This window comes from Papio anubis, unplaced genomic scaffold, assembly GCF_008728515.1.
Source record: "Papio anubis isolate 15944 unplaced genomic scaffold, Panubis1.0 scaffold1, whole genome shotgun sequence".
Taxonomy (NCBI): domain Eukaryota; kingdom Metazoa; phylum Chordata; class Mammalia; order Primates; family Cercopithecidae; genus Papio; species Papio anubis.
In genome coordinates, this window is record NW_022159127.1 from 1 (window position 1) to 132,808 (window position 132,808).

A 132,808-nucleotide genomic window follows, 5' to 3' on the forward strand; every position below is an offset into this window, starting at 1 on the left:
AGGTCAGGAGATCAAGACCATCCTGGCTAACACGGTGAAACCCCGTCTCTACTAAAAAATACAAAAAATTAGCCAGGCGTGGTGGCGGGTGCCTGTAGTTCCAGCTACACAGGAGGCTGAGGCAGAATGGTGTGAACCCGGGAGGTGGAGCTTGCAGTGAGCTCAGATTGTGCCACCGCACTCCAGTCTGGGCGATACAGCAAGACTCTGTTGTAAAAAAACACAAAATATGGCCAGGTGCAGTGGCTGACGCCTGTAATCCCAGCACTCTGGGAGGCCGAGGCGGGCGGATCACGAGGTCAGGAGATCAAGACCATCCTGGCTAACACGGTGAAACCCCGTCTCTACTAAAAAATACAAAAATCTAGCCGGGCGAGGTGGCGGGTGCCTGTAGTCCCAGCTACTCGGGAGGCTGAGGCAGGAGAATGGCGTAAACCTGGGAGGCGGAGCTTGCAGTGAGCTGAGATCCAGCCACTGCACTCCAGCCTGGGCGACAGAGGGAGACTCCGCCTCAAAAAAAAAAAAAAAAAAAAAAAAAAAAAAATTAACTGGGCTTGGTGGCATGTACCTGTAATCCCAGTTTGAATCCGGGAGTCAGAGGTTGCAGTGAGCCAAGATCACGCCATTGCACTGCAGCCTGGTGACAGATTGAGATGCTGTCTCAATAAATAAATAAATAAAATAAAATAAAAATTAGATAGGTATGGTTGTGGTGGTGCATGCCTGCAATCCCAGCTACTAGGGAGGCTGAGAAGAGAATTGCTTTAACCCAGGAATTGGAGTTTGCTTTGACCCGAGATGGCACCATTGCAGTCCAGCGGGGGCAACAGAGTGAGACTCTGTCTCAGAAAGTAAAATGAAGGCTGGGCTCAGTGGCTCACGCCTGTAATCCCAGCCCTTTGGGAGGCCGAGGCAGGTGGATCATGAGGTCAGGAGATTAAGACCATCTTGGCTAACACGGTGAAACCCTGTCTCTACTAAAAATACAAAAAATTAGCCGGTTGTGGTGGTGGGCGCCTGTAGTCCCAGCTACTCGGGAGACTGAGGCAGGAGAATGGTGTGAACCCGGGAGGTGGAACTTGCAGTGAGCCGAGATCGCACCACTGTACTCCAGCCTGGGTGACAGAGCGAGACTCCGTCTCAAAAAATAAAAAACAAAAAAAAAATCTAAAAAACTTTAATTGAGTCACCTGGAATTAGATACCAAGGAAAAAAAACCTTTTTTTTTTTTTTTCCTGAGACAGTCTCATTCTGTCACCCAAGCTGGAGTGGTGCAGTGGCGCGATTTTGACTCACTACAATCTCTGCCTCCTGGACTCAAATGATCCTCCCACTTCAGCCTCTCGAATAGCCGGGATTACAGGTGTGCACCACCATACCCAGCTACTTTTTCATTTTTAGTAGAGATGGAGTTTCAGCATGTTGGCCAGCCTGGTCTCAAATTTCTGACCTCAGGTGATCTGCCCGACTTGGCCTCCCAAAGTGCTAGGAGTACAGACATGAGCCATTGCACCCAGCCAAAATATATCTTTTACTGAAGTATGATGTACTTATAGAAGAGTGCCCGTGTCATAAGTTAATATTCAGAAACTGAGTATACTTGTATAAGTAGTATAATAGCAGTTCTCAAAATGTAATCTTTGTATTCCTGGGTTTCCCTGTACCCTTCCAGAGGGGCTGTGATGTCAAAACTATTTTCATAATAATACTGACATGTTACTGTTTTCACTGTGTTGATATTTGTACTGGTGGTACGAAATCAATGGCTGGTAAAACTGGCCCCAGCCTGTAATCCCAGCTACTCCAGAGGCTGAGGTGGGAGGATAACTTGAATCCAGGAGTTTGAGACTGGGCTCGGTCTTTTGGAGCTATAATTGCACCACTGCACTCTATCCTGGGCTACAGAGCAAGGCTGGGCTCTATCTTTTGCAGCTATAATTACCCCCACTGCACTCCATCCTGAGCTACATAGCAGGAACCTATCTGTGAAAAAAAAGCAAAAACAAAATCTCTTGGCCCCTTAGCACAAATAGAGACAGCAGCACCAAACTGCATGCTAGAAAGCCTCTGTCTACCAGGCTGGAGTATAGTGGCGCTGTCATGGCTTGCTGCAAACTTGAACTCCTAGCTGTTCTCCCACCTCAGCCTCCTGAGTAGCTGGGACTACTATCTATATGCCTGGCCACCACACCTAGCTAATTATGTTATTTTTTGTAGAGATGGGGTCTTGCCATGTTGCCTAGGCTGGTCTTGAAATCCTGGCCTTAAGCAATCCTCCCGCCTTGGCCTCCCAAAGTGCTGGGATTACAGGTGTGAGCCACTGCACCTAGCCGTAATGACATTCTTCAGTGAAAATGACTTTTTTTTTTTTTTTTTTTTTTTTTGAGATGAGGTCTCACTCTGTTGATAGGCTAGAGTGCAGTGGCGCCCTCTCGGCTCATTGCAACCTCCTGCTTCTGGGTGCAAGCAATTCTCCTGCCTCAGCCTCCTGTGTACCCGGGACTACAGGCATGTGCCACCATGCCCAGCTAATTTTTATATTTTTAGTAGAGACGGGGTTTCACCATGTTGGCTAGGATGGTCTCAATCTCTTGACCTTGTGGTCTGCCCGCCTCAGCCTCCCCAAGTGCTGGGATTATAGGCATGAGCCACCATGTCCAGTTGCCTCTTTTTTTTTTTTTTAAGTACATGGTAGTAAATTAAACACCTGGGTGAGGTGGCTCATGCCTATAATCCTAACACTTTGGGAGGCCTAAGCCAGAGGATTTCTTGAGCCTGGGAGTTCCAGATTAGTCTGGGGAACACAGTGAAACACATCTCTACAAAAAAAAAAAACAAAAACAAAAACAAAAAAACGCTGGGTGTGGTGGCGTGTGTGTGTGTAGTCCTATAGTCCCACCTACTGGGGAAGCTGAGCCAGAAGGATTGCTTGAGCTCAGAAGTTCAAGGTTGCAGTGGGTTGTTATCATGCCACTATACTCCCGACCTGGGCGACAGAGTCCCTGACTCCAAATAAAAAAAAAAAAAAGGAAAAAGAAAAGAACATTCTTAGGCTGGGAGCAGTGGCTCACACCTATAATCCCAACACTTTGGGAGGTGAAGGTGGAAGGATCACTTGAAGCTAGGAGTTTGAGCAACGCGTGCAACCTAGTGAGACCCCCATCTTTTTAATAGAAAAAGAAAAAAGAAAGTAAAAAAAAATTAGCCGGGGCCGGGCATGTTGGCTCATGCCTGTAATTCCAACACTTTGGGAGGCTGAGGCAGGCGGATCATGAGGTCAGGAGTTCGAGACCAGCCCGGCCAACATAGTGAAACCCTGTCTCTACTGAAAATACAAAAATGAGTCAGGTGTGGTGGCGTGTGCCTGTAGTTCCAGCTACTTGGGAGGCTGAGGCAGGAGAATTGCTTGAACCTGGGAGGCGGGGGTTTTGGTGAGCTGAGATCACACCACTGCACTCCAGCCTGGGCAACAGAGTGAGACTCAGTCTCAAAAAAAAAAGAAAAAAAAAAAGCCGGGCATGGTGGTGCATGCCCTCAGTCCCAGCTACCTGAGGCAGGAGGGATTTCTTGAGCCCAGGAGGTCAAGGCTGCAGTGAGCCATGATTGTGCCACTGTACTCCACCTTGGTAGACAGTGAGAACCCGTCTCTTAAAAAAAAAAAAAACAACAACAAACTAAAGGCCAAGTGCAGTGGCTCACATCTGTAAACATTTTTTTTTTGTCGTTGTTGAAACAGATTCTCACAGTGTTGCCCAGGCTGGAGTGCAATAGCACCATCTTGGCTCACTGCAAGCTCTGCCTCCTGGCTTCAGGCCATTCTCCTGCCTCAGCCTACAGAGTAGCTGGGATTACAGGCACCTGCACCACGCCCAGCTAATTTTTTGCATTTTTAGTAGAGCCGGGTTTTCATCATTTTGGCCAGGATGATCTTGATCTCCAGATCTCGTGATCCGCCCGCCTTGGCCTCCCATAGTGCTGGGATTACAGGCATAAGCCACCAAGCCCGGCCAAAGATATTCTTTTAAAAAAATTGTTTAGGCCGGGCGTGGTAGCTCATGCCTGTAATCCCAGCACTTTGGGAGGCCGAGGTGGGCGGATCATGAGGTCAGAAGATCAAGACCATCCTGGCTAACACAGTGAAACCCTGTCTCTACTAAAAATACAAAAAATTAGCCGGGCGCGGTGGCGGGTGCCTATAGTCCCAGCTACTCAGGAGGCTGAGGCAGGAGAATGGCGTGAACCCGGGAGGCAGAGGTTGCAGTGAGCCGAAATCGCGCCACTGCACTCCAGCCTGGGCGACAGAGCAAGACTCCGTCTCAAAAAAAAAAAAAAAAAATAAAGAACATCTTTAATGAATCAGTAAGAACTATTGATGTTATGAAATCTTAACTTTTAATATTCTGAATAGGTGCCTTTTTAATTGTTGACAAAATAGTGGAAATCTAAAATATTTGAAGAGATTTATTCTGAGCCAAATATAAGTGACCATGGCCCCTGACACAGCCCTCTGGAGGTCCTGAGAACATGTGCTCAGTGTGCCCAAGGTAGTCAGGGCCCAGCTTGGTTTTATACATTTCAGAGAGGCATGAGACATTAATCAGATATGTTTAAGAAATACATTGCTTTGGTCCAGAAACGTGGGACAACTCAAAGCCAAGGGGTGAGGGGGGTGGACGGTTGGGGGAGCCTCCATGCTATAAGTAAATTTAAACATTTTCGGGTTGATAATGGGTTGAATTTGTCTAAAGACCTGGGATTGTGGCTCATGCCTGTAATAATACCAGCACTTTGGGAGGCTGAGGCTGGCGGATCATGAGGTCGGGAGATTGAGACCATCCTGGCCAACATGGTGAAACTCTGTCTCTGCTAAAATACAAAAAAATTAGCCAGGCATGGTGGCATGCGTCTGTAATCCCAGCAACTCAGGAGGCTGAGGCAGGGGAATCGCTTGAACCCAGGAGGCGGAAGTTGCAGTGAAGCCGAGATCGTGCCATTGCTCTCCAGCCTGATGACAGAGTAAGACTCCGTCTCAAAAAAAAAAAAAAAAAAGACCTAGAATTGATAGAAAGGTAATGTTCTGGTTAAGATAAAAGATTGTGGAGAACAAAGTTCTTTTGAAGTCTTATAGTGGCTGCCCTTAGAGACAATAGATGACAAATGTTTCCTATTCAGATATTCAGATGTTAGTTAATATCTTTAAGATTGGGAGGGTCTGCAAGAAAAAGATCTAGCTATGTTAATAGAGATTCTTTAAGGATGCAAATTCTCCCCCACAAAGAATAACTTTGCCGGGCCATTTCTTTCTTTCTTTCTTTTTTTTTTTTTTTTTTGAGACAGAGTCTCACCCTGTCGCCCAGGCTGGAGTGCAGTGACACCATCTCGGCTCACTGCAACCTCTGTATCCTGGGTTCAAGCAATTCTCCTACCTCAGCCTCCCGAGTAGCTGGGATTACAGGTGCCCGCCACTATGCCCAGCTAATTTTTGCATTTTTATTAAAGACGGAGTTTCACCATGTTGGCCAGGCTGGTCTTGAACTCCTGATCTCAGGTGTTCTGCCCGCCTTGGCCTCCCAAAGTGCTGGGATTACAGGTGTAAACCATCAAGCCCAGCCCTGGCCATTTCAAAATATGGCAAAGAAACATGTTTTGGGGTAAAATATTTTGATTTTCTTCCTTCTTTCCTTGTCTTGTATCTTGTAATGTTATGCCTGAGTCAGGTTAGAAAGTAAGTCACCATATATAGAGTTAAATAAAACCCTTCTGATGAGAATTTATGATTTGTAGGGCATGACTCCCCAAACCCCTTAGATAGGAATTTGGGCAAGATAAAAAAAATCAGAGTTTAGTCCTCATAATATTCTGTGTAACAAAATTGGAAGTATGTATAAAGTATTTTTGTGGCATGCTAAGTGTTGATTACTCGTGGAAAAGAACTTCTGTAACTGGCCGGGCTCAGTGGCTAACACCTGTAATCCCAACACTTTGGGAGGCTGAGGCGGGCGGGTCACCTGAGGTTGGGAGTTCGAGGCCAGCCTGACCAATATGGAGAAACCCCATCTCTACTAAAAATACAAAATTAGCCCGGCATGGAGGCGCATCCCTGTAATCCCAGCTATTCAGTAGGCTGAGGCAGGAGAATTGCTTGAACCCAGGAGGCAGAGGTTTTGGTGAGCTGAGATCACTCCATTGCACTCCAGCCTGGGCAACAAGAGCAAAATCTGTCTCAAAAACAACTTGTGTAATTGAGTTGTGAGCTGAACTAGCTCCATTTTTCGTGGAATGCTTTCCTTGAAAGAATGAAAGACATGCTATTGTTATTCAGACTTGAGTATTTGGCTTGCTCTATCGCCCAGGCTGGAGGGCAGTGGCAGGATCTCGGCTTACTGCAACCTTGGCCTTCTAGGTTCAAGGGATTTTCCTGCCTTGGCCTCCTGATTAGCTGGGATTATAGGCCCCACCTCCACGCCCAGCTAATTTTTTTTTTTTTTTTTTTTTGTATTTTTGTAGAGACAGGGTTTCACCATGTTGGCCAGGCTGGTCTTGAACTCCTGACCTCAGGTGATCCGCCCACCTTGGCGTCCCAAAGTGCTGGGATTATAGGCGTGGGCCACCGCGCCCGGCTGGCAGATATTTTCTTGAAAGTGAACAGTGATCTGTCACGCTAAGGAAAATAGCTGACAATATTTGTTGGTAATGATAAAATTCAAGGTTTCAAGTCCAATTAGAATTTTCAGGCCTGGTGAGCTAAATCCCAGCACTTTGGGAAGCCAAGGGGTATCGGGAGAACCCGCTCCCGATGTTTAACGTGGGTTCTTTTCTATTTCCTAAGTGTCTCGGCTGGGTTGAGAAATAAAGGGAAAGAGCGCAAGAGAGAGAAACTTAAAGCTGGGTGTCCGGGAGAGACATCACGTGTCGGCAGGATCCGTGATGTTCCCCGAGCAGGAAAACCAGCCAGCTTTTATTAGGATTTTCAAAAGGGGAGGGAGTGCATGAATAGGGTGTGGGTCACAGAGATCAGGGCGAGATCACAGCATCACAGGACCACCGATGAGGTGAAATTAAAATTGCTAATGAAGTTTTGGGCACGCATTGTCATTGATAACGTCTTATCAGGAAACAGAGTTTGAGAGCAGATAACCTGTCTGACCACAATTTATTAGGTGAGAATTTTCTCATCCTAATAACCCTGGGAGCACTATCGGAGACCGGGGCTTATTTCATCCCTTTGGCTTTGACCATAAAAAACGGGACGCCTTAAAAAGGGGCCGTCTGTAGGCCTACCTTCAGGGTGCATTCTCTTTCTCAGGGATGTTCCTTGCTGAGAAAAATAATTCAGGGATATTTCTCCTATTTGCTTATGAAAGAGGAGGAATATAGCTGTGTTCCTTCCGACTCACCAGCGGCCAGTTCAAAGTTACCTCTCTTGTTCCCTGAACATCATTGTTACCCTGTTCTTTTTTAAAGATGTCCAGATTTCATATTGTTGAAACACACATGCTCTACAACCAATTTGTCCAGTTAATACAATCACAGGGTCCTGAGGCGACATTCATCCTCCTCAGTTTACAAAGAAGATGACAGGATTAAGAGAGTAAAGACAGGCATAGGAAATCACAAGGGTATTCATTGGGGAAGTGATAAGTGTTCATGAAATCTTCACAATTTATGTTCAGAGATTACAGTAAAGACAGGTGTAAGAAATAATAAAAGTATTAATTTGGGGAACTAATAAATGTCCATGAAATCTTCACAATTTATGTTCTTCTGCCGCGGCTTCAGTTGGTCCCTCTATTCAGGGTCCCTGACTTCCCTCAACAAAGGGGGACAGATGGCTTGAGCCCATAAGTTCGAGACCAGCCTGGGCAACGTGGCAGAACCCTGTCTCTTACAAAACATTAATCAGGTGTGGTGGTGCGTGTCTGTAGTCCTTGCTACTTGGGAGACTTGAGGCGGAAGTATCACTTGGGCCTGGGAGGTCAAGGCTGCAGTGAGCTGTGATTGTACCACTGCACTTCAACCTGGATGACAGTGAGACTCTATCTCAAAAAAGAAAACAAAAAGATTCATTCTAAGTGCATAATAGATCAATGGATTTTAATTTCACAGTATGGTAAGTTCATTGTTATGGTTATGGATTCCACATTTCAACTAATGTTGAAAAAACTACCATGTTTTGGCTGGGCGCTGTGGCTCATGTCTGTAATCCCAGCAATTTGGGAGGCCAAGAGGGGTGGATTGCCTGAGGTCAGGAGTTTGAGACCAGTCTGGCCAATGTGGTGAAACCCCGTCTCTACTAAAAATACAAAAAAAAAATTAGCCAGGCGTGGTGGCACGCGCCTGTAATCCCAGCTACTCAGGAGGCTGAGGCAGGGGAATTGCTTGAACCAGGGAGGTGGAGGTTGCAGTGAGCCAAGATTGCGCCACTGCACTCCAGCCTGGGCGACAGAACAAGACTCCGTCTCAAAAAAAAAAAAAAAAAAAAAAACTACCATGTTTTGAGTTTTGGTATAATATAAAAAGAGACTATCCATAATTTTTTTTAAAGGCTAGTTAAGTAAAGCAGTGGGATTGGAGAAGGAACAAAGAAATCTATAACTGGTTATAATGAATTAATTGTAAACATCACTGCACTTGGACCAGCCTATCCACAATTATTTGAAGAAGATATTACAATGCTCCTCTATTTTCCTTCTGCATATTTGTGAGGTTGGATTTTATTTATGCACTCCGACTAAATGAATATATTGCAAGACATTTAAAATATTTGAAAAAATGCAAAACAGTGTCAGTCTTCGCTAATTTTTTTATTAATAACTTTTATTTTTTTTTTAGAGATGGGACCTTACTCTGTTGCCCACACTGGAGTGCAGCTCACTGTACTCTTAGCTCACTGCAGCCCAAGCTCCTCGGGTCAGGCATCCCTCCCCATCTCAGCCTTCCAAGTAGCTGGGACTACAGGCATGCACTACGACACCTGGTTTTTTAAAAACTTTTTAAGAGGCCGGGCGCGGTGGCTCAAGCCTGTAATCCAGCACTTTGGGAGGCCGAGACGGGCGGATCACGAGGTCAGGAGATCGAGACCATCCTGGCTAACACGGTGAAACCCCGTCTCTACTAAAAATACAAAAAACTAGCCGGGCGAGGTGGCGGGCGCCTGTAGTCCCAGCTACTCGGGAGGCTGAGGCAGGAGAATGGCACAAACCCGGGAGGCGGAGCTTGCAGTGAGCTGAGATGCGGCCACTGCACTCCAGCCCGGGCTACAGAGCAAAGACTCCGTCTCAAAACAAAACAAAACAAAACAAAAAAAAACAAAAAACTTTTTAAGAGATGGAGTCACACTATGTTGTCCAGGCTAGTCTTGAATGCCTGACCTCCATCTGTCCTCCTGCCTTAGCTTCTTCAGTTGCTGGGGTTACAGGCATGAGCCACCATGACCAGCTAAATTTTTTTAACCATGTAGTTACTTTTCATAAAAATATGCAAGGCCAGGATGGTGGTAAGCACTTGAGCCCAGGAGTACTACGATATATTGTACTATGGTTGTGCCTATGACTAGCCAGTGCACTCCAGCCTGGGCAACATAGGGAAACTCCATCTTTTTTTTTTTTTTTTTTTTTGAGATGGAGTCTTTCTCTGTTGCCCAGACTGGAGTGCAGTGGCATGATCTTGGCTTACTGCAATCTCTACCTCCCAGGTTCAAGCAACTTTTCTGCCTCAGCCTTCCAAGTAGCTGGGACTACAGGCACACACTACCACGCCGGGCTAATTTTTGTATTTGTAGTAGAGACGGAGTTTCACCATGTTGGCCAGGATGGTCTCGAATTCCTGACCTCAAGTGATCCATCCACCTCAGCCTCCCAAAGTACTGGGATTACAGGCATAAGCCAATGCGCCTGGCCAGGAAACTCCATCTTTAAGATAAATAAATAAAATCAAAAAAATAAAAATACTCAAATTATGTTCAATAAAATGGGATTATTATCATTATTATTGTTATTTAGATGGAGTCTCACTCTGTCACCCAGGCTGGAGAGCAGTAGTGCGATCTCAACTCACTGCAACCTTTGCCACCTGGATTCAAGCGATTCTCATGCTTCAGCCTCCCAAGTAGCTGGGAGGGATTACAGCATTGTGCCACCATCCCCAGCTAATTTTTTGTATTTTTAGTAGAGATAGGGTTTCACCGTGTTGGCCAGGCTGTTCTCTAACTCCTAATTTCAGGTGAACCACCCACCTCGGCCTCCCAAAGTGCTGAGATTACAGTCGGGAGCCATCACACCCAGCCTATTGTTATTTTTAAATGAATTAATACATATTTTAAAATATTTTCACTTCGAATTTGCAGTGTGGTTAATGACCGATATAACACATATTAACAAAAGCTCTTTGGGGTCTTCAATAATTTTTAAGAGAATAAAGAATTCTGGGCTGGGTGTGGTGGCTCACGCCTGTAATCCCAGCATTTGGGAGGCTGAGGTGGGCGGATCACAAGGTCAAGAGATCGAGACCAGCCTGGCCAACATGGTGAAACCCCATCTCTACTGAAAATACAAAAATTAGCTGGGTGTGGTGGTGCACGCCTGTAGTCCCAGCTACTTGGGAGGCTAAGGCAGGAGAATCACTTGAACCTGGGAGGTGGAAGTTGCAGCGAGAATCTGTCTCAAAAAAAAAAAAAAAAATAGAATTCTGGAGACTCCAGAATTTGAGAACCACTGCCTTATAGCATTGTATCACTGTCTTTTAAATTGATTTTTTTTTAATTGAAATATAATTTAGTCTGGGTGAGGTGGCTCAGGCCTGTAATCCCTGCACTTTGGGAAGCCGAGGTGGGTGGTTCACTTGAGATTAGGAGTTTTACCTGCCTGGCCAACATGGCAAAATCCCGTTTATACTTAAAAAATACAAAAAATTAGCCAGGCATAGTGGTGGATTCCTGTAATCCCAGATACTCAGGAGGTTGAGGTGGGAGAATCACTTGAACCTGGGAGGCAGAGGTTGCAGTGAGCCAAGATCACTCCATTGCACTCCAGCCTGGGCTACAGAGCGAGACTCTGTCTCAAAAAAAAAAAAAAAAATATATATATATATATATATATATATATATATATATATATATATGTATGTATATATACACACACACACACACACACGTAACCGACACTCCATCCAATCTATAGAACGTGTCCGTCACCAGAGAAAGTTCCCTTTTGCTGTTTTCCAGTCAATCCTCCACTCCCTTTTCTTGAGAAAAACACTTGTGTTTTCTATCACCATAGCTTAATTTTGCCCATTTTAGTTTTCATATAGATAGAACCACATAGTTTAGATTCTTTTTTTTTTTTTTTTTTGAGGCGGAGTCTTGCTCTGTCACCCATGCTGGAGTGCGGTGGCGCAATCTCGGCTCACTGCAACCTCCGCCTCCCGGGTTCAAGCAGTTCTCCTTCCTCAGCTTCCTGAGTAGTTGGGACTACAGGTGTGCGCCACCACGCCCAGCTATTTTTATTTTTATTTTTTTTGTATTATTAGTAAAGATGAGGTTTCACCATGTTGACTAGGCTGGTCTTGAACCCCTGACCTCGTGATGCACCCGCCTCGGCCTCCCCAAGTGCTGGGATTACAGGCGTGAGCCACTGCGCCCAGCCAGATTCTTTTATGTCTGGCTTCTTCACTCATGTCGAAGGTAAATACAACTGGACATTACTCAGAGCAGTGAAAACAGGTTTTATTTAATAACTACTGAGGGAAAAGAGCTGAGCTCCATTCTGATTTGTGTGGGGATGACCCCGCATTTTAAAGGGAGAGGAGAGAGGGGAGCTTAATAGAGTCAGAGCAGTGAAAAAGTACAAAGAGTTAATCAATGTAAATGTGATTAGTCTAGCTGTGTCTGATAGCTGACAGTTATGGATATTAGGATTCTTTCCTCCCACAGAGGCTGGGAGACAAAGGCCCCATCCTTCCCATTGATTACATTTCAAAGGAATGGCCCTTGGGTTTTTGAGGAAGACATTTATAAGTAGTTAAGAGATACATATTCAGATTTGTAAGCCCTTCTTAGTACCTGCTCTAAGAAAGGAAATTTAGGGGCCTACATAAGGTGTTTGCTAGAACAAACATATTCTCCTGGCCATGATGCTCTTTCTCAGGCAGGCATTTTAATGAAGCACGGAGGGTTAGGTTCATCCTAGGGACCCGACCCTCTCCTTCCCCACTTTTTTTTTTTTTCGTTTTTTGAGTTTTGTTCTTGTTGCCCAGGCTGGAATGCAGTGGCACGATCTTGGCTCACTGCAACCTCTACCTCCCGGGTTCAAGCGATTCTCCTGCCTCAGCCTCCTGAGTACATGGGTTTACAGGTGCGCGCCACCAAGCCCAGCTAATTTTTTGTGTTTTAGTAGAGATGAGGTTTCATCATGTTGGCCAGGATGGTCTCTATCTCCTGACCTTGTGATCCACTCGCCTCGGCCTCCCGAAGTGCTGGGATTACAGGCATGAGCCACTGCGCCTGGCCTCAGGTTTTTTCTTTTAAGTGTAACCGCCCAATGGGTTCACTTTGCCCGCTGCCAAGACAGAGCCGATTCATCAAGATGGGAGAATTGCAATGGAGAAAGAGTAATTTATGCAGAGCTGGTTGTGCATGAGACCAGAGTTTTATTACTCAAATCAGTCTTCCCGAGCTTTCGGGGATCAGTTTTTAAAGACAATTTGACGGGTAGGGGCTTGGGAAGTGGATGCTACTGATTGGTCAGGTTGGAGATGGAATCACAGGGGATTGAAGTGAGTTTTTCTTGCTGTCTTCCTATGTGGGACGGCAAAACTGGTTGAGCCAGCTTTCCAGTTTGGGTGGTGTCAGCTGATCCATGGAGGGCAGGGTCTGCAAAATATCTCAAGTATTGATCTTAGGTTTTACAATAGTGATGTCATCCACAGGAGCAATTTGGGGAGGTTCAGACTCTTGGAACTAGAGGCTTCATGACCCTTAAACTCCAATTTCTAATCTTGTAGCTAATTTGTTAGTCCTTGAAAGGCATTCTGGTTGGTCCCCAGGCAAGAAGAGGGTCTTTTTGGGAAAGGGCTGTTATTGTTTCAGAGTCTAACCATGAACTGAATTTCTTCCCAAAGTTAGTTCGGCCCACCAGAAATGAACAAGGACAGCTTAAAGGTTAGAAGCAAGATGGAGTCAGTTAGGTCTGATTTCTTTCACTGTCATAATTTCCTCAGTTATAATTTTGCAAAGGCAGTTCCAAGTGAAGGAATCATATTAATGATCTCCAAGAATTCCTTCTAGCCGTAATATTCTATGATCCTAAGTGGGAAGAATTGATGAAAGCCATGATGTGGGCTAGGCGCAGTGGCTCACGCCTGTGATCCCAGCACTTTGGGAGGCTGAGGTGGGTGGATCACCTGAAGTCAAGAGTTCAAGGGCAGCCTGGTCAACATGGTGAAACCTCACCTCTACTAAAAATACAAAAATTAACCAGGTGTGGTGGCATATGCCTGTAATACCAGCTACTCAGGAGGCTGAGGCAGGAGAATCGTTTGAACCCTGAAGGCAGAGGCTGCAGTGAGCCAAGATCGTGCCACTGCACTCCAGCCTGGATGACAGAGTGAAACTCCATCTAAAAAAAAAAAAAAAGATATGGCTTAAGAATAGACTCTAAAAATGTTGAGAGGAGAGATCCAATGGGAGTGTACTATGGTACCGTTTGTTACTTTCTGGTTTTCCTGTGGGAATATCCGGAAAAAGCTCGTATATTGTGGAGTTTATTTTCTAAATTGATTTTACCTAGGATTAGGTTCACTGTAAAAGAAAAGGTGAGACAGAAACCTGGAATTTTAGTTTATTTATTTTTTTAATTTGAGATGGAGTCTTGCTCTGTTGCTCAGGCTAGAGTGCAGTGGCTCAATCTCAGCTCTCTGTCTCAAAAAAAAAAAAAAAGATTCCAACAAAGCAAAGCAATTAGCTTTGTTGAGTAGATAGCAAAAGGTGTGGATGGACTGGCCTACGTTTTCTTGCTCTTTAAAGATGATATTCCTAATAATAACGGACTAGAGTTATTTTGTGTGTGTGATTTGAGAGTGAAGTTTAGTGTCTTATAAGTGTTTTTCCCTCTCTCCCTCAGATTTGGATCATACAGCGGATGTCCAGTGAGTATAGTGGGAGTTCATTCCTTTGAAACCATGTCAATAGGAAGACTGAATGTTTTAATCTTGGTATCCCTATCTTTAATTTTTCCCCTCTCATTTTGGTTCCTACACAATATGAAAATCATGGTTTAAAAGCACCCAGTTTTGCAGGGTTCAGTGGCTCAGTGAGCCAAGATCACACCACTGCACTCCAGCCTGGGTGACAGAGAGACCCCATCTCAAAAAATAAAAATAAGGCTGGGCACAGTGGCTCACGCCTATAATCCCAGCACTTTGGGAGGCTGAGGCAGATGGATCATGAGGTCAGGAGTTCGAGACCAGCCTGACCAACATGGTAAAACCCCGTCTCTACTAAAAATACAAAAATTAGCCAGGCGTGGTGGTGTGTGCCTGTAATCCCAGCTACTTGTGAGGCTGAGGCAGGAGAATCGCTTGAACCGAGGAGGCGGGGGTTGCAGTGACCCGAGATCGTGCCACTGCACTCCAGCTTGGGCGACAGAGTGAGACTCAGTCTAAAAAACATAAATAAATAATAAAAATAAAAGCACCCAGTTGCAGTGCCATTAAATTGATTGAGGCCGTAAAATTTGTATTTATCATACTGAATTTATTCTGACTTTGCTTGCTATCAAGTTTTCTTTCTCACGGTGGATTATATTACACCGAGCATGAATATGCTTCTTTAGGTTACACGCATGGGGAGATACTCTGGAGGAAGCATTCGAGCAATGTGCAATGGCCATGTTTGGTTACATGACAGATACTGGGACAGTGGAGCCCCTCCAAACAGTAGAAGTAGAAACCCAAGGTAAATGATTTATTCACAAGAAAGAAATTGTTATACAGTATTGTATACAATAGTGCAGTATTTTACATAATATGAGTATTATTTTCACAAAAAGAACCAGAAAATTAATGATGAGTCTTTTCTTTCTCTTTCAACTGACCTAGACATTTATTGCACTTTTAAATTCAAGTATGTTTTTAGAGACCAGAATTATTAAACATACTATTATGGCTGTTTTGATCCTGTGTAGGAGATGACTTACAGTCTCTTCTGTTTCACTTTTTGGATGAATGGCTTTATAAGTTCAGTGCTGATGAATTCTTCATACCCCGGGTAAGCAAAGGTTTTTCTTTTTTATTGAGCAAATGGATTCTTAGTTCATATTTTAAAATAGAACAGATGATTTAAAATAGGACATGTGAAACAAAACAAATCCATACAAGTAAGACGATACTAATTTGCAGAAATCATAATGACCACGGGTACTTCCTGGTTAACTTGCATTTGCCTATGTGTGAACATTTTGTATTTAGATCTCACGTATTTGTCACTAATCAGGATTGTGTGATAAAAAGGTACCTACAGTTTTCATCCACGTTTTTTTCTGTTTTTGTTTTTGATAGAGACAGGGTGTTGCTATGTTACGGAGGCTGGTCTTGAACTCCTAGCCTCCAGCAATCCTCCTGTCTCAATTTTGCAAAGTGCTGGGACTACAGGTGTGAGCATTGCACGCAGCCTCATCCACACTTTTTATATGTCCCAAGTTTGAGCTATATTTATGTCCATCCATTGTTCCTTTTGTTCCATTTGAAATGTAGTAGCCCTGTCACATTGGCCTAAGTTAAACAATTGCAGCTTTTAGTTTTCCTTAACATGAAAAAAGGAAAAGCCAAATGGAGATTGCTTGCTGCTGTCATCCTTTAGAAGGGAACACATCTGCAATGTCATTGTTATTTAACAGAGATGGCACTCTCTGCTTTTGTAATTCCTCCATTCTCTGCTTTACCAGCTTCACTGCTTATACTCACTCTAACAACTGACTCACTCACCCTACAGAGTTCAAGTGCCTACCAGTATTTTATTAGGCTCAGAGTGATTGAAATCCTATGTCCTCCTCCACCATATATCTATTTTCCCCCAGCGTTAAACAACAGCTTTTATTGAAGTGGCAGTGTACAGCAGCAGTGGAGGTACTGCCCCCTGCAGAGCAGGGCTACCCTATAGGCAGTGTGTCCAGAGTAGTCCTCTAACATATATCTTGCAGAGAAATTCTTTTGATTCATATTTTTGGATCTTACATCCTTCTAGAATGCCTCCCTTGAATATGTAAGAAAAAACTTATTTCCTTGAAATATATTTAATACTCAGCTTGGGCAACATGGCGAAACTCCCTCTCTGAAAACAAACAAACAAACAATAATAATCTGGTGGCACATGCCTGTGGTCCCATCTACTCCAGAAGCTGAGGTGGGAGGATTGCTTGAGCTTGGGAGGTGAAGGTTGCAGTGAGCCAAGATCATGCCAGGGCATTCCAGCCTGGGCAACAGAGCAAAACCTTGTCTCAAAAAAAACAAAAACTAAAAAACCCATATACATATATATCTCATTTGTTGTCCTATTTAAGCTAATATTTTAATTTTCTTTGCTTCACAGAAGTTGTTTGCTATTGTTTTCTAGAAAAGGTTGTAAAGGCCAGGCGTGGTGGCTCACGCCTGTAATCCCAGCACTTTGGGAAGCTGAGGTGGGTGGATCACCTGAGGTCAGGAGTTCAAGACCAGTCTGACCAATAAGGTGAAACCCCATCTCTACTAAAAATACAAAAAAAATGGATTGGCCGGGCGTGGTGGCAAGCACCTGTAGTCCCAGCTACTTGGCGGGCTGAGACAGGAGAATTGCTTGAAACCGGGAGGCGGATGTTGCAGTGAGCCGAGATCACGCCACTGCACTCCAGCCTGGGCGACAGAGTAAGACTCCGTCTCAGAAAAAAAAAAAAAAAAAAAAAGTTGTACAGGTTTTTAGTAGATGGTCCAAAAAAACAAAACAAAACAAAAAGATTTTTAGTAGATGGTCTATTATAAGCTTTTTTAATTAAAATTTTTTTTTCCTCTCTAGGAAGTGAAAGTACTTAGTATTGATCAAAGAAATTTCAAATTACGATCAATTGGGTAAGTTTTGAAAATCTTTTAAGTACCAAGTTAAAGTTATATTCTTCATTGAATTCAATGGGCAAGGAAACAGAGGGCCACTTGCAGATTGAGTTTTGTGGGATGCCTAAGGACTTGGAAGGACCAGAAACTTATCAAAATAAAGTTGATTTTAATTGTTAAATCTGATTCCCAATTTGTTGATTTTTAGGGAGAGAATACAAATAATTGCTAAATGGCACAGCATAAAGCCCAGCTTAGTGGATGGGAAACACTGACACATTTTTTTCTCATACATTCTCACTTTTAGACCTATTTAAATCAGTTCTTTCTACTAACAAATCGTACTTTTCTTTTCCTGCCAGAGTTTGCAAACACTTAATTAGGTCACTTTGACTGGACTTGTCTCTCAGGTTTCTTTAGTCACTTAATTATATTTTTTAGGTTTTTAAATTTTTTTTTTTTAGATAAGGTCTTGTTCTGTCACCCAGGCTGGAATACAGTGGTGCGGTCACGGCTCACTGCAGCTTCAGCCTCCTGGGCTCAAGGGATCCTCCCACCTCAGCCTCCTGAATAGCTGGGACCACCAAGTGCACCACTACGCCTGGCTGACTCTTTTGTTTTCTGAAGAGATGGGGTCTCCCCATGTTGCCCAGGCTGGTCTCAAACTCCTGGGCTCAGACTGTCCCCTGGCCTCAGCCTCCCAAAGTGCTGAGATAACAGGCATGAGCCACTGTTCCTGGCCCTCCTAGGTTACTTTTACATACAACTTTTAAATTTTATTTTCATTTATTTTTTATTTATTTGGTGTTTTTTTGAGACAGAGGCTCGCTCTGTTGCCCAGGCTAGAGTGCAGTGGCGTGATCTCAGCTCACTGCAACCTCCACCTCCTGGGTTCAAGTGATTCTTCTGCCTCAGCTTCCCGAGTAGCTGAGATTATAGGCGCCTGCCACCATGCCCAGCTAATTTTTTGTATTTTTAGTATAGACGGTGTTTCACCATGTTGGCCAGACTGGTCTCAAACTCTTGACCTCAGGTGATCTGTCCACCTCGACCCTCCCGAAGTGCTGAGATTACAGGCCTGAGCCACTGCGCCCGGCCTCATTTATTTTTTTAGAAATGGGTTCTCATTCACTATGTTGCCCAGGCGTCCTCCAACTCCTGGGCTCAAGTGATCCTCCTGTCTTGGCTTCCTGAGTAGCTGGGACAACAGGTGCACACCACCACACCTGGCTCAATTTAATTTATTGATTTATTTGAGACAGGGTCTTGCCCTGGCCCCCAGGCTGGAGTGCAGTAGTGTAATCATGGCTCACTGCAGCTTTGAACTCCTGGGCTCAAGTGATCTCCTTCCTTAGCCTCCCAAGTACCTGAAATTACAGGTGCGCACTACCGTGCCCAGCTAATTTGTTGTTGTTGTTGAGACAGAGTCTTGCTCTGTTGCCCAGGCTGGAGTGCGATGCTGCAATCTTGGCTTGATGCAACCTCTGCCTCCAGAGTTCAAGCGATTCTCCTGCCTCAGCCTCCTGAGTAGCTGGGATTACAGGTGCCTGCCACCATGCCTGGCTAATCTCAGCTAATTTTTTATTTTTTATAGAGATGGGGTCTTGCTGTGTTGCTAGGCTGGTCTCTAACTCCTGTGGCCCCATTTTATATTGAATTTCATTCACTTCTTTTTTGTAAAGTGAGATCTTTTATTATCTTCACCTCTGTGTTGTTGTTGTTGTTTAATGAGTAAAGAAACAGACTTGCTGGGTGCGGTGGCTCACGCCTATAATACTAGCACTTTGGGAGGCCAAGGCGGACGGATCACGAGGTCAAGAGATTGAGGCCATCCTAGTCAACATGGTGGAACCCCATCCCTACTAAAAATACAAAAATTAGCCAGGCGTGGTGGTGGGCACCTGTGACCTGAACTACTCAAGAGGCTGAGGCAGGAGAATCGCTTGAACCCAGGAGGTGGAGGTTGCAGTGAGCCAAGATCGTGCCTCTGCACTCCAGCCTGGCAACAGAGCGAGACTCCGGCTCAAAAAAAAAAAAAAAAGAAACAAGCTTGTCCAAAAGTACTAGCTAATATGTGTTTGAACAGAATTTTAAAACTTTGCTCTTTCTACTACACCACGTTGTGATCTTCAGTCACATTAGTGTCAAAGGCAGAGAAGAGACTGATCCCAAGTTCTAGATTACTTTTTTAGGGCCTTCTATATACAGATCATGGATACTTTTAGAAAAGTTGTAAAGTGCAAACCAAGTTTGGAGCGTATTACAGAGTCTAGTATTTTGCCTTTGGTACTCAGACTTGCTTTCTGCAATGGGAGGTATTATTTAATTAGTTTTTTTTTTTTTCTTTTTTGTTTCGTTTTTGTTGTTTTTGTTTTGAGAGAGGGTTTTGCTTTGTCTCTCAGCCTGGAGTGCAGTGGCATGATCATGGCTCACTACAACCGTGACCTTTTGGGCTCAAGCAGCCCTCCTACCTCAACCTCCCATGTAGCTAGGACTACAGACATATGCCACCATGCCTGGCTAATTTTTTTTTTTTTTTAAACATTTTTTGTAGAGACAGGGTCTCACTACATTTCCCAGGCTGGTCTCTAACTCCTGAGCTCAAGCTATCTTCCTACCTCAGTCTCCCAAAGTGCCGAAATTACAGGTGTGAGCCACTGCACCCAGCCTACTTTAGTTTCATAACTCTGAGGATAGTAAAAATTTTGAATATGTTACTACTCTGTTTTGAAACAATATTTATTAAACAATGTTTATTGAGATTCCACCATAGGTACACTATATTGGGGCACATTTATTTTGAGATCAACTATCAACCTTTTTTAAAGTTTTTTAAATTAATTTTTTTGTTGTTTTTTAGATAGTCTCACTCTGTTGCCCAGGCTGGGAGTGCAATGGCATGATCTTGGTTCACTGCAATGTCCGCCTCCCAGATTGAAACCATTCTTGTGCCTCAGCCTCCCGAGTAGGTGGGACCACAGGCACATACCACCATGCCTGCCTAATTTTTGTATTTTTAGCAGAGACGAGGTCTCACCATGTTGGCCAGGCTGGTTTAGAACTCCTGGATTCACCTACCTCTGCCTTTCAAAGTGCTGGGATTACAGGTGGGAGCCACCATGCCTGGCCACTATAATTAAATTTTTTTTTTTTTTTGAGACAGAGTCTCGCTCTGTCGCCCAGGCTGGAGTGCAGTGGCATGATCTCAGCTCACTGCAATCTCTGCCTCCTGGGTTCAAGCGATTCTCTTGCCTCAGCTTCCTGAGTAGTTCAGATTACAGGTGCCCACTACCACGCCTGGCTAATTTTTGTATTTTTTTTTTTTTTGAGACAGAGTCTAGCTCTGTTGCCCAGGCTGGAGTGCACTGGCCGGATCTCAGCTCACTGCAAGCTCCACCTCCCAGGTTTACGCCATTCTCCTGCCTCAGCCTCCCCAGTAGCTGGGACTACAGGCGCCCGCCACCTCGCCCGGCTAGTTTTTTTTTTTTTTTTGTATTTTTAGTAGAGACGGGGTTTCACTGCATTAGCCAGGATGGTCTCGATCTCCTGACCTTGTGATCCGCCCGTCTCGGCCTCCCAAAGTGCTGGGATTACAGGCTTGAGCCACCGCGCCCGGCCTAATTTTTGTATTTTTAGTAGAGACGGAGTTTCACCATGTTGGCCAGGCTGGTCTTGAACTCCTGACCTCAGGTGATCTTCCCGCCTTCGCCACCTAAAGTACTGGGATTACAGGTATGAGCCACCGTGTATGACCTTCTTCGTTTTGCTCTGTCGCCTAGGCTGGAGTACAGTGGCGTGATCTCAGCTCACTGCAACCTCTGCCTCTTGGGTTGAAGCGATTACCTGCCTCAGCCTCCCAAGTAGCTGGGATTACAGACATGCGCCACCACACCTGGCTAATTTTGTATTTTTAGTAGAGACAGGGTTTCTCCATGTTGGTCAGGCTGGTCTCGATCTCCTGACCTCAGGTGATCCACCCACCTCAGTCTCCCAAAGTGCTGGGATTACAGGCGTAAGCCACCATGCCCAGCCTGTAATTAAAAATTTCTTTTGAGGCAGAGTGTTGCCCTGACACCCAGCCTAGAGTGCAGTGGTGCAATCACAGCTCACTGCAGCCTTGACTTCTGGGCTCAAGCAATCTTCCTGCCTCCTCCTCTTGAGTGGCTAGGACCACAGGCATGTGTCACCACACCCAACCAATTTTTTTTTTTATTTTTTAATTTTATGTACAGATGAGGTCTCCCTATGTTGCTCAGGCTGTTCTCAAACTCCTGGGCTCAAGCGATCCTCCCTTTGGCCTCCCAAAGTGCCAGGATTATAGGTGTGAGCCACCACGCCCAGCCTTAACTATCAACCTTGAGAGCAAATAATGACCACTGGCACACGTCCCTCAACAGCTGTATCTTCTGACACATCAAAGTGAAACAACAGCTCCCTGACCCCACCTGTCTCTTTTGGCTTTCTAGCATGTTAACCACATTTACAAGGCTTATTTTAAAATATATAAAGAGAGAACAAATCTTAATCATGTTTTAATTTGTATTCTCTAGGTGGGGAGAAGAATTTTCATTGTCCAAGCACCCTCAGGTATGTTTTAAAATCCAGTCATTAAGAACATGAAAAATTTCCTTACTATAAAGTTAATGTATGTGGCAGTCAACTTCAGTTAGTTCTAACTGGTGTAAAGTGATAAGTTTTTCTCAAAGTTCTCTGACCTGTCTGGATGTATTTTGTTAAAATACTGTGATTATACACACCTGATTTAGTGGATGAGGAGTCAGCATTGGGTTCTAGGGTCAGGTTTGTTCAGATTATTGTGGGATTTGAAATTCCCTTTGCCTTTTTGACCTTTGATTTCTTCTCCTATAATAAAGATGTTGGACTAGATGTTCTCTATTTTACCTTATACTTTCTGTGTGTCTCTAGATTCTGTATTTGCCGACCTGTATGGCGTCACTCTATGATAGGAAATCTATTGGAATAGGAGTTGGCAGGTTTTTTTTTCTGTAAAATGAACAGGAAATGAATGTTTTAAGATTTGTGGGCCAAGAATGACAGAAGAGCAGCTACTCAGTGCTTCTGTTGTAGAACCAAAGCAGCCATAGATAATACTTAAATGAATGAGTTCACTTGTATTCTAGTAAAACTTTTTTATGCCCATTGAAATTTGAATTTCTTACCATTTTCAAATGTAACAAAATGTCATTGTTTTGATTTTCCCCCCCAACCATTTAAAAATGTAAAAATCAGACCAGGCACGGTGGCTCAGACCTGTAATCCCAGCACTTTGGGAGGCCAAGGCAGGCAGATCGCTTGTGGTCAGGAGTTTGAGACCAGCCTGGCCAATATAGTGAAACCTAGCCTCTACTAAAAATACAAAAATTAGCTGGGCGTGGTGGCACGCACCTGTAATCCTAGCTGCTCAGGAGGCTGAGGCAGGAGAATCACTTGAACCTGGGTGGCAGAGGTTGCAGTGAGCTGAGATCATGCCACTGCACTCCAGCCTGGGTGACAGAGCAAGACTGGTCTCAAAAAAATAAAATAAAAATAAATAAATAAAGATATAAATATCACTCTTACTTTATGGGACTGTAGAAAAAGAGGCGATTTGGCCTGTGGGCTATATATATTTTGCTGACCCCTGTGTTTAGGCCAGATACAGTCATAGGTCACTTAACTACTGGGATACATTCTGAGAAATGCATCTTTAGGCGATTACGTCATTGTGCAAACATCATAGAGTGTACTTACACAAACCTAGATGGTATAACCTATGCTATATGGTATAGCCTATCGCTCCTAGGCTACGAACCTGTACAACATGTTACTATACTGAATACTATGGGCAGTTGTTACACATTGGTAAATATTTGTGTGTTTATATTTCTAAATACCAAAAAAAGGTATAGTAAAAATACAGTATTATAGGCTGGGTGTGGTGGCTCACGCCTGTAATCCCAACACTTTGCGAGGCCGAGGTGTGAATCACCTGAGGTCAGGAGTTGGAGACTAGCCTGGCCAACTTGGTGAAACCCTGTCTCTACTAAAAATACAAAAATTAGCTGGGTGTGGTGGTGGGTGCCTGTAATCCCAGCTATGTGGGAGGCTGAGGCAGGAGATTGAACCTGGGAGGCGGAGGTTGCAGTGAGTGGAGATCATGCCCTAGAACTCCAGCCTGGGCAACAAGAGTGAAATACCGTCTCAAAAAAAAAAAAAAAGGTATTATAATCTTCTCAGACCACCATCATATATGCAGTTAATCATTAACCAAAATGTTGTTATGCAGCACAAAACTGTATTCTAAATTCATATTTGCCATTGGAAGTATTCAGAATGAATCATGAGCAAATTAATTTCATTTACTCCTAAGAGTTTTTGTTTATGTGAGACAGTGCCTTGCTATGTTGCCCAGGCTGATCTGAAACTCCTAGGCTCAAGCAATCCCCCCACTTCAGTCTCCTGAATAGCTGAGCTTATAGGTACATACCACCAATTCCAGCTTGGTACTCCTAACAATTTTTTTTTTTTTTTTTGAGACGGAGTCTCATGCTATTGCCCAAGCTGGAGTGCAGTGGCACGATCTCGGCTCACTGCAACCTTTGCCTCCCAGGTTCAAGCAATTCTCCTGCCTCAGCTTCCCGAGTAGCTGGGATTACAGGCACATGCCACCATACCCGGATAAGTTTTTGTATTTTTAGTAGAGATGGGGTTTCACCATGTTGGCCAGGCTAGTTTCGAACTCCTGACCTCGGGTGATTCACCTGCCTCAGCCTCCCAAAGGAGGCATGAGCCATCACGCCCAGCCAACAGTTTTTATTATTTCTTTTTTTCGAGACAGTCTCACCCTGTCACCCAGGAGGGAGTGCAGTGACACAATCTCTGCTCACTTCACCCTCCCCCTCCTGGGTTCAAGGGCTTCTCGTGTCTCAGCCTCCCAAGTAGCTGGGATTACAGGCGCATGCAACTATGCCCGGCTAATTTTTGTATTTTAGTAGAGCTGGGGTTTCACCATGTTGGCCGGGCTGGTTTCAAACTCCTGACCTCAGGTGATCTACCCACCTCGGCCACCCAAAGTGCTGGGATTATAGGCGTGAGCCACCGTACCTAGCTACTTCCTATTTTTTGAATGAATGAATAATCAAATAACTTTTTTTTTTGAGATAGAATCTCATTCTGTTGCCCAGGCTGGAGTGCAGTAGCGCAATCTCAGCTCACTGCAACCTCCGCCTCCCAGGTTCAAGTGATTCTCCTGTCTTAGCCTCCTGAATAGCTGGGATTACAGGTGCACGCCACCACGCCCTGCTAATTTTTGTAGTTTTAGTAGAGGCGGGGTTTCACCATGTTGGTCAGGCTGGTCTCAAACACCTGACTTCAGGTGATCCGCCTGCCTTGGCCTCCCAAAGTGCTGGGATTACAGGCATGAGCCACTGTGCCCAGCCAATCAAACAACTTTTCAAAGCAAAAAGGAATGTTTTACAAATAGCTTATTAAAACATCTGGTTCCTGGAATATTTCTTGGTTTAAAAATACCTTCCTGGTTTTAATATTGTCTTTACCTTCTCTCCATGAATCCATATTCCATCCATCCATGAGTTTATGCATGCATTCAGCAAATGTTGAATCAAGTGCCTCTAGTGTTTCAGACATTTTTTTACGCACTCAAGGTAGAAATGTAATAGGATAAGTGAAGTCTCTGCCCTCACTGAGTTTAAAATGTAGTGGAATAAGTGAGCCAGACAAACATGTAAACACATAATTTCAGATAGTGACCAGTGCCATCAGGATAAGGTAAGAGTGGTTGGAGGAGGGGAGGGGGTCAGAAAATATATGTTTATTAACCCATTCTCATGCTGCTGATGAAGACATACCCGAGACTGGGTAATTTATAAAGGAAAGAGGCTTAATTGACTCACAGTTCAGCATGGCTGGGGAGGCCTCAGGAAACTCACAGTCATGGCGGAAGGGGAAGCAAACACTTCCTTCCTTCTTCACATGGTGGCAGGAAGAGAAGTGAGTGCTGAGCGAAGGGGGAGGCCCCTTCGAAAACCATCAGATCTCCTGAAAACTCGCACACTATCACTAGAACAGCATGGTGGAAACCGCCCCCGTGATTCAGTGATCTCCACCTGCTCCCTCCCACAATGCGTGGGGATTATGGGTACTACAGTTCAAGACGAGATTTGAGTGAGGACACAGCCAAAATATATCAGTATGTTTGAGAAAGTGATATTTAAGCAGAGGCAAGAGAGATAAGTGAGCATAAATATGGAAGAACTTTCCAGGTGAAGAAACAGGTGTAAAGGCCCTGAAATGAGATAGGTTGTGTTCACGGAACAGCAAGCTGGAGCTGAGAGTGAAGGTGTAATAGTAGCAGATAAAGTTGTAGAGATAGGGCCACAGCCTCTTTGGTAAAATTTGGTAAGGCGGGTATAGGATCGAATACTCATGTATAGAAGTTGGCCTTCTGATGGGAGCAGGGATAAGCCATTCATTGCAGCCAGGGAGGCTAAGGTGAGTACAGATACAGCATGATGGTAGATTTGGTGGTAGGAAGATGCGTCAGTTCTTACTGAGTTGCTCTTACTTTCTCTAGGAAGCACAGTTGATTGAGAGTGAGAATGAGGGAGGAATGATCACTAGAGGAGAAGGGAAAGAATTGTCTCAGAGAGTGAAAAAGGGAATTTATTGGTAATTGTAAGATTTTACTGCAAGTGCTGAATTCCTGTTTGAGATGTGTAGACATACACTCAGGGTGATACCAGTTAGCATGGTGTGTGCTGCCATAAGCAGACAGTTGAACTTGAATTAGGTTGTGGTTTTGCCAGGTGATTGTGGCAGAGGAGAAAAAGCAGCGGCACTGCCACTTATATCCTTCTGTGAAATCTTCCTTTTTTTGTGTGGTGTACAGCTAGCAAATGTCATTTACGTATTGCTGGATACATTTTCTGGTGCACAGAATTATTGTAGATTCCTTTTGGAGCTGGAAAGAACCTAAGAGAACATCTAATTCTGTGGTTTTAAACTGGGGCAGGGTTGGGCAGTGTCATGTATCAGAGACGTGTGGAGAGCTTTTGACCTGGGAAAGTGTATCTTACTCTTCAGCTAGACTTGGAAAGAGAAGAGTCCCAAGAGGTGAAGTGAGTGTTGGCAGCTGAGGAAAAGAGAATAGGTTGAGTTCCTAAGGCCTAGGTCAGAGTATAAGGAGGTGGTTTGGGTTTCAGAAGGAGCCCTGAGCCAAATAGTAGAAAAGCTTGTGTTGTTTGAGTCAACCCATTTTTTTTTTTAAATCATCCTCAAAAGCTTTTTACTTTTTTTCTTTCCAACTTTTATTTTTAGGTTCATGGGGTGCACATGCAAGTTTGTTACATGGGTACATTGCATGTTGTGGAGGTTTAGTGTACAGATAATTTTTCACCCAGGTAATCAGCGTAATACCTGATAGGCAGTTTTTCAATCAGCAGACCAGGTGTCTCGTTTCCCTCTTTGTGTTCATGTGTACTCAATGTTTGTGTCCCTCTTAAATATATGGAAACGTGGTATTGGTTTTCTGTTCCTGCACGAATTCACTTAGGATTATGGCCTCCAGCTCCATCCATGTTGTTGCAAAGGACATGATCTCATTCTTTTTTATGGCTGTGTGGTATTCCATGGTGTATATGTATCACATTTTCTTTATCCAGTCTACCATTGATGGGCATGTGGGTTGATTCTATGTCTTTGCTATTGTGAATAGTACTGCAGTGAACATACCTATGGATGTGTCTTTATGTGATTTAACCCATTTTATCAATGAAAAACTGATGTCCAGACAGGCCAGACAATTTCTATACCCAGCTGGAAACAAAGCCAGGATTAGAGTTCCATGTCCCAACTCCGTTGTGCGTGTGTTGCCTCTCATTTTTCTTGGATCCCTGTATACTATGCTAATTTCATAACGAATTGTTTCATGTGAGTTTTTCATTTTCAAAATACCAAAATTTTTACTTTCTGCCGATTGTTGCTAGAGTTAATGATTATGATTTCAATATCCTATTTTCCTATTTTTTTTTCTCTAACCCCAACTTTAGGGAACAGAAGTCAAAGCAATAACATATTCAGCAATGCAGGTGTATGACGAAGAGAAGCCAGAAGTTTTTGTGATCATTGACATTTAAGACACCAAAAAAGAAAAGACTCCTATGAATAACTGCTTTTTTTTTTCCTTTTGAGAAGACACTATGAATTAAATTCTACAGCATCTTTTGATACGTGGAAATTTGTAGAACAGAAATGTTTTAGTTAAAATGTGACTTTCAGAAAGGGAAAATCAGGGTACAGCCTTAGTCTGTGTTCCCCAAATAATCAGACTTTAAAGAATTCTTCAATCCCCAAGGGACAGTTATGGTCCTTTGATTCTCTGCTGTGGCAGTAGGTGCCTCATGCCCTTCTAGTGCAATGCAAGCCCTCTAGCCTCACCCCAGCGAGGATGTCAGCAGCAGCCTGAGGCTAAACCCAGGTTGAAAAAAGAGTAACTTGAAAAAATATATTTGCACACACAGAATTTTGTTTTTCTTCCAAGTTGGTTAAGACATATATTTTCTTTCTTTCTTTCTTTTTTGTTTTTGAGTTGGTCTTGCTCTGTAGCCCAGGCTGAAGCACAGTGGCATGATCTCGGCTCACTTCAAGCTCCACCTCCTGAGTTCACGTCATTCTCCTGCCTCAGCCTTATAGGTAGCTGGGACTATAGGCGCCCGCCACCATGCCCAGCTAATTTTTGTATTTTTAGTAGAGACGGTTTCACCGTGTTAGCCAGGATGGTCTCGATCTCCTGACCTCATGATTTGCCCGCCTTGGCCTCCCAAAGTGCTGAGATTACAGGCATGAGCCACCGCACCTGGCTACAAGACATATATTTTCTATATGTACATCAAGGGAGGTTGTGTTTTAGGTTGCTATAGGACAGGTATCCTGTATTCCAGTTGGTTTTTATAGAGAAACAATTAGACTTCTCTAGATAGAGCCCTGATTTTCTCTTACGCTTTCACTTTTTTAAAAGCACTGATGATATTTCCTATTTTCTCATAAGAAAACGTCAATACTATGCCTTACAAAGAGACTTTTTCTTCTAATGTAGAATTTTATTTGAAAGTGAGTATATGTGTATAACTAGAGAATAAAAGGAGAATTTTTGAAAAATTTATTTATTGTTGTTGTTGTTTAACTACCTAAGTTATTCGTCCTTTTTTTTTTTTGAGACAGGATCTTGCTCTGTCTCCCAGGCTGGAATGCAGTGGTGCAATCATAGCTTACTGTGACCTCAAACTGCTGGGCTCAAGCAGTCCTTCCAACTCAGCCTCCCAAATAGCTGGAACTACAAGTATGCACCACCATACCTGGCTAAGTTTTAAAATTTTTTTTTAGAGATGCAGTCTCACTATGTTGTCTTGAACTGGTCTTGAACTCCTGGGCTCAAGTGATCTACCTTGGCCTCCCAAAGTGCTGGGATTACAGGTGTGAGCCACTGCACCTGGCCTAACTATTTGTCTTTAAGGAGACATGAGGCCAGGAAAACAACCTTAAAATGATCTGAACTCTTAAAGTAGAAGACTTTTTATAAATGAAATTTAGTTTGATTCACAACTTTTTTCTTGTTTCTATTGATACAGGTATTATCTTTTGGGATCAAGAGTTTGCAAAATTGCTATTTATTCACAAGAACATAAAAAAATTGCCACTGGGTGGTGCTGAATATCCTCACAGTATGGCAAACTTGAACTAAAAGGAACGGATTAGCAACTATTTTTCTATGAGTGTTTAACAGAAAATAGGGTTAATGAAAGCCGGGCACAGTGGCTCACACCTGTAATCCCAGCACTTTGGGAGGCTGAGGCAGGTGGATCACCTGAGGTCAGGAGTTCAGCCCAGCCTGGCCAACATGGCGAAACCCTATCTCTACTAAAAATACAAAATATTAGCCTGGTGTGGTGGCAGGCGCTTGTTATGCCAGCTACTTGAAAGCCTGAGGCAATGAGAATCGCTTGAACCCAGGAGGTGGAGGTTGCAGTGAGCTGAGATTGTGCCACTGAATTGCAGCTTAGGTGACAGGGTGAGACTCCATCTTAAAACAGAAAAAGAAAATAGGGTTAATGAAGAATAGGCCAAGAGCCTGTGGTTTGAAAAGCAGCTCTTCAAATGAATATATAGCAGGAACACTGGGTAGTGCTTTTTAACCTTCTTTGTACTCAGGCACCTTTTACAGATTTGAATTGTAACTCTTCAAGCCAAAAACATCCCTCAGAACCCTTTTGTTTTTTTGAGACGGAGTCTGGCTCTGTCGCCCAGGCTGGAGTGCAGTGGCGCGGTCTCGGCTCACTGCAAGCTCTGCCTCCTGGGTTCACGCCATTCTCCTGCCTCAGCCTCCCGAGTAGCTGGGACTACAGGTACCCACCACCATGCCCGGCTAATTTTTTTCATATTTTTAGTAGAGACGGGGTTTCACTGTGTTAGCCAGGATGGTCTAGATCTCCTGACCTCGTGATCCGCCCGCCTCGGCCTCCCAAAGTGCTGGGATTACAGGCATGAGCCACCGGGCCCGGCCAAATTTTATGTATTTTTAGTAGAGATGGGGTTTCACCGTGTTAGCCAGGATGGTCTCAGTCTCCTGACCTTGTGATCCACCCGCCTCGGCCTCCCAGAGTGCTGGGATTACAGGAGTGAGCCACCGCGCTTGGTCTAGAACCCTTTTATCTTTTATTAGGATTGATTGCCAGGCTGAGATGGGGCTCTTTTTTTCACAGAACCTTTGCATATCGTGGGCTAATTGGAGCTTGATCGTGAAAATGAACAATGGAAGACCAGGAAGGCAATGAAGGCCAAATCCAGAATAAGAAGAGGGTGAGAGCTGGAATATATTAAAACCAAGTAGAGCTGGGCACGGTGGCTCGTGCCTGTAATCCCAGCACTTTGGGAGGCCGACGTGGGTGGATCACTTGAGCCCAGGAGTTTGAGACCAGCCTGGGCAACATGGTGAAACCCCATCTCTACTAAAATACAAAAATTAGCCATGTGTGGTGGCATGCACCGGTAGTCCCAGCTACTTGGGAGGCTGAGGCAGGAGAATCTTTTGAACCCAGGAGGCAGAGGTTGCAGTGAGCCAAGATCGTGCCACTGCACTCCAGCCTGGGCGACAGAAATAAAACCCTGTCTCAAACAAAACAAAAACTACATGGGGCACAGACTTGCCCAGGACAAAAAGCATGTGAGACAACTATATTGTTACCCGTGAAAGGTCTTGCTTGACTATGAGTTGACAGGTTCTTGGCGTTTTGAACAAATAATTGGACAAAACGCACAAACAAAGCAAAAAAATGAAGCAATGAAAGCACAAATTTATTGAAACAAAAAGAACACTCCATAGAGTGTGAGCAGGCTCAAGCAAGGGCTCAAGAGCGCTGGTTACAGGATTTTCTGGGGTTTAAATACCCTCTAGAGGTTTCCCATTTCTTACTTGGTTATATTCTATGTAAATTAAGGAGTGGCCCATGACCAGTGTGATTGGTTGTAGGAGGTGACCAATCAGAGGCTGAAGTAAAGTTCCCACTGAAGACTGGGGAGCCAAAGGGAGTACCATCTGATCTTCTTGATTCAGTTCTAGGAAGTCAGCACACATCTGCCTTAGGTTCCCTGCCTGCAGACCCTATTCTGCCTCAATATTGCTTACCACCAGTACTACATAATGGAGTTAAGTAAAAACAAGTGAGATGTAATTATGCAATACAAATTATAATGTATGATAAACTTATAATCTGTTTATTTTAATGTCAATTTCAAATTTTAATATGAGTTTTTGGCCGGGCACAGTGCCTCATGCCTGTAATCCCAGCACTTTGGGAGGCTGAGGCGGGCGCATCACTTGTGGTTGGGAGTTCCAGACCAGCCTGACCAACATGGAGAAACTCTGTCTCTACTAAAAAACACAGAATTAGCCACACGTAGTGGCACATGCCTGTAGTCCCAGCTACTTGGGAGGCTGAGGCAGGAGAATCGCTTGAACCTGGGAGACAGAGGTTGCAGTGAGCCGAGATCGTGCCATTGCACTCCAGCCTGGGCAACAAGAGCGAAACTCCATCTCCAAAAAGAAAAAAAAATGTATGTTAGTTTTTAAATATGCCAAAATGAAAGTAATCAATAGAAGGAAATTGAGTATGTCACCCATTATATAGAAAATTGGCATCTTTAGTCCAGCAGCAGCAATGCACAGTTTATTTTGGTTTATTTATTGAAATGGTTGCACTGGCTGTCACCAGATTCTTCTGCTAGTTTCAAATACGTGTTTTGGTCTAGGGAGCAGATTCTCCCCCACAGCAGAGCTAATTGGTTTAAATGGGGAGTGAACCTTATCCTCACATGAAAACTCTGTTCTAGTTATAAGTGTCTCAACATTATCTCTCACCTCATGACATACCCACTCATCTTCACTTTTCTGTCCAATTCTCCTTTTTGGGCTGCCTTTATCCTTCCTCCTAAAGTAAGGGAAGCAAACCCACTGCCCAAGGAGCCAGGTGGGTAATGGAATTGGCTGTAAGTGTTGAGCCCAGGGATTATAGTGTCTGAGAGGTCAGCTGCCTCAGCGACAATCCTTGTCTGTAGTAGGAATACAAGCTGAGTGTCGTAGTTTTTCATGACACCTCAAAAATTGGGATTTTTATGTGAAAGCTCCCAATATTTGGAGGGGGGAACTACTATGGTCATCACAATGAGGGGCAAACATCTTGCAAGTTCTGCATTAAAGTCCACATCAGGCCTGGCGTGGTGGCTAACGCCTGTAATCCCAGAACTTTGGGAGGCCGAGGCAGGTGGGTCACAAGGTCAGGAGTTCAAGACCAGCCTGGCGAGATGATGGTGAAACTCATCTCTACTAAAAATACAAAAACTAGCTGGGTATGGTGTTGGGCACCTGTAATTCCAGCTACTCGGGAAGCTGAGGCAGAGAATTGCTTGAACCTGGGAGGTGGAGGTTGCAGTGAGCCAAGATTGTGCCACTGCACTGCAGCCTGGGCGACAGAGCGAGGCTCCACCTCAAAAATAAAAAGTAAATAAATAAATAAATAAAGTTCATGTCAAAGCCTGTCACCAAGAAACCTTGCCAACCATTTCAGCCATCAGTGGTCTTCTCTGAATTGTGCCTGTCTAGTTAGTTTTAAAGATTTGCCAGCTTAGTCAATTTTATAATTGTCGAACGTTTTCTAGTTTTGTCTCTCTGAAGAGAAAGCAAGCCCCCAGATCACATGATAGATGGTCACTGACTACTTAATGATCAATGGATTAAGTGTTTTAGGGCTACCTAAAACTCTTAGGCAGAGACTGCGGGTCAACTTCTTGAACAAATCTCAAGAGCTTAAGAATCTCAAGTCCGGCTGGGTACGATGGCTCATGTCGGTAATCCCAATAATTTGGGAGGCCAACACAGGTGGATCGCTTGAGCCTAGGAGTTTGAGACTAGCCTGGGCAACATGCTGAAACCCCACCTCTACAAAAATACAGGAAAATAGCCGGGGATGGTGGCACAGGCCTGTAGTCCCAAATTGGGCAGCTGAGGTGGGAGAATCACCTGAGTCCAGGAAGTCTAGACTGCAGTGAGCCATGATGACACCACTGCACTCCAGCCTAGGTGAGAGTGAGATCTTGTCTCCAAAAAAAAAAAAAAAGGAATCTTAATTCACAAGCCTTGATTCCTAATCCTTGCTCTATTGATGACCTTGGACGTACTTCCTTATCTATGTGTTATGGGTAACAGTGTATGTATGTACTATGGGTAACAATAGTGGTATGATGATTTTTTTTTTTTTTAGACGGAGTCTCGCTCTGTTGCCCAGCGTGGAGTACAGTGATGCGATCTTGGCTCACTGCAAGCTCCACCTCCTAGGTTCACGCCATTCTCCTGCCTCAGCCTCCCTAGTAGCTGGGACTACAGGTGCCCGCCACCACGCCCTGCTAATTTTTTTTGTGTGTGTAGTTTTAGTAGGGATGGGGTTTCACCATGTTAGCCAGGATGGTCTTGATCTCCTGACCTTGTGATCTGCCCGCCTTGGCCTCCCAAAGTGCTGGGATTACAGGCATGAGCTACCGCGCCTGGCTGATGATCTTTTTAAACATTTTTATTTTTATTTTAGAGATGGGATGTTACTATGTTGCCCAGGCTGGTCTTGAACTCCTGGGATCAAGAGATCCTGTTGCCATGGCCTCCTAAAGTGCTAGGATAACAGGTGTGGCCCACCACACCCAGTTGATGATCTCTTATGACTGGTACCTCCCCATCTAAGATGGCTAAGTGGTTGTATCCACAGCCTCTTTTGCCAGTTCTCTCCAGTTTGGAAGAGAATGTTCAAGGAGAACCACTCATACCCTTCTCAAGATAGAAGTGCCATCATGAACTACTGGGGCTACCCCTCACCCAATCTGACCTGCAGAATCTTGGGGATTACCAGATTCTGCCCAGTAAGAAGCCCTGAATGATCTCAACGATACTAGCTTTGCCACAGAGAAACTATGAGACTGAGAATTTAGTTTCCTCACTTCAGAAATGAGGATATTGGAAAAGATATCCTCCAAAAGCTCTTCCAGAGCAAACTGTTAGAATTTAGTGACTGTATTACTTTATCAGTATGATTTCCTAATGTACAATGTACATTTTTTTTGTTTAATTACCTATAAGTGGCCTGGTACGATAGCTCATGCCTGTAATCACAGCACTTTGGGAGGCTGAGGTAGGTGGATCACCTGAGGTCAGGAGTTCGAGACAAGCCTGGCCAATGTGGTGAAACCCCATCTCTACTAAAAATGCAAAAATTAGCTGGCCATGGTGGCAGGCGCCTGTCATCCCACCTACTCTGGAGGCTGAGGCAGGAGAATCGCTTGAACCTGGGAGGCGGAGGTTGCAGTGAGCCAAGATCGCACCATTGCACTCCTACCTGGGCGACAAGAACGAAACTCCGTTTCAAAAAAAAAAAAAAATTACCTATAAGTAATTGCTTAATGTTAAATTCTGAACATGCAAGAGTGTGCTTTTAGAATGAACCAACATTATGGCCGGGCGCAGTGGCTCATGCCTGTAATCCCAGCACTTTGGGAGGCTGAGGTGGGCGGATCACCTGAGGTCGGGAGTTCGAGACCAGCCTGATCAACATGGATAAACCCCGTCTCTACTAAAAGTACAAAATTAGCCGGTTGTGGTGGCGGGCATCTGTAATCCCAGCTACTAGGGAGGCCGAGGCAGGAGAATTGCTTGAACCTGGGAGGCGGAGGTTGCAGCGAGCTGAGATCGCGCCACTGCACTCCAGCCTGGGCAATAAGAGTGAAACTCCATCTCAAAAAAAAAAAAAAATGAACCAACATTTATTTTGTCATAAATGCATATCCAGGTCTCCACTGTACAAAACATTCTTCTAGGTGCTTCCAACTGGAAAATGTTACCCATTTGTCCTACAGCAATTTTACATGTAGTACATTTATTCTACATTTTATTAATGAGGAAATTAGTGACAACTAATACTATCTGGCTATAAGAGGCAGACTTGGGACTGCAGACTGTAGTCAATGTATTTACACAACATTCTTTCTTTCTTTTTTTTTTTTTTTTGAGACAGAGTCTCTGCTGCCAGGCTGGAGTGCAGTGGCGCGATCTTGGCTCATTGCAACCTCTGCTTCCTGGGTTTAAGTGATTCCCCTGCCTCAGCCTCCCGAGTAGCTAGGACTACAGGCACGAACCACCATACCTGGCTAATTTTTTCTATTTTTAGTAGAGATGGGGTTTCACCATGTTGGCCAGGATGGTCTCAATCTCCTGACCTCGTGATCCACATGCCTTGGCCTCCCAAACAGGCATGGTGGTGCGCACCTGTAATCCCAGCTACTCGGGAGACTGAGGCAGGAAAATCGCTGGGACCCAGGAGAGAGGTTGCAGTGATTCAAGATTGTGCCACTGCCCTCCAGCCTGGGCAACAGAGCGAGACTCCATCTCAAAAATTAAAATAAAGTAAAGTAAACTAAACTAAACTAAACTACCTCCCAGTATAAACACTAAAGACATTATAGTCATGGGCTCTGAGGACTAAGCTCTGATTTTTTTATCTTGCCCAAATTCCTGTCTAAGGGGTCTGGGGAATCATGCCCTACGAACCATACATTTTCATCAGATGAATTTTATTTAACCCTATATATCGTGACTTACTTTCCAATCTGACTCTGGCATAACATTTTGTTGTTGTTGTTGTTGTTGAGACAGAGTCTCAGTCTGTCACCCAGGCTGGAGTGCAGTGGTGTGAACTCGGCTCACTGCAGCCTCCACCTCCCAGGTTTAAATGATTCTTCCACCTCACCCTCCCAAGTAGCTGGGGCTACAGGCATGTGCCACTGCACCCGGGTAATTTTTGTATTTTTAGTAGAGAGGGGGTTTTGCCATGTTGGCCAGGCTGGTCTGGAACTCCTGGCCTCAGGTGATCTGCCTACCTCGGCTTCCCATAGTGCTGGGATTACAGGTGTGAGCCACCGTGCCCAGCCTTCTTTTTAGAGAGAAAGTCTGGCTCTGTTGCTCAGAGTACAGTGGCATGATCATAGCTCACTGCAGCCTTAAACTCCTGGGCTCAGGTGATCATCCCGCCTCAGCCTCCTGAGTGGCTGGGACTACAGGCATGTGTCACCATGCCTGACTGCTATTTTTTTGGGACACAGTGTAACTACCCAGTGGGTTCACCTTACCTGCTCTCTAGACAGAGCTGATTTATGAAGACAGGGGAATTGCAATAGGGAAAGAGTAATTCACGCAGAGCTGGCTCTGCGGGAGACCAGAGTTATATTACTAATTAAGTTTGCCCAGTATTTGGGGATCAGAGTTTTTAAGGACAACTTGGTAGATTGGGGGAAACCAGTGAGCCGGGAGTTCTAATTGGCCAGGTCAGAGATGAAATCGTAGAGAGTGGAAGCTGTCTTCTTGTGCTGAGTCAGTTCCTGGGTGCGGGGCCACAAGATCAGATGAGCCAGTTTATCGATCTGGGTGGTCCCAGCTGATCCAGCAAGTGCAGGGTCTGCAAAATATCTCAAGCACTGATCTTAGGGCAGTTTAGGGAAGGTCAAGATTTTGTAACCTCCAGCTGCATGAATCCTAAACCATAATTTCTAATCTTGTGGCTAATTTCTTAGTCCTACAAAGACAGTCTAGTCCCCAGGCAAGGAGGTTTGTGTTGGGAAAGGGCTGTTATCATCTTTGTTTTAAACTGTAAACTATAGGTTTCTCCTGAAGTTAGTTTAACCTCCGCCCAGGAATGAAGAAGGACAGCTTGGAGGTTAGAGCCAAGATGGAGTCAGGTTAGATCTCTTTCCACTGTCTGAGTCATAATTTTGCAAAGGCAGTATGTTGCCCAGGCTAGTCTCAAACCCCTGGCCTCAAGCAATCCTCCCACTTCCTCCTCCAAAAGTGCTGGTATTACAGGCATCAGCCACTGTGCCCAGCCCCCTCTTTAATTCTAAAATGGGCCACAGTGCTTGGTAAAGGGGTGTCACCATTCTAGAGACAACCCTGGGAGCCTGTGCCATCTGCACAACTGACATGGTAGCTAGAATCTTAGTTTATTAAGCTGGGCAAGCTGAGTCATTCGTTTCTGCTTCTCCCTTTCCTTTCTCTTCTCCAGACTTATTTCCTTTATCCTACTTATCTACTGTGGCTTTTTCCTGTGCTAATCTAGCTTTCTTTCTCCCATATCTTAGTTGAGCATCTATATTCAAAAGCCAGCACTTCAGGCCAGGCGCGGTGGCTCACGCTTGTAATCCCAGCACTTTGAGAGGCCGAGGTGGGAGGATCACATGAGCCCAGGAGTTCAAGACCAGTCTGGCCAATATGGTGAAACCCCGTCTCTAACAAAAATACAAAAAATTAGCCGGGCGTGTGGCGCACGCCTGTAATCTCAGCTACTGGGGAGGCTGAGGCAGGAAAATCGCTTCAACCCAGGAGGCAGAGGTCACAGTGAGCTGAGATCGCGCCACTGCACCCCAGCCTGGGCGACAGGACGTCAGTGAGATACCTCTGGCCAAATCCCACGGGAGTAGCTCCCTAGCATCGCAGGTCCAGGCTCCGTCCCGGGCCTTCTCGCGGCTCCCATTGGCTCGGCCGCAGACTCCTGGGGCGCCGACGCCTCCTACTGGCCGCTGCGGCGAGGCCCCAGAGCAGGGCACTGGCCAGTCCCAGCTGAGTTGGGGGGGTGTCAGGGACGCAAGTGACTTCACAGAGGACAATGTCATAACCTTAAGTAACACCAAACAACTTTTCCTAAAGTGGGGATAAGAGGCTCGCTCTCTAGACTGCAGGTCTTAAGCACCTGCCGCGGCATCTGATCGCGCGGATTGGAGTCCCCGCCGCCCCTCAGTCGTGGCGTGGCTTCCAGGTTAGTCATTCCACAGCACAAACCGCCAAGTCCAACTATTTTAAATGATGGTGTGGATCTAGTCGGTGCCTGGCAAATGTGGGTTTTTTATTTTTATTTTTTAATTAATTAATTTATTTATTTTCTGAGATGGAGTTTCGCTGTTTTTACCCAGGCTGGAGTGCGATGGCATGATCTCGGCTCATTGCAACCTCCGCCTCCCGGGTTCAAGTGATTCTTCTGCCTCAGCCTCCCGAGTAGCTGGGATTACAGGCGCCCACCACCCTGCTAGGCTAATTTTGTATTTTTAGTAGAGACGGGGTTTCACCATGTTGGCCAGACTGACCTGACCTCAGGTGATCCGCCGGCCTCGGCCTCCTAAAGTGCTGGAATTACAGGCGTGAGCCACCGCGCCGGGGCCAAAAGTGGACTTTTTATAAGGCGTCCACTACACACGACAGAAAAATGTCTATTTCCCTCTACCGCCCCTAGAGTCTAGCTAATCTAGCTTTAGGGGTGTCTGGTAAGTCCCGGGCCTCTCCGGTGGGGACGGTGGGGGAATGGGGGTCTAGCTGTTAGACTCTGAATAACTTTCCAGCAAAAGTAGTTGTGAGGAAAAACAGGACTGAAAAGGAAAAGTTTCTACCCCTTAATCTCGCTCACTGGCATAGTCATCCCTGAAAATAATACATAACGTCAGGGTTTATAGAGGGGTCACTTGCTTGAACATGATATTCATTGTTTAGGGAGAGAAAATCCAGGCTTTCTTTTTCATTTATTTGTTACTTTTTAAATAGACAGGGTCTCATAATGTGGCCCAGGCTGGAGTGCAGTGGCACAGTCATAGCTCACTGCAGTTTTGAACTCCTGGGCTCAAGCGATCCTCCAACCCCAGCTTCGCTTCCCGAATAGCTGGGACTACAGGCCTGTGCCACCATGCCCACCAAATTTTAATTTTCTGGGGTTTTTTTGGTGGAGGTAGGATGTCACTGATGCCCAGGCTGGCCTCGAACTCCTGGCCTCAAGTGATTCTCCCACCTCATCCTCCCAAAGTGCTGGAATTACAGGAGTGAGCCAATGTGGCCATATCTCAAGGCCTTCATTTTTTAACATGTGGTGCTAATACTTTTAGGTGGGGTTTTCAACTCCTGGGTTTTTTGTGGATTTTTTCCTCAGTATATAGAAAAAGTTTATTTATTTATTTATTTATTTATTTTTGAGACGGAGTCTCGCTCTGTCGCCCAGGCTGGAGTGCAGTGGCCCGATCTCCACTCACTGCAAGCTCCGCCTCCCGGGTTCCCGCCATTCTCCTGCCTCAGCCTCCCGTGTAGCTGGGACTACAGGCGCTCGCCACCGAGCCCAGCTAATTTTTGTATTTTTAGTAGAGATGGGGTTTCACCGTGTTAGCCAGGATGGTCTAGATCTCCTGACCTCGTGATCTGCCTGTCTCGGCCTCCCAAAGTGCTGGGATTACAGGCGTGAGCCACCGCGCCCGGCCAGAAAAAGTTTTAAATCAGTTCAGATAGGCAACAAAAGGCACAGTATCTTTTGCTTTTTGAGAAGTTTCATTCCTGTTGCCCAGGCTGGAGTGCAGTGGCGCAATCTCAGCTCACTGCAACCTCCACCTCCTGGGTTCAAGCAATTCTCCTGCCTCAACCTCCCGAGTAGTTGGGATAACAGGTGTGTGCCAACATGCCAAGCTAATTTTTATATTTTTGGTAGAGACGGGGTTTCACCATGTTGGTCAGGCTGGTCTTGGACTCCTGACTTCAAGTGATCCACCTGCCTTGGCCTCCCATAGTGCTGGAATTACAGGTGTGAGCCACCGCGCCTGGACTCAGCATGTAACCTTTTAAAATTATGCAAGAAAATAAAAAGACAAAAAATTACGGGCCAGTTGTGGTGGATCATGCCTGTAATCCTAGCACTTTGGGAGGCCAAGGCTGGCGGATCATCTGAGGTCAGGAGTTTGAGACCAGTCGGACAAGTATGGCGAAACTCTTGTCTCTACTAAAAATACAAAAATTAGCCGGGTATGGTGGCGCATGCCTATAATCCCAACTACTCTGGAGGCTGAGGCAGGAGAATCGCTTGAACCTGGGAGGCGGAGGTATGAGCTGAGATCACGCCATTGCACTCCAGCCTGGGTGACAGAGCGAGACTCCGTCTCAAAAAAAAAAAAAAAAAAAAAAAAAAAATGCAAGAAAGTACCATTTTGTCATTGGAAGAAATTCTTTTTTGTAGGAGACTGAAGAGATATACTTGTCCTGAATGGATTGCAAACATAACCTTCAAGGTGGGAATGAGGATGGTACTCTATCCAAAAGTTGTGTTTTAAGTTATTTTCAAAGCTTTTTTTTTTTTTTTTTTTTTTAGATGGAGTCTTGCTCTTTTGCCCAGGCTGGAGTGCAGTGGCCCGATCTCAGCTCACTGCAAACTCCGCCTCCCGGGTTCAAGCAATTCTCTTGCCTCAGCCTGCTGAGCAGCTGGGATTACAGGCACCCGCCACCACGCCCAGCTAATTTTTGTATTTTTAGTAGAGATGGGGTTTCACCATGTTGGTCAGGCTGGTCTCGAACCCCTGACCTCAGTGATCCACCCACCTCGGCCTCCCAAAGTGCTGGGATTACAGGCGTGAGCCACCACGCCCGACTTTAATGGTAATTCTTGAAGAAATAAAGCAAAAGAGAAATTTGCTGTTTCCAAATTCGTCTGAAGTCTTCTTTAAATAATGCAGTAATATTGGCCGGGCGCGGTGGCTCAAGCCTGTAATCCCAGCACTTTGGGAGGCCGAGGCGGGTGGATCACGAGGTCAGGAGATCGAGACCATCCTGGCTAACATGGTGAAACCCCGTCTCTACTAAAAATAAAAAAAAAAAAAAACTAGCCGGGCGTGGTGGCGGGCGCCTGTAGTCCCAGCTACTAGAAGGCTGAGGCAGGAGAATGGCGTAAACCCGGGAGGCGGAGCTTGCAGCGAGCTGAGATCGCGCCACTGCACTCCAGCCTGGGTGACACAGCGAGACTCCGTCTCAAAAAAAAAAAAAAATAAAATAAATAAATAAATAATGCAGTAATATTTTCCTGCCTCTCTAGGATTCCATTTAACTGGAACTAAAGAATGACTTAATTCAATTATTTTATGGAATTCTAATGTGTAGCAATTGAGCTTTTACAGTGCTTGGAGTGTTCTGGTTCCTTTTTTTAAAAAGAAAATATTAATGCTTGTAAAATTTCAGTATGTAGTATTTCAGTCACGTATTTATTATACAGTATAGTTCTTTTATTGGTTTGAAGTACTGTGTGAATTCCCAGAATACAATACCCGTAATCAAATAAAATTCAAATGCATCCCAAAATAAAAATGGGGTATTTTAAGACTACTCATTTTTTTATTAGAGTGTCGATATTACTAGTCCCTATTAAAAACCTTAGATAATGGAACATGCAGTGTGTCTTGAAATTTCACAAAAATAAGTATTTTCCTGGACTGGGCACCTCTATTTTTAAAATTTTCCTTAATGATACGGTTGAGAATCAGTGGACTGGAAGGTCAAATGGTCCTACTCCTTCTCCCTGGCATCTATATGGGGAGGACACAGCGAAACCTTGAATGGGCCCTATTTTGCATGTCACAAACATTGGGAAGCTTTTAATTAATTAATTAATTAATTAATTATTTTTATCTTTAGAGCCAAGATCTTGCTGTATCATCCAGGCTGAAGTGCAGTGGCACCATCATAGCTCACTGCATCCTTCATTCAGTGATCCTGAGGCTCAAGTGATCCTCCCATCCGAGCCTCCTGAGTAGCTGAGACGCTACAGGCATGTGCCACCACACACCCACCTAATTTTCAATTTTTTGCAGAGACTTCTAGATCTTTGTTATGTTCGCCCCAGGCTGGTCTCAAACTCCTGGGCTCAAGCAATCCTCCTACCTCCAGTCTCCCCAGTGGGATCACGGGCATGAGCCACTGTACCCAGCTAGTTTTTTTTTTTTGAGACAGAGTCTCGCTCTGTCGCCCAGGCTGGAGTGCAGTGGCGATCTCGGCTCACTGCGAGCTCCGCCTCCAGTTCCGCCATTCTCCTCACCTCCAGCCTCCCGAGTAGCTGGGACTACAGAAATGCGCCCACAACAGCCGGCTAATTTTGTATTTTTAGTAGGCGGGGGTTTCACCGTGGTCTGATCTCCTGACCTTGATCCCAGCCGCCTCGGCCTCCCAAAGTGCTGGGATTACAGTGAGCCACAGCCCGGCCTTTTTTTTTTTTTTGGAGACAGGGAGTCTTGTTCTGTCATGCAGTGTAGTGGTGATCTCAGCTGCTTGCAGCCTGCCTCGGGTTCAAGCAATTCTCCTGCCTCAGCCTCCTAGGTAGCTAGGACTAAAGGCTCGTGCCACCACACTCAGCTAATTTTTATATTTTTAGTAGAGATGGGGTTTCACCACATTGGCCGGGATGGTCTCGATCTCTTGACCTCCTGATCCACTCGCCTTGGCCTCCCAAAGTGCTGGGATTACAGGCATGAGCCACCATGCCCAGCCAACCTAGCTTGCAAAAATACTTACACCCAAGCCCCACCTGCCAGAGATTCCGATTTGCCTAGGCATCTACATTTTAAAAGCTCCACAGGTGATTCTAATGTGCAATCGAAGTTGAGGATCTCTGGTCTAGGCAGAAATGTTCCCTTTTCTCCCTTATGGGCTGAATAAAAAATAAGTTTCTCTTTAATAAAGAAAATAAGTAGCTGTAAGTAATATCAACAAGGAAATAAATGATTTTCCCAATGTATAATGGAATTGTGTATCTGGAAATCTGAAAGAGCAAGGCAGGCAAAGTATAAAATCATGCTTGCAAATGATCTACCTAAGTGCAAAGGTAAAGGGCTTTTCCCTGGTCTCTGGTTTCCTTTTTTTTTTTGAGACAGAGTCTTGCTCTGTCACCCAGGCTGGAGTGCAGTGGCGTGATCTCGGCTCCCTGCAACCTCCACCTCCCAGGTTCAAGCAATTCTTGTGCCTCTGTCTCCCAAGTAGCTGGGATCACAGGCGTGCGGCACCACGCCAGGCTAATTTTTGTACTTTTTATAGAGACGGGGTTTTACCATGTTGGCCAGGCTGGTCTTGAACTCTTGGCCTCAAATGATCTGTCCACCTCAGTCTCCCAAAGTGCTGGGATTACAGGCGTAAGCCACTTTACCCAGCCTCTGGTTTCCTAGTTAAAGGTGATAAAGTATGCAATGGATTTTGATGGTTTGAAAAAAAAAAAAGAGTAGGGAAAAGTGTTATACTATTTCAGTAATTGCAAAATATTTTGACTTCAAGAGTCCCTTTGCTTCTCTTGCTGTGTGTGGTTTATTACTTGTTAACATTACACTTAAATATTTTACTTTTTTGGTGGCATTAATACAGTTCTGTGGGGAGAAGGCTGAAGTGAAAATGAATTTATAGATCCTCGGTGGATTCATTTTTCTGGCCTATTCATGGGTCCATTAACAGGAATAGTTAAGCAACTCCTGTATCAAAATTATATGTTACTTATACTTCACAATATATAAAACAGCTGGCTATATACTACCATTTCTGTGATAACCTAAATTTTATCATTAAAACTCTTGTAACTAAAGGCATCGGTGGCCCATCTGTAACAGCCGCTGCCGCGATGCCAGCTGCAGTGGGGGAAACGCAGCTGAGGCTCACGGCTCCAGGGAGCCCGCAGGAGCTGGCTACAGGCAGGAACCCTGCCCCTACTGAGTTGGCAGGGCTGGAGTCCCACACTCGTGGGCACAGCTGCAGCCATCCAGCTGCGGCTCCAGACCTGGGCATCCCTGCACTCTTCAGGGCTTGGGAAGCTCCCGGCCCCCACAGGCTCAGAAGTGCCTGCTCCCATTCCCTGGCCTGTTTCTGCTCCCGGCACCTGCTCTGTTGCAGAGCAAAGTTGTGGCCAAACCTAGGTGTTGTCGTGACCTGGCCAGGTTCAGCATGCTTGAGGTGGCACTGACACGCCAGCCCCCTGCCACCTCAGCCCCCTCTAAACTTTGGGCACCCATGTGCATGGAAGGGAGGCCAGCCAGGGGGGTATGAGGGTGACTCAGTTCAGGCCAGCAGTGCCCTGTGGCACAAACAGCCTGGGCACCATGGAGGGCATGTTGATGGTAGGAAGCCGATAGGTTCCTGGGTGGAAAAAGGTGAGTTCCCAGTGAAATCCCACTTTCAAGCCAGTGAATGCCTGAAGCCTGGGGGCTGGGCTGGCAGTTCCAGGTGGAGTCCAGGGCTGGGGTAAGAACTTGTGGTGTTTTCTGGGCTGCCCATGGATACCCATGGACCAAGCAGCATGCACTTCCTCCCTTCTGAGCCCATAAAAACCCCTGGACTCAGCCAGACTCAGCCGACTGTCAGGACTACCAGCTGCGGGAAGGAGCTACCCACTTTGAGTCTCCTTAAAAGGACCTGCCTGCAGGTCTCCTCTTGGGTGAGAGCTGGTCATCTGGACGCTCATCAGGTCGACCTGCCTGTGGAAAGGAGCTATCCACTTCGGGACTCCTGAGAGCTGTTCTGTTGCTCAGTGAAGCTCATTTCCGCCTTGCTCACTCTCCAGTTGTCTGCGTACCTCATTCTTCTTGGATGCAGGAAAAGAACTCGGGCCCCACTGAAGGGTGGACTGAAAGAGCTGTAACACAAGCAGGGCTCAAACACGCCCCCTGCTCACCACGTTGGGGGCGACAAGAAGGAGAAGAGCTGCAGCCCTTCTGGCAGCCCAGACCTCGAGGCTCCCTGAGCCAGGGCTGTGACATGCTGTAACACCCTCTTTGGGGCTCTGCAGTTCCTTGCATCTCTGAGCTTTCGGGCACCACTGCATTCCCCTTGTCCAGATGCTGGTGCCCACAGTGGAAGCCGCTTTTGGTACATCTGGTCCCGCTGCAGCCTCGCATGGAGCTGGTGCCTGTGCCAGCGCTGAGAGCTGTCCACCCCGCTGCAGCCAGTGCGCCTGGTTGTGTGCAGTGGCAGGACCCCACGCTCACTCACTCACACACCCATCACTCCGTGCCTGGCTCACCCTTGGCAGACATGGGATCCAGGCCGGTACCACCAGTGGAGCACAGCCTGCCAGGCCACATGGGTGGAATGAGCCCAACAGGCACAAGCAAAACCCAAGCAGAGGTGCCACCGGCCAAGAAGTTTCTGGATCCTGTGAGATAACTAAAGTCATGTCCTTTACATAACATTTATTCTATATAGAATGTATCCACATACAATGATGTCAGCTTTAAAACAATCACTTGTATAAAATCATCTATAAAATAGAGTGATACATAATACACCTCAGTGAATTACGCTGATGGTCTAGGATTCAGAAAATGTGATCATTCTATTTTCTATTTTTTTGGCCACCATTTCACTGGGTTGTCTTAGGTTCCTTTTTTTTTTTTTTTTTTTTTAAAATGGAATCTCGCTCTGCCACCCAGCCTGGAGTGCAGTGCCGTGATCTTGGCTCACTGCAACCTCTGCCTCCTGAGTTCAAGCAATTCTCCTGTCTCAGTCCCCAGAGTAGCTGGGATTACAGATGCCCGCCACCATGCCTGGCTAATTTTTGTATTTTTAGTAGAGAAGGGGTTTCACAATATTGCCCAGGCTGGTCTCCAACTCTTGACCTAAAGTGATCCACCTGCCTCGCCCTCCCAAAGTGTTGGGATTACAGGTGTGAGCCACCGTGCCTGACCTTTAGGTTTTTTTACTGTTCTGTGCCTCAATTTATTTACCTTTCATGTGGGATAACTGTCCTATTTCACAGATATGTAAAGAATAACATAAAATTATTAAACACTTTGCAAATATAAAATGCTATATAAACGATAAATAGTAATACTGATACACTCATATAAAATAACATAAAACTTTGTTTATAATCTAAAGTTTGGTCCTCCTGTACCTATTTTTCTTTTTTTTTTTTTTTTTTGAGTCAGAGTCTTGCTCTGTTGCCCAGACTGGAGTGCAGTGGCATGATCTTGGCTCACTGCAACCTCTGCCTCCTGGGTTTAAGCAATTCTCCTGCCTCAGTCTCTGGAGTAGCTGGGATTACAGGTGCACGCCACCATATCTGGCTGATTTTTTTTTTTTTTTTTTTTTTTGTATTTTTAGTAGAGATGGGGTTTCACCATGTTGGCCAGGCTGGTCTCTAACTCCTGACCTCATGATCCGCCCACCTCAGCCTCCCAAAGTGCTGGGATTACAGGCATGAGCCACCGCGCCCCGCCTCCTGTACCTATTATTATCGCCCTTCCCAGTTAAACACATCTTATGCTACACTGCTTTTAGTGATTTTCCATACTTATTTAATTTTAGGGCTAAAAAATTTTTTTTAAAACCAATATGGGTGGAAATTTCAATAAATCTTGGCATGACCTGGCAAAATAACTTAATAATTGAGTTCTGAGCTCATAAATAATTGAAGCACCAAACTTCTTTCATCCATTAGTCAGTACTTAGCCATATAGAAAACAGTAACTATGCTTATTTTGATTGCATTACTGAAAATATAATATTGAAAAATTTGTTCCTAAATTTTAAAAAGTCTTAAGATCTGGCCGGGCGCGGTGGCTCAAGCCTGTAATCCCAGCACTTTGGGAGGCCGAGACGGGCGGATCACGAGGTCAGGAGATCGAGACCATCCTGGCTAACACAGTGAAACCCCGTCTCTACTAAAAAATACAAAAAACTAGCCGGGCGAGGTGGTGGGCGCCTGTAGTCCCAGCTACTCCGGAGGCTGAGGCAGGAGAATGGCGTGAACCCGGGAGGCGGAGCTTGCAGTGAGCTGAGATCCGGCCACTGCACTCCAGCCTGGGTGACAGAGCGAGACTCCGTCTCAAAAAAAAAAAAAAAAAAAAAAAAAAGTCTTAAGATCTGATACCCATAGAAGGAACATCACGTGCTAAGGATGTGATTTGCTTCACTAAGAGACCATATGGTTACCTGCTCATAAGCACAGTGAGTAATAGGAGTTAGGAAATGAGGCTGCAGCGCTCAAAGGGAATTCAAGAAGTTGTCTAATTCCATGGTTTTCAACGTTGTGCACCTGAGTTCTGCAGAGGTGTCTGGGGAAAGGTTTGTGGGGGGCTTTAACCAGAGCAGCTCTGATTTTAGAGTTCATCCCTTAAATTTGAGCATCTCTAGGAAATAATTCATTTGAAGAGTTTCTCAGGTTAAAAAATTACTTTAAACTGCAGATCTAGTCCATTTTGTTTCTTCCAGACACTAGGCATGACTGCAGTGGTGCTTTCTTTTTGTAATGCTTCATCCTATACCCAGACACTCTTGAGAGTAATGGAGTTAGAAGGGCATTCAGAAGTTGATAAATGGCATTCCTGTAAGAGCAAACTTTGGTCTAACCAAGTCTTGATATTTAAAAAAAAAAAAATCCTTGGCATAAATAAAGCTTATTTAAACAGATTATACCCCTATGTAACATTTGCCCACATGTAAAAACCAAAGAATTCAATTTTCTCAAATCATCAATAGACAGTTTCACTGTAGAAAATAACCAGTCTCTAATGTCTTAGATATATATGATATGATAACTGGAGGCATTATTTACAACTTACAGACATGTCTTAAATGTTCTTTTATGATGTTAAAATGATACAACAGATTCTCTTGTCTAGTTTGGTGAACTCGATCTTTCTTTTGTGGGGATCGTTTGATGCTTGTTATAAACAATTATGAGAAAGCATTATTTCTGAAAAGGCAATTACAAGTGCTGGTGGCAGTGTGTTCAGTGAATGTTGCTGATATTCATGCTGATGTATGTAAAGTTTGCATGCAGAAGATAATAGCATAAAAGGACATTTAGATCATAGACTAAATAAAGTGCATTAGAGTATACACATGCAAGCACTACTTCATTGATATGAATGAAGTTCAAATCAGCCATTTTTCCTATTGGCTCCAACAACTAAAGAATCAGGTTTTAATTTCAAAAGGTGTCAGTATTACTCTGGTAAGACTAGAGAATGACAAGCATTTCCTTCCTCATTCAGATACACTTTAATTGTTAAGAATCCTGATTTAGGCTGGGCATGGTGGCTCACGCCTGTAATCCCAGCACTTTGGGAGGCTGGGGCGGGGGGGGTGGTGGATCACGAGGTCAGGAGTTCGAGAACAGCCTGGCCAACATAGTGAAACCCCATCTCTACTAAAAATACAAAAATTAGCCTGACATGGTGGCACGTGCCTGTAGTTCCAGCTACTCAGGAGGCTGAGGCAGGAGAATCATTTGAACCCGGGAGGCGGAGGTTGAGGTGAGCCGAGATCACGCCATTGCACTCCAGCTTGGGCAACAGAGCGAGACTCCGTCTCAAAAAAAAACAGAATCCTGATTTAGGAACAGCCATGTTGGGAGAACAGAGAACTCAATGCCTATCATCCAGTCTTGAAGCAACTGGAAATGTGCCATCAAGGGAATCTTGAAAAAAGTCTCAATTAAGTACCATGAAACAAATGGTTATTCATCTATTTTTAAATTTTTTAAAAGAAAGTAACCAATTTAGCCTAGAAATCAGTATCAAGGACAATAATTAATGAAAGAACAAGAGAAAATAATAACATAAAAAGTATCATTTTGAGGTATGTCATTTAAAAATGGCATTTAAAAATACAGTAAAATAGATGGTACCTCTCCATATACAATGAAATTCTATCAAGCTCCACTGTGATAACTTGCAGAAGAGACCTTTATGAAGTTCAGCTCTTTACTTCAGATATTTAGATTTTACCTTTAGAACTAAAACAATGCTTCTCTGTTTAGCTGTAATTTTGGAATGTTTCATAATTCAGGCAGGGGAGAAGTTTTTTGGTTTTTTTATTTTCTGTTTTTTGTTTTTTGTGACAGAGTTTCACGCTTGCTGCCCAGGCTGGAGTGCAATGGCACAATCTCAGTCCACTGCAACCTCTGCCTCCTGGGTTCAAGTGATTCTCCTGCCTCAGCCTTCCGAGTAGCTGGGATTACAGGCATGCACCACCACGTTGGGCTAATTTTGTATTTTTAGTAGAGATGGGGTTTCTCCATGTTGGTCAGCCTGGTCTCGAACTCCCAACCTCAGAAGATCCACCCGCCTCAGCCTCCCAAAGTGCTGGGATTACAGGTGTGAGCCACCGTGCCCAGCCCAAAAGGGAGAAGTTTAAACTTTGTATATTAGGAGAAAATTTGTCTTGAAAATATATAAACAAGAGAAGCAAAAATGTTCAATGTACTTAAGTGAATAATTTGTTCAAATAGTTTTATACTTTAAATTTACATATAAATAACTTGACATAAAAACATACCAATAGGTACTGTAGGGACATTACTTAGCACTATTTGAAAATCTCTAGATCAAGATATTATATGTTGTTGAAAATGATTCAATTCCTCCTTTCATACTTTCTAATTCTGATTGGCTTATTTTTATAATTACTGCCAACTGGTGAGGTTTGACTTCTATTCTTTGCCATTTCAGGAGACATACAGGGAGAGAATGTTGAAAGAGGATTGTTTAAAATCAGACCCTGTCCAGTCATCAGCTTTCTCTCTCAAACTTTCTGACCTTAATTTCCTCATTTGTAAATCGGAGATAGTATCCATCTCACTGATTGAGAAAATATGTGAGAGAGTACTGTATAAATAATATAGCACTACATAATATTAGAAATCACTCAAATATGGTAAGAACCTCCTAGTTTATTTTCCTTTTTTTTTTGTTTTTTTTTGGGTTTCTCTCTTGTTGCCCAGGCTGGAGTGCAATGGTATGATCTTGGCTCACTGCAACCTCTGCCTCCCAGGTTCAAGTAATTCTCCTGCCTCAGCCTCCCGAGTAGCTGGGATTATAGGCATGCGCCACCATGCCCGGCTAATTTTGTATTTTTTAGTAGAGATGAGGTTTCACCATGTTGGCCAGGCTGGTTTTAAACTCCTGACCTCAGGTGATACGCCTGCGTTGGCCTCTCAAAGTATTGGGATTATAGGCGTGAGCCACCGCGCCTGGCCTGTTTTTCTTTAGAGAGATGGATAACCATATTGACAGATCGTCTTCACAAACTGCCTTGACTTTTAGGCAACATTAGTTTCCTGCTTTAAGAAAATATCTGCATTTAATCTTTGGTCAGCCTCTACTTTCATTTTTTTTATTGTTTGTTTGTTTCGTTTTTAACAATACTGAGAGTAATTTTAACCTAATGATAAAAATGTCAAATATGAATGATTTCAAACATTTTAGTTTTCTTCCATAATCCTTAAACGTTCAGGATATCAGAGTAATGACAGATTGTTTCAGATCTCAAATTAATACAAAGACTAATTTGTCTAGTCAGGTGGGTTGCCAGATCCTTAAATGTGCTCTTAACTGGTTTCCTGTGAAATTAAACATTGGTTGTATATGTGTTTTTGAAACACCTTGAAATTGTCTTACATAAAGTTTGGATGTGGTGAATTTATTTAAAGTATTTTCTTTGGAAAAAGTTTGCTAAGTAGATCTTCCAATATTAAAAGAAAAAGGGTATCTCTGTAATAAAGTAAGAGGATTGTAATGAAAGTAAGAGGATAATTGTTCATCCATCATGCCAACTCAAGCTAGTTCTTTCTTTCCAGTGCAGCAACACATTTTAGGGCAACAAAGTTCAGAATGGATACAATGGCCTGTTCAGAAAGCATGCAAGTTATATCAGATCATTTCTTTAAAGTCAGTATGATAAATTTGTCAACTAGACTCTGACCACAGAAAGAGAGAGATACAGGAAGTCAATGTAAATTGCAGACATGCCAGCTCTGTTGGTTCACATTACAGCTACCTAATGTTGGGCTTAATTTCTTTTTCTTCTTCTTCTTCACTATCATCAACCTGTTGGATGACCAGATCAGCAGACCCATCTTCTACAATCTCCACATAGGATCTATTCTCATCTTCACTCAAGTGCCATCTGGAATCCTTATCTCCATCTGATGGGGACATAAGATGTTGTTCAGCTTCCAAGTCAATGGGGAGGCTGTCTATGCCAAATTCTGCAAGACATTCATTACACAGTCTGTAGCGCCTGGTTCCCTCCTGTACCACTTGCCCTGTTAGATCTGTCACATGACGTTTACATTTTCTGCAGATGAGTTTACATGCCTGGTGAATCTGTGTAGAGATTTAAATAGTGATAAAAGTGATTTTTCAAAAGCAGGACAGTTTGATATTTTAGGTACCAGTTCATAAACTTAAGATATTCAAAGCCATGCATTAAACTCAAATTAACATCTATTATTAGAAAAAGATCAAGGGTTTTAGTGGCAAATTGATGTCACAGAAATATTAAACATCAGCTTTCTCTAAATAGTGGCTATCATGTTTTTTATTATTAATATTACATAATAATTTCACTTATCCCTTAATCCAATAGCATTTGGGTATCTGAGGTAACAACAGGATACTTCCTATGATAATAATAATTGCAAACACTTACATGCACCATGCACTTATTTATTTTTATTATTTATTTATTTATTTATTTATTTATTTATTTATTTATTTTTGAGACAGCGTCTTACTCTGTCGCCCAGGCTGGAGTGCAATGGCGCAATGTCAGCTTGCTACAACTTCTGCCTCCCGGGCTCAAGCAATTCTCTTACTTCTGCCTCCTGAGTAGCTGGTATTACAGGCACACGCCACCATGCCCAGCTAATTTTTGTATTTTTAGTAGAGATAGGTCATGTTGGTCAGGCTGGTCTTGAACTCCTGACCTTGTCATCCATCTGCCTCAGATGCCCACAGCGCTGGGATTACAGGCGTGAGCCACTGTGTCCAGCATACTTTTTATTTTATTTTTATTTTTATTTTTTTTATTTTTTTTTTTTTTTGAGACGGAGTCTCGCGCTGTGTCACCCAGGCTGGAGTGCAGTGGCGCGATCTCGGCTCACTGCAAGCTCCGCCTCCCAGGCTCAGGCCATTCTCCTGCCTCAGCCTCCGAGTAGCTGGGACTACAGGCGCCCGCCACCACGCCCGGCTAGTTTTTTGTATTTTTAGTAGAGACGGGGTTTCACCATGTTAGCCAGGATGGTCTCGATCTCCTGACCTCGTGATCCGCCCGCCTCGGCCTCCCAAAGTGCTGGGATTACAGGCTTGAGCCACCGCGCCCGGCCATACTTTTTATTTTTAAGATAAGGTCTCCCTCTGTCACCCAGGCTAGGGTGTAGTGGTGACCATAGCTCACTGCAGCCTCAACCTCCCAGGCTCAAGCAATCCTCCCATCCCAACCTACCAAGGAGCTGGGATTACAGATGCATGCCACCACATCTGGCTAATTAAAACAAAAAAAATTGGCCGGGCGCTGTGGCTCAAGCCTGTAATCCCAGCACTTTGGGAGGCCGAGACGGGCGGATCATGAGGTCAGGAGATCGAGACTATCCTGGCTAACACGGTGAAACCCCGTCTCTACTAAAAAATACAAAAACCTAGCTGGGCGAGGTGGTGGGCGTCTGTAGCTACTCGTGAGGCTGAGGCAGGAGAATGGCGTGAACCCGGGAGGCGGAGCTTGCAGTGAGCTGAGATCTGGCCACTGCACTCCAGTCTGGGCGTCCAAGCGAGACTCTGTCTCAACAAAAAAAAAAAAAATTTTTTTAGAGAAAGGGTCTTGCTATGTTGTCCAGTCTGAACATATCTTAATTTGAGGTGGTGGTGGGGGTGGAATCTCTCTTGTTTTGTGTATTAATTTTTTGTTATTTTACTAGAGAAAGATAAATATTGTAAAATTTTTGTAAAATATTGTAAAAATTTAAATGTATCAATATTTTAGATAGAAGGAGTACTTGCCATTTTTATTAATAAAAGATCTGCTGGAGAGAGGACCACACAGGGATTGGAAGGCTTGGGGTTCTAGTCATTTACTATCTTCGTCACTTACTAACCATGTATCTTGGAGCAAGTAATTTAAAACATTATATAAACTTGCTTTAGGGTGACAGTTAAAATATTTAACTGGTAAGATATGGGCACCACCCAGACAGATGAGAAACCTGACTAATTCTACTGGACACTCGTCATAAACAACTACTATGGTGCTGGTTCTACGTATCAGCGTAGTATTATCTTTGCTTGCTTCCTGTGGCTAATGGGAATACCACTCACAGGGCTAACATGAGGACCAAATGAGTTAACGTGTGAAATGCCTTGGTAAATTTCTTGGTAAATTTCTTGGCAAACAGCTGTAGTTGAGGAATAATTAGGTATTATAATTAGTAATAAACAACTTTGTTCAACAGCTGTCAGAACAGTAGATTATGGGTTCTAATCTAAAAATTATAAAAATTAATTGTATAGGCCGGGCACAGTGGCTCACGCCTGTAATCCCAGCACTTTGGGAGGCCGAGGCGGGCGGGTCGCTTGAGGTCAGGAGATCGAGACCATCCTGGCTAACATGGTGAAACCCCGTCTCTACTAAAAATACAAAAAAAAAAAAAAAAAATTAGCCAGGCCTGGTGGCGGGTGCCTGTAGTCCCAGCTACTCGGGAGGCTGAGGCAGGAGAATGGCGTGAACCCGGGAGGTGGAACTTGCAGTGAGCTGAGATCGCACCACTGTGCTCCAGCCTGGGCAACAGAGCAAGACTCCATCTCAAAAATAAATAAATAAATAAATAAATAAATAAATAAATAAATAAAGTCAGGACAGTGTAGAAGTAGGCCACCAAACACAGTAAAAATACCCAAGAAGCTGGACACGGTGGTCCACACCTGTAATTCCAGCACTTTGGGAGGCCAAGGTGGTTGGATCACTTCAGGTCAGGAGTTTGAGACCAGCCTGGCCAACATGGTAAAACTCCATTTTTACTAAAAAAAAAATACAAAAATTAGCTGGGCATGGTGGCACATGTCTGTAATCCCAGCTATGCAGGAGGCTGAGGAAGGAGAATCACTTGAGCCTGGGAGGCGGAGGTTGCAGTAAGCTGAAATCGCGCCACTACACTCCAGCTTAGATGACAGAGTGAGACTCCATCTCAAAAAATAAAAATTCCAAGAAAGCTAATATAGCCTGGTAAAATATGTAGGAAAGCGTATGTAACTACCACTAGTACAGTTATTATCCTGTGCATAACTGTTGACATATTAATCAGTAAACACTGAAAGTACACGATTTGAATGAATCCTGATTTCTCCTGAGATAGTAATATTATGTGTACTAGATTGGGTGTGGTGACTCACACCTGTAATCCCAGCACTTTGGGAGGTGGAGGTGGGTGGATCACTTGAGGCCAGGAGTTCAAGACCAGCCTGGCCAACATGGTAAAACCCCGTCTCTAATAAAAATTAAAAAAAAAAAAAAAAAAAAAAAGTAGCTGGGTATGGTGGTGTGTGCTTGTAATCCCAGCTACTTGGGAGGCCAAGGCAGGAGAATCTCTTGAACTCAGCAGGTGGAGGTTGTGGTGAGCCGAGATCATGCCACTGCACTCCAGCCTGGATGACAGAGACTCTGTCTCAAAAACAAAACAAAACAAAAAACTATGGGTATCAAATGTGGTGGTGTTTTTGTTACAAGCTCTGATACAGATTCATGTCCATCCCTCCAAAATATATATTTTCTAACTCCATCCACTGAAATAGTGTAAAAGAAATGACACCTCCATAACAATGATTGCCCAGACTTTGAGCTCTAATTTCACTTTCCATTAAAGGAAATGGATTGAGAAATGGCTGGTTCCAGCTCTGTTGTAGGGAAAGTACAAAGTGAGTCTTGGCCTCTTTTGGAGTCAGAGAACAAGGACACTTTCAAAATTTAATGGAGTTGTGACAAAAGGAGACAAGAGCCAGTGTCAAGGTAGAGACTGTTCACTGGATAAAACTGAAAATTTGAGTATCAAAAAGAATAATAATTGTGGATCCAAACATAATAAACCAATACAAATTCCTGAGACCATCTGATATCTAAAAGTATAAGACCAGCAGGTGTGGTGGCTCACGCCTGTAATCCCAGTACTTTGGGAGGCCGAGGTGGATGGATCACTCAAGGTCAGGAATTCAAGACCAGCTTGGCCAACATGGTGAAACCCCACCTCTACTAAACATACAAAAACTGGCCGGGTGCGGTGGCTCAAGCCTGCCATCCCAGCACTTTGGGAGGCCGAGACGGGTGGATCACGAGGTCAGGAGATCAAGACCATCCTGGCTAACACGGTGAAACTCCGTCTCTACTAAAAAATACAAAAAACTAGCTGGGCGAGGTGGCGAGCGCCTGTAGTCCCAGATACTCAGGAGGCTGAGGCAGGAGAATGGCGTAAACCCGGGAGGCGGAGCTTGCAGTGAGCCGAGATCTGGCCACTGCACTCCAGACTGGGTGACAGAGCCAGATTCCATCTCAAAAAAGAGAAAAAAAAAAAAAACAAAAACTAGGTGGGCACCTGTAGTCCCAACTACTTGGGAGGCTGAGGCAGGAGAATTGCTTGAATCTGGGAGGTAGAGGTTGCAGTGGGCCAAGATCACGCCATTACATTCCAGCCTGGGCAACAGAGCAAGACTCTGTCTCCAAAAAAAAAAAAAGAAAGAAAGCAGGTATAGTGAAGACCCTCTCTGGTTGGACAGCAGCAACTAGACTGAGATCCCTCCAGACAAGGATTCAGTAATCACTGGTAGATGCTGAGTATCTGCAGTGGTGATTCTGACCTAGACACTTAAAATATTTATACAGTTTACATTATCTTTGGCTCTGAACAGACCGGTATATAAAAACATGTTAGACTAAGTGAATTAAAATGGAAATATAAAACTATTTACCATGAAAAGAATATACCCCACTTCAAGGTCTAAAAGGACAATAAAATCAATATATATAATTATGCTTTATGTGCAAAGTAAAAACACTAAGTTGGAGAAATTTTAAATATGGTAGAGTTGTGTGAAAATATTTTCCTCAGCAAATGAGATGATCCTAAAGCCCATAAATGTACTTTTTTTTTTTTTTTTTAAACACAGGGTCTCACTGTGTCATCCAGGCTGGAGTGCAGTGGCTTGATCTTAGCTCACTGTAACCTCCACTTCCTGGGTTCAGGCGATTCTTGTGCCTTAGCCTCCTGAGTAGCTGGGATTACAGGTGTGAGCTACCACACCACACTAATTTTTGTATTTTTGGTGGATGGGGTTTCACCATTTTAGCCAGGCTGGTCTTGAACTGAACTGGCCTCAAGCCATCTGCCCGCCTTGGCCTCCCAAAGTGCTGGGATTACTGGTGTGAGCCACTGCGCCTGGCCAAATGTACATATTTCTTAAGAAGTAAAATGATGGGTCAGGTGTGATGGCTCATGCCTGTAACCCTAGCATTTTGGGAGGCCGAGGCAGGTGGATCACTTGACCCCAGGAGTTCAAGACCAGCCTGGGCAACATGATGAAATCCCATCTCTACAAAAAATACAAAAATACAAAAATTAGCCCGGCGTGTTGGTGCAGGCCTGTAGTCCCAGCTACTCAGGAGGCTGAGGAGGAAGGATAATTTGAGCCTGAGAAGTTGTGGCTGCAGTGAGCTGAGATGATGCCACTGCACTCCAGCCTGGGCGATAGAGAGAGACCCTGTCTCAAACAAAACAAAACAAAACAAAACAAGGCCGAGCGTGGTGGCTCATGCCTGTAATCCCAGCACTTTTGGGAGGCTAAAGCAGGTGAATCACCTGAGGTCAGGTGTTGGAGACCAGCCAGGCCAATGTAGTGAAACCCCATCTCTACTAAAAATACAAAAATTAGCCGGGCGTGGCACACCCCTGTAATCCCAACTACTCAAGAGGCTGAGGCGGGAGAATTGCTTGAACCCAGGAGGCAGAGGTTGCAGTGAGCTGAGATTGTTGGCTGGGCAACGAGTGAAACTCCATCTCAAGAAAACAAAAACTCCATCTTAGCTAACACAGTGAAACCCTGTCCCTACTAAAAATCCAAAAAAAAAAAAAAAAAAAAGAAATTAGCTGGGCGTGGTGGCAGGCACCTGTAGTCCCAGCTACTAGGGAAGCTGAGGCAGGAGAATGGCGTGAACCCAGGAGGCAGAGGTTGCAGTGAGCCGAGATCCCGCCACTACACTCTAGCTTGGGCGACAGAGCAAGACTCCATCTCAAAACAAACAAACAAACAAAGAAAACAAAAAAGAATTAGTAAAACGATGAAAAAAAATCATACATACTGTTCGAAAATGGCTACTTAGATGGTCTAGTCTGCTAAATCTTTTTCCGCAGGCTTGACATGGATAGGGCTTTTCTCCTGTATGACAGCGAAGGTGGCGCTTTAGGTCTGCCTTCCGCTTCACCACATGTGGGCAGTACGGGCACTTGAATCGCATCCGGGGCAGATCATCTGTCAAGAGACGCTCTGATTAAATCATTGGAAAGTTCATAATAACAATTCTAATAACAGAAAGAATCCAATCCAACCCCACTGGAAACAAGAAAAAAATAAACTTAAAAAAAATTATGAAATAAAAAGAATGCACAAAGAGTTGGTGAGCCCAAAAAATAACAGATGAAAGAAATTTTATTAAGACTAGATTGTCAATGTAATTCTAAGTATAGAACTTTAACTTCAGTATTTGATATATTTAGAAAGTTGGGTAAATTCGGCTGGGCATGGTGGCTCATGCCTGTAATCCCAGCACTATGGGAGGCCAAGGCGGGCAGATCACAAGATCAGGAGATCGAGACCATCTTGGCTAACACAGTGAAACCCCTTCTCTGCTAAAAAATACAAAAAATTAGCCGGGCATGGTGGCAGGCGCCTGTAGTCCCACCTACACTGGAGGCTGAGGCAGGAGAATGGTGTGAACCCAGGAGGTAGAACTTGCGATGGCGCCACTGCACTCCAGCCTGGGCGACAGAGCGAGACTCCGTCTAAAAAAATAAACAAAAAATAAAAAAAAGCAAGTTGGGTAAATTCAGACTGATACAGACTGCCATGCTTTTTTTTTTTTTTTTTGGGATGGAGTTTCACTCTGTCGCCCAGGCTGGAGTGCAAGACGCAATCTCTGCTCACTGCAACCTCTGCCTCCTGGGTTCAAGCAATTCTCTTGCCTCAGTCTCTTGAGTAGCTGGGATTATAGACACGCACCAGAACGCCTAGCTAATTTTTGTGTTTTTAGTAGAGACAGGGTTTCACCATGTTGGTCAGGCTGGTCTCAAACTCCTGACCTCGTGATCCGCCCGCCTCTACCTCCCAAAGTACTGGGATTACAGGCGTAAGCCACTGTGCCTGGCCTGCCGTGCCTTTTTTTTTTTTTTTAATTTAATGCATTAGGGTCATTAGATTTTAAATGTAAAATAGTACTATATTTTAAAACTGTACACAATTTCGGCCGGGCGCGGTGGCTCAAGCCTGTAATCCCAGCACTTTGGGAGGCCGAGACGGGCGGATCACGAGGTCAGGAGATCGAGACCATCCTGGCTGACACGGTGAAACCCCGTCTCTACTAAAAAATACGAAAAAATAGACGGGAAAACTGTACACAATTTCAAAGTAAAAGTATTTAATATTTAAGCTTTTTTCTTGGAGGAAAATCACTTGAGGTCAGGGGCTTGAGACCAGCTTGGCCAACATGGTAAAACCCCATCTCTACCAAAAGTAAAAAAAATTAGCCAGGTGTGGTGGCGCATGCCTGTAATCCCAGCGGTTTGGGAGGTTGAGGTGGTAGAATCGCTTGAACCCGTGAGGTGAAAGTTGCAGTGAGCCAAGATTGTGCCACTGCACTCCAGTCTAGGCAACAGTGTGAGACCCTGTCTCAAAACAAAAAATAAATAAATAAATAAATAAATAATTATTGTTCAATTTAGGTATGACAATAGTATTGTAGTTTTTTTCTATACTATTTTAAGGACACATTCTGAACGATTTACAAGTGAAAACATATGATGTCTGAGATTGGTTTAAAAGTAATAAAGGGAGTGGGTTAGGGATAAGGATACAGACATGAGACAGGCCATGAGTTAGAGGTTGTGGGACTAGGTCATGGATGCATGGAGGTTAATTATACCATTCTCTTTTTACTTTTGTATATGTTTGAAACTTTTATAAAATAAAAATCAGGCTGGACACAGTGGCTCATTCCTGTAATCCCAGCACTCTGGGAGGCTGAGGTGGGAGGATCATTTCAGGCCAGGAGTTCAAGACCAGCCTGGGAAATATAATGAGACCCACCATCTCTACAAAATAGCAAAATAAAATAAAATAAATATGTAATCTGTATCTTACAACCTTGAGGAGTTTCATGTTAATATAATTTTCCTTTAAATTTACATGGAAACTATTAGGCAAATTTGTTAACTGATTAACTGGGGGGAAAATTGTATGATACGCATTTCTTATCCCTATTCTCTACTTCCAGAGTGAGGGAGGATTATTCTGAAACTGTCAACTTACATGATCTTTCTGCGTTTTACTATTATCATGAAAATGAGATGTCTCATGTTGCACATTGGTCCACTGTAGACTTACAGGACCAGTGTCATGGGTTGTATGTGAGGTGTTCTTTTTTGGGTGGGAGATGGGCTCTATGTTTCCTCTGCTGGTCTTTTAACTCCTGGGCTCAAGTGATGCTCTGCCTTAGCCTCCCCAGTAGCTAGGACTACAGGCATTCCTTAAAAAAAAAAAAATGATGTGTTGGGCGCAGCGGCTCATGCCTGTAATCCCAGCACTTTGGGAGGCCGAGGAGGTCAGATCACCTGAGGTCAGGAGTTCAAGACCAGCCTGGGAAACGTGCAGAAACCCCGTCTCTACTAAAAATACAAAAAATTAGCTGGGCGTGGTGGCAGACGTCTGTAATCCCAGCTACTCCGGAGGCTGAGGCAGGAGAATTGCTTCAACCCGGGAGGCAGAGGTTGTGGTGAGCTGAGATTGCGCATTGCACTCCAGCCTGGGCAACAAGAACAAAATTCCGTCTCAAAAAAAGAAGAAAAAAAATGTATTTGTATCTTTTTTTTTTTTTTGAGATGGAATCTCCCTCTGTCACCCAGGCTGGAGTACAGTGGCATGATCTCAGCTCACCACAACCTCCACCTCCCGGGTTCAAGCAATTTTCCTGCCTCAGCCTCCTGAGTAGCTGGTATTACAGGCGTGTGCCACGCCCAGCTTATTTATTTTGTATTTTTAGTAGAGACAGGGTTTCACCATATTGGCCAGGCTGGTCTTGAACTCCTGACTTTGTGATCTGCCTGCGTCATCCTCCCAAAGTGCTGGGATTACAGGCGTGAGCCACCGCGCCCAACCTGTGTTTGTATCTTAATAAGCTAAATATTCCTCTGAGTAAATACACAGAAAAAAAAAGACTATTTAAAAGTGAAAATATGTGTCTTAGAGATTGAACTATTTAGAAAAGAGCTTTAAACATTTAAGAGTAATCTAACCACCCACAGATACAGGTTTGAAAAATCATGGGTTCTGACTCTTAGTACTCTTATTATTTTGATTGTCATTATATTTATTCAATATTATTTTGAATTAAAAAATTTAAATCCACGTTTTATGAAACAAATTTCTTCTTCCTTTTTTTTTGAGACACAGTCTCGTTCTATTGCCCAGGATGGAGTGCAGTGGTGCAATCCCAGCTCACTGCAACCTCTGCCTCCCAGGTTCAAGTGATTCTCCTGCCTCAGCCTCCTGAGTAGCTGAGACTACATGTGTGCACCACTATGCCTGGCTATTTTTTTTTGTTTTTTGAGAAGGACTCCCGCTCTGTCACCCAGGCTGGAGGGCAGTGGCGCAATCTCAGCTCCCTGCAACCTCCGCCTCCTGGGTTCAGGTGATTCTCCTGCCTCAGCCTCCTGAATAGCTGGGATTACAGGCACATGCCACCATGCCCCGCTAATTTTTTTGTACTTTTAGTAGAGATGGGGTTTTGCCATGTTGACCAGACTGGTCTTGAACTCCTGACCTCAGGTGATCTGCCCACCTCAGCCTCCCAAACTGCTGGAATCACAGGCGTGAGCCACCACGCCTGTCATTACTAAATAAATTTCATTACAGAAATAGAACTTTTGAAAAAAATCACTTGCTTCAACTGCTTAGAGCACCTGAAACTAAGGGTGTTTTGACAGGAGACCGATTTATATAGCACTTTGGAACCTAGAGGAGGGGACTTATGCCCTTCTTGGGTACCTGGAAAACTTTTGGATGTGACATCAGATCCTTGACCGTACTGATAGCCAACAGGAGGAGAGTCCATTTCAGCATCAATTTGTGCTTGTTCTTCAGACTGGGAAACATGGCTGGAAGAATCAGATGTTCGTGCTTCTCGTTTGCTTGACTTATAATGAGTAACTTCAGAAGGCTGTGACAATCTCAAATGTTTGGTCTTTTTAATGGACTCTTTCCTTGGTTCATGCTTGGCCAAGGGTTGTTGAGTATTCTTCTGGGAGGCTGGATGATAATTATACTTATTCCAAGATTTTCCACTTATTATACCTGCTCCTTGCTCTGGGCTTAGGTGAGAACGTGGAGAACTGCTTCCTTCTTGCCAGCCACCACTATAAAAAGAGGAACGTTCTACACCATTAGAATTGGCATCTTTATCTGAGAGACTGAAATAGCGATCTTTTTCTTTCTCACTAATGTCTAAGGAAGATTTAATAAAAGTCTTACATACACTTATGACATCAGTCATCTGAAGGAAGCTAGCAGCCGACATCACTTCTATGACATTCTGACCAGTAAGAGACAGTTTGCCAGAATATACGAAGTCCAAGATAACTGTAAAAGTGTCAGGGGAGAAAGCCTGAAATGTAGCTGTGGTTGGCTGACTTGTCTCTTTTGAATTCTGAGAAAGAAGCATTTTAAAGTAGCCGCTACTAGCAAATAATACATTTCGATGTGCTTTGAAGACCTTCCCTTCAACTAGAATACTGCAGTCACAAAATACATCTTGCCTGCGCTGCTCGTTCAGTTGCTGCAGGAGGTGAGACTGATGAGAGGAGATCTCCATTCTGAAGAGGAAAAGACACGTGTGGTTACCAAAACCTACATTACAATTATTTTATTTTGTTTTGAGACAGGATCTTGCTCTGTTGCCCAGGCTGCAGTGCAGTGGTGTGATCAAAGCTCACTGCGGCTGGGCACAGTGGCTCACTCCTGTAAGCCCAGCACTTTGGGAGGCTGGGGGGGGGGGGGGATCACCTGAGGTCAGGAGTTCGAGGCCAGCCTGGACAACATGGTAAAACCCTGTCTCTACCAAAAATACAAAAATTAGCTGGGTGTGGTGGATTACACACCTGTAATCCCAGCTACTTGGGAGGCTGAGGCAGACGAATTGCTTGAACCTGGGAGGCAGAGGTTGCAGTGAGCCAAGATTGCACCACTGCACTCGAGCCTGGGCCACAGAGCAAGACTCCATCTCAAAAAACAAACACCCAAAAAACAAACAAATAAAAAATGCTCACTGCAACCTTAAACTCCTGGTTTCAGTGATTCTCCTACCTCAGCCTCTAAGTAGCTGGGACTACAGGTGTGCACCACCATGCCTGGCTATTTTTTTTTTTTTTTAATAGAGATAAGGTCTCGCTATGTTACCCCAGCTGGTCTCTAACTCCTGGACTCAAGCAATCCTCCTGCCTCAGCCTCCCAAAGTGAACAATCCTTTTCTAAGGTGAGTCAACTAAAATAATAATCAGAAGCCTCTTTTATTCCATTAAGAACTCTTTCTTGTTGGAGAATATAATTGCCAAGACACAGAAGATAATAGGTTTCAACACATCACTTAATACTAGATTGTTATCACCTGGGCACGGTGACTTATGCCTGTAATCCCAGCATTCTGGGAGGCCGAGGCGGGCAGATCACAAGGTCAAGAGCCAAAGATCATCCTGGCCAATATGATGAAACCCCGTCTCTACTAAAAATATGAAAATTAGCTGGGCGTGGTGGTGCACGCCTGTAGTCCCAGCTGTTCAGGAGGCTGAGGCAGGAGAATCGCTTGGACCTAGGAGGTGGAGGTTGCAGTGAGCTGAGGTCACGGCACTGCACTCCAGCCTGGCAATAGAGCAAGGCTCTGTCTCAAACAAAAACAAAAACAAAAAACCAAAAAAAAAAACCAAAAAAAACCTGAGACTAATTTTTTACAAAATTACTTGTTTTATTAGCAAAATTTATTGAACATCTTCTTCTTCTTTATTTATTTATTTTTTTTGAGACAGAGTCTTGCTCTGTAACCCAGGCTAGAGTGCAGTGGCGCGATCTCAGCTTACTGCAACCTCCACCTCCCAGGTTCAAGCGATTATCCTGCCTCAGCCTCCCGAGTAGCTGGGATTACAGGCACCCGCCATCGCGCCCGCGATCATGCCTGGCTAATTTTTGTATTTTTAGTAGAGATGGGGTTTCACCATCTGGCCAGGCTGGTCTTGAACTCCTGACCTCGTGATCCACCCGCCTTGGACTCCCAAAGTGCTGAGATTACAGGCGTGAGGCACCGTGCCCAGCCTTCTTTCATTTTTTAAATATAGAGATGAGGTCTCACTATGTTGCCCAAGCTGGTCTTGAACTCCTAGGCTCAAGAGATCCTCTGGCCTCAGCCTCCCAAAATACTAGGATTACAGGCATGAGCATGTTCAATAAATCAGGCCTTTTGCTATATGTTGAGCCAACACATTTGATTTTTGCCTTCATGTTGTTTTCAATCTAAAATGGTTATCAGACATTAAACAAAGACTCCAGCCCAGGGTGGTAGCTCATGCCTGTAATCCCAGCACTTTGGGAGACAGAGGCAGGAGGATAGCTTGAGCCCAGGAGTGAGAGAATAGGCTATTCAACATAGCAAGACCCTATCTCTACAAAAAAAATATATATATATATAAATAAATATATAAATATATATATTAAAAATATATATATATATATTTTTTAAATTAGCCAGGTGTGATGGAGGGCACCTGTAGTCCTAGCTATTTAGGAGGCTGAGGCAGGAGGATCACTTGAATCCAGGGGGTGGAGGCTGCAGTGAGCCATGATCACAACACTCACTGCACACCAGCCTGGGCCACAGAGACTCTGTCTCTGAAAAAGTTAAATTACAGGTGGCTCACACCTGTAATACCAGCACTTTGGAAGGCTGAGGCAGGTGGATCACTTGAGGTCAGGAGTTCAAGACCAGCCTGGCCAACATGGCGAAACCCCATTTCTACTAAAAAAAAAAAAAAAAAAATCGGGCATCGTGGCGCACACCTGTAATCCCAGTTACTTGGGAGGCTGAGGCAGGAGAATTGCTTGAACCCAGGAAGTGGAGGTTGCAGTGAGCCGAGATTGCACCATTGCACTCCAGCCTGGGCGACAGAGTGAGATTCCATATATATGTGTGTGTGTGTGTGTGTGTGTGTATATATATAGTTAAATTTAATTAAATTCAACAAAGACTTGTATGAAGTTACAATGACAAGTTAAGTGCTAAGAAAGAAAGAAGGTGCTATGAGTAGTATAAAGGGGCTATGAGTAGTATCCTAGCTTAGACTGAGATGGAGAAGGTTGGGGATACCTCTTTAGAAGTAACATTTAAACTGAGACCTCAAAGGTGAGCAGGAATTAGCCAGGTAGAGTGAGGAGAAAAATTTCTGGTTCCAGCAAAATAGTGGTGAAAACTTTTCTGCCACAAATCCCTAGAGATGCTGGATAAAATACAGCTGAAGTTTTTTAAAGGTGTGGCTGAGCTTGCAAGAAAGATGTAGAAATCCCTAGACGCCAGCTAAGCGGAGGCAGCACAGCCTGAGCTGTGTGGGCCAGTAATGGCTAAGGGACTAGGTCCTTACCAGTACCAAACTCTGATCTATTAGAGCTGACAGCTGGGAAGTTAGAACCCTCTGAGGACCACAACCTTAGTGAAAAGGGACTAAAAATTCTGACTGTCTAAGTCCAATGAGAAGGTAAAGAAAGTTTGTCTTTGCAGGGCCCTGGGTAGGGAAAAAAAGGCCCTAGGTGAAATACTGAAGCCCAGTGGTTTGCCTTGTGAGATTCTGGAGGCCAGATTTACTTTACCTGCTTGGTGTGGGAAATCTCAATCCGAAAAATTAACATAGGCCGGACACAGTGGCTCATGCCTGTAATCACAGCACTTTGGGAGGCTGAGACGGGCAGATCGCTTGAGCCCAGGAGTTCGAGATCAGCCTGGGCAACATGGTAAGATCCCCATCTCTATAAAAATAAATAAATAAAGTTTAAAAAAAGAAAAATTAACCTGAAAATTGATCCCGGGCTGGTAGTGCCTTCAGGGCACCTTGCAGAAGCAAATGTGACATTGCTTAGGAAGGGTGGGTCTCTGAACCCAAGCCAGACAGAAATAAGCTGTGCTTAAGCTGAATTCAAAATCATTCCCCTCTGTACACAAAGTGGGTAATTGCAAATATTGTACAAACATGGTATCAAGTATCTCCTATCTTAAAAACAGAGGCCGGGCGTGGTGGCTCACGCCTGTAATCCCAGCACTTTGGGAGGCCGAGGCAGGCAGATCACCTGAGGTTAGGAGTTCAAGACCAGCCTGGCCAGCATGGTGAAACCCCATCTCTACTAAAAGTACCAAAAAATCAGCCGGACATGGTGGAGCATACCTGTAATCCCAGCTACTCAGAAGGCTGACGTAGGAGATTTGCTTGACCCTGGGCGGTGGAGGTTGTAGTGAGAAGAGATTGCGCCACTGCACTCCAGTCTGGGCAACAGAGTGAGACTGCACCTCAAACAAACAGGCCGGGCGCGGTGCCTCACACCTGTAATCCCAGCACTTTGGGAGGCTGAGGCGGGCAGATCACTTGATGTCAGGATTTCTAGACCAGCCTGACCAACATGATGAAGCCCCATCTCTACTAAAAATACAAAAATCAGCTGGGTATGGTGGTGGGCGCCTGTAATCTCAGCTACTCAGGAGGGTGAGGCAGGAGAATCGCTTGAACCTGGGAGGCAGAAGCTGCAGTGAGCCGAGATTGCGACACTGCATTCCAGCCTAGGCGACAGAGCAAGACTGTAACTCAAAAACAAACAAACAGATGTGCCAACAAAAACTTCCCCTTTGGCCTGGGTGACACGAGACTCCGTCTCAAAAACAAAAAACCAAAAAAACTTCCCCTTGATTTCACATCTACTTTTGGCTTCTATTCCATTTTTCTTTTCAACTCCCTTTACACAAAATTCATTGAAATAGTTTTGTTCTGTTTTGTTTGTATTTGCTGTCTCTCTGTCTCTCTTGAACCCATTCCAGTCAGGTTTTCATCATCATCCATCAAAACCACTCTTTTTTTTTTTTTTTTTTTTGAGACTGAGTCTGGCTCTGTCCCCCAGGCTGGAGTGCGGTGGCCGGATCTCAGCTCACTGCAAGCTCCGCCTCCCGGGTTCACGCCATTCTCCTGCCTCAGCCTCCCGAGTAGCTGGGACCACAGGCGCCCGCCACTTCGCCCAGCTATTTTTTTGTATTTTTTAGTAGAGACGGGGTTTCACCTTGTTAGCCAGGATGGTCTCGATCTCCTGACCTCGTGATCCGCCCGTCTCGGCCTCCCAAAGTGCTGGGATTACAGGCTTGAGCCACCGCGCCCGGCCGACCACTCTTTTTTTTTGAGTTAGAGTCTCACTCTATCACCTAGGCTGGAGTGCAGTGGCGCGATCTCGGCTTACTGCAACCTCTGCCTCCCGGGTTCAAGAGATTCTCCTGCCTCAGCCTCCTGAGTAGTTGGGATTACAGATGCGTGCTACCACACCCAGCTAATTTTTGTATTTTTGGTAGAGATGAGGTTTCACCATGTTGGCCAGGCTGGTCTCAAACTCCTGACTTCAGGTGCTCTGCCTGCTTCGGCCTCCCAAAGTGCTGGGATTACAGGCGTTAGCCATCGGGACTGGCCAAAACCATCCTTTTTATGGTTATTAGTAACTTGCGTGTTGTCAAATCCAATGATCATTTCTTTGTCTTCATTTTGCCTACACAGTTGGTCATTGTCTTCATCCTAAAACACTTTTTTCACTTGACCACCAGGACACTACTCCTTCATGGCTCTCCTACCTCACCGGCTACTCCTTCTCAGTCTCCTTTGCTGGTTCTTCTCCATTTTCCTAATCTCCAAATTTTGGAATGTACAGGGTCTCAGGCCTCAAACATCTTCTCTACCTATATCGTTCCCTAGGGAGTATTTAGGATCCCATCCAGGCTCATAGTTTCAAACATCAAGCAAGCAATCAGTTCTGCACTGACACCAGCAAGTTGTCCTGTAATTCAATTCAATTCTAACACTATGTAACTGGAGAGAGCATCAGATCCCAGAGGTTGAAGGCTCAGTCCCAGAAGGCATCCCCCAACTTCTGATGCCAATTGCAGGCCCCAGCTTGTTTTATGTGTGCTTCTGACTAGCCAGCTATAAACTGGGGTTCCCATAATGCCCTCCTTAAGTTTGATTAATTTGCTAGAGTAGCTCACAGAACTTAGGAAAACACTTAAGTTTCTTGGTTTCTTATAAAGGATATTACAAAGGATATAGATGAAGAGATGCATAGGGCAAGGCACGTGGGAAGGCGCTTGGAGCTTCCACGCCCCCACCAAGTGCACCACCCTCCAGGAACCTCCACATGTTCAGCTATCTGGAAGCACTCTAAACCCAGGCCTTTTGGGTTTTATGGAAACTTCGTTATGTAGGCATGAATGATGACATCATTCGCCATTGGTGATCAAATTAACTTTTAGCCTCTCTCTCCTCCCCAGAGGCTGGGGGTGGGCTGAAAGTCCTACTTCTCTACTCCTGCTTGACCTTTCTGGTGACCAGCCCCAAACCTGAGGCTGCCACTCAGCCAGCAGTCAATTCATGAGCATACAAAGAGACACCACTTTGGAGATTCTAAGGATTTTAGTTGTATGCCAGGAAAGAGGGATGAAGACCAAACACATATTTCATAATATGATAGCATCTTTTTAAAAAAATTATTTATTTTAAATAAATAGAGACACAGTCTCACTATGTTGCCCAGCTTGGTCTCAAACTGGTGGGCTGAAGCAATCCTCCTGCCTTGGCCTCCCTAAATGCTGGGATTACAGGCATGAGCCACCACGCCCAGCCAATCACAGCATCTTAACATGTGCAAAACGATACTTTTTGTTCACCTCCATCCTAAATCTACCTTTCCTACACTCTTATCCATCTTAGGAAACGTAACCTCCATTCTACCAGCTGTTTAGATCAAAGACATTGTGTCATCTTTGACTCCATGTTGTTGGTTTCACCTTCAGAATAGCAAAATCCCACCACTTCTCTCCATGGCTGCTGCTGCCACCTTGATCCAAGTCACCATCACTTATCATCTAGAGGCTATTTGCTGAGATGGAGTTTTGCTCTTGTTGCCCCAGCTGGAGTGCAGTGGCGCAATCTCAGCTCACTGAAACCTCCGCTTTCAGAGTTCAAGTGATTCTCCTACCTCAGCCTCCCAAGTGGCTGGGATTACAGGCGCCCGCCACCACGCCCAGCTAACTTTTGTGTTTTTTTATTTTTTATTTTTTTTGAGATGGAGTCTCGTTTTGTTGCCCAGGCTGGAGTGCAGTGACAAAATCTCGGCTCACTGCAAGCTCCGCCTCCCTGGTTCACGCCATTCTCCTGCCTCAGCCTCCCGAGTATCTGGGACTACAGCCGTCTGCAACCACATCTGGCTAATTTTTTTGTATTTTTAGTAGAGGCGGGGTTTCACCGTGTTAGCCAGCATGGTCTTGATCTCCTGACCTCGTGATCCGTCTGCCTCGGCCTCCCAAAGTGCTGGGATTACAGGCGTGAGCCACCGTGCCTGGCCTAATTTTTGTACTTTAAGTAGAGACGGATTTTGCCATGTTGGCCAGGCTGGTCTCAAACTCCTGACCTCAACCGCCCGCCTCGGCCTCCCAAAGTGGCACCTGGCCCTAAAGGCTATTTTAATAGCCTCCTTGCAACTTCAGTCTAGTCTGAATACAGCAGCCAGAGTGATCCTTCTAAAACATAAGTGAAATCACATTACTCCTCTACACAAAACTTTCCAATGGTTTATCATCCAACTCCAAAGTTCTCATAAGCTAAAATGCCCTATATGATCTGCATGCTTCCCATCCCGGTACTTCTCTAACCTCATCTCCGCCATGCCTGGCTAATTTTTGTATTTTTATTATGTATTTATTTATTTTTCTTGAGACAGAGTCTTGCTTTGTCTCCCAGGCTGGAGTGCAGTGGCGCAATCTCGGCTCACTGCAACCTCGGCCTCCTGGGTTTGTGCAGTTCTCCTACCTCAGCCTCCCAAGTAGCTGGGATTACAGGCGCCTGGCTAATTTTTGTATTTTTAGTAGAGATGGGGTTTCACCATGTTGGCCAGGCTGGTCTCAAACTCCTGACCTCGGGTGGTCAGCCCACCTTGGCTTCTCAAAGTGCTGGGATTACAGGCGTGGGTCACCACACCCAGTACCGATTTTAGTTTTAATACAGTCAAATTTATCAATCAGTTAGTGGTATGCTTCTTCTGTATTTTAAGAAATCCTTCCCTATCTCAAGGACATAAAGAATTTTTTAAAGTTCTGTTTTTCACTTTTAGGGCTTTAATTTACTTCAATTTATTTTGTACATAGTATTCTAATTTTTTTTTCCATATAAACAACTTTTCTGGCACCATTTATTGAAAAGTTTATCCTTTCCCCACTATTTTGTTGTTGTTGTTTAATTTTAATTTTTTTTTTTTTGAGACGGAGTCTTGCGCTGTCGCCCAGGCAGTGGCGTGATCTCAGCTCACTTGCAAGCTCCGCCTCCCGGGTTCACGCCATTCTCCTGCCTCAGCCTCCTGAGTAGCTGGGACTACAGGCGCCTGCCACCGCGCCCAGCTAATTTTTTGTATTTTTAGTAGAGACGGGGTTTCACCGTGGTCTCGATCTCCTGACCTTGTGATCCGCCCACCTCGGCCTCCCAAAGTGCTGGGATTACAGGCGTGAGCCACCGCGCCCGGCCTGTTGTTGTTTTAAATGAGAGACAGGGTCTCACCATGTTGCCCAGGCTGGTCTCAAACTCCTGACCTCAAGTGATCCGCCCACCTTGGCCTCCCAAAATGCTGGGATTACAGGCATGAGCCCCCACACCCAGCCTTCCCCACTAATTTGTAATGGTACTACTGTTATACATCTAGTGTCCATAATTTATGGATCTATTGATGAGATTTTTATTCAGTTCACTTTCTCAATTTGCCTGTCTCTGCACCAACACTTCACAGTATTACCAAAACTTTAAAATGAGTTGCCCCACCTCCTCAAGTTTTTTTTTTTTGAGATGGAGTCTCACTCTCTGTTGCCCAGGCTGGTGTGCGGTGGTACAATCTCGGCTCACTGCATCCTCCAACCTCCAAAGTTCAAGCGATTTTCCTGCCTCAGCCTCCTGAGTAGCTGGGATTACAGACACACGCCACCATGCCTGGCTAATTTTTGTATTTTTAGTAGAGATGGGGTTTCACTATGTTGGCCAGGCTGGTCTCGAACTTCTGACCTCGTGATCCACCCGCCTTGGCCTCCCAAAGTGCTGGGATTACAGGTGTTGAGCCACCAGGCATGGCCTCAAGTAACATTTTTTTCAAAAATGCTGTTGACCCTTCTACCTCATAAATATTAGCATCAGTTTGACAAGCTTCATTATTGTATTGAACTTCTAGATTAATTTAGGGGAGAATTCACATCTTTACAATGTTGAGTCTCACCATCCATGAACATGGTATAATTCTCCATTTATTCAGGTCTTTCATACTCTTCAATGTTATTTTCTCTGTTAAGATCTTACATATTTTTGTTAGATTTATTCCTACTGCTCATAGATTTTATTGCTATAATGAATGGGCACTTTTTTTCCTACTGCATTATTACTGGTTTATAGGCATACTATTCATATTTGTATATTAATCTGGTATGTAGCAACCTCTCTTATTAGCTAAAGTCTCTTATTAATTCTAATGGTTTATCCAAAGATTTTCTGAGTCCAGGTGCTATAGCTCATACCTATAATCCCAGCACTTTGGGAGAACAAGTTGGAGATCATGAACCAGAGGAGTTCAAAGAAGCGGCCCACTAAGGCAACAGGAGACTCTGTCTCTACAAAAATAAGAAAATAGCACATATCTGTGGTCTTGGCTACTTGGGAGGCTGAGGTAGGATTGCTTGAGCCCAGGAGGTTGAGGCTGCGGTGGTTGCTGCACTTCAGCCCACAGACCTCCAGAGTAAGGCTCCTTCTCAAAAAATAACAAAATTTTCTTTTCTGAGGCAGGCTCAGCTCTATCCTAGGCACGCTGGAGTGCTGATGCGGCGGGATCTGGCTCGCTACCAAGCCTCCGGGTTCCTTCATTCTCCTGCCCTCCCAGCCTCTGGCGAGATAGCTGGGACTACAGGCCAGCCACCTAAATGCGGCCTAGTTTGTTGTTGTTGTTTTTGCTGTTTTGTTTTTGTTTTTGAAACACAGAGTCTGGCTCTGTAGCTGGAGGCTGGAGTCACGGTGTGGCGGATCTCCAGCTCACAAGCTCCGCCTCCCGGGTTCCGCGCGCCGTTCTCCTGCCTCCAGCCTCCCGGGTAGCCTGGGACTAGGCGCCCGGCTAGTTTTTTGTATTTTGGTAGGGCCGGGGTTTCACCGTGTTAGCCAGGATGGTCTCGATCTCCTGACCTCGTGATCCGCCCGTCTCGGCCTCCCAAAGTGCTGGGATTACAGGCTTGAGCCACCGCGCCCGGCCCAACCCAAAGATTTTCTGAAACATTCTTCGTAGATAATTATGCGTCTGCAAATAAGGAGTTTTATTTCATGTAGTTCCATTTCTCTGCCTCATTTCTTATATTTGTCCTACTGCATGGGCTAGGATCTCCCATAAAGTGTGGAACAGAGGCCATGACAGCAGGTGTCACTTGCTGAATGGAAACACTGCTAAAATTTAACTACTAATAATGATGCTTAGGCTGGGCATGGTGGCTTACATCTCTAATTTGGGCACTATGGGAGGCCAAGGCAGGAGGATCACTTGAGGCCAGGAGTTTAAGATTTGAGACCAGCCTAGGCAACAAAGTGAGATCCTGTCTCTAGAAACAAAACAAAACAAAAATTAGCTGGGCATGGTAGCATACACCTGTGGTCCCAGCTACATGGTATGCTGAGGTGGTGGGATCCCTTGAGCCCAGGAGGTCAAGGTTGCAGTGATCCTTGTTTGTGCCACTGCACTCCAGCCTGGGCAACAGAGACAGACTCTATCTCAAAAAAAAAAAAAAAAAAAAAAAGAATGATGACGTTTAATATAGGAGTTTGATTGGTACCCTTTGTTTTCAATTTGCTAAAACTTAAAAAATCATAAATTAGAGCTAAAATGTATTAAATGTTTATTCTGCATTTATACGTTTTCCCCTCTTTGTATATTAGTTTCCTAGGGCTGCCATTAACAAAGTACCACAAACTAGGTAACTTAAAAAAATATAATTTTATTGTCTTGCAATCTGGAGGCTAGAAATCCAAAATTAAATTGTCAACAGGATCATGTGTTTTCTGAAACCTGTAAGGGAGGAATCCTTCTTTATTTCATTCTATCTTCTGGTGGCCCTAGGTGTTCCTTGGTTTGAAGCAGCTTATCCCCAATCTCTGCCTCTGTCTTCATATGGCCATCTTCTCCCTGCATGTGTGTCTCTCTATCATTACAAAGTATTCTGTCCTCCTTGGTCAGGTGTGGTGACTCACACCTGTAATCCCAGCACTACCTCGGAGTAGCAGGCCTACCTCGGAGGCCTACCTCGGAGGCCGAGGTAGGTAGATCACTTAAGGTCAAGAGTTCGAGACCAACATGGTCACCATGGTAAGATCAACATGGTGAAAACCTCTCTTTAGTAAAAATACAAAAATTAGCTGGGTATGGTGGCAGGCGCCTGTAATTCCAGTTACTTGGGAGGTTGATGGAGGAGAATCGCTTGAACCTGGGTGGCAGAGGTTGCAGTGAGCCAAGATCCTGCCACTGCACTCCAGCCTGGGTAACAGAGTGAGACTCCGTTTCAAAAACAAAACAAAACAAAACCCAAAGTATTCTCTCCTCACATCTTCACACTGTCTTCTCATAAGGACACCAGTGATACTGGATTAAGGGTCCACCCTACCCTAGTGACCATATTAATTACATCTTCAATGGCCTTATTTCCAAATAAAAGACTGTAGATTAGGACTTAATCATATTATTTTGGGAGAACAAATTTAACCCAAAACAACCTGTTAAAATGGTATATTACATTAATGGATTTCTTGGATGATGAATGACCTTTGTATTACTGGAATAATCTAATCCAGTCTTTACCTATGAGTAAGACTATATTAATGCCTCACCATCTGAACTCCCACCCCAGACCACCACCAGATTCAGTCACTTAACCTGATTTTTTTTTTTTTTTTTTTTGAGACAGGGTCTCACTCTGTCACCCAGACTGAAGTGCCACTGGCACAATCTTGGCTCACTATAACCTCTGCTTCCCAGGTTCAATCAATCCTCCCACCTCAGCCTCTAGAGTACCTAGGACTACAGGCGTGCACCACCATGCCTGACTAATTTTTTGTATTTTTAGTAGCAATGGGGTTTCACTATGTTTCCCAGGCTGGTCCCAAATTCCTGGGCTCAAGCAATCCACCTGCCTCAGTCTCCCAAAGCGGTGGGATTACAGGAATGAGCCACTGCACCTGGCCTGAGCGGTTATTTTACAAATACATTAACTACTACTCAGTACTGTATGAAAGTTATAAATATGAACATATATAGAGATGAAGACCCTATAATGAATTAGTTCCCAAGAGTTCTGTCTATAATGAAGTTTCTTCCATGTTTAATATAGGCCAGGTTCTACTAGTAATGGGTTTCGAAATCCCAAATCTCCCAGAAATTATTAAATAAAAAAGACTGAGTCACTTAGCTAGGGATTGGACCTTCACATTATCATTATGTGCCCCAAGATCCAGCTTTTGCTGAGTGCTTATATGACCTTGTTTCTGGAGTACAGACAAACCCAGGATACTGTGCTAACAGAGACATAATATATGCATGGTTATGTCGGACAAGTGTGAAACAAGACATCTGGGAATATTGCTACAGAAGAATTAAATCAATGCCTAATCTTTTACAGGTTGAGTATCCTTTTTTTTTTTTTTTTTGGAGACAGTTTCGCTCTTGTTACCCAGGCTAGAGTGCAATGGCACAATCTCATCTCAACATCCGCCTCCTGGGTTCAAGCAATTCTCCTGTCTCAGTCTCCCGAGTAGCTGGGATTACAGGAATGCACCACCATGACCAGCTAATTTTTGTAGTTTTAGTAGAGACAGGGTTTCTTCATGTTGGTCAGGTTGGTCTCGAACTCCTGACCTCAGGCGATCTGCCTGCCTCAGCCTCCCAAAGTGCTGGGATTACAGGCGTGAGCCACCGTGCCCGGCCAGGTTGAGTATCCTTTATCCAAAATGCTTGGGACTAGAAGCATTTTGAATTTCATATTTTTTTTTATTTTAGAATATTTGCATTATACTTAGGTTCAGCATCCCTAATTGGAAAATCCAAAATCCAAAATGCTTCAATGAGCATTTCCTTTGAGCATCAGGTTAGTACTCAATAAGTTTTAGATTTTGGAGCATTTCAGATTTCGAATTTTTGGGTTAGGGATACTCAACCTGTATTAGCATATCCCCTCAGTTAAAATATAGTAATTCCTCTGTTCTCTTTGAAACAAGGTAGTTGGGTCATGACTACATTTTTTTGATACGATAAATAATGCTTAATATGGTTTGGCTGTGTCCCCACCCAAAATCTCATCTGGAATTGTAATCCTCATGGGTGGCACCAGGTGGAGGTAATTGAATCATAGGCGCAGTTTCCCCCATGCTGTTCTCATGACAATGAGTGAGTCTCACGAGATTTGATGGTGTTATAAGCATCTGGCATTTCCTCTGCTGGTACTCACTCCATCCTGATGCCCTATAAAGAAGATGCCTGCTTCTCCTTCACCTTCTGCCATGATTGTAAGTTTCCTGAGACCTCCCCAGCAATGAAGAACTGAGTCAATTAAACCTCTTTCTTTTATGAATTACCCAGTCTTTGGATCAGTGTGAGAACAGACTAATACAATGCTGCAACAAATATTTTTGCAGGCCAGGCACGGCGGCTCACGCCTGTAATCCCAGCACTTTGGGAGGCTGAGACGGGTGGATCACCTGCGGTCAGGAGTTTGAGACCAGCCTGGCCAATGTGGCAAAACCCCATCTCTACTAAAAATACAAAAATTAGCCAGATGTATTGGCGTGCGCCTGTAATCCCAGCTACTCTGGGATAGACTGAGGCAGAAGAATCGCTTGAACCTGGGGGGCTGGAGGTTGCAGTGAGCTGAGATCTCACCATTGCACTCCAGCTTGGGCAACAAGAGGGAAACTCTATCTCAAAAAAAAAAAAAAAAAAAAAATTTTTTTTTTTTTTGCATATACATCCTTGAGCATTGTTATGGTTTTAATGTCGCTACAAACTCATGGAACAGTATTAAGAGGTAGATTAAAGAGGTTATTAGGTCATGTGGGCACCTTATTCATGCATGGATTAATGCCGTTATCTCGGAAGTGGGTTAGTTAGCATGGGAGTGGGCTCCTGCTAAGAGTTTGGCCCCCTTGTTGTCTCTCTGTGTTGCTCCTGTACTTCCTTGCCATGGGATGCCTTCCACCATCTGATGATCCTTGCCAGATGCTGGCATCAGAGCTGTGAGTCAAATAAACTTCTGTTCTTTATAAATTACGCAGTCTGTGGTATTCTGTTATAGCAACAGAAACAGACTAAGACAAGCATTTAGGACATAATTTGATTCCTAGAAGTCCAGTTGTTAAGTGGGTACTGACAAACGGCCTTCCAAAAACACTATCAATTTGTATCTCCGTTATTATTATTATTATTACCATAGGACAGTGCCCTTTTCCCCAGTATTTTCATTAACCCTGAAAATTCTCTTGCTCTCTTTTTTTTTTTTTCAAACAGAGTCTTACTCTGTTGCCCAGGCTGGAGTACAGTGGTGCGATCTTGGCTCACTACAACCTCTGCCTCCCAGGTTCAAGCGATTCTTGTGCCTCAAGCCTCCCTAGTAGCTGGGACTACAGGTATGTGCCACCGCGCCCAGCTAATTTTTTGTATTTTTAGTAGAGACGGAGTTTCGCCATGTTGGCCAGGCTTGTCTCAAACTCCTGGACTCAAGCGTTCTGCCTGCCTCCCAAAGTGCTGGGATTATATACAGGCATGAGCCACTGTGCCCAGTCAATGCTCTCTTAAAATTTTTTGTTTGTTTTTTTCTGTTTGTTTTTTGTTTTTTTGAGACGGAGTCTCACTCTGTAGCCCAAGCTGGAATGCAATGGCGCGATCTTGGCTCACTGCAATGTCCACCTCACAGGCTCAAGCGATTCTTCGATCCACCCACCTGGGCTTCCCCAAGTTCTGGGATTATAGGCGTGAGCCACCATGCCCTGCCTCCCTTTAAAATGCTGTCCCATCTACCCTTACAGAAAAATACCAGGAAGTATCAATACTATTATTTAACATTGTCCTGGAAGTACTAGCCAATGAATTAGACAAGATAACTAACTACAATGTGTGAATATTAGAAAGAATGAATTATTATTACTGCAGGTGATACTGTATATCTATAAAGTAAAATCAGAAAACCATAAAAATAAAATTCTTTTCCCATGTTGGAGTAACTGGTACTAGACTTGGCCTTCTGCTATAAACAATTAGAAAAACCGAACAATACATGAAAAAAATTATTTTCAGACAATGAAATCAGGGAGTATGGGACTGTGATCCCTGAGAGAATGGAACCAAGTGAGGTATGTCCTACTATTACTTTGGCTTTCTGGACTGGAATACAGGAAGAGAAAAATCACACTGAATGGAGCAGAGATCAGTGTTTAGGAGCATGAGGTGCCTGGAAGTTTGAGGCAAAGTACCAGAGAAGCAGCAACTATGCAAAGAGATCAATAACTCTTCACAGGAGTCCTGAGTTTCTACGAGCAGAAAAATTCCCAGAGCTCACACACAGAGAGTTGGAAGATATTTAAGTTGTTGGTTTTTTTTTCTTTTCCCCCCAACTTTTTTTTTGTTTTTGAGATGGAATCTTGCTGTGTTGCCCAGGCTGGAATGCAATGGTGTGATCTCAGCTCATTGCAGCCCTCTGCCTCCCAGGTTGAAGTGATTCTCCTGCTTCAGCCTGCTGAGTAGCTGGGATTACAGGCGCCTGCCACCACGCCTGGCTAATTTCTGTATTTTTAGTAGAGATGGGGTTTCACCATGTTGGTCAGGCTGGTCTTGAACTCCTGACCTCAGGTGATCCACCCGCCTCAGCCTCCCAAAGTGCTGGGATTTTAGGTGTGAGCCAGTGTGCCTGGCTGATATTTAAGTTTTGACCAGTCAGAGTAAACATTGTTTGCTGAAGCTGAACATCCAGGGCATAAAGTAGAGACCCTGGAAGAGTAATATCTTAGTAAAAGGACTAACCTAACACAACAGTAAAGATAACTCTAGAACTGCCCCAAAGCTTAAAAACAAGCCTCAAAATCAAGCTGATTCATTAACAAATTAACGAGTAAACCAAAATTCAATTAAGACAGACAACAAAAACCAGATACTCAAAAATATATATTTATAGTGTCCATCATTCCATAACAAAATGATTAGTCACAATGGCGTGAGGCTGTAGTCCCACCTACTTGAAAAGCTAAGGCAGCAGGATTGCTTGAGTCCAGGAGTCAGAGGCTGCAGTACGCTATGATCACACCTGTAAATAGCCACTGCACTCCAGCCTGGATAACATAGTGAAAGCCTGTCTCCATAAATAAATAAATAAATAAAACATTTTTTTTAATCAGAAGGAAAATTAGTCGATAGAAACAGATCTAGAAAGAGATGCTAGAGTTAGCAAAGAAGGATGTAAAAGCATTAACTATACATATACTCAAATATTTTTTTAAAAATGAACATATTGAAAGATATAAAAATAGTCAAATAAAATTTCTAGAAATTAGGGCCGGCCCAGTGGCTCACGTCTGTAATCTCAGCACTTTGGGAGGCTGAGGCGGGCAGATCACTTGAGGTCAGGAGATGGAGACCAGACTGGCCAACATGGTGAAACCCCATCTCTACTAAAAATACAAAAATTAGACTGGATGTGGTAGCTCAGGCCTGTAATCCCAGCACTTTGGGAGGCTGAGGCAGGCAGATCACCTGAGGTCAGGAGTTTAAGACCAGACTGCCCAACATGGCAAAATCCTATCTCTACAAAAACACACACTCACACACACACACAAAATTAGCCAGGAGTGGTGGCATGCTCCTGTAATCCCAGCTACTTGGGAGGCTGAGGCAGAAGAATTGCTTGAACCCGGGAGGTGGAGGTTGCAGTGAGCCGGGGTTGTGCCAGCCTGGGCGACAGAGCGAGACTCCATCTCAAAAAAAAAAAAAAATTAGCCGGGCACGGTGGCATGTAAGTGTAATCCCATAATCCCAGCTGCTGGGGAGGCTGAGGCAGGAGAATCACTTGAACCAGGAGGCAGAGGTTGCAGTGAGCTGAGCTCACACCACTGCACTCCAGCCTGGGCAATAGAGCAACACTCCCTTTCAAAAAAAAGAAAAAAAAATTATAGAAATTAAAAAATACAATATCTGGGCTAAGTGAAGTGGCTCATGCCTATAATCCCAGTACTTTGGAAGGCTGAAGCAGGCAGATTACTTGAGGCCTGGAGTTTGAGACCGGTCTGGTCAACTTGGTGAAACCCCCTCTCTACTAAAAGTATAAAAATTTTAGCAGGGACGGTGGCAAACACCTGTAATCCCAGCTACTCGGGAGGCTAGGGCATGAGAATCATTTGAACCTGGAAGGTGGAGGCTACAATGAGCTGAGATTGTGCCACTACACCGCAGCCTGGGTGACAGAGAAAGACTCTGTCTCAAAAAAAAAAAAAAAAAAAAAGAATACAGTATCTGAAATTAAAAATGCACCAGATGGGCTTACCAACGGATTATAAACTGCAGAAGACAATTCCATGAATTTGAAGACATACAGTGGAAATTATCTGAACTAAAGTTAAAAAAAAAAGACTAATGGGAGGGCTCAGTGGCTCAAGCCTATAATCCCAGTACTTTGGGAGGCTGAGGCAGGTGAATTGCCTGAGCTCAAGAGTTCAAGACCAGCCCAGGCAACATAGTGAAACACCTGTAATCCCAGCTACTGAGGAGGCTGAGGCGTGAGAATCGCTTGAACCTGGAAGGCAAAGATTGCAGTGAGCTGAGATTGTGCCACTGCACTCCAGCCTGGGCAACAGAGCAAGACTCTCTCAAAAAGAAAACAAAAAAGGACTGACAAAAAATGAACAGAGACCAGGCATGGTGGCTCACATCTGTAATCCCAGCACTTTGGGAGGCCAAGGCGGGCAGATCACCTGAGGTCAAGAGTCGAGACCAGCCTGGTCAACATGGTGAAACCCTGTCTTTACTAAAAAATACAAAAAATTAGCCTGGTGTCTTGGTGCACACCTGTAATCCCAGCTACTAGGGAGGCTTAGCCAGGAGAATCGCTTGGACCTAGAAGGTGGAGGTTGCAGTTAGCTGAGATCATGCCACTGTACTCCAGCCTGGATAACACAGCAAGACTCCATCTCAAAAAAAAAAAAAAAAAAAAAAGAGACTGGGCATGGTGGCTCATGCCTGTAATCCCAGCACTTTGACAGGCCAAGGCGGGCGGATCACTTGAGGTCAGGAGACGGAGATCAAACTGGCCAACATAGTGAAACCCTGTGTCTACTAAACATACAAAAATTAGGCTGGTTGTGGTGGCTCAGGCCTATAATCCCAGCACTTTGGGAGGCCGAGGCAGGCAGATCACCTGAGGTCAGGAGTTTGAGACCAGCCTGGCCAACATAGTGAGATCCCATCTCTACTAAAAACACAACAATTAGCCAGGCATGGTGGTGGGCACCTGTAGTTCCAGCTACTCAGGAGGCTGAGGCAGAAGAATTGCTTGAACCCGGGAGGCGGAGGTTGCAGTGAGCCAAGACTGCGCCATTGCACTGCAGCCTGGGCAACAAGAATGAAACTGTCTCAAAAAAAAAAAAAAAAAAAGAAAAAGAACAGAAAAGAAAAGAAAAAAAAAAGAACAGAGCTTTAGTGAAATGTGGAACAATATCAAATAGTCTAATATATTTGTAACTGAGGTTCCAGAAAAGGTGGGGACAGAAAAAATATTTGAAGACAGTGAAAAACAGAAATATACCACTGTAAGTTTCTTATAATAAACATGAGAAGTTGGCAAACTTTCACTTAAAACGCCACACAGTAAATATTTTTGGCTTTACAGGCTATGTGGCCTCCATTGCAACTACTCAACTCTGTCCTTACAGCACAAAATGTGTCATATTTATGTAGACATTTTGGACTTGATGAAAAAATATGTAAATGAATGACCATGGCTATGTTCCCATAACACTTTATTTACAAAAGCAGGTAGGTATTCAGGCTTGGCTTGAAGGCTGTAGTTTGTGAAACCTGCTATATATGAAGCCCTATAACATGTGATGAGTAATAAGTGAAGTGCATATTGTGATGAGGGAAAATGTGTATTAAAACCCTGAGAACAACTACTAAAAATAAGACAGAGATTAAGTTGGCCGGGCGCCGTGGCTCAAGCCTGTAATCCCAGCACTTTGGGAGGCCAAGGCGGGCGGATCACGAGGTCAGGAGATCGAGACCATCCTGGCTAACATGGTGAAACCCCGTCTTTACTAAAAATACAAAAAACTAGCCGGGCGAGGTAGCGGGCGCCTGTAGTCCCAGCTACTCGGAGGCTGAGGCCGGAGAATGGCCTGAACCTGGGAGGGGGAGCTTGCAGTGAGCCGAGATCGCGCCACTGCACTCCAGCCTGGGTGACACAGCGCGAGACTCCGTCTCAAAAAAAAAAAAAAAAAAGACAGAGATTAAGTTAATAAGCCAATAGTGGAGATGAAACAGAATACTAAAAAAGTGCTCAATATTCTTTTTGTTTGTTTGTTTCTGGGATAGAGTCTCAGTTTGTTGTCCAGGTTGGAGTGCAGTGGCATGATTATAGCTTTACTGTAACCTTCAACTCCTGGCCTCAACTCCTGAGTGATCCTCCCACCTCAGCCCCCTGAGTAGCTGGGACTACGGGAGACCACCATCATGCCTAACTAATTTTTAAAAAAATTTCTTGCAGAGATGGGGTCCTGCTATGTTGCCCAGGCTGGTGTTGAATTCCTGGCCCTAAGCGATCCTCCCACCACAGACCCTCAAAAGTATTGGGATTATAGGCGTGAACCACCTCAATATTCTTTCACTGAGGCAAGATAAAGAAAAGAAAAAGAACAAAAGATGGGCCGGGCGTGGTGGTTCACGCCTGTAATCCCAGCACTTTGGGAGGCTGAGGCGGGCAGATTACGAGGAAAGGAGTTGAGACCAGCCTGGCCAACACAGTGAAACCCCATCTCTACTAAAAATACAAAAATTAGCCAGGCGTGGTGGCGAGCGCCTGTAATCTCATCTACTCAGGAGGCTGGAGCAGGAGAATCACTGGAAACCAGAAGGCAGAGGTTGCAGTGAGCTGATATTGTGCCACTGCACTCCAGCCTGGGTGAAAGAGCGAAACTCTGTCTCAAAAAAAAAAAAAAAAAAAGAGAAAAGGAACAAAAGACATTTAAAAAGTTGGCATAAATAGAAAACAAATAGCAAGATAGTACACTTAAATCCAACTATATTAATAATTATATTAAATATTAATAGTCTGAGCTCCATTTAAAAAGGACATTATCAGGCCAGGCATGGTGGCTCATGCCTGTAATCCCAGCACTATGAGAGGCCAAAGTGGGAGAACTACTTGAGGGCAGGAGTTCAAGACCAGCCTGGGCAAAACAGAGAGACAACCATCTCTACAAAATATGTAAAAATTAGCTGGGCATGGCGGCATGCAACTGTGGTCCCAGCTACTGATGGGGCTGAGTTGTGAGGATCACTTGTGTTTAGGAGGTCAAGTCTGCAGTGAACCATGTTATTACCACTGCAACTCTAGCCTGGGTGACAGAGTGAGATCCTGTCTCAAATAATAATAATAAATTAAATAAACACTTGAGCAATACTATCAACCAACTTGGACAAATTTACATTTATAGCGCACTCTATACAACAAAAGCAATATATACATTCTTTTTAAGTACGTAGCAAACATTAATCAAGATAGACCATACCCTGAGCCATAAAACATGTTATAATTTTTTTAAAATTTTTTTATTTTTTAATTTTAGAGACAGGGTCTTGCTCCGTCATTCAGTCTGGAGTGCAGGGCTGCAATCATAGCTCACTATAACCTCAAACTTCTGGGCTCATGCAATCCTCCAGCCTCATCTTCCCAAGTAACTAGGACCACAGGTGCGCACCACCACACTTGGCTAATTTTTAAGGCTTTTATAGAGTCAGGGGTCTGCTTACATTGCCCAGGCTGGTCTCAAACTCCTGGCCTCAAGTTATCCTCCTGCCTCAGCCTCAGGGATTACAGGCATAAGCCACCACACCTAGCCCAAGTTTTTAGAACATTTAAAGGATTAAAATCACACAGAGTATGTTCTCTGACCATATGGAGTCAAACTAGAAGTCTGACTCTAGTTGTTTTTTTTTTTAATATAAGAATTTAAAACTATACATTTTCCGGGCCGGGTGCAGTGGCTCACACCTGTAATCCTAGCACTTTGGGAGGCCGAGATGGGTGGGTCAACTGAGGTCGGGAGTTCGAGACTAACCTGGCCAACACGGTGAAATCCCATCTCTACTAAAAATCCAAAAAATTAGCCGGGCATGGTGGTGCATGCCTGTAATCCCAGTTACTTGGGAGGCTGAGGCAGAAGAATCGCTTGAACCCGGGAGGTGGAGGTTGCAGTGAGCTGAGATTGTACCATTGCACTCCAGCCTGGGCAACAAGAGTGAAAACTATGTCTCAAAAAATAAAAAATAAAATGAAAAATAAAGGGCCGGGCGCGGTGGCTCAAGCCTGTAATCCCAGCACTTTGGGAGGCCGAGGCGGGTGGATCACAAGGTCAGGAGATCGAGACTATCCTGGCTAACATGGTGAAACCCCGTCTCTACTAAAAATACAAAAAACTAGCCGGGCGCGGTAGCGGGCGCCTGTAGTCCTAGCTACTTGGGAGGCTGAGGCGGGAGAATGGTGTGAACCCGGGGGGCGGAGCTTGCAGTGAGCCGAGATCGCGCCACTGCACTCCAGCCTGGGAGACACAGTGAGACTCCGTCTCAAAAAAAAAAAAAAAAAAAAAAAAAAAAAAGAAAAATAAAATATACATTTTCCTCAACTGCTTGAACTGCAAACAACAAAGTTTGATTTGTGTGGAGTGTTCTATAAATGTCTATTTATTTAGAAGTTTAATGTTTAATTTCCAAGTATTTTAGGATTTTCATGTGCCGAAATCCCATCTCTACTAAAAACACACAAAATATTAGCTGGGCATGGTGGCACGCACCTGTAATCCCACCTACTCAGGAGGCTGAGGCAGGAGAATCACTTGAACCCAGGATGGGGAAGTTGCAGTAAGCCGAGATCAAGCCACTGCACTCCAGCTTGGGTGACAGAGGGAGACCCAGTCTCAAAAAAAAAAAAAAAGAATCCAGAGAAAAGGAGATCAAATTAAATTAAACCCAATATATGTAGAAGGAAGGAAATAATAAAGACAAGATCAGAAATGAACAAAATAGAAACCAAGAAATGATAGAGAAAAATGAATGAAACCAAAAGCTGGTTATCTATATCAATGTCAATAAATTAATCATTATCAATAAAGATTGATTAACCTTCAGCTAGACCAAGAAGAAAAAAAAAAAGAAGACATAAATTACCAGTATTAGGAATGAAGCATCACTACAGATTCTACAAACATTGAAAGAATAAAAAGAAACTATTATGAACTCTATGCTAATATATTCAACAAATTAAATGAAATAGATGAATTCCCTGAGTGCTATAAGTGATCAAAACTAGTACAAGAAGCCAGGCATAGTGGCTCAGGCCTGTAATCCCAGCACTTTGGGAGATAAGGCGGGTGGATTACCCGAGGTCAGGAGTTTTGAGACTAGCATAGCCAACATGGTGAAACTCCATCTCTACTAAAAATACAAAAATTAGCCAGGTGTGGTGGTGTGTACCTATAATTCTAGCTACTCAGGAGACTAAGACACGAGAATCACTTGAACCCAGGAGGCGGAGGTTGCAGTAAGGTGAGATCACACCACTGTACTCCAGCCTGGGCAACAGAGTGAGGCTCTGTCTCAAAAAAAAAAAACAAAAAACCTAGTACGAGAAAAAAATTAAAAATCTGAACAGCCATATATCAAACTTAAAAATTAAATTGTATTAAATCAATTTAAAATATAATTTTAAAACTGCCCACAAAGAAAACTCCAGACCCAAATGTCCTCAGTGTTGAATTCTATCAAACATTTAAGAAAGACATAATACTCATCTATACAAACACTTTCATAAAATAGACAAGGAGAAAAACTTTCAACTCATTTTATGAGGCCAGTATTACTCTGATTCCTAAACCAAAGACATTATAAGGAAATAAAACTATGCCTGTAATCCCAGCACTTTGGGAGGCCGAGGCAGGCGGATCACCTGAGGTCAGGAGTTCAAGACCAGCCTGACCAACATGGAGAAACCCTGTCTCTACTAAAAATACAAAATTAGCCGGGCGTGGTGGCACATGCCTGTAATCCCAGCTACTTGGGAAGCTGAGGCAGGAGAATTGCTTGAACCTGGGAGGCAAATGTTGCAGTGAGCCGAGATCGTGCCACTGCACTCCAGCTTGGGCAATAGCATGAGACTCCGTCTCAAAAAAAAAAAAAAAAAGAAAAGAAAAAAAGAAAAGAAACCTACAGACCAATATCCCTTGTAAACATGGACACAAAAATCCTAAATTAGCTGGGCGTGGTGGCGTGCACCTGTAGTCCCAGCTACTCAGGAGGCTGAGACAGGAGAATCACTTGAACCTGGGAGGCAGAGGTTGCAGTGAGCCAAGATTGTTCAAACGCACTCTACCCAGGTGACAGAGTGAGACTCTGTCTCAAAACAACAACAACAACAAAAAAACCAACTTAATATTATATCTGTGGCCGGGTGCAGTAGCTCACACTTGTAATCCCATCACTTTGGGAGGCCAAGGTGGTTGGATCACCTGAGGTCAGGAGTTCGAGACCAGCCTGGCCAACATGGCAAAACCCCATCTCTACTAAAAGTACAAAAAAATTAGCTGGGTGTGGTGGCAGACACCTGTAATCCCATCTATTTGGGAGGCTGAGGCAGGAGAATTGCTTGAACCCAGGAGGCGGAGGTTGCAGTGAGTCAAGATCGCACCATTGCACTTCAGCCTGGGTGACAGCGAGACTTTGTCTCAAAAAAAAAAAGAAAAAATTGTAAATCAAATATATATGAAAGGATAATACCAAGTGCAGTTCATCACTGGAATACAAGATGTTTAACAGTTGAAAGTCAATCAGCACCACATTAACAGAACAACAATAAAAAATAAGGCTATCTCGGCCGGGCACGGTGGCTCAAGCCTGTAATCCCAGCACTTTGGGAGGCCGAGAATGGTGGATCACAAGGTCAGGAGATAGAGACCATCCTGGCAAACACGGTGAAACCCCGTCTCTACTAAAAAATACAAAAAACTAGCCAGGCGAGGTGGCGGGCGCCTGTAATCCCAGCTACTACTTGGAGGCTGAGGCAGGAGAATGGTGTAAACCCGGGAGGCGGAGCTTGCAGTGAGCTGAGATCTGGCCACTGCACTCCAGCCTGGGCGACAGGGCGAGACTCCGTCTAAAAAAAAAAAAAAAAAAAGAAAAAAAAAAAAGAAATAACAGGCATAGGCTGGGCGCAGTGTCTCACGCCTGTAATCCCAGCACTTTGGGAGGCCGAGGCGGGCCGATCATGAGGTCGGGACTTCGAGAGCAGCCTGATCAATATGGTGAAACCCCATCTCTACTAAAAATACAAAAATAAGCTGGGCACGATGGTGGGCACCTGTAATCCCAGCTACTCAGGAGGTTGAGGCAGGAGAATCGCTTGAACCCAGGAGGCGGAGGCTGCAGTGAGCCGAGATCGCGCCATAACACTCTAGCCAGGGTGACACAGCGAGACTCTGTCTCAAAAAAATAAATACATAAATAAATAACAGGCATAAAGAGTAAAAAGGAAAAACTTCTTGTTTACAGGTGATACAATCATGTACACAGAAAAGGAAAAACTGTTATTGTTTATAGATATAATCATGTACACAGAAAATCCTCTAAAGAATCTTCTTGGGGCCGGGCACGGTGGCTCAAGCCTGTAATCCCAGCACTTTGGGAGGCCGAGACGGGCGGATCATGAGGTCAGGAGATCGAGACCATCCTGGCTAACACGGTGAAACCCTGTCTCTACTAAAAAATACAAAAAATTAGCCGGGTGAAGTGGCGGGTGCCTGTAGTCCCAGCTACTCGGGAGGCTGAGGCAGGAGAATGGCGTGAACCCGAGGAGGAGCTTGCAGTGAGCTGAGATCCGGCCACTGCACTCCAGCCTGGGTGACAGAGCAAGACTCCGTCTCAAAAAAAAAAAAAAAAAAAAAAAAAAATCTTCTTGGGCCGGGTGCGGTGGCTCACGCCTGTAATTCCAGCACTTTGGGAGGCTGAGGCAGGTGGATCACGAGGTCAGGAGATCGAGACCATCCTGGCTAACACGGTGAAACCCCGTCTCTACTAAAAATACAAAAAATTAGCCGGGCGTGGTGGCAGGTGCCTGCAGTCCCAGCTGCTTGGGAGGCTGAGGCAGGAGAATGGCATGAACCCGGGAGGCGGAGCTTGCAGTGGGCCAATATTGAGCCACTGAACTCCAGCCTGGGCGACAGAGCAAGACTCTGTCTCAAAAAAAAAAAAAAAAAAAAGAAAAGAAAAAAGAAAAATTCAACAATAGGAACTCAACAATAGGACAAACAACCCATGGGCGAATGATTTGAACAGACACTTCATAATAGAAAACAAACAAAATTAGCATATGAAAAGATGTCACTGGTCATCAGGGAAATGCAAATTAAAACCATGAGGAAATGTCATTACACACCCACCATCATGGCCAAAAACAAAATGACTGACAACACCAAATCTTGGCAAGGATGTGGAGAAGTTAGTTCTCTCATGCATTGCTGGTGGAAATGTAAAATGCTACAGTCACTTTTGAAAACTATTTAGCAGTTCTACTAAAGTTATACCTACTGTAAGACCCAGCAATTCCACTCCTAGGTATTTATCCAAGAGAAATGAAAACACATGACTACAAAAAGACTTATACAAGAATTTTTCATAGCAGCTTTGTTCATATTAGCCCCAAATTGGAAAGAAAATGTGCATCTGATGGTGAATAAATAAATTGTAGTATATCCATACCATGGAATACTACTGAACAATACAGCAAACAAACCTCTGACACAAGCAATGATGTGAATGACTCTCAAAATCATTAGGCTCAATGAAAGGAGCCAGAAATCAAAGAACACCTACTGTGTGAGTCCAGTTATATGAAATCTTAGAATAGGCAGAACTAATCTATTGTCACATAAGGGAGATTACAGTTGCCTGAAACTCAGAACAAAATAGGAGGCTCTACTACAAAATGGCATAAGAAAAAAAAGGCATGAGGGAAATTTTAGGTGATGAAAATGTTTCATGTATTATTTATGCTGATTATTACATATGACTATATGTCAAACATTAAATTGTACATTTACAATTGGGGCATTTTATTGCATGTAATTATATCTTAATTTTTTCTCGAGACAGAGTCTTGCTCTGTTGCCCAGGCTGGAGTGCAGTGGCGTGATCTCAGCTCACTGCAACCTCTGCCTCCCAGGTTCAATCAATTCTCCTGCCTCGGCCTCCCTAGTAGCTGGGATTACAAGTGCGTGTCACCATACCTGGCTAATTTTTGTGTATTATTAGTAGAGACGGGGTTTCACCATGTTAGCCAGGCTGGTCTCAAACTCCTGACCTCATGATCCGCCTGCCTCGGCCTCCCAAAATGCTGGGATTACAGGCGTGAGCCACCATGCCCGGTCTAACTTATATCTTAATAAAGCCAATTAAATAAACCTAGAAACAAAAGAATTTGGTAAAAGAGCCAGTTTATGATAAAATTAATACACAAAAATAGCTAGGTGGCAGATACGAGAGAAGATCCCTGATATGGTTTGGATCTGCGTCTCATGTTGAATTGTAATCCCCAGTGTTAGAGAGGGGACCTGGTGGAAGGTGACTGGATCATGGGGGCAGATTTCCCTCTTGCTATTCTTGTGATAGTGAGTGAGTTCTCACGAGATCTGGTTGTTTAAAAGTGTGTAGCACCTCCTCCTTCACTCTCTTCCTCCCGCTTCAGACATGTAGGATGGGCCTGCTTCCCCTTTGCCTTTTGCCATCACTGTAAGTTTCCTGAGGCCTGCCCAGTCATGCTTCCTTTACAGCCTGTGGAACTGTGAGCCAATGAAATTACCCAGTCTTAGGGAGTTCTTTATAGCAATGCGAGAATGGACTAATAAAATCCCTTTCACAAAAATAAATGAAGTTAAATACTTTAACCTCCAGTGGTTCCCATCTCACAGAGAAAGAATCCAAAGTCTTTACCCTGGTCTAAACATGCTGCCAGATCTCCGAAAGATCTCCCCTACCTGCAGCTCTCACCTTATTGCTTTTGATGCCTCCCAAGGTGCCAAGCTCATTCCTGACGTCCCTTGTGTCTGGAACATTCCTCACCCAGGAGTGAAGGATCTTCACATAACTTGTTCCCCAAATCTACACAAGTCTTTACTTAAATGTCACTTCAACAGAGGTTTCCTTGACAAGCCCATCTTTAGTATGGGGAGCTTTAGTTAATCACTATGGCTCAATAGCTATTGTTACAGAAACTACATCCTATGAGGCATAGATTAGAAAATGTGATAGTTGTCTTCCAATACTGAAAGGCAATTATGTCGAAGAACTAGAATTATTTTGTTTTTATTATTATGTATTTATTATTATTAAGTTTGAGACAGAGTCTTGCTCTGTTGCCTAAGCTGGAGTGCAGTGGCACTATCACGGCTCACTGCCATCTTGACTTCCCAGGCTCAGGTGACCCTCCCACCTCAGCCTCCTGAGTAACTGGGACTAGAGGTATGCGCCACCATGCCCAGCTAATTTTTTATTTCTTTTTCTTCTTTTTGTAGAGATAGGGTCTCATTATTTTGCCTACACTGGTCTCAAACCCCTGGGCTCAAGTGATCCGCCTACCTTGGCCTCCCAAAGTGCTGGGATTATAGGCATGAGCCACTGTGCCCAGCTGTAGAATTATTATTTTTTTTTTTTTGAGATGGAGTCTTGCTCTGTCGCCCAGGCTGGAGTGCAGTGGCACAGTCTTGGCTCACTACAAGCTCCGCTTTTTGGGTTCACGCCATTCTCCTGCCTCAGCCTCACGAGTAGCTGGGACTACAGGTGCCCACCACCATGCCCGGCTACTTTTCTTGTATTTTTAGTAGAGACGGGGTTTCATTGTGTCAGCCAAGGATGGTCTCCATCTCCTGACCTTGTGATCCGCCTGCTTCAGCCTCCCAAAGTGCTGGGATTACAGGCATGAGCCACCGTGCCCGGCCAGAATTATTCTCTTAATAGGTCTAGTAGACTAGGCTTCTAAACTTAGAAGTACAGTCTAAGCTCCAAAAGCTATAAGTCTCTGTTTTTTCCACCTCAGCATCCCTAGCACAGTGCATAATGTCTAGCACATAGGTGCTCAGTCAGTATTTATTCAATGAATAAATATTCACTAAAATGCAAATGGACCAAAATATAGGACTAAAGGGAAATGAATGAATTTGAGCTCATACAGAACAGCTATTTATTTTTAATTAAAAAAAATTTTTTTTAAAGATGGTCTCAATCTGTCATCCAGGTTGGACTACAGTAGGTGATCACAGTTTACTGCAGCCTCAGACTCCTGGGCTCAAGAGGTCCTCTGGCCTCAGCCTCCTAAGTAGCTGGGGTTACAGGGCACGCCACCATGCCCAGCTAATTTTTTAAATTGTTTTGTAGAGACACGGTCTTGCTATGTTGCTTAGGTTGATCTTTAACTCCCAGCCTCAAGCGATCCTCCAGTCTTGGCCTCCCAAAAAGCAGGGATTATGGGCAGGCATGACCCACTGTGTCAAGCCTTAAAAGGGATTTCTTTTTTTCTTCTCTTTTTTTTGGAGGAGGGGATAGGTTCTTGCCCTGTCGCCCAGCCTGGAGTGCAATGGCCTGATCACCGCTCACTGCAGCCTCAACGTCCTGGGTTCAAGCCATCTTCCAACCTCAGTCTCCCAAGCAGCTGGGACTACAGGCACATGCCACCACGCCTGGCTAATTTTTGTGTTTTTTTTGTAAAGATGGGGTTTTGTCATCTTACCCAGGCAGTCTTGAACTCCTGAGCTCAAGCAATCAACTCACCTTGGCTTCTCAAAGTGTTGGGATTACAGGCATAAACCACAGTGCCCAGCAAAAATGTATTTCTTACTGTGGGTTTCTGTAAGACAAATTTGAGAAACACTGGGCTAAACTGATTAACAACAGTATCAGTCACTTTGCAAAGTAACACTTTCTATGCTACCATTGTAGCAGAGGCAGAATGTCATTGATTTAGGGTGACTGCATTTGGTAGGAGGTGGGACTGTATGATCTCTCAGGATTGTTCCAACTTCAACATTTTTAAACTATTTTGTTGCAGTTAAATTATATACTACATATGTTCGTGTTTCTTACAATGAAATCCTGAAATAAATCAAGTTATACTATAAAATGCCAGCATAAATTGTTGGGGTTTTTTTTTTTTTTTTTTTAGATACTCTAAAAATGAGAGAAACTATTAGTTCTACTTGATGTATTAATTGTTTTAGGTATATTTTGCTATGGAACATGTGCACTTAATTATTTGGTATTTTGGTGAAAGATTAGAGACAGAGAGATGAATCCTTTTTCCTAAAGAGGTTATAGGTCAAAGGCTGAGGGTAGAGAATTTGTATTCCTAAATTCTAGAGAGGGAATTTCATTCTGCTTTTAAAGAATAATTCTGTTAAAAACAGGCTACTGGCTTCCATTACCCAGACATCTGTGTTACATTTTCACTTACCTAATAAAGCTTCAGACTTCTTTTCAATGTGAAATCATAAAAGCTCCAGACTTAAAGTGGCCAAAAAGTATTATGGTTTTATCACAGCTTATAAAGTAAAAATTCTAATATATCAATCACACTAGAAAAACACTGAAACTTGGCACTGGGATGGAGTAAAAATTGCAAAATACCAATCACATAGCGTTCTTAGGGATGAGTTATTCTAGCGCACTATTTTCTAGGGAATGAGTAATAAAGCAGTAATGTCCTTTGAGATCCTAGGGTAAAAAAGCCATAGAAATCTGGTGTGTCCTTTTCTGAGTGCTGTCACTTCTCACTATTCAAATACTGCAATGTCCTCAGGACCAGTGACAGCATGCTGACTGCTCACTGTGCCCATGGTTTCAAATTAGCTGTTGCAAAACTGAGATGAAATGACCTTGCTGGCATCTCAGTATCAATAACATTATTAAGAAGTGAGTTGTACTCCCCATCCTCTTTAATGTTTTGTCTCAGAGGCCGTTCCACCTCAGAGATGACCAGGTTCTATCATGGGGCTTCCTCAACCCCTCTGGCTTGAGGGTGAGATGACTGGGGAAGAAGAACCTGTCTAAAATAAATTATCCTTAGGAAGGAGGTGGCTAGGTTTGGTGGTTTATGCCTGTGATCTCAGCACTTTGGGAGGCCAAGGTGGGCAGATCACCTGAGGTCAGGAGTTTGAAACCAGCCTGGCCAAGACGATGAAACCCCATCTCTACTAAAAAGACAAAAAAAAAAAAAAAATTAGCTGGGTGTGGTGGTGGGGGCCTGTAATTCCAGCTACTTGGGAGGCTGAGGCAAGAGAACTGCTTGAACCCAGGAGGCAGAGGCTGCAGTGAGCTGAGATCATGCCATTGTACTCCAGCCTGGGTGACAAAGTGAGACCCCATTTCAAAAAAAGAAAAAGAAAGAAAGAAAAAGACAAAGAAGGTGTCAGCCCTAGGGGGGAAAAGGAGAGAAGTCCTGTAGGGCTGGGAATCAGGTCTTGTAACTTTTCCTCATTAACTCCCTTTCCTTGGCGTCATAGCTGACTGTGACCTCAAAATCCTGGGCCCACGGGATCCTCCCACCTTGGCCTCCCAAACTGCTGGGATTACAGGGCGAGCCATCGTGCCTGGTTTTGCTTCTCTTAATGTCTTCCCACCCCCAACCTCATTCTAACCTGATTCCATCAGGGAGCCTCTGGCAGTAGATGATTTGCCTCTGGGGGAAATGCAAACAACTAATAATCCCTGAAAAAGAGAACTAATCCTATAAGAAACAGAAAATAAGAGTTAAAACAATAAAGTACCTTGTAAGGATATAAAATAAAGAATGAGGTACTCAGTATACCTACTTTAAAAATGTACCCTTGTTTGATATGAAACCTAAATGCAGTATATAACTCTGTGGACATGTCTTATAACATAAATGATTTACATTTTATAACACCAAAATAACAGTTTATACATAAAAATATTTCAGTACTTAAAAATAGCTCGGGGCTGGGTGTGGTGGCTCAAGCCCGTAATCCTAGCATTTTGGGAAGCCGAGGTGGGTGGATCACTTGAGGTCAGGTGTCTGAAAGGAGCCCGGCCAACATGGTGAAACCCCATCTCTACTAAAGTACAAAAAAATGAGCTGGGTGTGGTGGTGGGTGTCTATAATCCCAACTACTCGGGAGGCTGAGGCAAGGCAGGAGAATTGCTTGAATCAGGGAGGCAGAGACTGCAGTGAGCTGAGATCGCGCCACTGCACTCCAGCCTGGGCGACAGAGAGAGACTCCGTCTCACAAAAGAAAAGAAAAAAGAAAAATAAAAAGCCGGACGCGGTGGCTCAGGCCTATAATCCCAGCACTTTGGGAGGACGAGGCAGGCGGATCACCTGAGGTCAGGAGTTCGAGACCAACCTGACCAACATGGGGAAACCCCATCTCTACTAAAAATACAAAATTAGCTGGACGTGGTGGTGCATGCCTGTAATCCCAGCTACTCGGGAGTCTGAGGCAGGAGAACTGCTTGAACCCAGGAGGCGGGGGTTGCAGTGAGCTGAGATTGCGCCATTGCACTCCAACCTAGGCAACAAGAGCGAAACTCCATCTAAAAAAATAAAAATTAAAAAATAGCTCTCATGCCTATAATCCCAACACTTTGGGAGACTGAGGCAGAAGGACTGCTTGAGCCCAGGAGTTCAAGACCAGCCTGAACAATATAGTGAGACCCTGTTTCTATAAAGAAAAAAAAAAAAAAAATTAAAAAATTAGCTGGGTATGGTGGCCTCCTATAGTTTGGAGGCTGAGGCAGGAGATTCATGTGAGCCCAGGAGTTCGAGGCTGCAGTGAGCCATGATCACATCACTGCACTCCAGCCTGGGTGGCAGAGTGAGACTGTGTCTCAAATAAAAATAAAAAATAAATTAAAAAGTATGTACCACCTCCTTCCACTCTCTCTCTTGCTCCTGCTCCTGCATGTGAGACATGGGGTTGAGTTGTGCCCCCCAAAATTATATGCTGAAGTCTTAAACCCTGGTACCTACACAGGAGACCTTAATTTGGAAATAGGGTCTTTGCAGACACAATCAAGTTAAGATGAGGTCATCCTGGATTAGGGTGGTATCATTATAAGGAAAGATCTGGAGAAAGTAGGACACTGAGAAGACACACACAGGGGCTGGATGCGGTGTCTCCCACCTCTAATCCTAGCGCTTTGGGAGGCCAAGGAAAGGCAGATTGCTTGAGGCCAGGAGTTTAAGACCAACCTAGGCAACAGGCTAGTCTCAGAAAAACAAAAACAGAAACAAAACCACACACAGAGAAGGAAGAACACTACGTGAAGACAGAAGCAGAGGCTGGAATTATGGAGCTACAACAGAAGGAATGCCAAGGATTGCTGGCACCCACCAGAAGCTAGGAAGAGGCAAGGAAGGACTCTGCCCTACAACCTTCAGTGGGTGCATGGCCCTGTCAACACCCTGATTTCAGACTTAGCCTCCAGAACTGTGGGAGAAGACTCAATGTACTTTGCTTCGTAGGTGATATAATGCTAGGGTAGACGCTTGAAAGGCAAGTAGGTTTTCACTCAGAAAAAAAAAAAAAAAAAAAGAGAAAAGCATTCTAGGCAGAAGATAGAGTTTGAGCCAAGGCACGGACTGGTATAATAAGAAAATAGGAAGTAAGTTGTTCAATATGGCTGGAGCACAGGGTGCAAAAGAGATGGTGAGAGATGGATGGAGCACCTTATTTGCTTTATTAAAGAGTTTGGGGCCGGGCATGGCGGCTCACACCTACAATTCCAGCCCTTTGGGAGGATGAGGCAGGCAGATCACGAGGTCATGAGATCGAGACCATCCTGGCTAACATGGTAAAACCCTGTCTCTACTAAAAATACAAAAAAAAATTAGCTGGGCGTGGTGGCAGGCGCCTGTAGTCCCAGCTACTCAGGAGGCTGAGGGAAGAGAATGGCGTGAACCCGGGAGGTGGAGATTGCAGTGAGCCAAGATCACACCACTGCACTCCAGCCTGGGCAACTGAGCAAGACTCATCTCAGAAAAAAAAAAAAAAAAGTTTGGATTAGACCCTGTAAGCACTGGGGCAGGGGTGGGGGGGACATTAAGGGGTTTAATGCAAAGGAGAGAGGTGATTTAGTATTTGATCAAATCAGAGAGCAGTAAGAATGTCATCGGCAGTGAGATCAGGCAGGAGGCAGTTGTAATCTAGACAAAATGGTAGGGGTAGAAATGGAAGTGGTTGGGCTGCCGCCATGGTGGCTCATGCCTGTAATCCCAGCACTTTGGGAGGCCAAGGTGGGCAGATCACTTGAGGTCAGGAGTTTGAGACCAGCCTGGTCAACATGGTGAAACCCTATCTCTACTAAAAATACAAAATTTAGCCAGGCATGGTGACATGTGCCTCCTGTAATCCCAGCTACTCAGGAGGCTGAGGTGGGAGAATTGCTTGAACCTGGGAGGCAGAGGTTGCAATGAGCTGAAGTTGCACCACTGAACTTCTCCAGCCTGGGTGACAGAGTGAGACTGCATCTCAAAAACAACAACAACAACAAGAAGAAAAAAAAAAGAATGGAAGTAGTTGTGGGTAGTGGTAGGGTGGTATGAGTCTGTTTTCTGTTACTTATAACAACAACAAAAAAAGCTGAAACTGGGTGATTTATAAAGAAAAAGAAAAAAAGAAAAAAATAACATCATGAAAAAGATAAAGGAAAAAAAGACAAATAAATGAAATTTATGTATTACAGTTCTGAAGGCTGAGACATCCCAGGTCAAGGGTCTACACCTGGTGAGGGCCTTCTTGCTCTTGGAGACTCTTTGCAGAGTCCTGGGACAGTGCAGAAGGATCGGTAGTGATACGGTTTGAATCTGTGTCCCTGGCCAAATCTCATGTAGAATTGTAATCCCCAGTGTTGGAGGTGGGGACTGACGGGAAGTGAATGGATCATGGAGGCAGAGTTCTCATGAATGGTTTAGCACCATCCCCACCTTGATGCTGTATAGTGAGTGAGTTCTCATGAGATCTCGCTGTGTGAAAGTGTGTGGCACCTCTCTTCCTCCTACTCCAGCCATGTGAAGATGCCTGCTCCTCCTATGCCTTCCATCATAACTGGAAGCTTCCTGAGGCCTCCCCAGAAGCAGAAGCTACTATGCTTCCTGTACAGCCTGTAGAACTGTGAGCCAATTAAACCTCTATTCTTTATAAATTACCCAGTCTCAGGTATTTCTTTATAGCAATGCAAGAACGGACTAGTACAGGTGGCAAGGGGCTGAGCGTGCTCACATCTCCCTTCCTCTTCTTATAAAACCACCAGTTCCCCCCATGATAACCCATTAATCCTTCATAACCCAATCACCTCTTAATGGCCCCACCTCTCAATACTGCCACATTGTGCCATGCATGGTGGCTCACACTTGTAATCCCAGCACTTTGAGAGGCCAAGGCAGGCAAATCACTTGAGCCCTGGAGTTGGAGACCAGCCTGGGCAACATTGTGAAACCCTATCACTACAAAAAATACAAAGATTAGCCAGGCATGGTGGCATGCATCTGTAGTCTCAGCTACTCAGGAGGGTGAGGTAGGAGGATCACCTGAGCTTGGGGAGGTTGAGGCTGCAGTGAGCTGTGATCGTGCCACTGCACTCCATCCAGCCTGGGTGACACAATGAGACCCTGTCTCAAAAAAAAAAAAAAAAAAAAAAAAAATTTTAAATTGAGGATTAAGTTTCAAAATGAGTTTTGAAGGGACCAACATTTAAACCACAGTAGTGGTGATGAAAATAAGTAGACAAGGCCAAGGCAGGTGGCTCAATGGAGACCAGCCTGGCCAACTTGGTGAAACCCCATCTCTACTAAAAATAGAAAAATTAGCCAGGTCCAGTGGTGGCGGGTGCCTGTAATTCCAGCTACTCAGGAGGCTGAGGCACAAAAAAGGCTTGAACCGGTGGGCTGAGGTTGCAGTGAGCCAAGATCACGCCACTGCACTCCAGCCTGGGTGACAAAGCCAGACACCGTCTCAAACAAAAAAAAAAAAAACAAAGAAAGAAAGAAAGAAAAGAAGTAGATAGAGATAAGCCAAAGAGGTAGAATCAGCAAGACTTGGAAGCAGCATAAATAACAGTGGGTAAACACATGGGCTATGCCATTAAAGTGAATCTAAGCCCTGGCTCTGCTGTGGTTTACACACCTATTTCCTCACCTATAAATGGGGGTTTATAAGAGTGCAGTACCTACTTCATGGAATTGTAGATTCAATGCGACATTGCAAATGTCAAGAACTCTGCAGGTGCCTGGGACACAGTAGCTGCTCAATAATATATGAGCCGCTGTTATAATTCTTATCATCATTGTTGTTATCCATCACCAGTTAGATACAGAAGATAACCTCAAACTTACTGAATTCCAAACTTACTATTGCTGCCTTTTCTTAACCCGTGAAATTTACTCCTTCATCTGTGTCTCCTTTCTTGGGAATTAATACCACTATCTCCCTATAGTGCCTAATCCAGGACCCAGGAACTGTCCCAGGCCAAACCTTTCCCTTCTCAGCCTCGTATCTACATCCTTCAGACTTGGAGACTAATAAACGAATAAGTAAATGAATGACACATGTTGAAAGTTCCCCACATGATTTGTTTTCAGTGTGTTCTACTCTCAGGATATCTTCCCTCCTCCAGATGTCTGATGAATATTTACTTCCATTTGCGTGTGTGTGTGTGTGTGTGTGTAATACTTCTCTTCTAGAATGTATTTGGTGTACTGTGTGATGAGAAGACCTAAATTTTTCCCTAAGTAGCTAACTACTGTAGATAAGAAGGAGGGAGGGGTGAGCAAGGAAGAAAATGGCCAGCTGGCTAGGTGCTAAGATAAATGATTGGCAGCATTTACATTGTTACCTCTTATTTAAAGTTTGATTTTTCAGAAACTCATCAGAAATGTGATTTTGTTCCACAAAAAGATGATCTGTTTCTTACAGGCAAATGCCTTCCTACTTCCCTCCTTTTCCCCCATCCTCTGTCTTTAATCAAGCTCACAGAGTTTGTACATAGGTCTATATATGTTATATATGTGTATGTGATATGTCAGATATACCATATATACAAGAGACACAAGGCCATTTTATAAATTATGATGAAAAATGTAAACATCAAAGGGACAGATATTTGTTTTCCACTGACCAACATATTCTCCTTTCCTTATGAGGAGGTGATATGGAAAGTCAGTCATCAAAATGTTGCTCACCGAGCATGAAGTCAGTATAAGGATGTCTGGATATACGCTCAGGAAATCTAGGCTGGAGATAAAGATTTAGAAGTCATCAACAGAGGGTGGCATTGGAAAGTTTTAATAACTGATGATAAGAGTTTGGTAAAATGGACTGGGCGCAGTGGCTCACACGTATAATCCCAGCACTTTGGGAGACTGAAGCAGGTAGATGTTTGAGCTCAGGAGTTTGAGACTAGCCTGGGCAACATGGTGAAACCTCATCTCTACAAAAAATTATAAAAACTAGCTGGGTATGGTGGCATGGGCCTGTAGTCCCAGCTATTTGGGTTCTGAGGCGGGAGGATCACCTAGCCCAGGAGTTGGAGGCTGCAGTGAGTTCGGATTATGCCACTGCCCTTTAGCCTCAGGGACAGAGCAAGCAACATTTTATTTAAATTAAACAAAATGTTAATGAGATGGTTTCTATACATTTATATTTAGCATTATTTGCCCTGGAATCCAAGGCAAAACAAAAACAAACAAAAACAAAATCCCAGAGAAACACAAATTATTTATATAGTTCTCACATCATTTTTTTGAGACAGTCTGGCTCTGTCACCCAGGCTGGAGTGCAATGGCATCATCTCAGCTCTGCAACCTCTGCCTCCCAGGTTCAAGTGATTCTCCTGTCTCAGCTTCCCAAGTAGCTGGGACTACAGGAGCGCACCACAACACCTGGCTAATTTTTGTATTTTTAGTAGAGACGGGGTTTCACCATGTTGGCCTGGCTGTTCTCGAACTCCTGACCTCAAGTGATCCACCTGCCTTGGCCTCCCAAAGTGCTGGGATTACAGGTGTGAGCCACCGCAACACTGATCTTTTCCCCTTCCCTTTCACCCTTGAATGCGTACGATTCAAAAATAAGAAAACACTCTACTGATATGGAAAGTTAAGAAAGTTAAGTTCCCTTGTATTATATACATTGGTCTATACCTTGCTTTTTCTTTTTTCTGTTTTTGAGACAGTCTTGCTCTGTCGCCAGGCTGAAGTGCAGAGGCACAATCTTGGTTCACTGCAACCTCCGCCTCCCAGGTTCGAATGATTCTCCTCCCTCAGCCTCCCAAGTAGCTGGGACTACAGGCACCTGCCACCACACCTGGCTAATTTTTGTATTTTTAGTAGAGACTGGGTTTCACCATGCTGGCCAGGATTGTCTTGATATCTTGACCTCATGATCCACCTGCCTCGGCCTCCCAAAATGCTGGGATTACAGGCGTGAGCCACGGTGCCCGGTCCTATACCTTGCTTTTTCTTAAATTAAGTTTGAGACCAGGATGGCAAAATAGATTTTTAAAAATTAGTTGGGCATGATGGTGCATGCCTGTGGTCCCAGCTACTTGGGAAGCAGAGGCAGTGGATTGCTTAGGCCCAGGAGTTGGAGGCTGCAGTGAGCTATGGTAATACCACTGTACGTCGGCCTGGGCAACAGAACAAGACCCTGTCTCTAAAAAATAAAAAATTGTGGCCGGGCGCAGTAGCTCACACCTGTCATCCTAGCACTTTGGGAGGCCGAGGCAGGTGGATCATGAGGTCAGGAGTTCAAGACTAGCCTGACCAACACGGTGAAACCCTGTCTCTACTAAAACTACAAAAATTAGCCAGGCGCAGTGGTACACACCTGTAATCCTAGCTACCCAGGAGGCTGAGGCAGAAGAATCACTTGAACCCAGTAGGTGGAGGTTGCAGTGAGCTGAGATCACATCACTGCACTCCAGCCTGGGGGACATAGCAAGATTCTGTCTCAGAAAAATAAATAAATAAATAAAAATAAAAAATTGCATGTGCCTGTAGTCCCAGCTACTTGGGAGGCTGAGGTGGGAGGGTCACTTTAGCCCGGGAGGTTGAGGCTACAGTGAGCAACAGTGATTGCACCACTGCACTCCAGCCTGGGCACACAGATGCTGTCTCAAAAAAAAAAAAAAAAAAAATTAAAATTAAAAATTTTTTTAAAAATTTGAAACAAGAAATTGGGAAGTCCAGAGTCCAGAGAAATAACTGATTTAGAAGAAAAGCAATGACTTTGGTTTTATGTATGCTGGATTTGAGAGGAATGGGAAATCAGATAGATATGGCCAGGAGGCCACTGGAAATGCTGGTCTGAAGTTCACAGGGACACTCAGACTTGAAGATAGAGGAGCAAGAGAATCTGCAAATAGCAATTAAGTTGTTAGCAGAAATGAAGGGACTCAGAGGAAACAAGGGCTGAGAGGGGAACCTGGAGGATTGCCCATGATTGTGGAGCAGGATGGGGAAAAGAAGCCAGTGTTACAGATAAGGAATTACAGGGAGAATTAAGAGAGCTTCGTGACACATTAGCCAAGGGTGGAGAATTTCAAGAAAGATGCAGTGAAGGGGTTAAAGGGCCAACAGGCAGTATTAAAGTAACTACCTGCATTGTCTCATTTAATCCTTACATGCAACCTATAGGGGAAATGGTATTATTATTATTATTATTTTTGAGACCGATTGTTGCTCTGTCGCCCAGGCTGGAGTGCAGTGGCACAATCTCGGCTCACTGCAAGCTCCGCTTCCTGGGTTCATGCCATTCTCCTGCCTCAGCCTCCCGAGTAGCTGGGACTACAGGCGCCCGCCACCACACCCAGCTAATTTTTTGTATTTTTAGTAAAGACAGGATTTCACTGTGTTAGCCAGGATAGTCTCAATCTCCTGACCTCGTGATCCACCCGTCTCGGCCTCCCAAAGTGCTGGGATTACAGGCGTGAGCCACTGTGCCTTGCCGGGAGATGGTATTATTATCTCCATTTTACAGAAAAGGGAGTTAACCCAGACAGTTACTCCAAGGCTGCATGATGCAGCTGTGGGAGGTCAGAATTCTGACACTGGTTCTACCACTAAATTAGTATTATGTCCATGGGCAAGTAACTTAAGTTTCTAGGCTTAACATCCTTCTCTGCAAATTAAAAGGACTGGTCTAGATAATCTCCAGTTCTTAATAACACGAGTATGTGGATCAAGCTAGAATGGGAGAAATATATACACAAGAGAGGCAATGAATTAAAAAATGTAGTTCCATACAATTGCCTGGATCCCAGTTTAAAAAAAAGATAAAAACCGGGTGTGGTGGCTCAGGTCTGTAACCCCAGCATTTTGGGAGGCCAAGGTGGGTGGATCACCTGAGGTCAGGAGTTCGAGACCAGCCTGACCAACATGGTGAAACCCCATCTCTACCAAAAATACAAAAATTAGCCAGGAGTGGTGGCGGGTGCCTGTAATCCCAGCTACTCTAGAGGCTGAGGCAGAAGTGCTTGAACCCGGGAGGCGGAGGTTGCCTCTGCACTCCAGTCTAGCCGACACAGCGAGACTCCATCTCAAAAAAATAAAAAATAAATAAATAAATAAGTAAAAGATTAAAATGTAATTCAAATATGTATCCTGGATGTTAAAAAAAAAAAAAAAAAGGAATTCGGCCCACATTCACAAGGATACACTACACTTCCTTAAGAGAGAATTCGGCCGGGCACGGTGGCTCAAGCCTGTAATCCCAGCACTTTGGGAGGCCAAGACGGGCGGATCACGAGGTCAGGAGATCGAGACCATCCTGGCTAACACGGTGAAACCCCGTCTCTACTAAAAAATACAAAAAATTAGCCGGGCGAGGTGGCAGGCGCCTGTAGTCCCAGCTACTCAGGAGGCTGAGGCAGAAGAATGGACTAAACCTGGGAGGCGGAGCTTGCAGTGAGCTGAGATCCGGCCACTGCACTCCAGCCTGGGGACAGAGCGAGACTCCATCTCAAAAAAAAAAAAAAAGAGAGAATTCAAAATAAAGATGTCATTTAAAAAAATTAGCAATCAGTGAACAGGGAGACCAAAAAGATCAGAACACTGAACATATTAGACAGTGAATTTCCAAGAAATAAATCCATTCTCTAATATATAATATCTACAACTACAAAATTTTACCTTTTTTTTTTTTTTTTTTGAGACAGAGTCTTGCTCTGTTGCCCAGGCTGGAGTGCACTGGCGTGATCTCGGCTCATTGCAACATCTGCTGCCTGGGTTCAAGTGATTCTCCTGCCTCAGCCTCACAAGCGCTGAGATTACAGGCACCCAGCACCACGCCTGGCTAATTTTTGTATTTTTAATAGAGATGGGGTTTCGCCATGTTGACCAGATTGGTCTCGAACTCCTGACCTCAGGTGCCTGCCTTGGCCTCCCAAATGCTGGGATTACGCACATGAGCTACCGCACCCAGCCCAGAATTCTACTTTTTTTTTTTTTGAGATGGACTTTCACTCTTGTTGCCCAGGTTGGAGTGCAATGGCGGCATCTCAGCTCACTGCAACCTCTGCCTCCCAGGTTCAAGGGATTCTCCTGCCTCAGCCTCCCGAGTAGCTGGGATTACAGGCATGTGCCACCACGCCCGGCTAATTTTGTATTTTCAGTAGAGACAGGGTTTCTTCATGTTGGTCAGGCTGGTCTCGAACTCCCGACCTCAGGTGATCTGTCTACCTTGGCCTCCCAAAGTGCTGGGATTACAGGCATGAGCCACAGCACCCGGCCCCAGAATTTTACTTTTTAATCTATGCATTTAAGTGAGGTAGATCAAGAATTAAAATTTGTCATACCTGGAAATTTATGAATGCTGCTCTTGAATGGAGTAAAAAAGAGAAGATTCTAAGTCAAACAGTCTGTGTTTGGAGGATTGTCCTGTAGAGAGAGAAAAGAGATATTTATAATGTACTTTTGTAATAAGAGGTAGAAAGATCTGCTAAGGTTCATAATATTTATTTAAATAAATTATATAAGGGCCAGGCACGGCGGCTCACGCCTGTAATCCCACCACTTTGGGAGGCCAAGGCAGGCAGATAACCTGAGGTCAGGAGTTTGAGACCAGCCTGGCCAACATGGTGAAACCCCATCTCTACTAAGTATACAAAAATCAGCCGGGCATGGTGGCAGGTGCCTGTAATCCCAGCTACTCGGGAGGCTGAGGAGGGAGAATTGCTTGAACCCGGGAGGCAGAGGCTGCAGTGAGCCAAGATCGTGCCACTGCACGCCAGCATGGGTGACAGAGCGAGACTCTGTCTCAAAACAAACAAACAAACAAAAATTATATAAGAGCCGCTGTCAGATATCTTTTTTTTTTTTTTTTTGAGACAGAGTCTTGCTCTGTCCCCCAGGCTGGAGTGCAGTGGCGCGATCTCAGCTCACTGCAAGCTCCGCCTCCCGGGTTCACGCCATTCTCCTGCCTCAGTCTCCCGAGTAGCTGGGACTAGAGGCGCCTGCCACTATGCCCGGCTAATTTTTTTGTATTTTTAGTAGAGATGGAGTTTCACCATGTTAGCCAGAATGGTCTTGATCTCCTGACCTCGTGATCCGCCCACCTCAGCCTCCCAAAGTGCTGGGCTTACAGGCTTGAGTCACCGTGCCTGGCCAGATATCATTTTTAACATATAAAAATAGATTATCTGGCACAGATTATTATTAATAATAGTTAATAGAAAACCATTAATAATTAATATTAATAATACATAATACATAACAAATATGTAATATATAATGATATAAAATATACAACATAAATAAATCATTAATATTAATAATAGAAAAATCATTTGGCTTCAAATTGGCTTGGAACTCTTTTTAAAGAACTACATTTTATATACATATTTTTATGTTTTATATATATATCTTTTTAACCTCAATCTTTATAAGAGATTTCCAATATTAAAATATATTATGGCAAATCAAAAGCAATCCTTTTTTTTGTTTTGTTTTGGTTTTTTTGAGATGGAGTCCCACTCTGTCGCCCAGGCTGGAGTGAAGTGGTGTGATCTTGGCTCAATGCAACCTCCGCCTCCCTGGTTCCAGCAATTCCCCTGCCTCAGCCTCCTGAGTAGCTGGGATTACCGGCACACACCACCACACATAGCTAATTTTTTTGTATTTTTAGTTGAGACAGAGTTTTTCCATGTTGGCCAGATTGGTCTCGAAATCCTGACCGACCTCAGGCAATCCGCCCGCCTGGGCCTCCCAAAATGCTGGGATTATAGGCATGAGCCACTGCGCCTGGCCATTTGGTTTATTTTTTAAGACAGTCTCACTTTGTCACTCAGGCTAGAGTGCAGTGGCACAATCACAGCTCCTGCAGCCTTGATCTCCCAGGCTTATGCGATTCTCCCTCTTCAGTCTCCCAAGTAGTTGGGACTACAAGTACCCATCACCAAGTTTGGCTAATTTTTGTATTTTTTAGAAAGACGAGGTTTTGTCATGCTGCCCAGGTTGGTCTCCAACTCTTGGGCTCAAGTGATCCCCCCACTTCGGCCTCCAAAAATCCTGGAATTATAGGCATGAGCCACTGTCCCCAGCCCAAACATACTTTTTAACTTTGACAAGAAAATAAATTTAAGACAACACTATTGAAAGGCAGGCCAGTAGATGATACCAAGATAGTAAGTCCTATTGCTCTTTTCCTCCAAATGTCATCAATGTGTTTTGGAAGAAAACTGAACACAACAGCTTTAAAAATTCAACATATCTTGAAAAAAAAAAAAAAAGAAAATACAGGCAAATATAAAGAAGAGGAGCTGGGCCCAGTGGCTCACGCCTGTAATCCCAGCATTTCAGGAGGCAGAGGCATGAAGGTCACTTGAAGCCAGGAATTCCAGACCAGCGTAGGGAGCATAGTGAGACCTCTCTCTAAATAAATAAGAAAACAAACTGAAATAACTTTTTTCTTTTTTTTGAGATGGAGTTTCGCTCTTGTTGCCCAGGTTGGATGCAATGGTGCGACCTCTGCTCACCACCAATGCTGCCTCCCAGGTTCAAGTGATTCTCCTGCCTCAGCCTCCCGAGTAGCTGGGATTACAGGTATGCACCACCACACCCGGCTCATTTTCTGTTTTCAGTAGAGACGGGATCTCTCCATGTTAGTCAGGCTGGTCTCAAACTCCCGATCTCAGGTGATCCGCCCGCCTCAGCCTCCCAAAGTGCTGGGATTACAGGTGTGAGCCACCGTGCCCAGTCTTGTTTTGTTTTTTTTTTTTTGAGACAGTCTCACTCTGTCACTCAGGCTGGAATGCAGTGGTGTGACCATGGCTCATTGTGGCCCTGACCTCTCAGGCTCAAGTGATCCTCCAGCCTTAGCCTTCTAAGTAGCTGAGACTACAGGTTTACCAGGCTAAATTTTGTATTTTTGTAGAGACAGGGTTTTGCCATGTTGCCCAGGCTGGTCTTGAAATCCTAGGCTCAAGTGATCCTCCCACCTTGTTGGAATAATAGGCATAAGCCACTGTGCCTGGCCCAAAATTAATAGTTTTTGAGAACAAGTCGTTGCCACACTAAAAGCTCATCTGTCACCTAGCCCTAATGAGTTAGAAGGGCATTCACAGAATGGCATTTACTTGGATTGCTTCACTGTTTCAACACTGCCACTAAAGGGCATATTAACTACTGTCCAGTGTACAAGTACAGTGGTAACTTGTGGCTTTTTTTTTTTTGAGACAGAGTCTCTCTCCTGTTGCCCAGGCTGGAGTGCAATGGCACGATCTTGGCTCACTGCAACTTCTGCCTGCCGGGTTCCAGCGATTCTCCTGCCTCAGCCTCCTGAGTAGCTGGGACTGCAGGAGCCCACCACCACGCCCGGCTAATTTTTGTATTTTTAGTAGAGGCGGGGTTTCACCATATTGGCCAAGCTGGTCTCGAACTCCTGACCTTGTGATCCACCTGCCTCGGCCTCCCAAAGTGCTGGGATTACAGGTGTGAGCCACCGTGCCCGGCCTAATATTCTAATTAATATAAAGCCCAGCTTTTTAAGAGAACTGCTTTTTTTTTTCTTTTTCTTTTTCTTTTTCTTTTTTTTTTGTTGCGGCAGGGTCTCATTCTCACCCAGGCTGGAGTACAGAGGCACGATCTTGGCTCACTGCAACCTCTGCCTCCCAGGTTCAGGGATGCCTGCATGTCAGCCTCCCGAGGAGCTGACAGGGTGGTCTCGAACTCCCGGACTCAAGCAATCCACCCACCACACTGGCCTCCAAAGTGTTGGGATTACAGGCGTGAGACACCGCATCTGGTCAAAAGAACTGATTTCTGAGCACAGTCTGTGCCCTCAACAGTTTTTACATACTGATGGAATGCTATTTTTTCAGATAACCACCAAGGTCCACTCCAGCAGATATTAGAGTAGATCTGTGGATGAACACTCTGAACACTCATGATCCCTTTTTTTTTTTTTTTTTTTAAAAGGGTCTCAATATATTGCCCAGGCTGGTCTTGAACTCCTGGGCTCAAGAGATCCGCCCACCTCGGCCTCCCAAAGTGCTAAGATTACAGGCATGAGCCACCACGCCCAGCATCAGCATCCTTTCTAACTTCCTTCTGGAAAACTAAAAAGTACATTTCCCAGACTCCTTTACAATTCAGTTTCCCCATGTGAAATGTGGCCCATCAGTGAGATGTTGTGAGATCCGGAAGGCAGAAATGAGGTGGGAACCATCTTTCTTCTGTTTTGGCTGTTAATGCAGGCAAGCACATTTATGGAAACATTGTATTTTTTTCTCATAGCAGCATTCCAGTGTCAAAAGCTTCACGATTGGCAAGAGACAAACATGGTGAAGACAGGAATCACTATTTGGTAGGAGTTCAGGGGAAGTTCAGGTGTAGCAGGGTTGTTTCCTTTTATTTAGTTATTTTCAGAGGCAGGGTCTCACTCTGTCATCCAGGATGAAGTGCTGAAGTGCAGTGGTGCAATCATAGCTCACTGTAAACTTGAACTCCTGGGCTCAAGGGGATCCTCCCACTTTGGCCTCTCAAAGTGCTAGATTACACTGCACACTGCCTATAGCAGTTAGTTGACCCTTAAATTACACTAGCAATGTCATTGGGAGCCTCCTGATTCCCTCCCTGGGGCGCCTGTTAGGCAGTCTTTTTTTTTGAGACGGAGTTTTACTCGTTGCCCAGGCTGGAGTGCAATGGTGTGATCTCAGCTTACTGCAACCTCCACTTCTCGGGTTCAAGCCACTTTCCTGCCTCAGTCTCCCAAGTAGCTAGGATTACAGGAACGCGCCACCACACCTGGCTAATTTTTATATTTTTAGTAGAGACGGGGTTTTACCATGTTGGCCAGGCTGGTCTCGAACTCTTGACCTCAGGTGATCCACCCGCCTCTGCCTCCCAAAGTGCTGAGATTACAGGCGTAAGCCACAGCACCCGGACAGGTGTTTTTTGTTTTGTTTTTTGTTTTGTTTTGTTTTGAGACGGAGTCTCACTCTGTCCTCCAGGCTGGAGTGCAGTGACATGATCTCGGCTCACTGCAACCTCTGCCTCCCGGGTTCAAGCGATTCTGTCTCTGCCTCTGGAGTAGCTGGAACTGCAGGTGCGGGCCACCACAGCTGGCTAATTTTTATATTTTCAGTAGAGATGAAGTTTCCCCACATTGGCCAGGGTGGTCTCGAACTCCTGACCTCAAGATCCACCTGCCTCGGCCTCCCAAAGTGCTGGGATTACAGGTATGAGCCACGGTGCCTGGCCCCGGCTAGGTATTTCTTTTTCTTTTTCTTTTTTTTTTTTGAGATGGAGTCTTGCTCTCTCGCCCAGGCTGGAGTGCAGTGGCCGGATCTCAGCTCACTGCAAGCTCCGCCTCCCGGGTTTACGCCATTCTCCTGCCTCAGCCTCCCGAGTAGCTGGGACTACAGGCACCCGCCACCTCACCCGGCTAGTTTTTCGTATTTTTTAGTAGAGACGGGGTTTCACCGTGTTAGCCAGGATGGTCTCGATCTCCTGACCTTGTGATCCTCCCGTCTCGGCCTCCCAAAGTGCTGGGATTACAGGCTTGAGCCACCGTGCCCGGCCAGGTATTTCTTTTTATCAATGTGAGCATGGACTAATACAGGGATAATAATAATACCTATAGCTTATAGAGCTGTGAGATGGAGAAAATCAGAAGATAATCCAAGCAACATGCTTATAACAGTGCCTGGTTTATAACAAGCCCTTGATAAATGTCAGCTATTATTATTATTGTTAATTATCTAAACATTTAAAAACACTGCTTTTGGCCGGGCGCGGTGGCTCACGCCTGTAATCCCAGCACTTTGGGAGGCCGAGGCGGGCGGATCACAAGGTCAGGAGATCGAGACCATGGTGAAACCCCGTCTCTACTAAAAATAGAAAAAAAAAATTAGCCGGGCGCAGTGGCGGGCGCCTGTAGTCCCAGCTACTCGGGAGGCTGAGGCAGGAGAATGGCGGGAACCCGGGAGGCGGAGCTTGCAGTGAGCCGAGATTGCGCCCCTGCACTCCAGCCTGGGCAACAGAGCGAGACTCCCTCTCAAAAAAAAAAAAACAAAAAAAACAAAACACTGCTTTCACTGAGTATAAAATGTAAACATTTTAGAATTTTATTACAACACATTTTCTTGTCTTATACAAATGTGGATACAGAAGGCCAGGTGGGGTGGCTCAAGCCTGTAATCCTAGCACTTTGGGAGGCTGAGGCGGTTTATCACCTGAGGTCAGGAGTTCAAGACCAGTCTGGCCAACATGGCGAAACCCCGTCTCTACTAAAATACAAAAATTAGCCGGGCATGATGGCGGGTGCCTGTAATCCCAGCTACTCGGGAGGCTGAGACGGCAGAATTGCTTGAACCCAGCAGACGGTGGTTGCAGTGAGCCAAGATTGCACCACTCAACTCCAGCGAGACTCCGTCTCAAAAAAAAAAAAAAAATGTGGATACAGAAAAAAAAAAATTTTTTTGGACTGCTTTCATCATATTTGTGAACCTAGAGAGAGTGAGAGTGATCATTTCAAAACTACATGTGTACCTGGGAATAGCAACCCTCTACTCCAACTAGTCAATTGTAGATCTCACCTTAAGGAAGGATTATTCTTTTTTTTTTTTTTTTTTAATTTGAGACTGGAGTCTAGCTCTGTTGCCCAAGCTGGAGTGCAGTGGTGATCTCGGCTCACTGCAACCTCTGCCTCCCAGGTTCAAGCAATTCTCCTGCCTCAGCCTCCCAAGTAGCTGGGATTACAGGTGCCTGACACCACACCCAGCTAGTTTTTGTATTTTTAGTAGAGACAGAGTTTCACTGTATTGGCCAGGCTGCTCTCGAACTCCTGACCTCATGATCTGCCTGCCTTGGCCTCCCAAAGTGCTGGGATTACAAGCGTGAGCCACTGCGCCTGGTCTTTTGTTTTGTTTTGTTTTGTTTTGTTTTGTTTTAGACAGAATCTCTCTGTTGCTCAGGCTGGAGTGCACTGGTGAGATCACAGCTTACTGCAGCCTTGACCTCCCCGGGCTCAGGTGATCCTCCCACCTCAGCCTCCCAAGTACAAGTGTGTGCCAAATTATTCTTGAGAAACCATTTTTACCTTTTTTTCTTTTTTTTTGAGATAGAGACTTGCTCTGTCGCTCAGGCTGGAGTGCAGTGGTGCGACCTCGGCTCACTGCAACCACCACCTCCTGGGCTCAAGCGATTCTCCTGCCATAGGCTCTTAAGTAGCTGGGATTACAGGCGTGCGCCACCACACCCAGCTAATTTTTGTATTTTTAGTAAAGACAAGGTTTCACTATGTTGGTCAGACTAGTCTCAAACTCCTGACCTCAAGTGATCCGCCCTCCTTGGCCTCCCAAACTGCTGGGATTACAGTAATGAGCCACTGCACCTGGACAATTTTTGCCATTTTTCCATTCAATCATTACTCATTAATTATGCTCTGTCAACCAGGGTGTTTGTTATTCAAACTAAGAAAATGTTACCACAGAAGCAATTGCCAGAGAATGAGATCTACAACCTAAAATAAGATTTGCAACATAAAAGTTTATGTTTTAATGTTGCTGAGTACAGTGGTTCGAACCTGTAGTCCCAGCAACTCGGGAGGCTAGGCAGGAGGGAGGATCCCTTGAGTCCAGGAGTTCGAGGCTGCAGTGAGCAATGCTCATGCCACTGCACTCTAGCCTGGGCAACAGAGCAAGACTCCACCTCTATTAAAAAAAAAAAAAAAAAGAAAATTTAAGTGTTTATACTTAGAATACTATTCTAATGTATATATTTAAAAAGTCATAGATAAAATTATGGCTTGGTTTGCTGAAGTATCTTCCGGTGATGAAAAATACATTGCAGATTGTGGAATAAAACTTCCCGCAGCCGGGCATGGTAGCTCGTATCTATTATCCTAGCACTTTGGAAGGCCCAGGCAGGAGGATCACTTGAGCCCAGGAGTTCGAGACCAGCCTGAACAACATGGTGAGACCGCGTCTCTACGAATAATTAAAAAATTAGCCAGGTGTGTGGTAGTATATGCCTGTGGTCCCAGTTACTCAGTAGGCTGAGGTGGGAGGATCACTTGAGCCTGAGAGGCTGAGGCTGCAGTGAGCTGTGATTGTGCCACTACACTCCAGTCTGGGCAACAGGGCGAGACCCTGTCTCAAAAACAAAAACAAAAAACATCCCCCAGATATTCTGGAACTATAAGAATTTTATGTTGGACCTAGTCCAACAGTGCCAGGAAGACAGAGGGAACTGAAAGTGATATAAAGCATCCGTTATGCCCTCCGTATTTCACATGCTGCTGAGAACCACAGGATTCAAAGCAGTGGAGGTTTTCTGAAGGGTCAGAAAAACAGGTGAAAGAAAGCAACTTCATCTTTTGATACAATAATTAATTTTACATTGTTCTGAACTTCATAGAGGTATATTTTCCTTTTTTAAATCCTTTAGACAAGGTCCCACCAGCCTGGAGTGTAGTGGTATGATCTTGGCTCACTGCAGCCTTGGCCTCTGGAGCGCAAGTGATCCTGCTTCAGTGTCTCACATAGCTGGGACTATAGCAGTGCACCACCATGTCTGGCTCTTTCTATATTTTCCCAGAAAAATATTTTATTCTTTTTTTTTTTTTCTTTTTGAGACAGAGTCTCACTCTGTCACCCAGGCTGGAGTGCAGCGGCAGGATCTCGGCTCACTGCAACCTCCCACTCCTGGGTTCAAGCGATTCTCCTGCCTCAGCCTCCTGAGTAGCTGGGATTACAGGCCCGCACCACCACACCTGGCTAATTATTGTACTTTTAACAGAGACAAGGTTTCGCCATGTTGGCCAGGCTGGTCTCAAACTCCTGGCCTCAAGTGATCTGCCTGCCTTGGCCTCCCAAAGTGCTGGGATTACACATGTGAGCCACTGTACCTGGCCCTTTTATTCAATTTTTATGAGAAGGGCAGATACTCAAATTGACAGGTGAAACACATTTATTCAAGATATTTGCTGAGCAACTACTCTACACCAGACTATACCTGGTCCTGAGAATACAGAGGTGATGACATGTCAAAGGTCAGTGCTCACTCTTAAGCAGCTCACTGTCTATTAGGAGAGAGTCAGAGAAAGCGAAGAGACAGGAAGAGGAGAGACTTTTAGACAAAGTGACAATACAATTAAGAAAATACTCATAGTAGAAGGGAAGTGTAAAACAAAGAAAGCAAATGATTGTACCTGGGAGTACTGAGAAATGTTTCCAAAAGGCTCAACGTTTAGGTTGAGTCTTGAAGGATGAAAAGGAGTTTATACACGAGAAAGAGGGCAAGAGGCATTCTAGCCAGAGAGAGCACCAAATGGGAAGGCAAAAACAGTATATTAAACAGCATGGCCTCCTCAGGGATGGTAAGAAGTTTGCTACAGCTAGAGACTGCAGGCCTATGGAAGGATGGCAGATGAAACTAGAAAAATATGTAAGAGCTAGATCTTGGAAGCCCCTCCACTTTTGTGGGTTCTAGAGCACTTCTGAAGGATTTTAAAAAGAAGAAACACAGGATTATACGTCTATCAATCATTAGCTGTGTGACTTTGTCAAGTTACTTAACTGTAAGCATTGGTTTTCTTTTTGTAAAATGAGGTTATTGACTGTTAAGAGGCTCGAAGGAAGTATGTTAAGAGGATTAAATAAGATAATCACTAAAATAAATAAGACTAAGACAAACAGAAATAAGCACATGAAGAAATGTTTAGCATCATTAATCATTAGCGACATGCAAATCAAAATCCCAATGAGATACTACTTCATACCCACTGGGATAGTTTGCTACAATAATATTTCTTTTTGATTTTTTTCTTCTTTTTCTATATTTTCTTTTTTTTCTATGTTTTTCCAGAGATACAATAATTTTTTTCAAAACATGAAAATACTAAGTGTTGGCCAGAGTATAGATAAATGAGAATGTTCATACACTGCTCGTGGAAATATAAAATGGTACAGCGACTTTAGAAAACAGTCCGGGAGTTCCTCAAATGATTAAACATGGAGTTATCATATGACCCAGCCATTTCACTCCTAAGTATATGTCCAAGAGTAATGAACGCATACGTCTACACAGAAACTGATATACGAATGTTTATAGTAGCATTATTTGTAACAGTTAAGAGGTGGAAACAACCCAAATGTCCATCGATGGACAGATGGGTAAACAAAATGTGGTATACCCATATAATGGAATGTAACTCGGCCATAAAAAGAATGAATGATATGGTCATGTGCTGCATAACATTTTGGTCAACAACTGACCACATATACGACGGTGATCCCATAAGATTATAATACCATATTTTTATTGTACCTTTCCTGTGTGTGTTTATTTGTTTATTTTTGGAGACAAAGTCTTGCTCTATCCCCCAGGCTGGAGTGCAGTAGCATGATCTTGGGTCACTGCAACCTCTGCCTCCTGGGTTCAAGCAGTTCTCCTGCCTCAGCCTCCTGAGTAGCCAGGATTACAGGTGCCCACCACCATGCCGGGCTAATTTTTGTATTTTTAGTAGAGACGGGGTTTTGCCATGTTGGCCAGGCTTGTCTTGAACTCCTGACCTTGGATGATCCACCCACCTTGGCCTCCCAAAGTGCTGGGATTACAGGCGTGAGCCACCGTGCCCAGCTTTCCTGTGTTTAGATATGTTTAGATATACAAATACTTACCACTGTTTTACAAATGCCTATAATATTATGCTATACAGGATTGTAGCCTAGGAGCTATAGACTATACCATACAGCCTAGGTGTATAGTAGGCTATTCCAGCTAGGTTTGTGTAAGCACATTCTATGATATTCACGCAGTGACAAAAATCACCTAACAACACATTTCTTTTTTTTTTTGAGACGGAGTCTCGCGCTGTCGCCCAGGCTGGAGTGCAGTGGCCGGATCTCAGCTCACTGCAAGCTCCGCCTCCCGGGTTCACGCCATTCTCCGGCCTCAGCCTCCCGAGTAGCTGGGACTACAGGCGCCCGCCACCTCGCCCGGCTATTTTTTGTATTTCTTAGTAGAGACGGGGTTTCACCGTGTTAGCCAGGATGGTCTCGATCTCCTGACCTCGTGATCCGCCCATCTCGGCCTCCCAAAGTGCTGGGATTACAGGCTTGAGCCACCGCGCCCGGCCAACAACACATTTCTCAGAACATATCCCCATCATTAAGTGACATATGACTGTATATACTACAACATGGGTGAACCTTAGAAACCTCATGCTGGCTGGGAACAGCGGTGTGAGCCTGCAGTCCCAGCTACTTGGAAGGCTGAGGCAGAGGACTGGTTGAGCCCAGGAGGTCAAGGATGTAGTGAACTAGGATTACGCCACCACAATCCAATGTGGGTGACAGTGAGATCCTGTCTCTAAAAAACAAACAAGGCCAGGTACGGTGGCTCACGCCTGTAATCCCAGCACTTTGGGAGGCCGAGGCGGGCGGATCACAAGGTCAGGAGATCGAGACCATCCTGGCCAACATGGTGAACCCTGTCTCTACTAAAAATACAAAAGATTAGCCGGGCGTGGTGGCCGGCGCCTGTAGTCCCAGCTACTCGGGAGGCTGAGGCAGGAGAATGGAGTGAACCCGGGAGGCGGAGCTTGCAGTGAGCTGAGATTGTGCCACTGCACTCCAGCCTGGGTGACAGAGCGAGACTCTGTCTCAAAAAAAAAACAAACAAGGCCAGGTACGGTGGCTCAAGCCTGTAATCCCAGCACTTTGGGAGGCCGAGACGGGCGGATCACGAGGTCAGGAGATCGAGACCATCCTGGCTAACACGGTGAAACCCCGTCTCTACTAAAAAATACAAAAAACTAGCCGGGCGACGTGGCGGGCGCCTGTAGTCCCAGCTACTCGGGAGGCTGAGGCAGGAGAATGGCGTGAACCCGGGAGGCAGAGCTTGCAGTGAGCCGAGATCGTGCCACTGCACTCCAGCCTGGGAGACAGAGCGAGACTCTGCCTCAAAAAAAAAACAAAAAACAAAAAACAAAAAACAAAAACAAAAAACCTCATGCTAAGTTACAGAAACTAGTCATAAAAAACAGATTTTATTCACATGAAATACCCAGAATGGGTAGATCCACATAGGAAGTAGATGAGGGGTTATCAGGAGCTAGGGAGACATGGGAGTGGGGAGTGACTATTAACAAGCATGGGGTTTCTTTATGCAAGTGATGAAAATATTCTGGAGTTAAGAGGGTCGTGATGGTTGCACAATTTTGTAACCATATAAAAAAACTGAATTGTACACTTTAAAAGGGGTAAATTTTATGGTATAAGAGTTACATCTCAGGCCAGGCGCAGTGGCTCACACCTGTATTCCCAGCACTTTGGAAAGCCGAGGCGGGTGGATCACCTGAGGTCAGGAGTTCAAGACCAGCCTGACCAACATGGTGAAACCTCATCTCTATTAAAGTACAAAAAATGAGCTGAGCATGCTGGCAGGCTCCTGTAATCCCAGCTACTTGGGAGGCTGAGGCAAGAGAATTGCTTGACCCTGGGAGGCGAGGTTGCAGTGAGCCCAGATCGCACCATTGCACTCCAGCCTGGGAAAGAACAGCGAAACTCTGTCTCAAAAAAAACCAGTTATATCTCGGAAAAAAATAGGAATTGTCCTATACATTGGGGTCAGTTACAACTTGATATTCACATTGAAAGGATTTTAACGTAACATGCATTCATAGCCGTACTCTTGAGTCATCAAAAAAGGTTTATTTTCAGAATTATGTGATTAGGTCACGGAAATGGGTAATACATTTCAGATTTTCTTCTTCCAGTAGAGTGAGTTTATACGTTGAAACAGCAAGTTAGATCAATTTATATGGGACATCCAAAATCCAAATGGAAACATTTTAAATATCTGTAAGAGTTAAATATTATAATAGTCCCAAGAATATAACAGAATTCAAGACTTCCATCAAGTTCAATGATCTTTAAAAAGGTGGTTGGGAAAGACAATTACACATTTTAGGAACCATTAAGTTCGAAGGTCTTTGGAATAGAAGCAAAAGACATGTATTTCTATGAGTAGACAGAAGATTTAGGTAGCAAGTGTAACTTGAACTAAGGTTGTAGTTGAGAAGATCAACTCTCTCTTTTTTTTTTTTTTGAGACAGAGTCTTGCTCTGTCACCCAGGCTAGAGTGCAGTGGTGCGATCTTGGTTCACTGCAATCTCTGCCTCCTGGGTTCAAGCCATTCTCCTGCTTCAGCCTCCCAAGTAGTTGTGATTACAGGTGCCTGCCACTGCACCCTGCTAATTTTTGTATTTTTAGTAAAGATGGGGTTTCACCATCTTGTCCAGGCTGGTCTCGAACTCCTGACCTCGTGATTCACCCCTCCCACCCCCCACACCCCAACCTCCCAAAGTGTTGGGATTACAGGCACGAGCCACCACACCCGGCTGAGAAGATCAACTCTTTTAAGATACAGAGTCATTAATCTAAAATTTAATGTGTCCCACCAGTGTCAGCAAAACTAATCTTGTTAGCCTGCTTAGCAAACATTCCTGAGTCATAAAGAACTTCACCTAACTAGGGTGGTAATTGTATTCCTTGATGGATAAACGATCCTTTAGCTTTGGGAAGATTTAGAATTAAGTACAGATGCTCCTCAACTTATGATGGGGATACATCCCAATAAACCTATTTTAAGTTGAAAACATTATAAGTTTAAAATGCCTTTAATACCCCATTAAACCCACTGTAAAGTCAAAAAATCATAAGTTGTAAGTCAGTGATCGTCTGTATTAAAAACATTTAACAGCGGTGGTTTGAACATTTGTATCCCCTCCAAAATTCATGTTGAAACTTCATCCCCAAGGCTGGGCACGGTGGCTCACGCCTGTAATACCAGCACTTTGGGAGGCCGAGGCGGGCGGATCAGAGGTCAGGAGATCAAGACCATCCTGGCTAACATGGTGAAACCCCATCTCTACTAAAAAATACAAAAAAATTAGCCAGGCGTGGTGGCGGGCGCCTGTAGTCCCAGCTACTGGAGAGGCTGAAGCAGGAGAATGGCGTGAACCCGGGAGGCGAAGCTTGCAGTGAGTCGAGATCACGCCACTGCACTCCAGCCTGGGCGACAGAGCAAGACTCTGTCTCAAAAAAAAAACAAAAAAACAAAACTCATCCCTATTGCAACAGTATCATCTTTAGGAGGTGACTGGGCCACGAAGGCTCTGCCCTCATGGATGGAATTAACGCCCTTATAAAAGGACCTGAGGGAGTGAGTTTGGCCCCTCTTGCCCTTCTATCCCTTCTGCCACGTGAAGACACAGCAGTCCTCCCATCCAGAGGATGCAGCAACGCGGTGCCATCTTGGAAGCAAAGAGCAGCCCTCACTAGGCACCAAACTGCCTGGACTTCCCAGCCTCCAGAAGTGTGAGAAATAAATTTCTGTTCTGTGTAATTACCCGGTCCCAAAGTATTTTTATAGCTGCACAAATGGCATGAGACAGAAAAGATTTAGAATAAAAACACTTAAGAGAATCAAAACTATAGTTGGGGAAAGCCTCATTGAGAAGATGGTATTTGGGTAAAGTCCAAAGGAAGTAAGAGAGTCATGTGGGTGTCTGGGGAAAGAGTATTTCAGGCAAAGGGAAAAGCAAGAGCAAAGACCCTGAGGTGAGCAGTGGGGAAGCAATGGGATATGGAGTCAGAAAGGGAAAGCAGATTATGAGAGAAGTAGGACATAGTGAGACCAGATGCTGTAAGGCTGCATAGACTATTATGGAGCTTTTGGCTTTTAAACTGCGTAAGATGGGGAGCCACTGACCAATTTTGAGCACAAAAGTAACAAAAGCTTCATTCAAGGGAATCAAACACATCAAATCCTTTAAATATGATTAACATATCATTGTGTCACTGAGTTAAATCTATTAGACATAGTTGTATCTAAAAATTAGATTTACATGATACAAGATGAATCAATATTACGCTATCTTACAAAGTTTTTGATGGCCTCAAATCATTATCAACAGCAAAGCTGGTGATTTCAGGGCTTGGAGATAAGGGTTAGTGGCTTGGCCTCCTTCCTGGAGTCCCTACTCATTATGCCTCCTGCTGACATTTTTGAGCACAATCCACTCAGACGCCCATTTGGTCAAGGGCTCTAAGCCAGATTCTCACTTCCCAGTTGCCACTTGTGTGGCCAGAGAGGTTCCCAGGAATAAAGACATCTGATCCCTGCTTATCAGCGAGGGGCTCTTGCTCCAGTCCACAAATGCATCCATACCTGAGGCATGGAGGAGATTAAGACTGGAGCAGAAGCTTGCTGGGGATTTTGGAGGCTTTCCTGAAAAAGATCAGTTAAGGTTTTCAGAGCAGGGAAGCGCTGTGTAAGATTGGCCCTTCTAAAGACTCCTCTGGAGGTACCTTAGGAGGGAAGGCAGGACGGGAGCAGGAGGTCCTGGGTGGCTATGGTCACCCTGGCCTAGAGGTGAAACGCCATGCTTCACACGTGTTCCCTCATTTGCAAAGTGGAATTACCGTCAGCCTAAGTGGTTGTTTTATGTGAAATTAAGTGAAATAATTCATATAGGTGAAAGCACTCCATTTAAAGTTGTGCAAATATAAAGGTTTATCAAGCATAGTGATACTGACGTGTGGTTAGAAGCCCACCAGGTGTGTGTGTAAATCTACCGCTTCCAAACGCGTCTCAGAATGATGTGGAGTAGGGCCATTGGAACAATCAGCGATAAATAAGCGCATCTGAAGGGGAAGGGAACAAGCCGCTGACTAACTCACAAAAGAGGAGGTCCGCATGGGTAGAGATGAGCATGTACGGTTCCGTCCAGAAGCAAATAGTTGGAGCTCAACATTGGTTAGGCGCGGTGAGTTCGCCCTCGGTTTTCTAAGCCCAGATGTCGCATCTTGACATAAAACCAAGGATGGAGGCTGTACCGAGAAATTCGGGCTACTGCCCTGGGAGCCAGGCTCACCGGCAGCGCCCCTGGCCGCGCCCGCAGAGGCTCCGGCTCCGGCCCCGGCCCTGCCCTCCTCGCGCGCCCCCCCGGCGGCCGCCCGTTTTTGCGCCGCGCAGCCCGAGCCCCTCCGGAGTCCGCGGCGCCCGACGGCTCCAGACACGCCCGGCGCCGTCCCCGCCGCCTTCCTGCCGCCGCCGCCAGGAGGCTCCGCGCGCCTTCCCGCCTTTCCCTGGGCCGGGCCGGGCGGCTAGGCGGGCGCGGGCGGCACTGGCGCCCGGCGGTGTCCACAGCCCCTCCCGGGGCGGGAGGGACAAACCTGGCGGGCTGGGCGGCGCGACCGGGTGCCGGAGACGGCCGGAGCCAGTGCCCACCAACGCCGCCGCCGCCCAGGCTCAACCCGCCGCCACCGCGCTTATCCTCCGGCCGCCAGCCCTCGAACCGACGCCGCGGCCGCCGCCACCTTTGCGCCCCGGGCTGCAAATGGCGCTTGCTCGCCCTCGGCGCTGCCTCCGCCTTCCCGGCCAGCGGACGTCTCGGGAGAGCACGCCAAGGCCGCATCCAGCACCGCCGCCGCCCGGGCAGTCAGAGCCCGCGGCGCCTCCCGCTCCCGCAACCGGAAGCTCGCGGCGGGTCCCCGGGCAACCCCGACGCCCGCCGCCACTCCGCCGGCGCGCGCGCCTGCGGGCCGCCGGCGCACCCGGCCTGGTCGCGCGCGCGGGCCAGGGAAGGTTCAACCAGTTCTCGGCTGGGGACCCTTTCGAGGCCCGTTCGCTGCGCCCCGCAAAGTAGCCCCAACGTAGAGGAAGAAACAAAAGGTGTTACAACGACGTGGGCGTTGGACAGAAACGCCCGAGGGCTGGGGACACAATTAAAGGGGCAACGCACAGATTTCAGGCACCAACCAGCAGCTTCGCCCACTCCCCCTGCCCTTGCCCACACCCGCTGCACGCTCCAGAGGCACCGGGGTGCCCAGATTCTAGCAGTTGACTGCGGATCATGATTTTAGTCAGGAGCTGAAATTTAAAATTGTACTTTACGTTGGGAAAGGCGCCTCCGGAGGGCAGAAGGGCTGGATTTCTAGGATCTGGGGAATTTGGTTTAGGAAAGAGGGAGGGACTTAGGCGTGCCCACAATTACTGTATAAGTACATGTGACATTATTGTACTTAAGTTTAGCAACGTCAAATGCAAAAGATTTCCACAGAATTTTCCCTTGTATTGAAGCAGTTATTTTAGTTGAGGATAACCTTTTCTAAACCTCTACAGGTCAGAAGCCTTTCATTGAAGAGGAAAACCCAGAGAAGCTAAGAGAACATAATTCTTAGTTTAAGTCCAGAGAAATACAAAATTAGTAAAAACAGCAAGTTCCGTCTTTTCCAATACAAGCATTCATTGTATACCAAGCTTCCTCTGACAAATTTACATCTCTAATATTTAGAGTACAGATATCAGGTTATACATTTGCTAAAATAGTAAATCAATGGATTTTCACTGTTACTATAGAAGCATTACTTCTATAAATTAGTTTCCTAGTTCCTTTTGCTGGGGTCAGGTACTGAAAAGTATTGTGTTATAGTAAAACTGGAGGAAAAAGGTTCAAATTATCAAAACTTGGGTTTAGCTTTTAATGGATTCCTCTCCTGTTCATAATCAGTCATATTGGACAGTTTGTAACTTTGATTTCAGGAATAATTATGCATTTTGAGGATGCAAGATCTTCACAATTGGCTCTTAATGTCACTTCTGTGTCACTGCAGAGGTGCTTTGCTATTTAGTTGTGTTTCCTCGCCTTCTGAACAGGTAAGTAGAAACATATTTGAAAACCATTAGGTATCAGGTATGTTGGATGTACTCAGATTACTCTGCTAGCGCCCCCCATTGAGAATTCTCCCAGAAAGACCTGGACATGGTTATAGCCAAAGGTTTGATTTTAGCCTTAATTAAAGATTAATGCAAAAGAGTTCCACAAACTTATTCCTCAAGAGAGCAGATCAGGTTGGTGATAAACTCTTCGTTGTGGCCGGGCGCGGTGGCTCTCACCTGTAATCTCAGCACTTTCGTAGGCCGAGGCAGGCGGATCACGAGGTCAGGAGTTCGAGACCAGCCTGGCCAACATGGTGCAACCCCGTTTCTACTAAAAATATAAAAAGTAGCTGGGCATAGTGGTGTGCGCCTGTAATCCGAGCTACTGGGGCAGCTGAACCAGGAGAATGGCTTGAATCCAGGAGGTGGAGGTTGCAGTGAGCCAAGATCGTGCCACCGCACTCCAGCATGGGTGACAGAGCAAGACTCCATCTCAAAAACAAACAAACAAACAAACAAAAAACTTTGTTGCAAGGAAGAGGTAATGAGAGTTTTATCCCTCATCTTCATTCTGCTAGCTTTGGGAGCTTGTTTCTCTATGTTGGGGCTCCATCATTAACCAGTGCTAGTCTCTTAAACTCTGACTGCCACCCTACCCCACCCCCATCCCTGTTTCCACCTCTTCAGTTCAAATCTTGAGGAAGATAATCCATTCCAATTTTTTTTTTTTTTTTTTTTTTTTTTTGAGACAGAATCTCCCTCTGTTGCCCAGGCTGGAGTGCAGTGGCAGGATCTCGGCTCACTGCAACCTCCGCCTCCCAGGTTCAAACAATTATCTGCCTCAGCCTCCTGAGTAGCTGGAATTACAGGTGTCCACCACCACGCCCGGCTAATTTTTGTATTTTTAGTAGAGATGGTTTCCCAGGTTGCCAGGCTGGTCTTGAGCTCCTGACCTCATGATCCACCCACGTCGGCCTCCCAAAATGCTGGGATTACAGACTTGAGCCACTGCGCCCGGCCCCATTCCAATTTTAACAGTGCCTGCTAAGGGTAAAGTTTTTGCTCTAGGCTCTTGGAATGCAGTGGTGAGTAAAAAATTCACCAAGTCCCTGCTTTTATGGGATTTGCAGTCTAGTGGGGGAGACAGATGGTAATCAAATAAATGTATAATTTGAAAATTGTATAAGTCTGAAGGAAAGGTATGTTGTGTGATGAGAATATTGATGAAGTGGGGACCCGTCTCATGAGGGAGGGGGTTTGTACAAGGAGGGCTTCCTTGAGGTTATCTTGACTGGAAATCTGGAGTAGGAATTAATAGGCAAGCGTGTGAGTGGTCAGGAGCATTCCAGATAGAGGGAGCAAAATGGTGCTTGGTAGATGGGAATATGGCATAAAAGGCTGATGAGGCTGGAGTACAAGGTGAGGGGGAGAGACAAGAGATAAGATGGGAGAGGGAGGCAGGGGTCAGACCATCAGGGCCTTATGGGGCCAGGTTAAGAACTTCGGGAGCCATTAATGTGTTTTAAGCTGCATGGGGTGTGTGTGCTATGATGAGGTAAGCGTTTTGAAAAGATGACTGTGGAAGATAATTTAGAGGGAAGGAAGAGTGGATCACAGTGGCCCAGCTAAGAGATGGTGGAGTCTTGAACTAGACTGGAGGTAGAGGAGGTAGGTAGAAGTGGGGATATCAAGTGAGGTGGAGAGTTAAATATTAGAGATAATAGGTTGACTCTGGGAAATGAGGGAGAAGGAAGAGTCAAAGACAACTCCCAGCCTTTCGGAACTGGACAGATGGTGGTTCTGTTCACTGAGAGAGAAAGGACTAGAAGGCCAGAATTTTTTAAAATTTTAAATTAAAAAAACAATTCCTACTTGAACCCAGGAGGTGGAGGTTGCAGACAGCCGAGATCATGCCACTGTACTCCAGCCTGGGCAACAGAGACTCCGTCTAAAAAAAAAAGAAAAGAAAAAAGAAATTTCATCATCAAAGTCATATAGGTGGGACAGGAATTAAAACCATGGATATGGATAGAGAATATAAAATGAGAAGAAAAGAAGGCTTAGGACCAAACATTGAGCTATTTCCTCATCTAGTGGGTGGTTAGAGGAAGGTGAAATTGCAAATGAGTGTGAGAAGACTGGAAAGGAAGGAAGAGACCTGGGATAATGTGGTGGCATAAAAACTAAGAGAAGAGTCCGGACACAGTGGCTCATTCCTGTAATGCCAGCACTTTGGGAGGCTGAGGCAGGAGGTTGGCTTGAGGCCAGGAGTTCCAGACCAGCCTGGGCAATATAACGAGACTCGGTCTCTACAAAAAAATCAAATAAATTGGCTGGGCTTGGTTGTTTGTGCCTGTAGTCTTAGCTAATTGGGAGGCTGAGGTGGGAGGATCGCTTGAGTCCAAGAGCTTTAGGCTGCAGTGAGCCATGATGGCATCACTGCACTCCAGCCTGGGTGACAGAGCGAGAACTCAACTATGAAAATAAGGAAAAAAGGAAGAATTGGGTAGTAGTGCTAAATATTGCTAAGAGAACAAATCTAAAAGAAAATTACGTTTGATTACATTTGACAAGTTGGAGATCATTGACATTTGACAAGTTGACATTGACAAGTCAATTTGAGATCATTGACTTTAGAGAACATGATTAAGCTTAAAAGATGGGGTGGATATCCAGATTAGAGGAATAAGTAGAGGATGAAGGAATAGAGATGATGAGAACAGACAATTCCTCTCAGAAACTGGTTTATAAAGGGGATGTTCCAGTTATTTTTACTGTGTGATAAACCAGACCAAACATACTAGTAGAAAACCGAAACGGTTTTTATCATGCTCCTGGATTCTATGGGTCAGGTCACAGCAGGGGTGGCTTGTTTTTTTTTCCTCTGTTGTCTGGAGCCTTAGCTGGGAAGACTTAAATGACTGGGGGTGACTTGAACTACTAAGAACTGGAATCATCTGCAGGTTTCTTCGCTCAAAGTTTTGGCACCTAGGCTGGGATCACTGGAAGGTTGGCTCAGCTGAGATTGTCATCTAGAGCACCTACCCTTGACCTCTCTGTGGGGCTGGGGCTTCCTGCAGCATGGCAGCTGGGTTCTGAGAGAGTGTGTCCAAGACAGGTAGGAGGGAGCTGCATGACCTTTTCTGCCTGTCTGTGGAAGTTGTCACAGCCTACTAAGATTCAAGCAGAAGGGGGACATAGTTGCTATCTCTAATGGAAAGAATGTCAGATAATTTGGGGTAATGTTTTTTTTTTTTTTTTTTTTTTTTTTTTTTTTTGAGACGGAGTCTCGCGCTGTGTCACCCAGGCTGGAGTGCAGTGGCGCGATCTTGGCTCACTGCAAGCTCCGTCTCCCAGGTTCAGGCCATTCTCCTGCCTCAGCCTCCGAGTAGCTGGGACTACAGGCGCCCGCCACCACGCCCGGCTAGTTTTTTGTATTTTTAGTAGAGACGGGGTTTCACCATGTTAGCCAGGATGGTCTCGATCTCCTGACCTCGTGATCCGCCCGCCTCGGCCTCCCAAAGTGCTGGGATTACAGGCTTGAGCCACCGCGCCCGGCCTGGGGTAATGTTTTAGAATTATTACAGGCAAAGAGAGACAGTGGTAGCTAGACGGGGATATGTGTAAAAGAATATATATATTTTTTGAGACAGCTGTCACTCAGGCTAGAGTGCAATGACATGAACACGGCTCACCGCAGCCTTGACCTCCCAGGCTCAAGCAATCTTCCTACTTCAGCCTCCCAAGTAGCTGGGACTACAGGTGCACACCACCATGCCTGATTTTTAAATTTTATGTAGAGATGGGGATCTCCCTATGTTGCCCAGGCTGGTCCCAAACTCCTGGGCTCAAGTGATCCTCTCACCTCAGCCTCCTGAAGTGCTGGGATTACAGGTGTGAGCCACCAAGCCCAGCCAGTAATTTATTATACAGCAATAGATCACTTATACAGATTATGGTAGCTAGAAGTGCTGCCATAACAAAAACCTGAAAATATGACTTTGGAACTAGACAGTAGGTGGAAGGGCTTTGAGGTGTTAATGAAAGCTTGAAGAATCTTCTAAAAAAAATAGGCAACTTCTTGCTGGGTGCAGTGGCTCACGCCTGTAATCCCAGCACTTTGGGAGGCCAAGATGGGTGGATCACTCGAGGTCAGGAGTTCAAGACCTGCCTGGCCAACGGGGTGAAACCCCATCTCTACCAAAAATACAAAAATTAGCCAGGCGTGGTGGCAGATGCCTGTAACCCCAGGTACTTGGGAGGCTGAGGCAGGAGAATCGCTTGAAGCCAGGAGGCAGAAGTTGCAGTGAGCTGAGATTGTGCCGTTGCACTCCAGCCTTGATGACAGAGTGAGACTCCATTAAAAAAAAAAAAAAAAAAAAAGGCGGGGCACAGTGGCTCAAGCCTGTAATCCCAGCACTTTAGGAGGCCGAGACGGGCGGATCACAAGGTCAGGAGATCGAGACCATCCTGGCTAACACGGTGAAACTTCGTCTCTACTAAAAAATACAAAAAAACTAGCTGGGCGAGGTGGCGGGCGCCTGTAGTCCCAGCTACTCAGGAGGCTGAGGTGGGAGAATGGTGTAAACCTGGGAAGCGGAGCTTGCAGTGAGCTGAGATCCGGCCACTGCACTCCAGCCTGGGCAACAGAGCCAGACTCCGTCTCAAAAAAAAAAAAAAAAGACAAATTCTAATGGTCTTTGAGGAAGATGCAAGTGAGGGATTACAGAAAAATCTACAAATCTTATTGAAAACTGGAGGAAAGGGAGTCCTTGATAGGTATTGGTTGGGGATGCGGGGGGAAGCAACACAGTTGTCTATAATAAGGTGAAAAGTAGAAAATATTTGAACTTGGTGATCTAGCTATAAAGCTTCCCCCCAGAGTGTTGAAGGAAACAGGTGGTTTCTCCTTGCTGCTTGTAGTAAAATGTGAGAGGAGAGAGATAAGCTAAAGGAAGGACTGTTAGACAAAGGGAAGCCAAAGTTTGCTGGCTTGGAAAATTCCCAGGGTCTTAAGGTGGCAAATGATGGTACGATTAAGAAATGACTTCTGAGCAAAGTTTAAATTCAGGGTAATGTCAGCAAAACAAGCCTAAAGATGAAGTCAAGGATGTGGCTGTAAGATCCTTCGTTAAGTTTTCAGAAAGACCATAGATGGTACTTTAGAATACCATTCAGTTAGACAAAAAGTTATCTGAAGAATTTAAGAGACTGGGTGCGGTGACTCACACCTGTAATCCCACACTTTGGGAGGCCGAGGCGGGAGGATTGCTTGAGTCTAGGAGTTTGAGACCAGCCTAGGCAATACAGTGAGACCTCGTCTCCACAAAAAAATTTAAAATTTTAAATAAATAAAAATAAAGAATGTAAGCATGTGACTTATAGATCATCTCAAACAGTAGAGCTTCTAAGAAGCTTAAGGGGGCTGGGCACAGTGGCTCACGCCTGTAATCTCAGCACTTTGGGAGGCCAAGGCAGGTAGATTGCTTGAGACCAGGAGTTCAAGACTAGCCTGAGCAACATAGTGAGGCCCTGTCTCTACAAAAACAAACAAAATTAGCGGGACCTGGTGGCTCATGCCTGTAGTCCCAGCTACTCGGGAGGCTTTAGGCTTGAGCCCAGGCCAGCTTAAGGGCTATTCCTTAGTGGAAGCCCAAGGTAGAGAAGAGCTTATCTTGAAGAGAGTTTTGGGGGTGTCTTTTGTCTAATCGAGTGAACCCCAAGAAGATTCACAAGACACCTACTATGTTTCAAAGAGAGTGTTCAGGACTGGGCATGGTGGCTCTCGCCTGTAATCCCAGCACTTTGGGAGGCCAAGGCAGGAGGATCATTTGAGCCCAAGAGATCGAGACCAGCCTGAGCAACATAGTGAGACCTCATCTCTACAAAAAATAAAAAATAAAGAACAATTAGCCAGGCATAGTAGCATGCACCTGTGGTCCCAGCTACTCCAGAGGCCGAGGCAGGAGGTCAAGGCTGCAGTAAACCGCGATCACACCACTGCACACCAGCTTGGGTGACAGAGTGAGACCCTGTCTCAAACAAACAAACAAATAAAATAACAATAAAGGAAGTGTTCCGAGGAGCACTGTCAGGTTGGACTGAAATGGCCAGAGGCACTACAAAATGGTAGAAAATGGACCCAAAAAATTCTGGCAGAATACAATCTGTGAAAACTGCACAACTATAAATATGGGCCGCCTTTCTTTTTGTTGTTGTTGTTGTTTTAATTTGAGACACAGTTTCGCTCTTGTTGCCCAGGCTGGAGTGCAATGGCGCGACCTCGGCTCATGGCAACCTCCGCCTCCTGGGTTCAAGCGATTCTCCTGCCTCAGCCTCCTGAGTAGCTGGGATTACAGGCGCCCGCCACTATGCCTGGTTAAAGTGTTTTTTTGTTTATTTGTTTTTCTTTTTTTGTATTTTTAGTAGAGATGGAGTTTCTCCATGTTGGTCAGGCTGGTTTCAATCTCCTGCCTCAGGTGATCCAAAATATGGGCCACCTTTCACGCAAAAGGAAGGGTGATTCAGAGGGCAGAAATAAGAGCCCAGAAGGTAGAACCAAAAGTCAGGAATAATTATTCCCAGGCCCTGGATCTTTTTATTTTATTTTATTTTATTTTATTTTATTTTATTTTTTGAGACAGAGTTTTGCTCTTGTTACCCAGGCTTGAGTGCAATGGCGCAATCTCTGCTCACTGCAACCTCTGCCTCCCAGGTTCAAGTGATTCTCCTGCCTCAGCCTCCCGACTAGCTGGGATTACAGGCATGTGCCACCACGCCTGGCTAGTTTTGTATTTTTAGTAGAGACGGGGTTTCTCCATGTTGGTCAGGCTGGTCTCAAACTCCCGACCTGAGGTGATCCACCTGCCTTGGCCTCCCAAAGTGCTGGGATTACAGGTGTGAGCCACTGCACCCGGACCAGGCCCTGAATCTTAATCAAGGATTTCCAACACTTGCCCAGTTGGATTTCAGAATTGCTATGGACCAGTGCTTCATTTGTGCCTGCGTTTCCCTCCATTTTGAAGATTAATGTCTATTTTATTTTACTTTATTTATTTATTTGAGACAGAGTCTCACTCTTGTTGCCCAGGCTGGAGTGCAATGGCGTGATCTCTGCTCACTGCAACCTCTGCCTCCCAGGTTCAAGTGATTCTCCTGCCTCAACCTCCCAAATACCTGGGATTACAGGCACACGCCACCACGCCTGGCTAATTTTTGTATTTTTAGTAGAGACAGGGATTCACCATGTTGGCCAGGCTGGTCTTGAACTCCTGACCTCAGTTGTTCCACCCACCTTTGCCTCCCAAAGCGCTGGGATTACAGGTGTAAGCCACCGCACCTGGCCTTGTTTTGTTGTTTTTTTTTTTAAATATAGAGGGTCTCACTATGATGCGTAGGCTGATCTTGGACTCCTAGCCTCAAGTGATCCTCCTGCCCTGGCCTCCCAAAGTGCTGGGATTACAGATGTGAACCATTGTACCTGGCCTGGATTCTTTTTTATATTTACCCATTGTATATTTTTTATCCTTCTGTTTTCATCTTTTCTATTTCTTTTTGTTTTAAATATCTTTTGATAAATCATATTGTTGGAATTTTTAAAAATCTGTTCTAAGCTGGGCACAGTGGTTCACACCTGTAATCCCAACATTCTGGGAGGCTGAAGCAGGAGGATTGCTTGAGCCTAGGAGTTCAAGACCCACCTGGGCAACATAGGGAGACCTTGTCTCTACAAAAAAATTAAAAAATTAGCTGAGTATGGTGGTGTATGCCTGTGATCCCAGCTACTTGGAAGGCTGAGGTTGGAGGATTGCTTAAGCCCAGGAATTCAAGGCTACAGTAAGCCATGACTGCACCACTGCACTCCAGCCTGGGCAACAGAGTAAGAACCTATCTCAAAAAAAAAAAAAAATTTCTGGCCGGTGCAGTAGCTCATGCCTATAATCCAAGCACTTTGGGAGGCCGAGGCAGGTGGATCACAAGGTCAGGAGTTCAAGACCAGCCTATCCAAGATGATGAAACCCCGTCTCTACTAAAAATACAAAAATTAGTTGGGCGCGGTGGCAGGCGCCTGTAATCCCAACTACTTAGGAGGCTGAGGCAGGAGAATCACCTGAACCTGGGGGGCGGAGGTTGCAGTGAGCCGAGATGCCACCACTGCCCTCCAGGCTGGGTGACAGAGTGAGACTCTGTCTCAAAAAAAAAAAAAAAAAAAAAAAAATCAGTTGTGAGAGGCTCTGCTTTTTAGTTTTAAATTTAACCCAATTGTATTATTGTATTTACAATTAATTTTAAATTTACTTCCAACCAGTATTTTATATTGGTTGTTTTATTGCTTTTGTGTTGTTCTTCCTTGTAGTCCACTGGCTAGATTTTCTTCTGCTATACATTTATATTTTGCTGATTGTAGTTGCCTTTATTACTCATACTCATGGTTTTTGCCTTTCTGGATATAACAAATGCATTGATATCTATTTCTTCCCCTTAATAAGAATATACTTAAGGCTGTGCACAGTGGCTCACACCTGTAATCCCAGCACTGTGGGAGGCCGAGGCAGGTGGATCACCTGAGGTCAAGAGTTCGAGACCAGCCTCGCCAACATGGTAAAACCCTGTCTCTACTAAAAATACAAAAATTAGCCAGGCATGGTGGCACGTGCCTGTAATCTCAGCTACCTGGGAGACTGAGGCAGGAGAATCGCTTGAATCCAGGAGGCAAAGGTTGCTGTGAGCTGAGATCGCATCATTGCACTCTAGCCTGGGCAACAAGAATGAAACTCTGTCTCGAAAAAAAATAAAAATAAAAATAAACTATATTTTTATACTTAAGCATATATACTTAAGCATATCTTCATGTCTCTTCTCCATCCCCTCCAGTATAGGTATTACTTGTTGTTAATGTATTTTTCCTTTTTTTCTTTTTTCTTTTTTTTTTTTTGAGATAGAGGCTTGCTCTGTTACCTAGGCTGGAGTGTAGTGGCATAATCTTGGCTCACTGCAACCTCCACCTCCTGGGTTCAAGCAATTCTCCTGGCTCAGCCTCCCAAGTAGCAAGGATTACAGGTGCCCAGCCTCCATGCCCAGCTAATTTTTGTATGTTTAGTAGAGACAGGGTTTCACCATGTTGGCCAGGATGGTCTCAAACTCCTGACCTCAAGTGATCCGCCCGCCTCAGCCTCCGAAAGTGCTGGGATCATAGGTATAAGCCAACCCTCCTGGCCCCTTTTATTTTCTTTAATAGAAACCATTTTATTTAACAACAAAGATGGGCTGGGCACAGTGGCTTACACAGTGGCTCACACCAACATGGCGAAACCCTACCTCTACCAAAAATACAAAAATTAGCCAGGCGTGGTTGCATGTGCCTGCAATCCCAGCTACTTGGGAGGCTGAGGCACGAGAATTGCTTGAACCCGGAAGGTGAAGGTTGCAGTGAGCCGAGATCATGCCACTGCACCCCAGCCTGGGGGACAAAGCAAGATGCTGTCAGAAAAAAAAAAAAAAGAAAGAAAGAAAAGAAAGAGCAAATACGGACAAGAACAAACTTTACCAAAGTATTTGAACACTTTTATTTTTCCTCCCTTGCAGCATCTCCTGGATGTGTTTCTCATCTTGAGTACTCTCTTCAAGGTTGTCTTCAATGTTTGTCTTCGTGTAACAAAGCTTACAAGGCATTGTGTGCTGGAGAATATTTTTATTATGCTCTAACATTTGAATGACAATTTGAATGGATATAAAACTCTAGATTCAAAAACAAAAAAAAATTCTAGATTCAACGTGCTCTTTGATACTTTAAAACATATTGCTCTACTGTAGAAGTGTTCTGCCAAAACCAAAAACAAAACAGAAAAACCATATGGCTCTATTTTTATCTTGCATCCAGTGTTGCTATTGAGTAGTGTGGTATCAATTTGCTATTTCTATATGAGCCTATAGGATGTTCTCTTTGTCTTTGTCTTTGACGTTCTTTTTTTTTTTTTTTTTTGGTGAGACGAAGTCTTGCTCTCTCTCCTAGGCTGGAGTGCAATGGCGCAATCTCGGCTCACTGCAACCTCTGCCTCCTGGGTACAAGCGATTCTCCTGCCTCAGTCTCCTGAGTAGCTGGGATTATAGGCGCCTGCCACCGCGCCCGGCTAATTTTTGTAATTTTTAGTAGAGACAGGGTTTCGCCATGTTGGCCAGATTGGTCATGAACTCCTGACCTCGGGTAGTCCACCCACCTCGGCCTCCCAAAGTGTTGGGATTACAGGTGTGAGCCACCACACCTGGCCGTCTTTGACATTCTTACATTTTGTATTTGCTATTCTTACATTTTGAATAGCAAATTTGAATAAGTAAAATTACATATTCGTAATTTTACTAAGTGTAGATTTTTTCTTAACTATCCTGTTTGGCAGTCTATGGGCACTTTTTTGTTTTGTGATGGGGTTTTCCTCTGTTGCCCAGGCTGGAGTGTAGTGGCATGATCATAGCTCACTGCAGTCTCAACCTCCTGGGCTCAAGTGTTCCTCCCACTTCAGCCTCCTAAGTAACTAGTACTGCAGGCACATGTCATCATGCCCGGCTAATTTTTGTATTTTTTTGTAGAAATGAGATTACACCATGTTGCCCAGGCTGGTCTCAAACTCCTGGGCTCTAGAGATCTGTCTGCCTTGGCCTCCGAAAGTTCTGGCATTACAGACATGAGCCACTGCACCTAGCTGGGATTTATTTTTATATTCTCTAGTTCTTTGTCCTTTCCTGCTGTCTTCTGGGAAAGGTCCTAAATATAATATTGAAATTTACTAATTTGTTATTCAACTATATCCATCCTGCCATTATTCTATCTCTGTTCTTTCTTTCATCTCTTCAATTCTAATATTTATTCTTGGTTATTTTTTACAATTTCTCATTATTGCCTCAGATTGTCAACATAATCTCTTCTTTAAGTATATCTTTTTTTTTTTTTTTTTTTGAGATAGTGTCTTGCTCCGTCGCCCAGGCTCGATCTCAGCTCACTGCAACCTCTGCTTCCTGGGTTCAAGCGATTCTCCTGCCTCATCCTCCCAAGTGGCTGGGATTACAGGTGCCCACCACCACACATGGCTAATTTTTGTATTTTTAGTAGAGATGGGGTTTCACATATTGGCCAGGCTAGTCTGGAACTCCTGACCTCAGGTGATCTGCTCGCCTCAGCATCCTAAAGTGCTGGGATTACAGGTGTGAGCCGTTGTGCCTGGCTGAGTATATAATTCTTATTTTACATTTTTGATCCTTCTATTCTAATAATTCTTAGATTATATATCTATGTATATAATAATAATAATATACTACACTATACACTGTGTGTATGTGTACGTGTAATTTAGCTTACCCTTTTAATTTTTTTTTTTTTTTGGAGACAGGGTCTAACTCTGTCACCTGGGCTAGAGTGCAATAGTGCAATTATGGCTCACTGCCGCCTTGATCTTCCAGGCTCAAGCGATCCTACTGCCTCAGCCTCCTGTGTAGCTGGGACCACAGGCGTGCACCACCACTCATGGCTAATTTTTTTTTTTTTTTTTTGAAATGGAGTTCATTCTTGTTGCCAAGGCTGGAATGCAATGGTGCGATCTCGGCTCACCACAACCTCCGCCTCCTGGGTTCAAGCGCTTCTCCTGCCTCAGCTTCCCGAGTAGCTGGGATTACCGTCATGTGCCACCATGCCTGGCTAATTTTGTGGTTTTAGGAGAGGCAGGGTTTCTCCATGTTGGTCAGGCTGGTCTTGAACTCTCAACCTCAGGTGATCTGCCCGCCTGGGCCTCCCAAAGTGCTGCAATTACAGGCATGAGCCACTGCGCCTGGCCTTTTTTTTTTTTTTTTTTAAATAGAGACAGGGTCTCATGTTGTTGCCCAGGCTGCTGTCTTAACTCCTGAGCTCAAGCCATCCTCCCGCCTCAGCCTCCCAAAGTGCTGGGATTATAGGCATGAGACACCTTGCCTGGCCTATTTTTATTTTTTGTAGAGACAGTGTCTTGTTTTGTTACCCAGGCTGGTCTTGTACTCGTCGCCTCAAGTGATCCTCCCACCTCAGCCTCCCAAAATGTTGGGTTTACAAGCGTGAGCCACTGTGCCTGGCCAGCTTACCCTTTTTCTCATGGTGATTGTATTTTGTCCTGTAAAGTCATGCATGTTCCCTGGAGTATTGGCTACTCTGTCTGCTAATGTGGCGTTTTTGTGGTAAAGAACCAGATTATTTTTGTTCCCAACCTCTTGAGGGCCTATTTATTGCAGCAATATCAAATTGCTATAAAACTTTTAAAATGCTTGCTCTCGCTTTCTGTATTCACCATAGACCATATACATCATTCCTTGGACCACACTTTGACTAGTATTGTCCTAATGTGTGTTGGGAGAAGGTGTTATTCAGGATGGTATACTGTATTACTCTTTCCAAGTGTTCCCTCCTTCACCCCGAGAGGATTATACATTTCCACCCATTGCTATGACTTTCAATGACTCTCTGTAGGCAGAGTGCAGTTCCCTGCCCCAGTGGCTGGCTTGGCTTTGGGACCTGCTTGGGCCAATGGAATGTAAGCAGTGACAACATGCCAGCTCTGAGCAGGAGCTTTAAGAGGCATGATGCATTTTCACCAGCAATCTTGTTCTTCCTCTCTGCTGCAAAAACATTATGACCCAAGTAGGGGCTGCTCTTGCAGCTCAGCCTAGGTCGTAGGGTGAGCATGGAAGCTGCCCTGTAGTCACCAACATGTAATGTAAGCAAGAAATAGATGGTTTTTGTAAAGCAAGGGTTGCCAAATTACAGTCTATGGGCTGAACCCAGTCCACTCTCTGTTTTTGTAAGATCTGCAAGTTAAGAATGTTTGTTTGTTTGTTTGCTTTTTGTGTGTGTGTGTGAGACAGGGTATCGCTCCACTGCCCAGGCTGGAGTGCAATTGTGCAATCACTGCTCACTGCAGCCTCAACCTGCTGGGCTCAAACGGTCTTCCCATGTCAGCCTCTCAAGTAGCTGAGACTATAGGTGCATGCTGCCATGCCTAGCTAATTTTTTTAATTTTTCTGTAGACATGGGGTTTCGCCATGTTGCCCAGACTAGTCTCAAAGTCCTGAGCTCAAGCGATCCTCCAGCCTAGGCCTCCCAAAATGCTGGATTACAGGCATGAGCAGCCACACCTGGCCTTTTTTTTTTTTTTTTTTTTCCATTTTTGTAGGTTGGAAAAGTAATCAAAAGAATAATATTTTGAGATATTAAAACTGTATGAAATTCAAATTGTTAGTATTCATAAATAAAGTTTTATTGGAACACAGCCATGCTCATTCATTTATATATTGTCTGTGGCTGCTTTCACGCTATAACTGCAGAGCTGAGTAGTTGCAACAGAGACGATATGCCTATCCGACAGAGCCCAAGGTATTTACTGTTTGGCCTTTTACAGAAAACATTTGCTGGCC

The 132,808-nt window shown here is 44.7% G+C and overlaps 2 protein-coding genes across 10 annotated transcripts; one reads left to right on the forward strand and one right to left on the reverse strand.

The window, feature by feature from the left end:
* Positions 1–13,572: 13,572 nt before the first annotated feature.
* LOC101011932 (protein archease) lies at positions 13,573–50,446 on the forward strand. Of its 2 annotated transcripts, XM_031661140.1 has the most exons (7): positions 13,573–14,142; positions 14,829–14,950; positions 15,180–15,262; positions 17,042–17,094; positions 21,627–21,663; positions 29,853–29,949; positions 50,344–50,446. In XM_031661140.1, the coding sequence occupies exons 2-6, from the start codon at positions 14,878–14,880 to the stop codon at positions 29,922–29,924; spliced, it is 318 nt and encodes a 105-aa protein (XP_031517000.1). In that variant the 5' UTR covers positions 13,573–14,142; positions 14,829–14,877; the 3' UTR covers positions 29,925–29,949; positions 50,344–50,446. The 2 variants fall into 2 exon arrangements, with proteins under 2 accessions (XP_031517000.1, XP_003919725.2); XM_003919676.5 differs by lacking the exons at positions 29,853–29,949; positions 50,344–50,446 and adding an exon at positions 27,144–28,255 and having other exon boundaries at positions 13,595–14,142.
* ZBTB8A (zinc finger and BTB domain containing 8A) lies at positions 49,635–117,507 on the reverse strand. Of its 8 annotated transcripts, XM_021938991.2 has the most exons (7): positions 117,400–117,507; positions 102,007–102,088; positions 97,397–97,448; positions 91,836–91,924; positions 60,574–61,397; positions 56,618–56,787; positions 49,635–50,607 (listed from the first exon to the last, which is right to left on the reverse strand). In XM_021938991.2, exons 5-7 carry the CDS (start codon positions 61,394–61,396, stop codon positions 50,275–50,277), a joined length of 1,326 nt encoding a protein of 441 aa, XP_021794683.1. In that variant the 5' UTR covers position 61,397; positions 91,836–91,924; positions 97,397–97,448; positions 102,007–102,088; positions 117,400–117,507; the 3' UTR covers positions 49,635–50,274. The 8 variants fall into 8 exon arrangements, with proteins under 8 accessions (XP_021794683.1, XP_031516998.1, XP_031516997.1 ...); XM_031661138.1 differs by lacking the exons at positions 91,836–91,924; positions 97,397–97,448 and having other exon boundaries at positions 60,574–60,941; positions 61,341–61,397; XM_031661137.1 differs by lacking the exons at positions 91,836–91,924; positions 97,397–97,448 and having other exon boundaries at positions 49,635–50,426.
* Positions 117,508–132,808: the final 15,301 nt, after the last annotated feature.

Bases quoted from the DNA above. Each gene is read 5' to 3' on its own strand.
- LOC101011932 (XM_003919676.5), top strand. From the start codon at position 14,878: ATGGCCATGTTTGGTTACATGACAGATACTGGGACAGTGGAGCCCCTC. The intron at 14,951-15,179 runs GTAAATGATTTA...GATCCTGTGTAG, and splicing joins AGTAGAAGTAGAAACCCAAG to GAGATGACTTACAGTCTCTT. The intron at 17,095-21,626 runs GTAAGTTTTGAA...TGTATTCTCTAG, and splicing joins TTCAAATTACGATCAATTGG to GTGGGGAGAAGAATTTTCAT.
- ZBTB8A (XM_031661135.1), bottom strand. From the start codon at position 61,396: ATGGAGATCTCCTCTCATCAGTCTCACCTCCTGCAGCAACTGAACGAG. The intron at 56,788-60,573 runs GTACCCAAGAAG...GTCTCTTGACAG, and splicing joins CACATCCAAAAGTTTTCCAG to ATGATCTGCCCCGGATGCGA. The intron at 50,608-56,617 runs GTATGTATGATT...ATCTCTACACAG, and splicing joins TAAGTAGCCATTTTCGAACA to ATTCACCAGGCATGTAAACT.